The 144179-nt window shown below is 42.4% G+C and overlaps 2 protein-coding genes across 2 annotated transcripts; both read right to left on the bottom strand.

Annotated features, from left to right (window-relative positions):
- Positions 1-54222: 54222 nt before the first annotated feature.
- On the bottom strand, positions 54223-54865 carry LOC147622722 (uncharacterized). The gene is made up of 3 exons (XM_086822687.1): positions 54686-54865; positions 54492-54593; positions 54223-54377 (listed from the first exon to the last, which is right to left on the bottom strand). The coding sequence occupies exons 1-3, from the start codon at positions 54788-54790 to the stop codon at positions 54321-54323; spliced, it is 264 nt and encodes an 87-aa protein (XP_086678813.1). The 5' UTR covers positions 54791-54865; the 3' UTR covers positions 54223-54320.
- A 21497-nt stretch (positions 54866-76362) lies between these two features.
- LOC147622721 (BTB/POZ domain-containing protein FBL11-like) lies at positions 76363-125489 on the bottom strand. The gene is made up of 9 exons (XM_086822348.1): positions 125380-125489; positions 125026-125218; positions 124871-124921; positions 111218-111338; positions 110994-111105; positions 110523-110572; positions 110221-110309; positions 76974-77042; positions 76363-76856 (listed from the first exon to the last, which is right to left on the bottom strand). The coding sequence occupies exons 2-8, from the start codon at positions 125208-125210 to the stop codon at positions 76976-76978; spliced, it is 675 nt and encodes a 224-aa protein (XP_086678474.1). The 5' UTR covers positions 125211-125218; positions 125380-125489; the 3' UTR covers positions 76363-76856; positions 76974-76975.
- Between the last annotated feature and the right edge of the window lie 18690 nt (positions 125490-144179).

Here is a 144179-nt window from a genome sequence, read left to right as displayed (position 1 = left end):
AAGATGTATGTGTATGTGATAAGTTTGGATGTTGATGTTTGTGAAGGATGTATGTGTATGTGATAAGTATGGATGTGGATGTATGTGGAAGAATATATGTGGATGTGAATGTGATGGATACGAACGAGAATAGAGGCGATGAGATATGATGTAAATTGGATAGATATGAATGATAAGGGATATGAATGAATGATATAAGATGTGAATGAATATGATAACACACGAAATCGATGGACTAGTCTCTTGTCCGGATATCCGTGGGTGAGGCCCCGAATGTGGGACCCGGCCCCGCACAAAAAGTGCTACTTCCACTGCTAGCACCCCTGAATTTGTTGCGCGGTGGGTGGGGACATGTATCTTACAGTTGGTATCAGAGCTATTTGGCTAATGAGGATCAACCGAGAAGCCAATTATGTCAAAAATTTATCAAGAAGCACTAAAAGGTTGTAATTGTGTGATAAAATTCATACAATTTGATATTCAAACTGAAATTCATAAATTGGTAATTGGGTCTTTAGATAGAAGTACCGCAATTGTATGGAATCCCTGACTTGCTTAAGGCCTAGACATGATGGTATATACTGTATATTCCAAGGGTATACTCGCATCTCTTTATTGGAAGTATGTACGAGTAAATCTAAGACTTGAAATTATAAGCATTAATGCTATCTAGATGATGAATTCAAATGTGGTCGATATGATTTTTAAATTCTGGTTGAGAACTGATGAGTTGATTTGGATTTTGATTGAAAAATGATGATCCCTGAAATTTGGTTGAAATGTAATAAACTGAGCGAAACCGCAATGAGGATGAATGGGACGAGTCCCTGTGATGATGTTCTTAACCGGAATGACGTTAATGACTTCAGCCAATCACTATGAGATTAGTGGATTGTGCTAGCAGATTGCTACTGTTAACTTTTGTCCAGTGGATCAAGTTAAGGGATGATAAATTAAAAATCTAAAAATTTGAAATCCCCATGGAGGACTGTTCAGATGGAAAACATTAGTCTGATGGACCATTATTGTGTTAAAGATATGAATGAGATATTTTGAATGAATTGACTGATAATGCGTTCTATATGAGTATCTTTATCCCTTGATTTTGTGGGGAGCCGACCTATTTAGAGAACTCCGGAATCAGTTGAATCGAAAATCGGATTGAATCATAAATAAAGAGACAACAAGAATTTTCGTATTGATAGGAACATAGAACGAGGGTTGCCGTGGTAGAGATGTTAACCCCCAACTCGATGAAGAAGAGCTGGACCTAGATGTTCGTAAAACTCTTCATAGTTTGCAGCCTGGCCTTTCAAGGGTGAAGGGAAAAAGTTGGGCGAGGCTATGGAGAAGTGGATCGAATCAATGGAAGAATACTTCGATGACACCGGGTACAATGAGAAGAGAAAAATGGCTCTTGCAAGGCTGAAGATAGTGGAGACAACTAGAGTGGCTAGAGTGGCATGGAGAAATCTTTGTGAGACAAACCATCTCGACCGAAATACCCAAACCTGGACTGATCTCAAAATTTACCTAAGGACGAGGTTCTTAGAAACAAAGATGAACGAATTCTTAGAGTTAACCTAGGGGAGTAGAACTATTGAAGCATATCACCAAGCATTCGCCCTCCTCCTCAGATACTCGCCTCCACTGGATGAAGAATAGCTGATGGCCAGGTTCATTTGGGGATTGAACGAACCTTTGAATATCCTGGTAAAGAATGCCAAGCCAGTTTCCATGGCCGAAGCAGTTCGGATGGCGAAGGATTTTGCCAAAGCCTTTGATGTCAAAGTCCTGCCAAAGCCAGCACCATCACCTTTCAAAAGGATTTTATTCCCCCTAGAAGATGATTCCAACCTTCCTCCGCCTACTTAGAGATATCAGGGTCAAACCTAGGATATAGGAAGTTCCAGAATGGAAGAAATGTCCTTTTCCTGAAACTCAATCCCCTGGATTTCAACTTCAGAAGTTCCACCCTTGAACAAGAGAGTGAAATGCTATAACTATCAAGGGTTTGGACATCGCAGTATGGATTGCCCAACTCCTTTTGGATCAAGGTTTTTAGGGTAGGAAAATTAGGGATCAAGATTCTAGACTCTAACCCCTTCCATCTAGAGTAATCAGGATTCTATCTGCCAAAATCAGGGAAATCCCAGAGGTAAGACCCTCTATCCAACGTGCAATTTCAATCCAAAGTAATGCAAGACCTCCACCTCAGAATAGGGGAAGTCAAAGAGAGTTGTTCCCAAATCGGCTGTCCACTTCCAAGAAGGCAGTAATGCTGGAAGTGATTGAAGAAGAAGAAGAAGATGAAAGAGATCATACTCCACCTGCGAGATGAGGACATCTCGCGTTTTTTAAGTGGGGTAGAATATAAGATTCCTCCCCAACCTCTCAGGATGTCCAGTATCTTCCCCTATAGTCAAATCCCTCTTCAGAAATATAAAAGATCTTGTTTCTACCTATTTTGACCTAGAGAGAGAAAATATTCTAGAGAGAGATTATTTAGATTTTGGATATTTTTGGATGGAAAAATATCTCTTTGTATTTAAATAAGCTCCCCCGAAAGAGAAGTTCAAAAAGATTTTCAGAAGGTGCATTCGAAATAAATTATAATCTGTTCAAAAGACCTTATCCTGGGGGTCCAGATTTTCTGAAAATTTTAAATTAAGGTTTTGAGGGGCCAATCAGATTCATCCAAATGTGTGGAGGAGATAAATGGAAGAAATAAAGAAAATCCCCCCGAAAATGAGTAAATACTCACATAAGATGAAGAGTTGACTAAGGACAAGGATATTAGTTAAAAAGAGATATTTAGTGAAATGATGAATTTTTGACACCTTAAGATGGGGATTTCCCCTCATGAAGGAGGCACCTACTTCACATGTGTGGTGGAGTTTAAAATTATCAAAAATTGAGATATTTCATCTCTCCTCTCTCCAAATTCAATTCTAGTTCCAAAAAGTAAGCTAAACTGACCTAAAAATGGTCAAAAATTGACCAAACTGATGTGAAAAATTCTAGAATCAGTTTGCTTGGTTAGAGGCTCACTTTTTCCTATAAATAGAAGCCTCCCCCTTTGTTGAAGCTTAATAGTGTTTTTTGCACTGCTACCCTGCTTCTCCCAAGAGCCAAAAACTGTGAATTTACTCATAATTCATTAGTTTTTGACCTTCCCTCTTCTAAAGATTCGTGGCCACTCTTGTTTCAAACAAGAGTAGATCCCTCAAACCATCAAGCCAAAGGAAAGCTCTCAAATTCCTTCGTAAGTTGGAAATTCTCTCTTTTTTCTGTTCATTTTATGGTTTTTATGATTTTTGTCTTCTCTAAAATGAATATGATGTTAAAGGCATCCCCCTCTCTTCTTTAGTAAATCCAACCATTCTTTATCCTAGATGAATGATTAATGGATAAAATCAAGTTTTTCATAATGTTTCTCTTAAAAAAGTAGAAAATGTTTACATTAGAATGATTTAAATGCTCCTGGTGAAATTCTAATTAATTTTAGAGAGTTAAAAATTGAAAAATGGTCAGCCATACAAAGGAGGTTATGGCAAAATTTTCTAAAATTGTGTAAAATAAGTTTTATTTTTTTAATTAAAAAAGAGTAATTCCCATCGTATATGTATTCTTAAAGTGTTATTTTTCATCCTAGGTATAGAAAAATGCATACTAAAAATATTTTTTTTAAAAAGTTTTACTTTCTTTAGAATTAAATTCTATGCATAGAAGGAAGCATATTGAAATTGTTATTTTGATTATAAAAGTGTTATTTTCATCATAAATGATTTTTATGCATAAAAGAAATTCTTTTATATTAAAAGGCTGATTTTCATCATAAACTATTTGTATGCATAAACATATGCATAAAAGATATTTTTCATATTAAAAGAGTGATTTTCATCATAAATGAATTGTATGCATAAACATATGCATAAAAGATAATTTCTATATTAAAAGAGTGATTTTTATCATAAATGAATTGTATTAAAAAACATATGCATAACAGATTTTTTTTATATTAAAAGTGTGATTTTCATCATAAATGGGTTTTGTACATAAATTAGATGCATAACAGAAATTCTTTTATTCTAAAAGTGTAATTCCTACTAAATTGGATGTATGCATGGAAAGATGCATAAAGAATTTATTTTAATCCAAAAGTGTTATTCTCATCAATTTTGATTTTATGCATAGAAAGATGCATAAAGAAATCTATTTTTTATGTCAAAAGAGTGATTTTCATCAATTTTGATTTTATGCATAGAATGATGCATAAAGAAATCTATTTTTATTTCAAAAGAGTTATTTTCATCAATTTTGATTTTATGCATGGAAAGATGCATAAAGAATTTATTTTAATCCAAAAGTATTATTCTCATCAATATTTATTTTATGCATAGAATGATGCATAAAGAAATCTATTTTTATTTCAAAAGAGTTATTTTCATCAATTTTGATTTTATGCATAGAATGATGCATAAAGAAATCTATTTTTAGTTCAAAAGAGTTATTTTCATCAATTTTGATTTTATGCATAAGAAGATGCATAAAAGATTGATTTTCAATTCAAAAGTGTCATTCTCATTTAAAATGGATTTATGCATAGGAAGATGCGTAAAAGATTGATTTTTATTTCAAAAGTGTTATTCTCCTTAAAAGGGAATTTATGCATAAATAGATGCGTAAAGAAATCTTATATCAAAAATAAGAATTCTCTTGTATTCTATAAATAGATATGATGATGTGAAATGAATCAGATAGATGAAAATGAACGAAGAATGGATGGAGATGTATGTATGTGAAAGAATGGATGTAGATATATGTATGTGAAAGAATGGATGTAGATGTATGCATGTGAAGGATGTATGTGAATGCATGTGAAGAATGAATGTGGATGCATGTGAAGAATGGATGTGGATGTATGCAAAGGATGTATGTGAAAGGAAAGATATATGTGTATGTGATAAGTATAGATGTGGAAGCATGTGAAGAATGGATGTGGATGTATGTGAAAGGAAAGATATATGTGTATGTGATAAGTATGGATGTGGATGTATGTGAAAGGAAAGATGTATGTGTATGTGATAAGTATGGATGTGGATATATGTGAAAGGAAAGATGTATGTGTATGTGATAAGTATGGATGTAGAAGAATATATGTGGATGTGAATGTGATGGATACGAACGAGAATAGAGGCGATGAGATGTGATGTAAATTGGATAGATATGAATGATAAGGGATGTGAATGAATGATATAAGATGTGAATGAATATGATAACGCATGAATCGAGATGTGAATGAATGATAAGGGATGTGAATGGATGTGATGTGATGTGAATCGAGATGTGAATGAACGATAAGGAACGTGAATGAATGTGTTAGCATGTGAATCGAGATGTGAATGAATGAAATGTGATGTGAAGTGGATGTGATAAGATGCAATGTAAACTGAATTTATGTTAATGTATGAGAAGTGATGAGATGTATGGGTAGATGCAAGTGGATGAGATCTGATGAGATGTGTGGGTAGATGCAAGTGGATGAGATCTGATGAGGATAAACTGAATATATGTTAATGTATGAGAAGTGATGAGATGTATGGGTAGATGCAAGTGGATGCGATTTGATGAGGATAAGTGATGAAATAGAAAAATATGTGATTAGATGAAAATGGGGAATGCTTATGAAATGAATGTGGATTGATGTAGATGAATGTATGAATAATGTGGATAATATGAAGAACTAAGTGATGAAATAGAAAAAGATGTGATTAGATAAAAATGGGGAATGCTTATGAAATAGAAAAAGATGTGATTAGATAAAAATGGGGAATGTTTATGAAATGAATGTGGATTGATGTAGATGAATGTATGAATAATGTGGATTGATGTAGATGAAGGTATGAATAATGTGGTTTGATGTGGATGAATGTATGGATGATGTGGGTTGATGTGGATGGATGTATGGATGATGTGGGTTGATGTGGATGGATGATGTGGATTGATGTGAATGAATGTATGGATGATGTGATTGGATGTGAATTGATGTGGGAATGATGTGATGTGATAGGGATCGAGGAAGTAAAATTGTGGTAAGATGAGAAAATATGGGGACTAATATGTAAGGATGTGGAGTGATTGAGAAAAGGGGCTTTTCGAATAGCATGAATATTTCTCAAATAAAGCATGTTTTTAGGCAATTGAGTCCTTAACATGACCTTAGCAACATAGATGGAATGTTGCCCATCTATGATCCAATATCATCTTTGCTGGTGGCAGCTTGGCTCGGGCCAATATACCACCAAAGATGTTGTCGCTTTGTTCTTGGTGGCATGTCCATAGCACCACACTACCAAAAAAGAGCATGTAGATTTGTTCATAGTCACTTTGGCCCTAGGGCCAAGCTAGATTCTCTTGCAAGGGTCACTCTTGACATGCAAATGCAAGGATGGGCTCAAGGGCCATCCTACAAATGCAATCTTGAGACAATGGCCCTAGGAAATGGCCCTAGGAAAAACAAGAGAATCTAGCTGCCACACACAAAAGAATCTAGCTTGGGCCTAGGGCCAAGCTACCATAAACAAATCTAAATCATCTTTGCTGGCAGCTTAGCCCTAGGCCCAATCTACCAGCAAAGATTGTGTTACTCTGATAATGGTAGGTTGGCCCTAGGGCCAAGCTACCAACAAAGTGGATGTTGATTTTTTTTGGTAGCTTGGCCCTAGGCCAAGCTAGATTCTCTTACAAGGATCACTATAGATTATCTTGTGTGTCCTAGGACTGTTCTAAAGTACATCAAGATACAAGGGAGTAGAGAATATGGCCCTAGGGAGCACAAGATAATCTAGCGCCCTAGGGACAAGCTACCATGAACAAATCTATATCATCTTTGCTGGTAATTTGGCCCTAAAACTAGTCTCCCAACAATGATGGTGTTGCTTTGTTTGACGGTAGCTCTACCAGGAAAGAGGATGCAAATTTGTTCATTGAATCTTGGCCCTACGGCCAAGATAGATTCTCTTGCAAGGGTCATTCTTGCCATGAACATGCATAGATGAGCCCAAGGGCCTTTCGACCATGCAATCTTCAGATAATTGCTCTAGGGGGAATAGATCAGAATCTAGCTACCACACACAGAGAATCTAGATTAGCCCTACCATGAACAAATCTATATCATCTTTGTTGGCACCTTGGCCTTAGGGCCAATCTACCAGCAAAGATGGTGTTGGTGGTTTGTTGATGGTAGGTTTGCCCTAGGGCCAAGATACCACAAAAGAGGATGTAGATTTGTTGATGGTGTTGGTGGTTTGTTGATGGTAGGTTTGCCCTAGGGCCAAGATACCACAAAAGAGGATGTAGATTTGTTCATGGTTGTTTGGCCTCTAGGTAGCTTGGCTGATTCTCTTGCAAAAGGGTCACTCTTGCCATGCACATGTAGAGATGGGCCCAAGGGCTATTCTACAATGCAATCTTGAAAGAATGGCCCTATGGACACAAGATAATCTAGCTACCACACACAAGATAATCTAGCTTAGCCCTAGGGCCAAGCTACCATGAAAAAATCTACATCATCTTTGTTGGTTGCTTGGCCCTAGGGCCAATCTACCAGCAAAGATGGTGTTGCTTTGATGATGGTAGCTTTCCCCTAGGGCCAAGCTGCTAGCAAAAAACATTTTTATTTGTTCTACTTGGTCCTAAGGCCAAGCTAGATTCTCTTATAAGAGTCACTATGGATTATCTTGTGTTCCCTAGGGCCATTCTAAAGTACATCAAGATACAAGAGAGTAGAGAATGGCCTTAGGGAGCACAAGATAATATAGCTTGGCCCTAGGGCCAAGATACCATGAATGAATCTAAATCATCTTTGCTAGCAACTTGGCCCTAGGGCCATGGTGTTGCTTTGATGGTAGCTCTACGATAGATTTGTTCATGGTGTTTCTTTGTTGATGTGGTAGCTCTACCAAGAAAGAGGATATAGATTTGTTCATGGAAGCTTGGCCCTAGGGCCAAGCTAGATTCTCTTGCAAGGGCCAAGCTAGATTCTCTTGCAAGGGTCACTCTTCCCACGCACATGCATAGATGGGACAAAGGGCCATTTTATCATGCAATCTTAAGAGAATGGCTCTAAGGAACACATGAGAATCTAGCTACCACACACAAGAGAATCTAGCTTGGCCCTAGGGCTTAGCTATGATGAACAAATCTATATCATCTTTGTTGACAGCCTAGCCCTAGGGCCACTCTATCAGCATAGATGGTGTTATTTTGCGGATGGTAGCTTATCCCTAGGGCCAAGCTACCACACCAAAGAGGATGTAGATTTGTTCATGGTAGCTTGGCCCTATCTAGATTCTCTTGAAAGGGTCACTCTTACCATGCACATGTAGAGATGAGCGTAAGGGCTATTCTACAATGCAATCTTAAAAGAATTTCCCTAGGAAGCACAAGATAATCTAGCTACCACACACAAAAGAATCTAGCTTAGCCCTAGCACGCCAACCTACCATGAACAACTCTACATTATCTTTGTGGTAGCTTGGCCCTAGGAGGGCCAATCTACCAGCAAAGATAGCGTTGCGCTTATGATGGTAGCTTGGCCCCTAGGACCAAGCTACTAGAAAACATTATGTTAATTTGCTCTTGGTAGCTTGGCCCTATGACCAAGCTAGATTCTCTTGCAAGGGTCACTCTCTAGACTTTCTTGTGTTCCCAGGGCCATCATAAAAAGTACATCAAGAAGATACGAGGGAGTAGAGAATGGCCCTAGGGAACATAACATAATCTAGATTGGTCCTAGGGACAAGCTACCATGAACACATCTACATCATCTTTGCTAGTAACATGGCCCTAGGGTTAACCTACCCCCAGCAAAGATGGTGTTGCTTAGTTGATGGTAGATTTACCAGTAAAGAGGATGTAGATTTGTTCAGAATCTTGGCCCTAAGCTAGATTCTCTTGTAAGGGTCACTCTTTCTATGCACATGCATAGATGCGCCCAAGGTCCATTCTACCATGAAATCTTGAGAGAATGGCTCTAGGAAACATTAGAGAATCTAGCTATCACACATAAGAGAATCTAGCTTGGCCCTAGGGCCAAGCTACCATGAAAAAATATACATCATCTTTACTGGCTATCAGTAAAGATGGTGTTGCCTTGTTGATGGTATCTTGGCCCTAGGGCCAAGCTACCAACAACAAGGATGTAGATTTGTTCTCTATCATCAAATATTTATTCATGGAATCTTGGTCCTAGATTCTCTTACAAGGGTCACTCTTGCCATGTAGATGCATAGATAGGCCTAAGGGCCATTCTCAGGGGGGTGCACTACTAGAAAATCCTAGTTATCACATGCGTTCAAGAGGTATTAAAAAAACCCCTTAACTAAAATTTCTCCCCCAATAAAACAAGCCCTCTTTACTTATGAACTAACGGATTTTTTTCTAAATTTGAATTAAAAAACCCCTCCTGTTAATGTAATCCTGTTAATTTTTCTCAATATATCTAATTAAAAAACCCCTCTTGTTGAAATCACGTGGTACACTAACATTTTTTGAGGTGAACCCCCTGAGGGGCCATTCTAGAATGCAATCATGAGACAATGGCTCTAGGGAACACAAGAGAATCTATCTACCACCGACAAGAGAATCTAACTTGGCCCTAGGGCCAAGCCACCATGAAGAAATCTACGTCATCTTTGCTGGCAGCTTGGCCCTAGGGCCACCAATCTAGGAGCAAAGATGGTGTTTTTTTGTTGATGGTAATTTGTACCTAGGACCAAGCTACCAATAGAGGATGTAGATTTGTTTTTGGTTGCTTGGCTGCTTGGCCCTAGGGCCAAGCCAGATTCTCTTGTAAGGGTGACTCTTGCCATGCACATGCATAGATGGTCCCAAGGGCCATTCTACCATGAAATCTTGAGAGAATGGCTCTAGGCAACATAGGAGAATATAGCTACCACACACAAGAGAATCTAGCTTGGCCCGTAGGGCCAAGCTATTATGAACAAATCTACATCATCTTTGCCAACAGGCAGCCCTTTCCCAGGGGCAATCTACCAGCAAAGGTGGTGTTGCTTTGTGGATAATAGCTTGGCCTTAGGGCCAAGCTAGATTCTCTTGCAATTGTCACTGTAAATTCTCTTAGTGTCTTGGATGTTGCTTTGTTCTTGCTGGCTTGGCCCTACGTAGCTTGGCTCTAAGGCTAATCTAGATTCTCTTGCAAAAGGGACACTCTTGCCATGCACATGGAGAGATGGGAGCACTGGCCCATCTACCATGAAATCTCAAGAGAATAACTCTAGGAAACCCAAGAGAATCTAGCTATCACACACAAGAGAATTTAGCTTGGCCCTATGGTGGCAAAGCTACTATGAACAAATCTACTTGGAGTTGCCTTGTTGATGGTAGCTTGGCCCTAGGGTCAATCTACGAGCAAAGATGATGTAGATTTGTTCATGGTAGCTTTCCTAAATGTTAACTTAGCCCTAGGGCAAAGCTAGATTTGATTTTAAGGGTCACTCTTGCCATGCACATGTAGAAATGGGCCCAAGGGTCACTCTTTCCATGCACATGCAGAGATAGGTCCAAGGATTGCTCTTGCCAAGCACATGTAGAGATGGGCCCAAGGGCCATTCTACCATGCAATCTTGAGAGAATGGCCCTAGGGAAGCTAAGAGAATCTAGCTACCGCACACAAGAGCATCTAACTTGGCCCTAGGGCCAAGGTACCATGAACAGATCTACATCATCTTTGTTGGCAGTGTGGCCTTAAGGCTTATCTACCACCAAAGATGGTGTTGCTTTTTTTATGGTAGCTTGGTCCTAGGGCCAACAAGCTACCACCAAAGAGGATGTATATCTTGCTATACATGCATAGATGGACCTAAGGGTCATTCTACCATGCAATCTTGAGAGAATGGATCTAGGGAACACAAGAGAATCTAGCTACCACACACAACAGAACCTATCATTGCCCTAGGTCCAAGCTACAATTAATAAATCTACATTACCTTTGCTGGCAGCTTGGCCCTAGGGCCAATCTACCAGCAAATATAATGTTGCTTTGTTGATGGTAGCTTGGCCCCTAGGGCTAAGCTACTAGCAGAAGAGGATGTAGATTTTTTCTTGGTAGCTTAGGGCTTTGGCCAAGCTAGATTTTCTTACTAGGGTCTCTGTAGATTCTCTTATTGGCTTGGATGTAGCTTTGTTCTTGGTGGCTTGGTCCTAGGGCCAAGCTACCAGCAAAAGAGGATGTAGATTTGTTCTTTGTAGCTTGGCCCTAGCGCTAAGCTAGATTCCATTGCAAGGGTCACTCTAGATTATCTTGTGTTCCCTAGGGCCATTCTAAAGTACATCAAGGTACAAGGGAGTAGAGAATAGCTCTAGGGGCATAAGATAATCTAGCTTGGCCCTAGTTCCAAGCTACCATGATCAAATCTACATCTTCTTTACTAGCAACTTGGCCCTAGGGCCAATCTACCAGAAAACATGGTGTTGCTTTTTTGATGGTAGCTCTACCATGAAAGAGGATGTAGATTTTTTCATAGTGTTGCTTTGTTGATGGTAGCTCTACCAGGGAAGAGAATGTAGACTTGTTCATGAGAGCGTCCTAGGGTGGCCCTAGGGCCAACCAACTTAGATTCTCTGGCAAGGGTCACTCTTGCCATGCACATGCATAGATGGGCCCCCAAGGGCCATTCTACCATGAAATCTTGAGAGACTGGCTCTAGGGAACACAGAAGAATCTAGCTCTACCACACACACACAAGAGAATCTATCCCTAGTGCCAAGCTACCATGAACAAATCTATATCATCTTTGTTGGGCAACTTGGCCTTGGGGCCAATCTACCAAAAAAGATGGTGTTACTTTGTTAATGGTAGCTTGGCCCTAGGGAAAAGAGGATGTATATTTATTCATGGTAGCTTGGCCCTAGGGAAAAGAGGATGTATATTTATTCATGGTAGCTTGGCCCTAGCTAGATTCTCTTGCAAAGGTCACTCTTGCCATGCACATGTAGAGATTGGTGCAAGGGCTATTCTACAATGCAATCTTGAGAGAATGGCTATAGGAAACACAAGAGAATATAGCTACCACACATAAAAGAATCTAGCTTAGCTTTAGGGCCAAGCTACCATGAACAAATCTACATCATCTTTGCTCACAGCTTGTATAGGGATCATCTACCCACCAATAGAGATAGTGTTACTCTGGTGATGGTAACCAAGCTACTAGCAAAATGGATGTTTATTTTTTCTTGTTATCTTGGCCCTAGGGCCAAGCTAGGTTCTCTTGCAAGGGTCACTCTAGATTATCTTGTGTTCCCTAGGGCCATTCTAAAGTACATCAAGATACAAGAGAGTAGGGAATGGCCCTAGGGAACAAAAGATGATCTAAATTAGCCCTAGGGCCAAGATACCATGAAACAATCGATTTCATCTTTGCTACAATGTGGCCCTAGGGCCAATGTACTAGTAAAGATCTTGTTGCTTTGTTTTGATGCTAGCAAAGAGGGTCTACATTTGTTCATGGAAGGTTGGCCCTAGGACTATGCTAGATTCTCTTGCAAGGGTCACTCTACCATGAAGTGTTCAAGAGAATGGCTCTAGGGAACATAGGAGAATGTAGCTACCACATAAGAGAATCTAGATACCACACACAAGAGAATGTATCATGAAGAAATCTACATCATCTTTGCTTGGCCATCCTGGCCCTAGGGCCAATCCACAAAAAAACATGGTGTTGTTTTGTTGATGGTATCTTTGCCTTAGGGCAAAGCTAGATTCTCTTTGCAAGGGTCACTATAGATTCTCTTGGTGGCATGGATGTTGCTTTGTTATTGGTGGCTTGGCCCTAGGCCCAATCTAGATTCTCTTGGTCACTCTTGCCATGCACATGTAGAGATGGGTCCAAGGGCCCATCTACCACCATGAAATCTTTAGAGAATGCCCCTAGGGAAGCCAAGAGAATCTAGCTACCACACATAAGAGTATCCATCTTGGCCCTAGGGCCAACCTACCATGAATAAATATCCATCATCTTTGCTAGCAGCTTGGCCGCCGTAAGGCTTATCTACCAGCAAAGATGGTGTTGCATTGTTGATGGTAGCTTGGCCCTAGGGCTAACAAAATACAACCAAAGAGGATGTAGATGTGTTCTTTGTAGCGTGGCCCTAGGGCCAAGCTAGATTATCTTTCAAGGTAGATTGTCCCTAGGGCTAAGCTAGATTATCTTGCAAGGATTACTCTTGCCATGCACATGCATAGATGGGCCCAAGGGCTATTCTACCATGCAATGTTAAGAGAATAGCTCTAGGGAACACAAGAGAATCTAGCTACCACACACAATAGAATCTATCTTGGCCCTAGGTCCAAGCTACCATTAACAAATCTACATCATCTTTGCTGGAAGCTTGGCCCTAGGGCCAATCTACCAGCAAAGACAGTGTTGCTTTGTTAATGGTAGCTTGGCCCTAGGGCCAAGCTACCAGCAAAAGAGGATGTAGATTTGTTCTCGATAGCTTGGCGCTTGGGCCAAGCTAGATTTTCTTGCAAGGTTCACTCTAGATTCTCTTGGTGGATTGGATGTAGCTTTGTTCTTGGTGGCTTGGCCCTAGGGCGGCCAAGCTACGAGCAACAAACGAGGATGTAGATTCACTCCAGATTCTCTTGGTGGATTGGATGTAGCTTTGTTCTTGGTGGCTTGGCCCTAGGGCGGCCAAGCTACCAGCAACAAACGAGGATGTAGATTTTGTTCATTGTAGCTTGGTCGTAGTGCCAAGCTAGATTCCATTGCAAGGGTCACTCTAGATTATCTTGTGTTCTCTAGGGCCATTATAAAGTACATCAAGGTACAAGGGAGTAGAAAATGGCCCTAGGGAGCTTAAGATAATCTAGCCTCGCCCTAGGGCAAGGAGACCATGAGCAAATCTACATCAGCTTTGCTAGCAACTTGGCCCTAGGGCCAATCTACCAGAAAATATGGTGTTGCCTTTTTGATGGTAGCTCTACCAAGAAAGAGGATGCAGATTTTTTCATGGTGTTGCTTTGTTGATGGTAGCTCTACTAGGGAAGAGGATGTAGATTTGTTCATGAGAGCTTGGCCGCCCTAGGGCCAAGCTAGATTCTCGTGAAAGGTTCACTCTTTGCATGCACGTGCATAGATGGGCCCAAGGGCCATTTTACCATGCAATCTTGAGAGAATGGCTCTAGGGAACACAAAAGAATCTAGCTACCACACACAAGAGAATCTAGCCCTAACACCAAGCTACCACGAAAAAATCTATATCAACTTTTCTAGCAACTTGGCCCTAGGGCCAATCTACCAACATAGATGTTATTTCTTTGTTGATGGTAGCTTGGCCCTAGGGAAAAGAGGATGTATATTTCTTCATGGTAGCTTGGCCCTAGCTAAATTCTCTTGTAGAGACTGGTGCAAGGGCTATTCTACAATGCAATCTCGAGAGAATGGCCATAGGGAACACAAGAGAAGGCCAAGCTACCATGAATAAATCTATGTCATCTTTGCTCACAGTTTGGCCCTAGGGCCAATCTACCAGCAGAGATAGTGTTGCTCTGATGATGGTATTCAAGCTACTAGCAAAATGGATGTTTATTTGTTCTTGGTGGCTTGGCCCTAGGGCCAAGCTAGGTTCTCTTGCAAGGGTTGCTCTAGACTACCTTGGGTTCCCTAGGGCCATTCTAAAGTACATCAAGATACAAGAGAGTAGGGAATGGCCCTAGGGAACAGAAGATAATCTAGATTGGCCCTACGGCCAAGTTACCAACATGAACAAATCTATGACATCTTTGCTATAGCGTGGCCCTAGGGCCAATTTACCAGCAAAGATGGTGTTGCTTTGTTGATGGTAGCTCTACCATAGTAAAGAGGATGTACATTTGTTTATGGAAGGTTGGCCCTAGGGCTAGAGAATCTAGCTACCACACAAGGTGCGATAGAAATCCTTTTATGCTTTGAGGATGAAGAGGATTGACCCATATTTTGTATATTATTGTACGAACTATTTTAATGGTAAATGACATGATAATGCTCATTATAGTGATGTAAAATTGATAAGTCTTAAGTTTTTGTTTGGGTGAGTATCAAATTTTAGAACAATCCGGGCCATTCTACCATTCACAACAATGTTGATGTTTTATGCATGCACATGTAGAGCTTGGCCGAGTAGAGAATGTCCCTGGGGCCATTCTTGGAAGCACAATGTGCTTTAGAATGGCCCTAAGGCCACTCTACCATGCACACTGTTCTTGAAAGAATGGACCTAAGACAACTCTAATATGCACAATGTGCTTGAAGAATGGACCTAAGGACATTCTCTACTCTCTTGTGTCAACTGTTGGTGAATTTCAAAATGGCCCTAGGGCCATTCTATAACACATTGTGCTTGTAAGAATGGCCCTAGGGCCCTTCTACCATGCACATTCTTGATTTTTTTACGTTATCACATGTAGAGAATGGCCATGGGATCATTCAGCTTGACATTTTATGTGGTGTTTAGATTTTTGTGATAATGAAGTGTCATTGGTATTTTAATGTTGCAAATGATATGAAAATTATACAAATTTGAATTGAATAGGAACATCTCACATTCACGATGAAAGATTAGTGCTAAGAAGCTTCAACAATATTCCTATAGATGAAAATGCTACTAAAGTTATGGAGGAGTCAATTATACAGGTGATAATGAGAGTTATACAATACAAGACATGTCTAAGAAATCAATGTTGATAGTGATGTTGGATTTTAATCGATTTCTATTGAAGCATTGTATTCAACCATCAACATTGCATCAATCCACTATGTATGGTCCAAATAGATATTTTATACTCTGACTTGGATGTATAAATTTTTTGTAGACCCTTTTTGTAGATGCTAGATGTATAAATTTTTTGCATACCCTTTTTGAAAGATGTAATGTTGGGATCTAGTCAACGGCAATGGAGGATAATGTTATTCAAATGGTGAGAGCTTTGCAAAAAAAAGCAGGGAAAATATTTCCTTTTTTGCCATTTGGGGTCCACAAACTTGGTACACTTATGAGAAAAAGAAAGCCAGACAGTTTAAAGTATTTGAATGTGATCCCAAGAGGACCGTTCTTGTTGATGACTCTCCATATAAAGGATGTGTTACTCCCGCTAGTAATTGCATCTTCCCATCCAAGTTTGATATAGATAAGAAGAATGGCAACATTCTTATGGGGAAATTAATGCCTTACTTGATGCGACTTGATGATGCTGATGGGCCAGCTCCCAATGTCAAATGATCATGAATGGTTTAACCTTGTTAGTGGTGTTGTTGATTATTGGAAAGAGTATAATGTGAAATGGTCACAATTAAGATTCAACACAAGTAGACTCCCTCTTGCAAAGTAATTACAGGACCATTTTGAGGGTAATGAATAAGCAAATTTAGTTGATACCAGTGGTCGAAGAGGTGATAAAGGAACTAAGATTGGTGCAAGGAGTATGCAAAACCTCAGCCATAGTTCATCTCAACATAGAGAATATGAAATATGAGATATCCTACTAAAAGAACATCCACACATTTCAAGCATCACCACAATTGATTTCACTAGCTAAAAGGTTGGGTTGCAAACGAGGAACTAGCATGAAGGAGTCAACCTTCTGCAAAGGCTGACTCCTTCATGCAAAGGCATTTATTAATCAATTGCTAAACAATTATGGTCTCTTGAATATCAACAAGTAACACAAAGGTACCACTCTATTTAAAATTTTCACCTTAATAGACAATGGAATATAACGTATTTGTATTCTAACTCAAGCGACTTGTTTTGTGCAAGTTTTTCTAGGCTTATGAATTGATCAAAGAGGTGTTCTCAAAATGATAATAGCTTGCATAGGATCAAGAACTTTGAACCAATGTAGTACTTGGAAGTTTAGAATTGCAAGCAAAGAAATGTATAGACATGAACCCTCACTAATAGTGTTTGTAAGGCATTTTTTAAAAGGAGGGAAATCATTATGTTACATTACTCCAATATCTCATTTTCAAATGTATTTAACTTCGCTCTTAATAAAGCGTTAAAGTTTATGTTCATGATAATATTAAACCCTTGTGGTAAGAGTTCTCTTAAACTTTAGTATCTATTTTGTCGTATTTTGTTGGAGTGGATCATAAGTCGAAGTGCATCCTACTCTAAGGGGGCTCCTTTGATTTGAATAAAAGAAGAAAGTATCTTAATGAATTTACTAAACTTTATGTTCTCAACAACTTTAAACTATATTGTACTTTTTGTAGTATTTTGAAGGAGTGGATCTTAAGTCGGAGTCCATTCTAGTCTAAGGAGGCTCGTTTGATTTGAATATAAGAAGATTATGAAAGTCTCTTAATGAGTTTATTAAAGTAAGTTATGTTCACCGACAACCTTAAACCTTTGTTCACTAACAAATTTATGTTCACTCTAACAACCTTAAACCTTTGTGGCAAGAGTTTACTTAAACTTAGTATACTTTTTGTGGTATTTCATTGGACTGGATTCTGAGTCAGGATGCATCCTACTCTAAGGGGACTCCTTTGATTTCAATACAAGAGTTGTTTACAAAACTTTAAGGTTCAATGTACAACAAAACCATGTAGCTTTTTATATCAAGTCATGTAACACCATTTTAAGCACCGTTCATGATCGAGAGACAAAGTATGTAATGGATGTTTACTTGAAGATGCTTGATGGAGATCTGTACATATACATAAGGACTATACATCCGTCATGATTCTCTATAATTGTGTACTCATTTGAGGCCATGGACAACTTCGGACACATTCTAACATGCTCTACATGTCTTGTTTGCTTGCATTAGAGAATGGCCCTATGTCACTTGGACACGCCTTGTGCTTCACTAGAACATAGTGCCCATGGTAGAATGACCCTATGGCCATTCTCGAACCCCTTGCACTTTACAAGAAAAACAATGCGCATGGTAGAGTGGCCCTAGGGCCATTCCATATCCTTTATGCTACATTCAAGAAAGAGTGTGCATGGTAGAATGGACCTAGAGTCATTCAATAATCTGGCATGCATGGTAGATGTAGTTGGGACATTCTTAACATACTATTATTAATATACTTAGCTCATCTTTGATTTTTCAAGTACTTGTTTCAAACCAAATCTTGTTTGTAATGCTCCCCTTACTAACTTAAGAGACAAGTTCTATAAAAACATTGTTGATTTGAACATTTTTTAATACACGATTCTATAGATTGAGCGGCCTTATTTTCAATTTCTTATTGTTGGAAAAGAAGAAAAACCAGTAAAACTCAAAAAATGGGTCAATATGGGAATGTGATTTTTATCACTTGTGTGAATAACGCTTGAGCATGCTTTATAAAATGCTTAATCATATCATTGGCTAGAAGCGAGGGAATAAAAGATACTGTTTGCGTTCAAAATTGCGCCAGGATGTGCGTTGTAATGGACACACTCATCGAGTATGTCATCAAATTCTAGTGTGACGGCATCTCGGTAAAAGTTGATGGGCAGGCAGCCGTTGTTGGCAACCCTTGCTTTACACGTCCCAAACACTTCTTGCATGAAATGGCCAGGCTCAAGTGTGAATACGTCCTCCGCCAACAGATTGATTGCATTCACACAGTCCTGCTTGGACAGCCCCACGTGATTCTTGTCGCAATTCAGTTGGCCGACGCACGTGCTCGCCATGCACGCCAGGAAAAGCGTGCACATCAATGCGGACTGTCTCATTTTTATCCTGCAGAAACTAATCGAGTTTAGTATTCATGGTTAGTCCTAATCCTTGTTCTGAACCTGTAATTTTAGGCACGTGACATCAAGTTGGCACGTAGGAAGAAGCATCGCACCTCATGAAGCAAGAAAACCCTCGGATGCAAAGAGAGAAAGACATGGCTGTATTATACGGTCTGGCGCCGTTGCTTACTAACAGCAAAACCTGCAGTTAGGTTAGATGAATCGCCGCTTAGCTGAACCGTCATTTGCGTCCTTTCCACACAATGTCCGCCCATATTTCCCGGCAGGGAACGGCCCGGACACCCTCAACCATGGACAGGATGTTGTAGTAGAGTGTATGCCTCCATTTTATTTAAAAAAACAACACTCTCGACATGATCTAAAGTCATGTGTTAAAGCTGTAATCCTTCTTGTCTAGTAAATATGTGTTCTCCCACACTTCTCTCACATTATATTTGAAGTACCCAATTCAATATAGATTTAGCTTGGATATATTCCACTATTAAAGCCAAAGGCAACTCCTCTTTACAAGAGAAGGATAGTGAGAAGATCAAGGGCTCCCTTTCCACTATAACCACCTACTCACGGATAACCACTCTTAACATGACATAAACATCATTCTAGATGGCATATAACAATGTCGCATATCTCTATGCATAAGTCTAAATCCTAAACCCAGCACCCAATGGTGCAATAAACATGAGGTTGAATGAATAAGAGAGCTTACCTCGACAATGTCAAGCCAACCAAGAGAAAACAACAACACAAGCTTAGATAATAAAGGCAACATGTGATATTAGAACATTGTTAAGACCTCCTACAATACTGCTTAGACAAGCAGGGTGAATAGTGCCCCTTTCGGATGATAGCTTCTAAGGACTTTCCACATGCTCCCCACTATTAAATCCAAAGGAAACTTCTCTTTTACAAGAGAAGGATAGATCGAGGGCTCCCCCTCCACTATAACCACATTATGACATTTTGGAGGTCATTCGTAGGGCCTTTTATTAGAGAGAGAAAAAGGAGCACATCCAGTCAGGAAGAAGACACAGGAAGAAGACAACGTTATGTTGAAAAATAGGTTATTTCTTTTTTCAAAATCAAAAAACTCTTCTTTCTCACGTCAAAATATACTCTACTTACACTTGATAGTCACTTTTCACACCCGAATGCATTAAACACACTTACAATTTTGTAAAGAGGGAAACTTCTATTCGAATCCATGTATTAAATACACCTTTTTGCAAAGGAGGAAAAATTCCCCCCTCTCAAACTTCCTCTTGGCCACCTTAAACAATATCTCACGCTCTTTTCATTTCCTCTACCTTCTGTTGCACTCCATTTTCTGAAGCTTTAAGCTTTTGTACTCCATTCTTTCTTGAAAAGATGGGTAGAAAATCTCATTTTATATCATCCCGATTTTTCCCCACTAATGCCATCATAGATGATTCAATTCCTAGGGCAAGGAGACCAAGATCATCAGTGTTTGCTATACTTGTATCCAACTCTCTCAATGCGCAAAATCAGTGGACTGAAGTGCTAGTCACCAAGGGCACATGGGTCCTTATACAGTCAAGGAAGAAAAGAAAGACAAGCAACAAGAATACATTTAGGGCGTCATGGAAAGGAAGAGTAAAAGACTTCAAGATAGAGACTGGAAGGACAACCATCAAGGAAGTCCTAGTGCAGCATATATATATGCATAATGAGATTATGCTTGAGAATCCAAATGACATAAAATTGCCCTCGCATAGACAAAAGTGTAAGTAAATCTATCGCTTGTTAATCTTTCATTTTCTCATAATGGTCTAATAAACTGTGTAAAATGTCCACGTCTATAGTTGCAAATGTGTACCCCTCATCATATGAGGACTGGGAGCCAGTTCAGTTCATCATTGGAATTATGAATGTGGTTCACGCACACATTGGTCGGCTACAGTATGAGGGAAGGAGCAACAAAAGCCTTGTAGATACAGGAATCTTTTTCTATGATCATTTCTACCATCTGCTCAACAAGAAACACAATTGTGGCCACTTGGAAGAGCTACCTTTGCAAAACTGAGTGGAACTACATGGATTGGCCTATCCTAGACCCCTCAGTAATGGAGTCAGCAAAGAGAAAGCTCTTCAAGGATGTACAACGCTCCCTAACGAGCGAGCATTCCAACAACTCGTGTCGTAAAAGTTATTGTTTACCTACCAATTACTATGTTTGTGGAACTTTTTAGCTTATTTCAAGTTTTTGACCATATCCATTATAACATTGAACTGGAGACAGTAGTTGCAAAGTACATGATTGCAAAGTCAGTAGTTGCAAAGTACATGATTGCAACTCAAACTTTTATCTTGTCCTTTTGGTATAGCAGGTCCCGTTACATCAATGGAGAGTTGGTACCGATGGATCAGGAAGCTGTAAGTGCAATGGATGACAAAGTCATAGACATTGAAGTGATTGATGAAGATTTAACACTGGTGATAATTGTTACTATACGAGAAAAATGTAATTCACAACAACAGCTACGGAAGGATATTGTCGAAGAATCCTTGCAAGACATGCTAGCACACTTTAATTTCATTCACAAGGTCCTCCTTAAAAGGGAGTGACTAATACAATGTAAAGAATTGGGTAACACGGTCAAGATCATTCCTACTTGACAATACCACTCCAATGTACTCTTTTGACATAATTAATCAAGTCTATCTTGTTAATGACACTCCTACTTGACATTACAAATTTGAATAACTCTTTTAACATAATTAATCAAGAACCTTTTGTTCGATGCAATACTTTCAAAAAACAATACAATATATACTATTTTCCAAGACACATTACTTGAGTGAGAATAGAACAGTTGAAAACATTACATTACAAAAAAGGATTTCTCATTACATAATCTTGTAATACAGAGTCTTTTGATTTGTACAATCCATCTAAATATGGAATCAATTGTTCTTCCAAATAAACACCATCTGTATTACCTTTTCAAAAGGAAAGGGTGATTAGCCTTCTCAGGGGTATCATCAATTAATAATGTATTTGTGGGATTATATGGGTGTTGGATATCCACATAGCACTTCATAATAAGTAAGGATACCTCAGGTTTGTAGGGATGAAAAACACATGGGTCAATGTAACAGTGCCTTTGGTCATATACGAAATACAATTCTATTTCCTCAATCTTAGATTCTCTCAAAACTAGCATGATAAGAGGCCTCAAATTATGCGTCATCATTGAGAACCATATGGCCAATCTAAAGTGCTTAGTTACAAAGTTGATAAATTGTTACAATTTGGGCCCTAGCAATGACATGCATTTCTCTGACTTTTGTAATTCCCTGTAGCACTTGGTCCAAATCTCTTGGGGTGTCTTTTGAGCAGCAATCCATTAACATCCAAGATAATAAGCCTCCTCGACGGTGTCTGGAACCATTATTGCATGATTCTAATAAGTCTAAATATGATTGAAGCTTATAATCATTGTTAAGGGACAAAAACAGCTAATAGAAATAATTCTAAAAATTGAGTTGGTTACATTACATCAGGTAAACTAGGCTTGGGATCTTCATCAAGCTTGGGATCCTCACTAGCCTTGGCATCCTCATTAAACTTAGGTTCTTCATTGTTTGCCTCCCTACTAGGTCCCGCCTCAGCCTTTGCAGTCTGCTTCTCGTCTGTTTTTGCTTCAAGCTTTAGCTCTGCCTCTTCAGCTTGCTCTACCTCATCAGCCTTGGGATGTTCAATGTTAACCTCTACATTGGACCTTGGCTCTGCCTCTATGTGCTCAGAGGGCTTTGCCTCGTCCCCTACATCCTGAAGGAACACCTCAACGTTTTCAGGATCGGGGAATTCTGGCTGGTTCTCCTTAGACATCTCTGTGCTACTCTTTAGTATTAATCGTATCATGGTCACTCTGTACCGCTCCACATAGTTACTATCATAATTCTGTAATGCGGTCTGAAAAAACAAAATTCACAATGTCAGACCGCAAATCTAGCTAAATCAATGTCCACCCAATGATTCTTCCACTTACCTCCTTGGACATGAAGGGATTCATGGAGAAGAGACTCTAGAGAATATATTCTGCATGTATCATCGATCTCCATCCGCCCCCGCAGGAGTGTGAGTCTCCTTGCTTGGGCACTTGAACAGGCTTGACCTCTGATTTGTACAGTTCATTGTCTCCATATAGGAAATCAAGAACATGAAGAAGCCTTTTTATACACCAGCATAATAAATAAGCTTTCATAATAAGATACATTGCCCACTTCAAGGAGCCATAGATACTAGAGAAAGGTGCTTTGAATGTTTACTTACAGGCCTAACTCAGGATGTGATCTTGGTAGTGAATTAAGAGTCCACACGATTCTCTTATCCAATTCTATAAAGGACAAGGCTCCAATGGTTCCTGGAAAAGCAGAAATATCTAAAACTAAGGCATCCCCTATCTATTAGATGTATATAACTAACAAGATAGAGGAGTAACATACCCTGATTCGTATGGAAAAATTAATACAGTAACCTCCAGCATGTTCAAATAGGTGAACCACTTTTTGAATCTCTTGCTGGGAAGTACTCCTTCTTTGTAGCAGTGGTGCCAGCTGAGAGTTGAGAATAAACACCTCAAAGTGGCTCTCACGTGGAAGCTGGACAACACAGACATACACATCCAGTAATGCTACAGAGAGAGAGAGAGAGAGAGAGAGAGAGAGAGAGAGAGAGAGAGAGAGAGAGAGAGAGTGTCTTTGTGTGTTCCTGCATGAGTGTGTGTGTGTGTGTGTGTGTGTGTGTGCGTGCATGAGTGTGTGCAAGAGAAACACATACCAAAGCTGTGCGATGGCTTGATGGATCGCTATTGTGGGTCGATGGATCGCTGACGTGCTTGATGGATCTCTCTCTCTCTCTCTCTCTCTCTCTCTCTCTCTCTCTCTCTCAAGCGCACCGTTACAAATAGAATAAAAAAAGTGTCATTTTTAATATTCACAAACCCCACGTGTCAATTGTCAACATCACACATGTCTGTTATTACTACACATGTGGGCTCGTTTAAAGTTATTTAATCCTCACGCCACTATTAATGGTTCTCGTATTAGAGAGAGAGAGAGAGAGAGAGAGAGAGAGAGAGAGAGAGAGAGAGAGAGAGAGAGAGAGAGAGAGAGAGAGAGCATCCCGATTTTTCAGGAACCCACAGACAGAGAGAGATTCTAGCGATAAACAGAAAGAGAGTCCAGCATCCACGCCCACGTAACCAGAAAACAAATGGCAATAGGTAAGTTTATTTGCTCCTCTCTCTCTCTCTCTCTCTCTCTCACACACACACACACACACTCAGATACGCAGACACACAGACATGCACGCACAATCAAACATAATCTTTCACACACACACACACACATACACACACACACACACACACACACACACACACACACACCCCCACAGACTCAGATACGCAGACACACAAACATGCACAGACAGACACAATCTTTCACACACACACACACACTCAGATACCCAGACACACAGACATGCATGCACAGAGAGACACAATCTTTCACACACACACACACACACACACACATGGACACACAGACATGTAGGAATAGACAGACACAATCTATTTGTCTCTCTCTCTCTCTCTCTCTCTCTCACACACACACACACACACACACACACACACACACACACACATAGAGAGAACCATATACAATAGAGACACACACATACAATACACTCACAAAGAGAGAGAGAGAGAGAGAAGTCTATGCAGTTGTGTGTGATATGGCTCTTGTAAGGGTAATGGAGGTGCTTTATCGTGCCAAATTGCACACACATACATATACACTTATATCACATCCACACACACACACACATACACACAGAACCATATACAACACAGACACACATATACAGTACACCCACAATGATATATATATATATATATATATATATATATATATATATATATAGAGAGAGAGAGAGAGAGAGAGAGAGAGAGAGAGAGAGAGAGAGGGAGTAATAGAGAGAGATTTAGAGATAGTCAGAGAGAGAAAGAGTGAGAGATAGAGATAAAGTGTTAGAGAAAGTAATTTAGAAAGAGTTAGAAAAAGAGTTAGTGAAAGACTGTGTGCAATTTGTGCATTTTGGCGCGATATGGCTCTTGTAATGGTAATGGAGGTGCTTTATCGCGCCAAATTGCACACACATATACCCACACACATATACACTTGTATCACACACACACACACACACACAACAATAACAACACATAGACACATTTTCCCTATTGAAGAGATGCCGAAGAGATGCCGAAGAGGAAGAAGCTACGTCTTAGCACTGATGTGAAGGAAGAGAAGGAAGAATTTTTTAAGAGCAATGATCTAGCTCTAATTGATAAGAAACTCTTTGATTTTGTCTATAATGCGGGATCTGCTGAAGACTTTCACATTATTGCAGAGATGTTTAATAAGCCTTTGCAAGTGGAGTCCATTTTGCATCAGCATGTAGAGTACCTATCGAAACTCAGGGAAGATTTTAAAAAATTAGTATCCAAAGGAAGGCTGCTGCTAAACAATCAGGCTTACGTGCACTTGCTGGATTGTGCACTAAGCAGGAAGGCAAACACTTTTCTATACAAGAAGTACTAGGAACTACCATCTTCCTACAAGCCTTCTTGGTGTACCTTGCACTTAGCCTCTATGAAGACCTTCCTGAAATAGGTGAAGAACTATTATATGAAGGTACTATCCAAGATGAAATTCCCCCACAAGATAGATTACCCTCCGAGGAGGTAAAACTTGAGGAAGATATTGAGTTAGTATAGGAGGAAGAAGATTCAAAGTCAATGGATATTGTTGCTCTAAAGACGTCAACAATACAGAGACCAGTGGATGTAGATCTCTTCAAAGTGGAGTAGTGTGGTCTAGTATTGCTAGTGCTGCCAGAATTCGTTATTGATAACAATTATGTACTGTTGGCTGACATTCAGAATATTTTCAGCTTGAGCGAAGATTTTGCTTTATCTACTATTGCCAATTTTCTAGAAGAGGGTAGTGGTTTTGTCTCGAAAGATGATAGTCAAAGACAAATTCTTGCAGCAACATATAAGGGAGTATTGTGGCCGAGATGCAGCTCTCTCTCACTATCTAAGCAGATTGTCTAAGGCAAAGATTATAGTAAACCACAATGCCACGAGCCAAGAAGGGAAAGTTGTAATTTTTATATTCAAGAGATTGTCCCTATTTCTAGGTGCAATGATTATCCCTAAGAGTTATGAGAAGATTATTTTGATAGAGAAGTCTACTGCCTTAGAAATTTTTGGATGCTACCCTGGTTATGCCGACAACCGAAGGGGTTACTTTCATACATATGCTGTAGTAGCATTGTCTCTAGGCATAGAGAACCCAGAGGAACTAGAAGAGTATGGCAAACACCGTTTGCTAAGGTATAAACAAAAGCTGGATTCACTGGAATTGCCAAAGTCATTAGAATCGAAAGATACATTGTAAAAGACTTATGTGTTACATCTATCTGTCCACGATGATTAATAAAAATCTTTTGTTCTCTCCATTTGTTTTGTGCTTCTATGGCATCTGAGTTTTTTAATTCTTCAAAATGCTTCAATCTCTTCCTTTCGATATGTCTGAGTGTCTGCATCAGTTTGGATGACCTCAAGGTTTCTTTTTTATGTAGTTGTTGCAGTATCTTCTATGGGACCATTGGAATACTTCTTGTAGGCTATTTGCCTTAGTTTTTCCACCACCATGTTGTGTGTGCCTGCTGAAAATATGCGTTTTGGGCCATATAGTGTGATTTCTCGAGTCTTGATAAAGTAAGGCATGTGGTTGTAGAGAATATGCTACATAAGAAAACATACAATGCAAGTTAGTATCAATGGCTAGGAAACAAGAGTAAGCTAGAAACATACCATGTAGTGTGTAATGTTGGTGTCAGTCCAAGTAGCTCTGAATGCTTTTTTGAATGCTTGTAAGTTGTCTTGAGAGCTCTTTTTGTCTTGCTGGGAGTAGTTGACTTTCTCACACATTTGGAACTGAGTATCAATTGAACGCCAAACATCTGCTTTGACATTCCTTGAAACACCTTCATGGTATTTCATTGCATTATGAAGCTTTTTCCACTATTGGTATTCGATTCGACTTGTGTAGGTTGTTGTATATTGCTTTCCTAACTTTGTAAGTTTGTGTTGCTGATTATTTGTTGGCTTGGAAAGAAATCTTCTTGCCTTAACACCTCTCCAATGGAGAGCTTCATTGGAATTTCCTTTTCATTTGATGACTTCTTAGTGTCCTTAAGAATGTGGACATTACCTCCATGTAGTTCAATTTCTGATAGCACCTTCTCCAATGCACCGAATGGCTTATTTCCTCTCTGCTACATTCTTGATCTTCCAAGCAAAACCAATGTGGATATATACCAGTTTCTCTATGATACGACACAAAGCATGAAGCGTGCATATATGCACATTGGAAAGAGGAATCTCAAACACTGGTTTAAAGTTCTCATCCAAAATTTGTTTGTTCGGTGGTCATCTCCACCACTTAGAGTCCATCACCCTTGCAGAGTCCATGCAATAAAGGCATGGAGACTTTGCATTGGCCCCTTTGCTGCAATTAAATAAGCACTTGAGAGTCTTGAAATCACCCGAAAGATGCCATTGGACTTGAAATTCCCCCCTTTTCTCTACATGGAGCGTCCTGTTTGCATTCATCTGTTCTTGGATGAGATTGGGGATATGTGTCTGATGAAATATCCAATACAAGGATTCATGGTCCTCTTTCTTGACCTCAAATGAACTTAGCCACCAGATGTTCATCTCTCGGACTACACACTAAAATACTTTGGATCATCCCTACTGCAATTACAAAGATCCCTATTCATAAGTGTTATTGTGACCCTTTTTGTCTTTTTCTCCTTGATAATCTCACACTCATCAAGCTTGATGATAAACTGAAGTACACCTCCTACCTCCTCAAATGTAATATCATAGAACTCCATTGTTCTCTTATACAAGAGCTCCAAGTCCATGAATATATTATTGTGTTCATTGTAGAATATGCTGCCACCTTCTCCCTTAAACTCTCCTACAATGTGGTATGAGTGACCAACATAGTGAAGCTGTTTTGTGTTTAATTCCTCCCTATGTCTCCAAACTTTTGTAGGTGTTAGAAGTAGCTTTGCTTTAATGCCTTTGGCCTCAAGGAGGGATGACACTGACTTCTAGATGGCACTATAACCGAATCCATGGCATATTGAATATCCGCAGCTAAAATTGTATTGTTGGTTACAAATTCATCCACTAAACTCGTTGAACCACCTTGAACTTCTCTTTTATCATTTCTCTTGCCATTCTTGATGTCGGGTATAGAAAATCAATGAAGACAAATATGACTTTTTGGTTTCACTTAAAGGCACCAGAAAGTCAAATCTCTCTTCATTGTTGTCCATGCATAAACAATATGTGAGGAAAGAGAAGATTCAGGTGAAAGCTTAGACGCTTCCTTGAGAGATTGAAGATTTTAATGGAGGGAAATTAAAATAGAGAAGAGTGGCTATTGAATGAGGAAAAATCACCGAATGACAACCACCATAACTTCATGAAATATACTAGAATAGAACTTATGCGTGTTTATATGCGCTAAAAAAAACTTTTCAAAATACTAAGTTTGCTTCAAGATATATTCATGTTCTTTTAAAAAATGCCACTATTTCCAATCAACATGTTCGAATTCCATGTCGTACTTATGTTAGAAATATAGTTGCATAGTTACATGTAACAAAAAAATTCTTGTACTTGTTTTCTTATTTTATAGAGTACTAGCTTTTCACATTTGTGAATTTTCACTCATAGTGGTTGAAGTTATGTAGAATTTAAGCACATTAGAATAAAATAAGCATTTAATTTCTTTAGAAAATATGAAAAAAGGTGAATTTAGATTCGAAAAGAGGAGAAAGAAACCCAATATAATAATATTAATTTTTTACTTTTCTTAGATTCCAGAAAGAGAGAGAAATCCCTTAAAGGGCCCATTTAGAGCCCAAATTTTCCCTAATGACTATTGCACCATTATCATCATCTTATCACCACAACACCAACACCTTCATTTTTTTTAAACTATCTCAAAGGAAGCCGCAGTCAACGCGGCCTCCTCTAAGGCAATTTTTTTATATGAAGGTATTTGTGTTTAGGGTGATGATGATGAGATCATGATAATGTTGATGATGATGATAATGATGATGATGAAATGATACTAAAAGGCTGATGATGGTGGTAATGATGAAATAATGATGATGATTGACCAGGGTGAGCACCATGGGGGGATTGAGGAGAGAGAATTTTTTTGCCGTGGGGGGAGGTCGTTTTTATATATATAGAAAATTGGCATCGTTGTTGCCACCTCCAACACCAACACGTTCATTTTTTTAAATACCTCAAAGGAGGTTGCATCGACGCGGCCTCCTTTGAGATAGTTTTTTTTAAATGAAGGTGTTTGTGTCTAGGGTGATGATGATGAGATGATAATGGTGATGATGGTGGTAAATGAAATGGTGATGATGATTGGCCATGGTGAGCACCATGGAAGGGCGGAGGGGAGATAAATTTTTTTGTCAAAAAAATGGTCATGGGGAGGCCGTATCGTTGCGGCTCCCCATGGCCATTTTGTTTTGTAGAAAATTTGGATTGTTGCCTCTCCTTCCGCCCCTCCATGATGCTCACCTTGGCCAAACACATGAAAAAAATGACTGAGGTTGATGTGGCCTCCCCACCATGAACTTTTGTTTTTCAAAAAATTGGCATTGCTGAGTCACCACACAAAAGAAGAACCCCCAAGAATTTGGCCTGCAAATTCAATTTCACTAAAACAAGCATAATTTTTTGCTCATAACTTCGATTAAGGAGATCTTTTTATCACTTTTGAGAGTGTGGTAGGTCTACGAGTTTCAACTAAGAGATTGATCATTAGTATACCCTTCTCTTTAGGGGTAGCCATAATCTCTCATTTTTCTCATAGAATCCATGGACTTCTAAGAGAATTTTGATGCTATCCTTTGTAAGCATACATGCTATTTGTTTCCTTTCCTCCTATTATGAGGTAATTTCACACATGGAACATCGATGGTCAAAATAGGGCCATAGATTGTCTCCAATAATCATCAATGAATATTGTTTTCAATTATGAAAAATACAAAAAGAAAATTGCAAGAAAAAGTAAAGCTCATTAGTACAACCCATAGCTCACATTATGAATTGTTTTCATGCACACACTTGATATAGCCAAATGGCTTATAAAAATTTCACTTAAAATCTTATAGAATAAATACATGGGAGAGATACAAGCTAAGGGAGGCCTCATCGGGTGTCATTAACCTCCTATATATCCATGTCTCAATATTGGCATCCATTCTCATTTTCTCGACTGTAGTTATGTAACCATACTATATCCCACTTTGGTGCAACTTCCTTTCGTATGAAATCCGCAACATTCATGACCTAGTGGATTGGATGAGTGAGAATTCTTGTCACACTTCCCTTGAGGTCTTCAAGGAGCTCCACCATAGCTTCCTCGTGTAGGAGGGGGCAAGGTATTGTTCCAGCATATTGATTGCCCGGTCCATTTTAGTCTCTATATATCAATTTCTATATTAGGTGAAGGGGCTACTGGTCCTCCTAGAGAAAAGTTTGAGCCCACGGGCTCAGCCATGATGGGTAAAGGGAGACTAAAATAGGGTTGAATGGATTAAGCAAAGTTTAATATACTAAGATAGTGTGGAAAAGTAGCCAAGTTGATTGAATTATTTATAGAAAGACTGGCCAAATTATTTGTTCCTTGTAGCTCCCCAATCATAACAATTATTTTCCTTTATTCCATTCGTGCCTCATTGTTTGTTGCTATACCTCATAATAATTGGGGAGGAATAAAGGCTCACATGGGATAATGTACAAGTAATGTACCTCATAATAATTAGGGAATAAATGCTCACATGGGACACAACTAGACTCTGATAATGCAAAATATAGTATCCATAAAGCAAGAAAAATCATTTGTTCCTTGTGTAGTACCTCTCTATCATAACAATTATTTCCCTTTATTCCATGGGTGACTCATTGTTTGGTGTACCAAATAATAATTAGGGAATAAAGGTTTACATGGGAAAAAATAGACTCTAAAAACACACAAGCCTAATGTCAATACATAAAACATAGTGTCTGCAAAGAAAAAGGCAAACAGATCACCTAGGCATCTATACATAAAATAGAGCTATCAAATACATAATGCCTAAATGTAATAAACATCAATCAAGCACCAAACTAGAGCTCATAAAATAGAGCTTGCAAGTACATGAAGCTTGGTCACGAAGCAAAGCTTTCTAGAAAAAGGTAGCGCTAAGTGTTTGTAGGTGCACAAGGCACATCCTGAAGCATTGTGTCATAAAGCCTCTCAATGCAGAGACAATGCCTCCGTAATGCATCGCTCTCCCTACCAAGGCCTCCCACACCATAGAAAAGTTTAATCACACTGTCACACATCTTTGTGAATGTCAAGATAAGTCCCTTGTGACATCAATAGCCACATTCATAACACCAATATGAGTATACACAACACCAATATGAGTATACACAAGACCAATGGTGGGGAAACACCAATAAATCACCTCATGTAAATAAGTGGGAAAATGTAAAAATATGTAAGGTATTTAAAATAAAGGTATTTAAATGAGTATCCAAATTTTGGGAAAATGTTAAAAGTATGTAAGAAAATTCATAAAAATATGTAAGGCTATGTAAATACCTTCATTTTAAATATCTTTAGATACTCATTTAAATACCTTCATTTTAAATATCGTCGATTGATAACCTCACCCACATCTTGATGCTGCATAGCAGGAACATCATAACCCATGTGATAGAACAAGCAAATGGAAATATCAACCACCCTACAATCACCACAACCAAATCACAGTTTAGAACACCCTATCAATGTTTCAAACTTAGAATGCTAAAGTAGAATTAAAAAATAAAATATCTCCTCACCATCCTCATAAATGTATCCATAATTAAGAATCAACTATAGTGTGTGATGGAGAGTGAATCCTTTCTTTCAAGGTGTGCAGGAAAATGCTATGTCAATCCACATGTGATATACCATCCCTCATCTACAACAAAAATGCATTTACATTCTTGGACGCCACAATAGAAATCTCCCTCTGCCAAATATTCCACCAAGATGGACAAGCACACCGGGAGATGCCACGGCCACTTACAACCCCATGGGAAAATATTCTAAGACAATGTTCACTACCTCCATACATAGGGCTCTACAATGGCTCAAGTTCTTGCCATTTATTTTAGCCAACCATACCAAAATCCTTCAAATAACAATTATTATGATTGTGATCAATCCCTTATTTACTACCTCTAGTATACCCTTTTTTGTGTAATGAATACCCTTCTCTTTAGGAGACCTTTTGCCATCTCTCACTTGATTTTCTAGTTTGCTCAAAAAAAGTCACTCGGAGTATGGTAGAACTCACATATAATGACACATGGCATGGGATATGACATCATTGCCTACACATACTCACATAATATCTACCTTTGAGGCTATTCACACACAATTACACACTAGCACACACTAGCACACTCAAAAGGAGTTTTCACCTTTGAGGCTATTCACACACAATTACACACTAGCACACACTAGCACACTCAAAAGGAGTTTTCACATGTAGTTACATACTTTGGCTACATGCTTACTCTTTGATAGCAAGGGCCTTTTCGTCTTTGACTAGCCAAGAAACTTATCCTTCTTGAGTTGTTGGCTTCTTCTCTTTTCGGTTTGCCACATTCCATATCCCTTTTCTTATAAGGGTGAATTTTATCTTTGTTTGCGAGGTGTGGAAACCTTCTCCTTCAAGTTTATCATTAATCATAGATACTATTCTCAAGAAAAAAATGACAAAAAAAATAACCTTTTTTACAAAAAGTGTCAGTGGAGAAACATTAGCTAGATTGTCATAAAATGCTACCCTCTTTACAAAAAGGTGTTGTGGCTCTCTGTATCACTCACGACCCCGTCCACCACAGTGACCTTATTCATGGCATCATGGGTGGCCCCTATGGCCTTGTCTTTCGCTACTCATACAATTCCCTACGAGGGTGTTCCCACGAATTAGTGTGGTCAAAATATATCAAAAAAAGGAGACCTGATTAACATGGACACCACTCAGTTTATGAATACATACACATTGTGATTATCGGCCTTCTCCTAGCTTTGTGGGGGCAATGGTGCCATCCTTGGCATGTTGATCTGATTAACCATTTGTGTAATCTATTAACAAAAGGGAAACCGCTTAACGATGAGTGCTTTAGCAATGGTATTTGCAAGGTGATGTAACTGTCGGTGCTAAAGTTTACCAGCACAGTGCTAGAGAGGCTCTTAAGTAGAGGTAAGAGCAAGCCACATTGTTCTCTCCATTTGGCTTTTTAGTCTAACCATTTTTCAAAGTGAGATCAAGAAAGATGGGATCTTGTTTGGCTTTTATTTTTCTCTCCAACTCTCTGTGTGTGTGTGTGAGTGAGTGAGTGAGAGAGAGAGAGAGAGAGAGCTTCATTGATGTGTGAGTGAGTGAGTGAGAGAGAGAGAGAGAGAGAGCTTCATTGATGTGTGAGTGAGTGAGAGAGAGAGAGAGAGCTTCATTGATGTGCCTTGAACAAGGTTTTTTTGTGTTATGTAAGTTACATTACTAGCATGGCTTATGTGGTTGGCTCCCAAGTGAACATTTTCATGGATAGCCCAATAAAACTATTTAAGTCAAGAGCTTACCTTAGCCTTGTTGAATCAAGTATTGTCGAGTCTTGACTTCGAGTTTCAAATGTAACTCCATGATATGGATGTAATAGCTTGTCCATCATGTCATCAATCCATGTAAGTTACATTACTAGCATGGCTTATGTGGTTGGCTCCCAAGTGAACATTTTCATGGATAGCCCAATAAAACTATTTAAGTCAAGAGCTTACCTTAGCCTTGTTGAATCAAGTATTGTCGGGTCTTGACTTCGAGTTTCAAATGTAACTCCATGATATGGATGTAATAGCTTGTCCATCATGTCATCAATCCATTGTCACACCAGAATGCTCCATGGCTATGTGGGTGAAGAAAGATCTCGCTTTGGCCTGTAAAGCATGGGAAGGTGGACCACTTCAAACCGGTAGGAGCCAATGTGTAAAGGTGGAAATTAGTGGTTGAAAACTTGAGTAAATTTTTGTTTAAATTGAAAGAAAATTATTGCAAGATTTAAATCCCTTGACACATGGAAAGATTCAGTAATTAAATCATCTCATGAAAAGATACAGTAATCATGACAAGGACGACATTCATTGCATGGAACTCGACGTTTCCCTCACTTCGCTCTCCACGTTCTCGTCGTCCCTCTTTCTACATACCTTGCACCATAGCTACTTTGTCCGCTATGGCATCTCAAAAGTGCAATCTAGAGCATCACCACATGTATGCCCAAGTTAGGTGGGTGTGTGTTATGCATTTTCACATGGGTGTGTGTTATGCATTTTCACGTGTGTGTGTGTGTGTGTTATGCATTTTCACGTGTGTGTGCATGTGTGTGTGTGTGTGTTTTTATGTTTATGTAGGTCTATGCAATGAGCGCACACACACGCACACACACGCACTACTAGCTCACATAGACAGAGAGAGAGGAGTAATGTTTTTAAAGAAAATTTGCATGCATAAGGAGCAGCAGCCTCTTATCTATCACTTCTGTCATCCAAAATTTGAAGATGGACCATTGAAGGCCTTCTACACAACAGCGGTAGATTTCAATAGGAGGGAGTATCCCTTGAGTCAAATCCAAGATGATTAACAAAGGAGGAGGGACCCTTGTGGCATTGGCTCAGGATTTTCACAAAGCCTAAAAATACAAATAGGTGTACCAATCATAACCCCCTAGCCATGTAGTTGGCATGTTATTTACTCGAGGATATGTTTTCTAGGTTTGCACTGGGCTAGTTAAGTGAGACGAATTTGGGGCCTAGGTTGTGAAGAAAGTGATAGAAGAGAATCACTTGTATGGAAAGATATCTCAATGGATGGACCTTGTAAACAAAGAGTCTCCAAGTTTATTATACGATATACCATCCACTCCAAGAGAGCCCATCCTAGAGCAAGATGTGGGTGTTGAAGTCAGACGAGAGACGTAGCAATCTCTAGATGAACTTCTTGCTGAGGTGACACAAAGAGTACAATAAGCGATGGTGGGAAAATACAATGAAGCATCTAAGAGTGTGGAGGCAGCAAAGCACGAACTACATCAAATGGAAGGTGCCCTTGATGTGATGATGTCTTTGCATGTGGATGCTGGTGGGCTAGAGCGGAGATGCAAAATGATCCAATCATTCAAAATTTGTGGGAGAAAGTAGATACTACTAAGAGTGCATTAGTAAAAGCATAGGTAATTAAACATTCCTTTTGAACAATTAAGTATTTTCATCCCCATTATTTCTTCGGGTAATTTTTGTCCTCTTTTGTAATAGGATGACCTAGAGTAGAAGTCGCAAGATCATTATGAAGCCATGCTCCAAGAGTCATTTATTATGCACATGAAGAGCGAATAGTCTTTGCTCTCCATTGTTCTATGACCACCAAAGTTTCTTAGGCATAGCCATAGCTTGCTAGTTGTGTCTCATACGTGCAAGGGTTGTGGTCCTTTTGTTGACGAGGACATTGTTCTTAGGCATAGCCATAGCTTGCTAGTTGTGGCTCATACGTGCAAGGGTTGTGGTCTTTCTTTTGTTGACAAGGACAATGTTGTTGGTGTTTACATATTGCCATTTAAACACTAATACCATGCTTTTAGTTTTGCACACCTTTGTGCTCAAGACAAGTCCCTCTCAAAGAGCTTGCAGATTTAGGAGAGATGGTGGTGAAAGAGCCTATAACTGGCTCAAGGATTCCCAAAGGAGGTAAGAAACATTCAGACCAATACTAGACTAGTTCTTATCCGATTTCTTCTTAGAGACAATTTTTACAATTATGTTGACATTTGTCCACTACTATCAACTTTATACAAGTATGGTGACATTTCTCCAGTGGTATCAACTTTGTACAAGTATGTTGACATTTCTCCACTGGTTAACCAAGCATGCAACCTCTACTCCATCATGGCTACCAATAGCTACAACCTTCTTTTGTAACTTTGAAACTTTAGATTTATGGATTGTAGCCAATATTATGACATCTACTAGTAATTATGTCTTGCCAGCAGTATTCCTATTGTCTTTAAACCACTATGCTAATGGTCTCAAACTGATATGATACTTGAGTACTAAACTAGATTTCAATCAGTTGTATTGCACTTGATCCATAAAAATGTGGCCAATCATCTAAATTAATAATGTATGTTAGATGTTAGCGCAAGAGAAAATCAAGCCCAATTCTCTATCAGGAACAAATTTTCACACTGATGTCAATTGTGAGACCCCCGTCCCCCTTCGCAATGCCCCCTCTGAGGGCGCTTGTGAGACGGAAGCGGCATCAACCTCTCACGTGGGACAGGGATCCAGACTCGGGGCCTCACCCACCACGGATATCCGGACAAGAGACTACCCCGGCGGTTCCTCCGAAACTGGGCCCGAAAAAACTTCCCTCGCATGGAAGGCACGGGTGATTCCACCAGGGAAATCATCTAACGAGAGAGTTGATCAAAGTCTTAACTATCCAAACTGATTCGACTGAACCCGAAAGTCACATGGTCAGATCAAAGAAGAGACTTGCACTTGGTCCATAGAATCACCACTTTTTTCCTCCTTTAACGAGGCACAGCCGCCGACGCTGATTCCCTCCCACAGAACAAGGGTCTTCCTAGGACTTAATCTAACTAACGTAACTTAATCATAACTATTTGTGTATCAACCATAATAGATTAAGAAATGGTTCTATATAAGAATATTAGATTTTTATAAAAATACTCTTCTTCCATTAATCTAATTTTGAGTAAATATCAATTTGGTGATTTATTCACCTAAAATATCTAAGAATATTCTTTCTACCAATTTAATTATCAACCCTAAGTTTCTAGGTAGAATTATGGTGAAAATTCCTCTTTTGTCACCAAAATTTAATTTAAATCTCTTTCTCTACTTAAAATACCATAAACATTCTTCTTTTAGTTAAATACAAATATCCATTTTTTTTAATATGTTTAAAATTCCTCTTTTTGCATTTAAATGATTGAATTCCAAATGTACATGGGAATTCCTCTTTTATCATAAAATAAATTTATCTAAAATTTCTCTTTTTTAAATTAAATAAAAATATCCATTATTTCAAATATGCCAAAAATTCATCTTTTTGTATTTAAATGATTGAATTCCAAATGTCATGGGAATTTCTCTTTTATCATTTAAAAATTTCTTATGTATAAAATAAATTTATCTAAAATTCCTCTTTAAATCAAATAAAAATATCCATTATTTCTCTTTTACCATTTAATTACTTGGATCTCAATTATCATGGGAATTCCTCTTTTTGCATAAAAATAAATTTACCAAAAATTCCTCTTTTCTTTAATTAATTATTATGTATAAATAATAAAAATTTATTTCACATGAATATGATGAAACTCATTCTTTTTGCATAGGATGTCCAATCCTAGAATATGGTAGGAAGTCCTCTTTTAGCATTATGCATAAAAATAAGATATGTATTATTTTCTAAAAATTTTACCATAGCTTCGCTGCTATTACTGATAATTTTTTATTTTTCTTAAAAGAATAAAACATTATAATGCAAATGTGATAGAAGATCTATTATTAAGCTTAAATCTAAACTATGAATTTAAATCATAATTTTAACCATAATCATAAACTTAATTATGATTATTCTTCTAGATTAAGCTATTTCCATTATTCCTCTTTTTCCAAATTGATAAGATTATCTCTTTCCCATTTAGAATCAATTAAAGTAGTTTTTAACTACTTATAAATAATCTAAAAGAATTAACCATTATTTTGTTAACATAAAGGCATAAAAATACCATTTTCTTATTCTCTAGCTTAACAAGCTTAGAGTTTGGTTTTGAAATAAGAATTTATCAAAATGAGAAGTATTCTTTTACTAAAGAATTAGCCATAGAAATGACTAATCTTTTTGAGAGAGAGATATACATAAGAAAGCATTCTAATTAAGCATAAAGATTAACTTTTTCTTGATTACATATTAAAATTCTTAGGGAAAGCTTGATTTGAATTTAAAACAACCAATTAGAAAACTTCTCAAGCTTGAGAGGGGTTGAGAAGAGAAGTCATTTGAGAAAATTAACAAAAAACCATAAAATTCATTCTTACCTCAAGGATTAGCTTGCTTCTTTTTCTAGAAGTGAAGCCCCCCAACCATAATCAATTGGTTTAGCAAGTGGAGAAGAGAGCTCCAAGAGTTGTTGAAGAGAGAGAGAAGCTCCAAGCTCCCCAAAAGTAGAGGATTTTTAAGGGATAATAGAAAATATGATTATTTTAATGTAATACTGGCATGGTATAGTTCACAGATGAGAATACAAAAGAATGAGGATCTATTTATAGGTGAGGGAGGCCACTAACTGAGTCCAACTGGGTTCTAGAATTTTCTAGCTTTGGTTTGACTAAATTTGGACAAGATTTGGACCAGTTTGGCTCCACTTTTGATCCAGTTTGATCCAGGAGAGAGAAGAGGTAAAAATATCCCAAATTTTTTGAATTAGAAACCCTTCCACACATGTGAAGGAGGCGCCTACCTCAAAGGTCCCCCTCTCCTTACCAAAGTGTCAAAAATTCATCATTTCTTCAAAATATCTCATTTTTTAAGTAATATCTCTTAATTTTTAACTAATAACATTGTACTCAGTCAACTCTTCATCTTATGTGAGCATTTACTCATTTTAGTGTATTTTGTTTTATTCATTGGATTTATCTCATCCCAACACTTGGATTAATCCTATTGGTCCATTGGAACCTTAATTGGACCATAATCCAGAAATTTTTGAAAATCTAGACCCTTAGGCTAAGGTCCCTTATATCTTTTTTAATTGATTCCTAATGCACCTAAGAGAATTTATTTTTAACTTCTGTTTTAGGAAAATATATTTTTGATATTAGGAGAATTTTTATATCTAGAAATATCTCAATATTGAATTACCTCTCTGAAATAGGGAATGCTTACAGGGGATTGAGGTAAAAGCTTAATCATTATTTAGGCTCCGAGGAAACCTTAGCAGTCTATAGTTGGCAAGGAACCCATTTTTTCATGCATGGACCAAACACATAGAGGTCCACTATCACTTCATGAGAGAGAGAGTCTTAGCAGGATACATTGATCTCATGTATGTTAGCAGAGCTAACATTTTCATGAAAGCCCTGGGAGCAGAGAAGCTTCGCAAATTTTAGACTATGCTTAGAGTCCTAGAGATGGAGTTGAGCTTGAGGGTAAGGGTTGAGATGTTAAGCTCAACACAAGCTAACACTTATGATATGCTTGGGTGACCATTTTTGCCACTTACATCACTGGCATGTTTGGTAAGATGCTAACATAATAGATCTTTGCCAATGATTCTACAGCTAGCCTACATGAGCTACTAGTCCACCATTGAGTTATGGCATACTTATCTTGCTAGCTCACTCACTTAGCGTGTTCACATTATGGACTACATGTACATAGTACTTTAGTACTTATGTTGTATTTCCTTGATCTTTTTGGTAGAACCCTTTTGTTGAGAAAAAGAAGAAGAACAACTTTTCAGCCTCTAATCTTGTGTGTTATCTTCTAGGGTTTGTGTGAGTGTGTGTGCTTGCAAGAGCTCAAGATCTCTTCATCCCTGCATCTTTAAAGTAATACACAAGGGTCATAAAACCAATTGTAACAAAGTGTTGTAAAGTTATGACATTAGATTTAGAGCAAGTTGTAAGCTACAAGGCCACTAGTGTACGAGAGGTTTATATAGCAAGTTATAAACTTACATAGAAAGATCAAAACTGGTTTTAAACTAGGATAAGAGAAGTTGAGTAGATTATAGACTTACTTAGAAAGATTAAAACTGATTGTAAACCGGTAAAAGAGGGGTTTAGAGTAGGTTTCAACCTTAATACATAGAAAGATTAAACCTGGTTATTAACCAATAGAAGAGAAGTTTAACCAGTATAAAAGAAGTTTGGAGCAGTTTAGAACAGGTTCAAACCAATAAAAGAGGGGCTTAGAGCAGGCTATAAACCTACACAGAAGATTAAAACCGGTTATAAACCAGTATAAGAGAGATTTAGAGCGGGTTATAAGCTTACTTAAAAAGATTAAAAACGGTTATAAACCAGCTTCTAAATGAAAAAACAATAGCAAATTGATTGTAGAGAAAATACAACCAATTTCAAACTGGTTGTAAACCAAATACAACCAGTAAACTGATTGTCAACTAGGCCGTACTACAAGGGAGACTCAAAGCATTAATGCAACCACTATAAGAGAGGTGTATTAGTTTACAACCAGTTGTAAACTGAATGTCAACTAGCCCGTACTACAAGGGAGGCTCAAAGCATTAATGCAACCACTATAAGAGAGGTGTATTAGTTATAAACTAGTAAAAGAGAGATTTCGAGCAAGTTATAAACTTACTTAGAAAGAGTAAAATTGATTCTAAACTAGCATAAAAAATGTTTCAGCAAGTTATTAACTTAAATAGAAAGATTAAAAATTTGATCACAAACTAGTTCAAAGACACTACAAGAGAGGTCTAGAGCAGGTTTAAAATTAGATGAACATATTATAAACTAGCTTCATATGGTCTCGTACTACAAGGGAGTTTCAAAGCATTAGGAAAACCACTATAAGAGAGGTTTAAAGAAATTGGGAGTTACATAAACAAGTTATAACCACTATATAAGAGAGGTTTCAACTACCTGAATAAACCAACCACAAAAGCTTAACGATGAATATTAGCAGCATAAAAATGTACATGAAGGTAAACGATAATTAAACTAGAAAATAATCTAATCTCTATGAAATTGTCAGTGTATAGCAATATGATAGTCAATATTCTACATAGTACTCCAAGCTGTTGTGGTTATTACCTGAGATTGTTCAAGGAGGTGCACAAGATGCTTGACATAAGACTTTCTGCCAATGTGCTTTGGGCACACATCCTTTTTGTTATGTGACACATGAGTTTTACCCACCCAAAAGGATAATATTAACTCTTTGACCTCAACAGGTAGTACTCCCTAGGTAGGTTGGTATCGTCGACAAAAAAACAATAGCAATTCACCACTTCCTGTTGCTTGCAAGCTCTCGAGACCTAGCTAAGTAGAAATTTCTTTTGTGTAAAGCATAAAACCAAAAAGGATCTTAAGCTTCAAAATGAGAAGTATAGAAGAAAGTACATGTACATCATACTTAAAATAATGAGAGTAAAATAATATACACAAATAACATTACTTTTCAAGACTGAGTAGCTTCAAGAGAAGATGGTGTATCATCCATAGAAGAATCACCCTAAGAGAAGTAGTGCACTAAGTGAGAATCATAAGCGTTTAAGTAAATTTTTTAATCATTTAAGAAAAAATGCTATTAACATTATTATATATCTAATATTTTAATCATTTAATATAAGTACATTTTTTAATAATTTAGGAAGAAATGCTATTAACATTATATATCTAACTACCTTGAGCTGTTTTAATTTGAAGGTAGAAGAAGCTAAGGTTTGTTTTATCTACACCCATACCAAAAAGATATATATATATATATGCTTTTAATCATCATAAAGAAAGTAGACATGGTAGAAATATTATATCTATGCTTTTAATCATCATAAAGAAAGTAGACATGGTAGAAATATTACCTTCCATGCTCTCGTGAGCTTTTCCTTGTATTTGATTCATGCATTGGTGAGACACTTTTATCTCCAACAATCTTTATATCAAAATTGATGTCAGTTATAAAAAATAAGAATGTGATAATTGAACCTCCTGAGTATGGCATACGATACTAAGAAACTATGTATAGGTTAAAGTATTTGAATGACCACCAACATCCTCCTCTATGTTCCAAGCATCATTATCCAAATAGTCATCTTGATTAAGTACCTGTCATCAATGAGAAGATAGTTTCTAATCTATAATTATAACAAAAATAATACTTTGAAAGAAGTAGAGATGAACATAAAAATGAATATTGATGTATCGAATATATTACTAACCTTCTCTACATTGTTATTATTAAAAAGTGTCATGTCTGAAATATAAGCACTTGTATTTTCATTCTATAGTTAAAAAATGATCAATGAAACCAAGGTTAAAGTATCAAATACACGTATGGATGCAATAAAAGTTCTCTATAGTTAAAAATGATCAATGATACCAAGGTTAAAGTATCAAATACACATATGGCTGTATAAAGTTTTCTAAGAATAAAAAAATATCTGTACAACTTGAAACATACCTACCCCATCAATGTTTGTAACCTTGTTCAAGAGCATCTTTGGAGTAGAAATCAATCTTGCATTGTCACTCTAAGATTATAAATATAAACGAACAAGTCAATAATATTAATATCATTTTTTCTTCATAAATAATATTAAATATTTTTTTCAAACAAAACATGAAAGAAGTAGTTATAAATTATATTACCTACAATGTATCAATACCATTGGTATTCTCCTCATTCATATGATCATCCTTTGTTTGTTCCATAATCAAATATATACTAGAGGTTCTATAGCGTAGATATTATTGGATCCACTTAAAGCAATAAAATATGTGCTAGAGGTTAGGACCTTCATTAATGTCAAAATCAAACCAACGAATAGAGTGCAAGTAGTTGGTTCAATTTGGAAATGCTTTGAGTAAGTCGATGATAAACCTGAAGAACCTGATGCTAGGTGGCACTATTGAATGATCAAACACTCAATGATCATAATTTGCATTAAACTCCCGCATTCTGGACCATCCATGCTTCATTGATGAAAAATTAAAAACACTAAACTACACCTTAAATCACTAATATTAGTGAAAGGATGTCATCTAAGTGACACAACTGCTTAAAGTGTATAACTATTTATCCAAGACTAATTATAACCCTACATTGGGATTCTAGAATCAATTTTGTCAACAACAAAGTGGATTCTGGAATCCAAATTTTCATTAATTTTTTAAAACGAGAGATGTCATTTTCATGCTTCAAAATTTAACTGTAGTCTGTTATAAACTAAAACTGTGTTTTTTGAAAGACGATAACTCTAAATCAAACTACTAGATCAAAATAAAATAAATTGATAGATTGTAACACTCACTACTATCTAAAATTTGACTATTTGGATCGTTAGTTTTCTATCTAAATCTAGAGAAATCATTTCTTTCAACAAGCCTCTTCTCTGGCATGGACTCCATATACCTACTTATCTTAACATCAAATATATGCTCTAATTCAATGATTAGATGAGGTACAATTATAAGAATGAAGTTAGTTAAATTTTTAGAAAAAAAAGTATATTTTTATAATTCTAAGTAAAGAATATATTATACATTACATAGACATGCGTGAATTATTAGTAGTTTTAAATAATATTAGATCTTGTATTGACCTTGTTTTTTTCATTTTGTTATTCAACACGAAAAGTGAAAAATTTTCACCTTTAAATTAACAATATGTACATTTTTAAAAAGAATTTAAAACTATGCTTATTTTGTGAAATTTCTAAATACATTTCTCTTCAATGTCTCTAAAAGAGTGTAAAATTGATCAATATTTAGGACTAGTGAAAAATCAAGACAGCTTGTTGCAAACGACAACTCATGACTCATTGTCGTTTTTCATGACTCACTGTTTAGAGAGAAAAATGCACAAACCCTCTCGTAATTATCTCTCTACCTCACTACCTCTCTCTCTCTCTCTCTCATAGACATACACTAACCCTCTCTTCCTCTCGCTATCTCTCTACTCTCTTGCTCATCCTCTCTTTCATTATCACTCATTCTCTCTCTCTCTCTCTCTCTCTCTCTCTCTCTCTCTCTCTCTCTCTCTCTCTCTCTCTCTCTCTTCTCTCTTCCTCTCTCTCTCTCTCTCTAATCCTTTGGAGACAAAAATGCACAAACCTGTCATAATTATCTCTCTACCTCAATACCTGTCTCTCTCTCTCTCTCTCATACACACAATAACCCTCTCTTCCTCTCGCTATCTCTCTACTCTCTCGCTCATCCTCTCTTGCTCATCCTCTCTCATTCTCACTCCCTCTTCTCTTCCTCTCACTCCCTCCTCTTTCTCACTCTCTCTCTCTAATCCTTTGGGAGAGAAAAATGCACAAACCTCTCATAATTATGTCTCTACCTCATTACCTCTCTCTCTCTCTCTCTCTCTCTCTCTCTCTCTCTCTCTCTCTCTCTCTCTCTCTCTCATAAACACACACTAACCCTCTCTTCCCCTCGCTATCTCTCTACTCTCTTGCTCATCCTCGCCTATTCTCACTCCCTCTTCTCTCTTCTCTCTTCCTCTCTCTATTCTCTCTCTGTCTCTCTCATGCATAAACACATTCGCTTACTTCATTTGCATACTTCTCTCTCTCTCTCTCTCTAGCCTGGATCTCTCTCATGCATAAACACATTCGCTTACTTCATTCGCATACTTCTCTCTCTCTCTCTCTCTCTCTCTCTCTCTCTCTCTCACTCTCTCTCTCTCTCTCTCTCTCTCTCTCTCTAGCCTGGATCTCTCTCAATCTACACTCTCTTTCTATTCCCCCCTCTCTCTCTATCCCTTCTCTCTCTCTCTAGCCTAGATCTCTCTCAATATACACTCTCTTTCTATTCCCCCCTCCTTTCCTCCTCGTTCTTTGTGAATTTATCACTTTATCTCTTTCTCACACTCTCTCTCATAGACACATACACACCCTCTCTTCCAATCATTATCTCTCTACCCTCTTACCCATCCTCGCACTCTTTCTACTATGTCACTTACTCTCTCTCTAATATATACGTATGTATGTATACATACATACATATATATATATTATGATTTTATGTTAATTAGAGAGAGAGTGAGAGAACATAGTAAAATTATGAAACTATGTGTGAGATAATTACTTAAGTTGAGGATGGGCATGCTAAAGAGTTTCTTCTAATACAAATATCATTTTTTTAATTGAAAAAAACTACTTTTTGTGGATATATTATCAATTTTATGAAGTCAAATATCTTTTCTTGTATTTGGACACATATTATTTATAAGAATAATACAAGTTTTTACATAGATCTTGTTAATTATAAATTTAAATTTTTTAAAAAATATTATGAATATTTGATTTATGCAGATTGTTTACTTTCTTAATACTAATATACTCGATTTCTTTTATGAAGATTGAAATCTTTAGTTAAAGACCATATTATTATATACACATGAGTTCTCAGCTATACAGATGTTACTATTTTTACTATATAGAGATCATTAGTGTACTACATGAAAAATATATTTTCTATATAGATATTATAATTTGCAATATAAACTTCATTTCTTTGCTACTTGCGAGGTGGAATTTCCATATGGTTATTATCATTTACTATTTATAAACTTCACGATGTTATATATGAAATGCTATTTGCCATTTGCATGCCTATCCAGGGTGTGGGGATGGATAGGAGAGGGGAAGGGGTTAAGTGTAAAGAGGATCTCTAGGTGTCGTCTACACGAGGGGGAGAGGATTTTCCTTTGTGCTAATTAATCCTTTAGATACAAGTTTCTCCATATGTATTGAAATTTGAGGGAGAGAAAGAGAGAGTTATGGTTGCTTCTGCATGGTAAATTTAATTAATCTGCATTTACTACTCGCTTGGGTTCATGGAATGCGATCGCTTGTGCATATTTCTTGTCGTTCAACAATTTCATATCTTAGCCTTAGCACATAAAGGAGGCCGGCCACCCTAAGGTCATTTTGCAACCCACCCAAGATTCCCAGAATATGCCTCTCCGGCCACCCATTGTTTTGAGCACATAAGGGCGGTTGGCCAGTTTCGGGTTAGGTGACCGGAGTTGGCCGAAATACTTGAGCACATAAGGGCAGCCAGCAACAACCAACGAGTCCTAAAAAAAACACACATGTATTATGATCAATTTTTTGCGCAAATATGAATATAAGAGTGTTTCTTTTTTTTGTAGTTGCTTAGATGGGTGCTATGGGCAGAGACCACTCCGTAGCACGTAAAGGAGGTCGGCCACCCTAAGGTCATTTTACAGCCCACCCAAGATTCCCAAAATATGCCTTCGGCCACCCATTGTTTTGAGAACATAAGGGCAGTTGGCCAGTTTCGGGTCAGGTGACCGGAGTTGGCCGAAATACCTGAGCACATAAGGGCGGCCAGCCACCACCGAGACCTTAAAAAAACACACATGTATTATGATCAAATTTTTGCGCAAATATGAATATAAGAGTGTTTCCTCTTTTTTTTTGTAGTTGCTTAGGTGCGTGCTACGGGGGGGATACCACTCCGTCAAAGTCACCCGGGAATCAAACCCGACCCTCCACAGGCTGTTAGACCACATCATTGAGAGCCCACCTTAATGATGCAGGCCATGCACACACAATCTCAAGAGAGTGCCTACCTCTCATGAGATTCACACATACACTAACACAAGCCAATGTGCAAATGATGAACACACGAAAACACATGCAAAGTATAAACATTATGCACTATCAAACAATAACCCAATCAAACATAAAACAAATGACACACATACGAAACCACACACAATCATAGAAATGAACACGCTCACATGCATACACACACACACTGAAAAAAAACCTTAAAAATCCTACAAAATAATGGGACACCGTCCAATAGCTCACCTCAAATCCTCTCTATCATGTGTCCTGCAAAACCAAATGGCTTTCATTAGGCATAGTTTGAGAAATGTTAAAGATACACTTTGACAACAACAAATCCGATATTACCTGTGAGAATGAAACTTGTTCGTCTCACGTAATCATTAAAAAGAACTGTTCTCATTTGCAAGCCCATGGCCCTTTGTCGACTCATACACCTCCATCTAAGAGGTTCATCGACGTTGGGGTGTGGATCGACTTGATCAATGGGTTCCGTCTCTCCTTGCAATTGCACATAGTTGTGCAAAACACAACAAGCTAGGACCACAGAAGGAGAAAAGGGCAAAGAAACATTCAAATCTCTGAGTATATGCCATCTGTTTTTCAAGATCCCAAAAGCGTTCTCAACTTTCACTCTTCCCTTGGCAATCTGTTTATCAAACTCATTTTTCTTCTCTAGGTTCTCTCTTGCTTTCGATTTGAATGCCTTCAACAAGAAACTTGCCGGCTTATAAGCGGAATCCCCGCCAATGTAAGGTCTAATATTCACGCCGTCTATGCATTTAAGAGGGCTACTAAGGACATTGCATGCCTTCAATTGAACATAGATAGCTGATCCCTTGAAAAGAGTCGAGTCATAGGTCCCACCAGGCGCGGTGCAAACAACATTCCAAAATGTCTTTTTGGAATCCACGATTCCTTGCAAAAGGATACTGTGAAACCCATGATGACTAACATATTGTGTTGGAAAATACTCAAGTTCTAGCTTTCTTTGAACTTTGATGTGGGTGCCATCGATAGCTCTGCACATATTGGGAAGCGCAGTGATGTTTTTAAAGTCCAATACGATTTGGCGAAAGGGACTAAAATGTGCACTTTCTCTAACATGCATTGGGTACAAAGCACACCCACTATAATGCAAAGTTATTTCCTAATGGTCGAATCACCTATACCAAACAACTCCAAAACCATCCTAGAAGAATGTCCATGTGCTAATGGCCACAATACACTAGCCAAAGCAAGATCAGCTTGAATGGGCTCCCTTCTTACAAAACCTCCTACTTGTGGTATGACAAATAAGGCTCTATAATGCGTCTAAGGTCATGGAAAGCTTCATAAGACATTCAATAGTACATCGTATATCTATGCTGGTTTTGCAAACATGCCTCACTCCAAAAGTGAGGGTCAGTAACGCTCCAAAATGATGTCTGTCACCGTGGGAAAGCACCATCACAACCTAAGACCCTCTTTTACCAATCCTTCTTCAAGCATAAGAAATAAAGTTGTCCAATAGTAAATCAAGAACATGAAACCCGATGAATATATTGACATGAACTTCGACTCTCATGCATAATCAAGCACACTACGCACACGGCTATGACTATACGACTACTACTAATTTGGCGCATGTTCTCCCAAGATAATGAATAATAAGACTGAACAATCACCTTCAATCTCCATCCTACATGTACACACATTGCAAAAACTTCAAACTCTCTCTCTCTCTCTCTCTCTCTCTCTCGCTCTCATGTAAAATTGAGAAAAAATTAGATGTGTGTAATTACCTTTGATTTAGAAAGCAATTCTGCGATCTCCATTTGCATTCACATATACGTGTCCATTCACTTTGTCTCCTCCTCTAACTGTAGTTTCATCAACTCTTTCGTTTCACAAGACCTTGCCGCTTCCATTTCTCGAATTGTCTCACACCATGTCTTCATGCCCTCCTCGAGAGTTTTAGAGATTGTCTCGAGAGATGAACATTTTGGCTCTAACTTTTTGGGCTTTTACACCCGGCAAGTTTTCCTCCCTCTCAATATTACCACTCTCTTCTCCTGCCCCATCTCTCTCCCTCACAAGGTTTGGGTCGGTCTCCCAAAAGCCTCACTGACATCTACATCTAGAGGTTCTTGAATATCAAAGACCCTGGGATTTGAGGAAGAGCTATCTACGCCACCTGGTATCCCAACACAACGAGGTATGGACGACCACAACGTATCCAACACCTCAAAGTACTCCCAAGAAGACCTCACTCCACTCGTTTCAAATGTTTTTGCTTTTTCTTTGCGATCATTTTTCTTTAATGTGTCAACCCTAGTCCTCACTTGATCATTTGTGTACGCTCCCAGCGATGTCTTTGTTTAGTTGGTCTGTAAACCTCATCTCAATCTTTGTTCCAAAAATTTTTCTTTTTCACATGAGACTAATGCTCCTTAAAATACTTAAGGAGCGCGTAAGTGGAAGCCTCATTCCACAAATCCTTCAAAGTGGAACGAGCTCGTTTCACACTCTTATGGTCACTAGAGTCAAGTGGTGGATTAATAGAAATGGTTTCGTGTTGTTCGTCATTTCTCCCGATGTGTTGAGTCCCACCGTTATCATTCAGATATCCCTCCCAATCAAGATCGGTCATCTTGCTAGTGTAAATGTTTTGGGATTGTTATGTGCATGGCACTTTATCTTCCTCAATTTCCCCACTTCCCTAAACCCCTTGCTCGTCTCAAAACATGGAAGGGAAACTGACTCATGATGTGAACTTGTTTAGCACATAAAAGTGATTGCCTCATAAGTAAGTGAGTAAGTATAATTAACTTTATTCCCTACTAGTCTTGATGCATACAATCAATACTCAAGACTAATTTACAAACCATAAACCATAAATTAAAGCATGCAAGATGCATTTTAATCGGCTCTAATCATGTAGCATAAACTAGCAATTAAGCATAGACAAAAACAATCTATCCTAATTAATCATAATTAAAGCATGATTAACTCACAATCTACGCAAAAATTCACACAAACACAAGTGAACAGAGAGATTCTATGAACATTGAAAGAGAGATTCATTATAGTTTTGGGTACCTGATACAAGATTGGTTGCACCTTGCTGTATGAGGAGAGAAGATCGTTTTAAAGCTAAGAGATGGAGAATTTCAACAAGTCGAACGCATTGTGTGCAGAGAAGAGAACGCCTTTTGTGCAGAGAAGAGAGGGCCATGCCAGAGATGGAGGAGCCGCTGCATGCTATGTGAGGGGGACGTTGCATGCTATGTGAGGGGGATGTTGCATGTGTGAGGAGCCGTTGCATGCCGAGGGAGGAGCCGTTTTCGTCTGCGCTGGCTGGGCGGCAAAACCGGGGTCGTGTGTCCCGATCGGCTACAAAAGGTAGCATTTTTGGGTGAGACGAGGTGCCAGCTCAATAAACGCCCCTGCACAGGGGTGGTTGGCTGGCCGACCCCGCTTCTGTGCTAGTACCAAGATTGGTACTAGCACATAAGCGGGGTCGAAGGGGTGGCTAGCTGGCCGACCTCGCTTATGTGCTAGTACCAAGATTGGTACTAGCACATAAGCGGGGTCGGCGAGCCGTTGCATGCCGAGGGAGGAGCCGTTTCCGTCTGCGTTGGCTGGGCGGCAAAGCTGGGGTCGTGTGTCCCAGTCGGCTACAAAAGGTAGCCTTTTTGGGTGAGACGAGGTGCCAGCTCAATAAACGCCCTTGCATAGGGGTGGTTGGCTGGCCGACCCCGCTTCTGTGCTAGTACCAAGATTGGTACTAGCACATAAGCGGGTTGAAGGGGTGGCTAGCTGGCCGACCTCGCTTATGTGCTCGTACAAGATTGGTACTAGCACATAAGCGGGGTCAGCCAGCCAGCCACCCCTGTGCAGGGATCTTGGTACTAGCATATAAGCAACGTCGGCCAGCCAGCCCTGTGCAGGGATCTTGGTACTAGCACATAAGCAGCGTCGGCAAGCGAGGGGCGTTTTTGCTGAGCTGGCACCCCCTCTCACCCAAAAAGGCTACCTTTTGTAGCGAACTAGGGCACGATCCCAATTTTGCTGCACCTAGCCCCAGCGAAGGGTCGACCAGCCACCAACGCAGACGGCAATGGCTCCTCCCTCAGCATGCGACGACTCCTCACATCCAACATCCCCCTCACACAGCATGCAACGACGACTCCAGCTCTGGTATGGCCCTCTCTTCTCTGCACAAAAGGTGTTCTCTTCTCTGCACAAAATGCGTTCAACCTGTTGAAGTCCATCTCTTGGATTTAAACGAACTTCTCCTCATACAGCAAGGTGCAACCAATCCTGTATATTAGGTACCCGAAACTACAATGAAATTCTCTGTCAATGTTTATAGAATCTCTTTGTTCACTTGTGTTTGTGTGAATTTTTGTGTTGATTGTGAGTTAATCATGCTTTAATTATGATTAATTGAAATAGATTTTTTTTTGTCTATGCTTAATTGCTAGTTTATTCTACATGATTAGAGCCGATTAAAATGCATCTTGCATGCTTTAATTTATGGTTTATGGTCTGTAAATTAGTCTTTGATCGAGTATTGATTGTATGCATCAAGACTAGCAAGGAATAAAGTTAATTATACTTACTTTACTCATGAGGCAATCACTTTTATGTGCTAAACAGGTTCACATCATGAGTCAGTTTCCCTTCCATGTTCAAAGACGAGCGAGGGATTTAGGGAGGATGACTAGTGGAGAAATTCAGGAAGATAAAGTGCCATGCACACAACAATCCCAAAACATTTACACTGCCAAGATGACCGATCTTGATTGGGAGGGATATTTGAATGATAACGATGGGACTCAACACATCGGGAGAAATGATGAAGAACACGAAACCATTTCTATTTATCCATCACCTGACTCTAGTGACCATAAGAGTGTGAAACGAGTTCGTTCCACTTTGAAGGATTTGTGGAATGAGGCTTCCACTTACGTGCTCATTAAGCATTTTAAAGAGCATTGGTCTCATGTGAAAAAGAAAAATTTTAGAAACAAAGATTGGGATGAGGTTACAGACCAACTAAACAAAGACGTCAAGGGAGCGTACACAAATGATCAAGTGAGGACTAGGGTTGACACATTAAAGAAAAAGTATTGCAAAGAAAAAGCAAAAACATCTGAAACGGGTGGAGTGAGATCTTCTTGGGAGTACTTTGAGGTGTTGGATACGTTGTGATCATCCACACCTCGTTGTGTTGGGATACCAGGTGGCGTAGATAGCTCTTCCTCAAATCCCACGGTCTTTGATATTCAAGAACCTCTAGATGTAGATGTCAGTGGGGCTCATGGGGAGACTGACCCAAACCTTGTGAAGGAGAGAGATGGGGCAGGAAAAGAGAGTGGTAATATTGAGAGGGAGAAAAACTTGCCGGGAGTAAAAGCCCAAAAAGTTAAAGAGCCAAAACGTTCATCTCTCAAGAATCTCTAAAACTCTCGAGAGGGCATGAAGACATGGTATGAGACAATTCAAGAAATGAAAGCAACAAGGTCTCATGAAACGAAAGAGCTGATGAAACTACAATTTGAGAAGGAGACAAAGCGAATGGACATGTATATGCGAATGCAAATGGAGATCACAAAATTGCTTTCTAAATCAAAGACACATCTTATTTTTTCTCAATTTTAGATAGAGAGACAAAGAAAGAGTTTGAAGTTTATGCAATGTGTGTACATGTAGGATGGAGATTGAAGGTGATTGTTTAGCCTTATTATTCGTTATCTTGGAGAACATGCGCCAAATTAGTAGTAGTCGTGTGCGTAATGTGATTGATTATGCGCGAGAGTCGGAGTTCATGGATGTCAATATATTCATTGGGTTTCATGTTCTTGATTTATTGTTGGACACCTTTATTTCTTATGCTTGAAGAAGGATTGGTAAAAGAGGGTCTTAGGTTGTGATGGTGCTTTCCACAACAGACATCATCTTAGAGCGTTATTCACTCACTTTTGGAGTGAGGCACGTTTGCAAAACCAACATAGATATACGATGTACTATCGAATGTCTTATGAAGCTTTCCATGACCTTAAACACATTGTAGAGCCTTATTTCACACGCACAAGTAGGAGGTTTTGTAAGAAGGGAGCCCATTCAAGCTGATCTTGCTTTGGCCAGTGTATTGTTGTGATTAACACATGAACATTCTTCTAGGACGATTTCGGAGTTGTTTGGTGTAGGTGATTCGACCATTAGGAAATACCTTCGCATTATAGTGGGTGTGCTTTGTACCCAAAGCATGTTAGAGAAAGTGCACATTTCAGTCCCTTCCGAGGAGCGCTTAAGCCAAATCATATTGGACTTCGAAAACATCATTGCGCTTCCCAATATGTGCGGAGCTATCGATGGCACCCACATCAAACTTCAAAGAAAGCCGAAGCTTGAGTATTTTCCAACACAATATGGCAGCGTCATGGGTTTCACAGTATCCTTTTGCAAGGAATTGTAAATTCCAAAAAGACATTTTGGAATGTTGTTTGTACCGCGCCTGACGAGACCCATGACTCGACTCTTTTCAAGGGATCAACTATCTATGCACAATTTAAGGCATGCAATGTCCTTAGTAGCCCTCTTAAATGCATAGACGACGTAAATATTAGACGTTACATCGTCGAGGATTCCGCTTATAAGCCAGCAAGTTTCTTGTTGAAGGTATTCAAATCGAAAGCAAGAGAACCTAGAGAAGAAAAATGAGTTTGATAAACAGATTGCCAAGGGAAAAGTTAAAGTCGAGAACGCTTTTGGTATCTTGAAAAACACTCAGAGATTTGAATGTTGCTTTGCCTTTTACTCCTTCTGTGGTCCTAGCTTGTTGTGTTTTGCACAACTATGTGCAATTGCAAGGAGAGACCGAACCCATTGATCAAGTCGATCCACACCCCAACGTCGATGAACCACTTAGATGGAGATATGAGTCGACAAAGGACCATGGGCTTGCGAATGATAACAATTCTTATTAATGATTTTGTACGACAAACGAGTTCCATTCTCACATAGGTAATATCAGATTTGTTGTTGTCAACGTGTATCTTTAACATTTCTCAAATTATGCCTAATGAAAGCCATTTGGTTTTGCACGACACATGATGGAGAGGATTTGAGGTGAGCTATTGGACGGTGCCCCATTATTTCGTAAGATTTTTGAAGTTTTTTTTCTATGTGTATGCATGTGAACGTGTTCGTTTCTGTGATTGTGTGTGGTTTCATATGTGTCATTTGTTTTATGTTTGATTGGATTATTGTTTGACAGTGCATAATGTCTGTACTTTGCATGTGTTTTTGTGTGTTCATCATTTGAATTGGCTTGTGTTGGTGTTACATGTGAATCTCATGAGAGGTAGGCACACTCTTGAGATTGTGTGTGCATGGCCTGCATCATTGAGGTGGACTCTCAATGATGGTCTAACAACCTGTGGAGGACTGGGTTCGACATAATACATGTGTTTTTTTATTTGCGCAAAATATTGATCATAATACATGTGTTTTTTTTTTGGTCTCGTTGGTGGCTGGCCGCTCTTATGTGCTCAAGTATTTCAGCCAACTCTGGTCAGCTGACCCGAAACTGGCCAACCATCCTTATGTGCTCAAAACAATGGATGGCCGGAGACATTCTGGGAATCTTGGGTGGGCTGCAAAATGACCTTAGGGTGGGAATCTTGGGTGGGCTGCAAAATGACCTTAGGGTGGCCGACCTCCTTTAAGGCTAGAGAAATATATGCCTACACAATTTGCCCCGGTGATCGATAGAAACTGGCGATATTTAGAAACTAAAATTTCAAAAAGCAAACGGACGATTTTTACGTAACCAAGAAACTAAATTTCAAAAAAGTAGTCCTTTTTACAAAATAGTCGACGGACATACAAAAAAAGTAGTCCTTTTTACAAAATAGTCGACGGACATACAAAAAGGTGTCGTGGCTCTCCGCATCACTCGCGAACCCCTCCGGTGACCTTATTCATGGCATTCTTCACTGCATCTCCTGCCTGGAAACAGGGAAGAAGGTTCTTCAGGGATCTACAGGCCATGCTAGCTTCAAAGAAATATGGGAGGCGAACCATTGTGGAACATAGACAGCATAAATAGAAGAACAGAAGTACCTGCTGGAAGGCGCTGCCCGCTCCATCTTTGGCCTGCGCAGTCTTCTCCTGAGTGGCGTGGGCGGCCCCCGCGGCCTTGTCCTTTGCTGCTCCCGCCATTCCCTGCCGATGGTGTTCCACGAATCAGCGGCCACGGTATATCGAAAAAAAAAAGGAGACCTGATTAACATGGCTACCGCTCAGCTTATGAATACCTGCGCGTTGTGGTGGACTTCGACGGCCTTCTCCTGGCCGTACTGCTTGGTCTCCTCCGCCTCGTGGGCGGTGGCGTCTTTGGCGTGCTGAGCCTGATCAGCCATTTGCGTAAACTGTTAACAAAAAGAACGATGGATGCTTTAACGACGGTATTTGCAAGGCGAATGTAGCTGCTGTATGCACGGCGCTAAAATACACAAGGACAGGGCTGGAGAGGCTCTTAAGTAGAGTCGAGAGCAAGCAGCATGCATACAGTCATGGCGACACGTTGCCTGCTCACGTTCTCGCATGGAACTGCTCGTCCCCCAAGGTATCTCCCGCTGACATGTGGCCATAGGAGCCCACACACAGTTAGACACGTAGACTTGGCGCTCCGGTTCACTGTTCACTGTTCAGCAGTCCGGACACCTCACTGAAACCGCCCAGTGGCCCACCTAGCATTTCCCAAGGAGTGAGCTCTCTCCTAGCGGGACAAGTATCACATATATAATATAAGCACTTTTTTTAAACAAATTGCCACACACAGTGCACTAGACATTCCTCCGCACTATCTGCACGCAGAACTTAATGGGCCCGATGAAGGGATCGACGATGCGGAAGCTGGGCACCGAAAAAGGAGGGATCGTGGGCGTCCACATGGCAAGTGGCCTGGGTTTACGTTTTATGTAAACTCGGGCATGGGGAGCTCGCCGGAAAGCGCATGAAGATAGACGGAAAGTGGGGTTGGGCCTGCCATCCGTACAGTTGGTTGGTCGTGGCGCGCGTACGGAATTCAAAATGGAATCTACATATTGATGGGCGCTAATTTGAAAGCCCAAGCCAGGGTGGTCGAATTAATGTCTATCCTCCTTAGAGGCTACGAGCGTTGCCAACCCCAAACCAGAATCACATTTTTGCCCAGCAGGGATAGGTGTCACAAACGTAAACTCGGGCATATACAAGTACCTCTCCTTCGGTCAAGGGCTGGCGACTGCGCAAGGGTTCGCTCATCAAAACAAGGTCACATGACAAGTTCTTATGACAGGGGGGATGAGAGAAAGAAGGGCATACAATCACCTATGTGCAAGCATACCGATCAATCAGGCAGGAGGATAGGTATGTTCCCCATGCCCGACCAGGACAAGCCAAAAAATATGACAGGTTTCTATGAGTAGGATTTGAATGAGACTCCACGCGAAGAAGCCATAGATGACAATCTGTTATTAGGAATTATTGGGGATTCAATACATGCGTTAGGAAAATTGTGAGCTCATTTTGGGACCCTCTAAGGAGTTTCATGCTCTTTCACACTCTAAAAAATGGGGCCATGGTGAGCCCTATCAATCTTATGTCAAAACCCCTCTATGTGACATATCATTGAGAAGCTTATGATGAGTAGATTTCAAATATACAATCTCCAGCCAATAACTTTCAAGTAGTAATGCTCAAGATACACCACAAACAAGATTTAAGATGCTAAAATGTAACGTTACTTGCCACATCATCACTTTTGAAACCACTTTTTGGAAAGCTTCACTATCATATGTTAGAACCCCATCATATTATATACCATTGGAAAGATCTTGAAGAGTACATTCTATATCTACCAACTCCTAAAAAATTGGAAATGATGTACTCAAATTTCATCGTGGCCCCTTTTTTTAGACAGAGAAAGAGTATGAAACTCCTTAGAGGGCCCCAAAATGAGCTCATAATTTCCCTAATGTTGATTTCTGCCTCCTTAATCACCGCCCCACAGCTGATAGTAGCTTTTTCTCTTTGCACGACTCCTTCGGTGAGTCTGGTGAGGACAAAGATGCGTCTAGCGAAAACATGAAGATGGATGACCTTTTTGATGGCAATGGCTTTTTATCGGAATTGTAGTCCATGCAGGAAATTAACCCATTCATTTTCATTTGACAAGGCAACCTACACCTTGATGATAGCATGCATTAAGGATGGGTTCTCGGTGACTTTGGACATGCTTAAAAAGCAAGACACACGGGACCTCTTGGATTTGAAGAGGTGGGCGAGAATGAGAGATTATCTATGCAGTTGGTTAGTGATCTTGGCTTGAGGTATCTTACATTGAGGGATAGTTTGAGGATTGCATGCATAGAAGACTGGAAGGGCATTATCATGGCGTGTCACTCACCTGCACAACTTGGCCTTAAAGAAAAAAATGCCAAGATCAAGTCAACATGGTGCACTAATGTGAAGAAACACGACATCCCTTTGCCATATGTCACGGAGTTGATCGGTGCATGTGGGTGTGTAGCATGCCCTGGGTTATAGCAGAGTCATTGCCTGAGTTTACATTAGAATTGTTATCATGTTGTGCAACAAGACCATTTCCCTGTTGTTCTCCAAAGACTTTGTTGGTGGACCCATTGTGTATTGACTCATGCTAAACTTGTCATGCATTGTTGCCTTTAACATAGAGACTTGCTCCACATGATGCACTAGGGGAATTGATGGGTCGGCACGTGACAGTATACGATGACTCATATGCCTATGTTGCAAGCGTGTCATCCTATTCATGTGGCCCCAATGAGGATGATGAGAGATGCGTTGACTCTAGCCGATGGTCAAATGTTGTTTGATGTTTATGCATCAAACAAAGCTTAGGATGGTGTTGATGTAAACTCCACTAGCCAAGGTTGAGCACATATTTTGTTTGAATGTCTACAACATTTTTGCTAATCTCCCAAGATTTACTTGCACATTATTGTATGTAATGTACAAACGATTACTTGCATGAGACATGGAGTGAGTGATTACCAATGACCCACTCTCTTCAAGGCAGCTAAGGTAGAGTCGTCATCACTATTAGTAGATTGCTTACAGTTAGTTAGTTAGTTGGTTGGTTGCAGCATCAAATACACAATATCGTTGACATGTTATCGCATGGAAGGGATGTTATAAAAAAAAAGGATTTACGCTTGCTCATCATCACAAAGGCAATTATATAAACATTTACATGAATTAAAAACATCACATTATCTTACATTTTTAATTAAAAATGTGTAGCTTTTACAATCACACGAGTTTAAATGTACATTAGTTAAAAAGAAAATTAGATAAGGTAGAAGAATTTCCAAAATTCGGATTTATATTTCAAAGTCGAAGAATGGTTACAAAGCCAAAACACGAGTGCACAAACACATCTACGGTCCTTTGTTAGTGACAAGGGTGGCTCAATGCTCCAGTGTTTTCAGTAACCGGCCTCGAGTGTCTTCACGCAGTCTCTCCACATCGTCATGTGTGAACCAGTCCTCACGACCAAGCTGCAAAGCAAATAAAGAATAAGAGTTAGTGACACAAAAAACACTATAGAAATATTTCTAAATAGAAGGCTTACCCAACCCCTAGGCATCTTCCGAGTGAATATGTCCTCTACTAAGTGCTTCATTGACATCATGATGTAGAAGCCACAGTCAATGGCATTGGGTTGTTGGGGCCCCCTCAATGGTCTGAAACTCGAAGCCTGGGGAGACCAACAAAGCTACAAGTAATGGCTCCAAACACATCTTGGCCATGCTTTCCATCACCCTATACCATAACGGACGTGGGCAATGTTAAATTTCAGCCCTCGCATACACTTAAACCTGGCACGATTATGCGTAGATGGATACACTTACCGGTACATCTTGGGAAGGCAGTCTTTCGAATCAACAAGGCTGAGGGAGTCAAAGATGAAAATCCTGGGGTTCACCCTGGGATGCCGTGGGACCCTCTTATGTGAGTTGTTATATAGTACAAACAAGCACCAATTCCCCTTGCATAAAAACGCAAACCTTGCATTGGTCAAGTGGCACAAAGTGTACGAAGAGGATACAAGTTACCAGAAAGGGGCCCTTACTGGATTAAAACTGGCAAGAAGACAAACATGCAGGACATTAAATCGATCCACCGAGCATGCTGGCAAACCGTTCTCATCTTCCGTGGGTGTGATCGAATCAGCACACTAAACCACAATGAGTCGACAAAACTAACTCTTTGACACAGGAGGTCAACTGCAAGGTATTCATCATGTAGAGGGCAAACAAGTTCATTGCCTTGGTGCTAGCATCCCCCCCAACAAGCTATTTATGAGGGCTTGTCAATCTCCATCCCACAATGGGAGGCATCCTCGTGCCCTCAAACATTATGGGGCGAGCCACGTCCAACTTACATGTACAGGTAGTAGAACCCATGGTTAGGGATGACAGGGCACATAAACCAAATTACACAGTGTGCCTTTCTTGTACATTGAGAAGCAAGAGTCATATACTCACCTCCACTTGGCCAAGTGCTCCGTTGGTTGGCCCACCTTATGCCCAGTCTCCAACCAGGGGCTCCAACTTGCCCAATGCAGAAGGACAAGTCGAAGCATCATTGCCCTCATCACCCTCCTCTGCCCCCTCATCACCCTCCTCTGCCCCCTCATCATCACCCTCCTCTGCCCCCTCATCATTGCCCTCATCACCATCCTTTTCCCCCTCATCACCCTCCTCAGCCTTCTCATCATCACCCTCATCACCCTCATCGCCCTCCTCCTCCTCCTCACTCCCACCATCAATCTCCTCCATGGCACCCCCAGAGAAAGCTCATGACCCTCAGTGTCTCCCTCATCATTCTAGGAGCAAGCTTTTATTCTTTTGATCCACATTATACGCCTCTAAAATAAAAAAAACAAGAATTTGCAAACAAAGCACATGTACATGCAAGTGTTCCAACAACAATTAAAAGAATTCCCCACATACTCACATTGTCATCATACCCATCCCGTATACGCCTTCGAATGGCCTCCTTCTCTTCTTGCCTCTCCTAATTCCAAAGGGGACTTGCCTCTTCACAAAGCCATCAATGAATTTACCCCGGAGCATAACGCGTTGCTCCTTGGGGATTGCATCCCATGCCACGATTGCCCTAATATGAGCCATAGCCTCCACTTGTTGAATATTTAGTTCATATTTGTGATCCACATCCTTAAATATGTCAATTGCACATGCTTGGTCCCTCGTTTGATGACCTGGGGACACCCCTAAGCTTGGAGCCTATGGGTCTACCCCAATCTTGTGCGGGATGTGAACATCTAAGCCATGTACATGCTTTATATGTTCGACCATCCTCGTGTGCTTCTCCATGCATGTGTTTCTCTGTGGACACATTGGGGTGGCACGACACTGCTTGACAATTTTAGCCCCGAGGTACAGCTCTATATAGGGTTGTAAATCCAAACCTGGAAATCAATATACAAACCTGTGGTGGTAAGAGGAAGATAATCCTAACCTAGTCACAAAAAACCTTGTCTTTGTGGCGGGAGGATGGCTTGCAAAACAATCCTCTTAGTCGGGCGTGTTGCCGGCTTGCCTCTCTAAGTGCCAGAGTTTGTTGGTCCCTCCTTCCCCTTCCCTGCAGCATGTACGGATTAGACCCATCCAAGTCCCAATTACATCCATAGATGGAGATTGTGAGGGAAGGAAGGATTGAGAGAGCATTGGGGAGGGGAGTGAGAGAGAGAGGGGGGGTTATCAAACCTTTCGTTTGATCTTGGATTCATTGAGCTTTCAAAGGCCCTTCTTTGACGACCGGGACTTAATTTTTGGGAGCCTCTTGAGCTAGTTCCCCATCCTCTTTTTTTCTACCCCCTTCTCCACCCTCTTCTCCTCTTTAGGACCATGTCCTTCTTCTGCTTCTCCACGTACAGCACAAGCACAACCCACCTCTTATCCACTATACACAAACTAAACCCGACCAAGCTCATACATGGGCATTTACAGATAAACTTGGGCATTCACAAGAAAACCCGGGCATACACAGGTGAACCCAGGCGCTGAATACCTACTGTGGGGGGTGTGCCCTTTCCACCATCATCGTCTAATTTTCTGAACTTCGTCACTTGCAGCCCATCCAAGAAAAACCCAAACATATAGGTAAAACCCGCGGCCTTACAGAAAAACCCGGGCATCTACACAAGCCAGGGTGGTCGAATACTTACCGTGGGTGTGCCCTCCATCGTTCAGCATGTGCTGGTTGTTTTTTTCTCACTGCACCATCACATACTAATTTTTTAATCTTCTTCACCTGCAGCCAACATCAAACGATGCTCATACACAAAAACACAGGCACCTACACCAAACACAAGTAAACTTGCGGTCCCAAAAACTCGAGCATTAATAGGTAAACCCAGGCACCACGTAAACCTGGGCACTACATAAACCTAGGCACCACGTAAACCTAGGCACCTTCACCAAACACATAGGTAAACCCGGCCAATACCAAAAACTCGGGCATTAACAGGTAAACCCGGGCACTGAATACTTACCAAGGGATGGGTGTGCCCTCTACCGTTGTTGCAGCCTCCATTCACTTTCTCTTTCCACCATCACCGTCCATTTTTATCCAAACTTAAAGGTAAACCCATGATCCCATCGAGAAAAACTAAGCATTTATAGGTAAACCCGGGCATTAAGAGGGATAAACTCGAGCACTGAATACTTACACTTACCAAGGGGGGTGTGCCCTTTGCCATTGGTAGCCTTTGTTTGTGTTATCTTTTCACTATCACCATCTATTTTTTTGAGCTTGTTCACTTACAGCCCAAATCCCAGTTTACAAGTTAACCCGTGGTCCCATCCAAACAAACCAGGCATTTACAGGTAAACCCGTGCATTGAGAGGGATAAACCCGGCCATTGAATACTTACCAAGGGGGGTCTGCCCTTTGCCCTTTGTTCACAGTCCATGTTTTTTAGCTTCTCCACCTACAACCCAAATCCTAGTTTACAGGTAAACCTGCGGTCCCATCCAGAAAAACTAGGCATTTACAGGTAAATGTGGGCACTGAATACTTACCAAGGAGTTTGTGCCCTCTGCCTTTGCAGCCTCCACTATTTGTTTTCTCTTTCCACCGAATATTTCTAATTTTTGAAGCTTCCCCACCACCTGCATCCCAAGTAGCATTCAACATCAAATTTAAACATACTCGCCCGTGGTCACAGAAAAACCTGGGTACATACAGGTAAGCTTGTGCACCAAATACTTACCAGGGGGAGTGTGCCCTCTACCTTTGTAGCCTCCACCGTTCATTTTCTCTGTCCACTAGATATTTCTATTTTTTGAAGTTTCCCCCACCACCTGTAGCCTAAGCAACATTCAGCATCAAATTTAAACATACTTGAAAACCCATGGTCACAGAAAAACCCAGGCCACTTGCCACGTGGACGCCCGTGATCCCCCCCTTTTTTTGTGCCCAGCTTTTGCATCGTTGATCCCTTCATTGGGCGCATTAAGTGATGCATGGAGATAGTGCCAAGGCTAGACATTCCCTTAGAATTGTGAACACATTGCCAAATCATTCCTCCCCCCTTCCCCCGTGAAATGGATGATTTGAACCCAACCTTGAAATAATTAATCATAGTTCACAACCTGATGTGATGCCAAAAAAGCTTGGCGCCAATGACGTATCCAATTCACACAAAGTAGTCATTGATTGAATCTGAAACAGGGTGGGCATCAACGAAACCCTCTGCCTTTGGACTATAGAGCTGACTAAGTAGTCCCAAATTTGTAGAGAAATAAACCAAATCATTGGTTCACTATGAGTATGAGCTCCACAATGGCCTTCATCTATTTTTTGTTTGCCTAGCCCTAGTAGTTCTAAAGCACATATTACTGAAGTCAACCACCCTCATGCCTTTTATGCCTAATGTGCGGTGTTTGCGAGAACAAATAGCTGCAAGTACTTATCACAAGATTTTTACTATTTCGTTGAGCAAAAATTGTTGAGAGACAGAGAGCGCTATAATAAAAGGGTGTATATGTTTATATATATAGTCTAGTTCTCTCTCTCTCTCTCTCTCTCTTCTCTCTCTCTCTCTCTCTCTCTCTCTCTCTCTATATATATATATATATATATATATATATATATATATATATTCTAGCGCTCTCTCTCTCTCTCTCTATATATATATATATATTCTAGCTCTCTCTCTATATATATACATATATTCTAGCTCTCTCTCTCTCTCTCTCTCTCTCTCTCTCTCTCTCTCTCTAATACAAGTGGCCCTCTGACTTCTCTTCGGGGCTTTCCTCCCGCTGAAGATCTTGCATGTTTTACCTGCAGAGATGGATGGGACCTTGAAAGGTCTCACATTTTTTATTGGGATGTTGTTCAGTCTTCCATCCCCAATAGATAGGTAATCCACTCTCTGTAAATGAAAGGAGGGAGAAGTGGCACTCTCTCTCTCTCTCTCTCTCTCTCTCTCTCTCTCTCTCTCTCTCTCTCTCTCTATCTATCTATATATATATATATATATATATATATATATATATATGTATGTATATGTGTATATATATATATATGTATATGTGTATATACATATATGTATATGTGTATATACATATATGTATATGTATATGTATATATATATGTATATGTATGTGTATATACATATATGTATATGTATATGTATATATATATGTATATGTATATGTATATATATATGTATATGTATATATATATACATATACATATACATATGCCGCACGCGGCCCTTGAAAGCTCATGACGGCTCCACCGACCCGTCGAGCGCGTTGCGCGTGTTTGCCTTGCGGGTCTCACCATCACGTGCCCTTCATGCCCGGCTCGGCTCCAGGGGCCTCACTCGGGACTTGCCTTCCATCCATGCCCTGCCGGCCTAGGGTCCATCGCGGCCTCGTCGGCACGGCCCGGCCCGCTGGCCACGTCGGCGGCCGTTTTTCCACCGTCCACGATCGGCTCATTCGGTCCCGACTCCGTCAAGGTTGGGAGGGCATCCCCCGGGCACACGGCTCCCTAGCAACCCCACTCGCAACGCGGGAGGCCTAACGTGCCTACCCGGTGCGTGAGTGCGTCTAGGTGCCTACCATGGGTCCATGCTTTGCCCCTCCAAGCACTTCCTCCCCATATAGATGCATTATATTCGGGGCGGTCTAGCATACCCCTCGGGCACCATGGCCCTCCGGATAGAAATCCCGATATATACATATATGTATATGCATATATACATATACATGTATATATATGTATATGTATATGTACATATATATATGTATATGTATATATACATATATGTATATGTATATGTATATGTATATGTATATATATATATATATATATGTATATATATATATGTATATATATACATATATGTATATATACATATATGTATATAATATACATATATGTATATATGTATATATACATATACATATACATATACATATACATACATACACACACACACACACACACACACATATATATATATATATAGAGAGAGAGAGAGAGCTACAATACATGTTCTCTCACATTGTGTGTGAGTTTCTTGCCAAGCTTATAGGCTTGGTATAATACTACCTAGTAACGTTGAGATTAAGCTATTTTTTGGGCATCTTTTATAGTCTATGTGTCTCTACTATACAAAATCAGGGCTCCACCAAAGCTGCACACTCACCCTCTTTACTCTCCTACAAAGAACACATAATTCTCTTCATCAATCACATCAATTCTCAACCACTACCACCTTGGCACTAAAGCATGATTTTTCTCATGGTGTAATTATACCCAATAGTTCATTGTTAGGACTAGTTATAGTCCTTAGCACCTATGTATATAAATTTTATCACTAAAATAGTTCATTAGGAGTAGTTCTCGTCCTAAGCACCTATGTATATGAAGTTTATCACTTCTCTATTTGGCATTAAGTTTATCACTTCTCCATTTGGCATTTACTTATGACTACTACTAGTTCTAAGAACTTATGTATATGAATTTTATTACTTCTCTATTCAACATTAAATTTATCACTTCTCCATTCGAGAAGGTTGCTTTATAAAGTTGAGCATCATCTTCGAATAATTGGGCTTCCATTACATGGAGGTAAGGTGGTAAAATTCATTATGGTAGGTCACGAGGGTGAAACCATGTTAACTCCTAAAGTGGTTAACGTGCCCCCCTTCCTAATGGTGACCCCATCCTCATATCACCAAGTTAGGGTGGTGCAGATAATGTTGATTCTAAAGAGGTGTGGATGGTCAAAGATGGAGTTGATAAATCCACGTGCTTTGAAGCCAGTTAGAGGTAGATTTTGGTTGTTCCTCGAGTTAGGAAGCACGTTGAGGCTACATGTGATGTAACGTGGGTGTGAAAATGCTTGATGTGAGGCCTCATCTCTCCAGGGTTGTGAGTTGGTTAGGCCCATACAAGGAAAGAGGGCCCATGGCTTACTTTTTACAGATTTTGAATGTGCCAAGACCATCTTTAGTTTATTTAGTAATGACAGATGGCAAGCATGAATGGTTTGGTGTGAGTTGGTTAGGCCCGTACAAGGAAAGAGGGCCCATGGCTTACTTTTTGCAGATTCTAAATGTGCCAAGACCATCTTTAGTTGATTTAGCAATGACAGATGGTGGCGAGCATGAATGGTTTGGTGTGTCAAGGTGTATTTCTCAAGATATCTCATGGGGAATCTAGAGACTGGGGTGCTTCATTGTTGTGTGTCGCACTTTGGTGAAGGTAGTCAAAGAAAAGGCAAGTGATTTCATGAAGACCACAAGGAGTTATTCTTGTTAAAGATGTTAGGAGATTCCTACATGCTTGTTAAAGATATTGGGATATTCCCACATGGATGCTGGAAGAACCATGGACCAAGATTTCACCCACCATGGCTCCCCATCAGGAGATTCCTACATGCTCATTAAAGATGTTGGGCGATTCCCACATGCTAGAAGAACCATGGACCAAAATTTCACCCACCATGGCTCCCCATCCAAAGATTTACCTAGATGGTTATTGTCGATGATGAGGCTTGGTGTAGGTGCTATCTATTGTGAGTGCATGTGTATGAAAGTATGTTAAGTGCAAAGCCCGTGTGAATAATGTAGGTATCACGTGCATGGCTATGAGGGTTAAAGGTGTGACTATGTGCATATAATGCAGGTATCACACATGCATGGGCTATGAGGATTGAAGGTGTTCCTGTGTGAATAATGTGGGTATCATGCATGGGCTATGAGGGCTAAATGTGCACCTGAGTGTTCTCCCTCCAATAAAAACTCCAACTCCCTACTTTCTTCAACTCTTATTTATGTTTTCTTTGATATTTAGTTGAAAGAGAAAAAATGAGGGGCTTTTTCATGTCGAGGCTTATCATTTGAGGGGTTTGGTTACTAACAAGAATGGGTTGTCCAAGAATAATGGTAGAATAATCACTTATATGTGCATTGCACAAAATACATGTAATGGGTGAAAAAACTCAAAGCCATTATCTTTTTTTCCTTCCTTTTCTCCAATCTTCATTTTGTTGGTCTACCTCTTATTTTTACTTTTTCTATTTTCATTCTTTGTCCTTCATTATGCTTGAATTTTGGATGTATTTTGCACTCTCTCTCTCTCTCTCTCTCTCTCTCTCTCTCTCTCTCTCTCTCTCTCTCTCTCTCTCTCTCTCTCTCTCTCTCTCTCTCTCTCCCTGCTGATCCATCCCCTCCTTCTAAGGGTGATTCTCTATTTCATTTTACCTACAAGGGTCACGTAAAACTTTCAAGACACATGTTTAGTTCTTATGTAAATTTCCATTTTAAAATAATCTATCATAGCTGGTGAATTGTTGTCTAGTGATGGTAGAAACGGATGGTGTGAGGAGTGGGTGGCCTAATGAGATCTATGTCTCCCAAGACAAAACATTGTGGCTAAATCTGGTGTTAACCAAAGCTAGATATGTAGCTAAGTGGAAGCTCTAGTTCAAGGCGAGTAGGTTCCACTGTTGGTCGTATTTCAAATTCCTCTAGCTTGAATGAGGATGTGATTTTGACACTGTCTAATTGCATAAGCCTTGTCCCAAATGTTTTGTGAAAGAGTGTCCATGGTTGTTGCCAAAACATGAATCTAGTCTTCAAAGTGGTCAGTAGGCTCCTCGAAGTGGTTAATATGCTCCCCAAATTGGTCAATAGGCTATCCAAAAAATAGTTCATATTGTGGGTCCTCATCTTCACCATCTAATCTTTTGTTACAAGCCCTATATATATCTATTAAAGCGGTGTGAGCTTCTGTGTTATGTGCTCTACAAATATCGACTAAAAAACATCCAAAAAGTTGTGTCAGACTCATTGTTGAGGATTCCTTACCCATGGGATGAGTCTTCTCTATTTTTAGGTCTATCTTTACAAGGGCTAGCTACCTTTGTGTATAACACATTTGTATATGCAAAGGAAATGAAATCTTTGAAGATAGATTCCTTTACATATATAAAGACAATTAGTCTTCCAAATGTGAACTAGCCTTTTGTCTCTCATGTAAGGCATTTTGAGGATCATGGTGTATGACCCTCTTCTTTGAAAATCCATCACCATGAATGTGTGGTGGAAGATTAGCCTAAGGTTTTGAAGGTTCTTCTATATTTCCATCCGATAAGCTTAACCACAAGGCTTACCCTAGAGTGATAGGCTTTTCCAAGCCTCCTAGAAATCCTTGGTGATTATGCTTACACTAGCACAACCATTCATGTTCATGGACAGAGAGAGACAATTTTTTTTTTGTACATGATAGGTAACACAAAATTCATTCATCACTTTTAAAATATTGCCCTAGTTTGTTCATGGACACTTTTGGTTATCCTTTGCTTTTGGTTATGGAAGAAGATCTCTCGATGTGGCATGGCTCAACCTCCTCCTCTTCAGGTTTTTGGGCTCTTAGATTCTTAATCATCTAGTCAAATAAGCTTGCTGACACGGAAAAAAATCAAAACACATGCATAAACACACTCTCTTAACACACATATAACACGTGCATAGCCTCTTTATCCATGCACACACTTGCATGAAAACAAACACATGCATGTCCATAGTCTTTAAAAATATGCATGTGCACACTCTATAAACATACACAAACTCGTTGATGCACACCTTCTCAATTCACACCCTGCACATGTGCACCCCCTCTTCATACTTTGTACCCCTGTACACATGAGTGGAGAATTGGTGAAGCCATGAGCATTTTCCATATGCAAATCATCATTTGAAGAAGATTTAATTTTGAATTTGGAAAATTGGTTACCTATTTTGCATAATTCAAGTCATGATCGGGTTGAGAAAAGACATGTCAAGTGTTGAATGTTGGAAGAGGATCACCTTGCTTTGAATAGATAAAGGACGAGAGGTAATACTTCCACGACTTACCTCTCATCCTTGAATAGATCAAGGATGAGAGGTAATACTTCCATGACCAATCTGCTTCAATTTGTTACTTTTGCACCACAAAATAAAGATTTAAAGGCATTGTTGATGAAGCAAGAGGGTTTATTTGAGAGGGAAGTTGTTGATATGGAAAGGCCGGCATTCACAAGCACATTGCTTATGAAACTTGAAAATCACTTTGCACATGAAGTAACAATGATTTTCTTTAATTGCGATGGGGTTAATGAGGTGAAGAGGGGGGGAATTTATAGAGGTGAATTTGGAGGTGCGATGTGGTGCTCAAGGTGGTAAAATTGAGCCGACGCGAGAAGGTCCTGCAATGATGTGAGATGATGGCCCGGATCCTCCTCGTATAATCGGGGAGAAAATTTGGGGGGAGGTGGGTTTATGAAAAAAGTGGGAGGGTGAATGAGTAGAGGAGAGAAGGAAAAAACAAATCCCATAAGCCAAAACATGGGGATTGGGAAGAGGGTTATATATAGTGTGTTGGTTTCATTTGCATGTATCCAAGAGGTTAAAGAGAAGAGAGAGAGATTGTGGGCTTTACTCACTTACTCCTACTAATGAACTTGATCCTTTATAGGGCCTTGGGCCTTGGTACCTCGGTGTTCCAGTGCTAGGATATACCTGGCTACTATCTAGTGTGTCCGATTTTGCAGGCTAGGCTAGCAGCCACCACATTTGCATAGTGTGTCTTTGGGATGTTTCTTTGCGCAACAGGTGGCACACTTACCGAGCTATTTTTTTGCTAGATGGGTGGTATGCTTACTGAGGACTTGTTGCAGTGTAGCACTTCTGGATGTGGGCCTAACTCTAGTACCACTGTTTGCAAGAGGTTTGTGGTCCTCATGCACAAATTCAATACAATAAAGGACAAAGGTCACTCTACCTCTCTCAAAACACCATAGCTTATTGAGAAATAAACTTGCATGAACATGAAAGAAGAGAAGATGCATGATACACACATTGGGTACAATCTCTCCCCACTTGCTTAACGGCTCACGCTTTCAAGTAAGTGTATTTAGATATATTATTTTGTGAGCCAAAAATGACTTATACACTCCACTTTGGGCCTTTCCCTAGGAAAGTGTCATGCATGAAGTAATGTGAACCATCTTTGGCCCTTGACTTTAGCAAAGTGTTATGCATGAATTAATATAGGCCATCTACTAAAGTGTTATGCATGAATTAATATAGGCCATCTACTAAGGGTAAACAAACCATTTGAATAAATATATCCCTATAATAAATGTGCATAATAAATATGTGTGCCGCCATTTTATGTACAAGATAATGACGGCCACCAAGCCACTACATAAAATGTTGCATAAATATGTTGCCATGAACATAGTGATGCCAATAAGATTATATCCCGTGACTATCTACCTAACATGGTGCGAGTCACTAACCATCTGGCAAATAATCAAAAATAAATATCTCTAAAAAAATATACTACAATATATTTTAATAATTTCCATAATCCATAACAATATCTTGGACATTTGATAACAAGACATTGACTAAACAGGTTCAGCTAAGAAATAAAAAGCTTCTTTTGAGCCAATACTACTTGTAAAGCCTTCTACCTTAGAGTCAAAAGTTTATCACTTTAAACGCTATTATCTAGGTCATTCCAAATTTCATAGAAGTCGTAACTCCTTTACAATGGGATGTTGAGGATCAAGAGCATTTCATGTTGGATTCCACTTTGCCAACTAGGTATGTTATGGTGCATTATGAGACTGCTTTGTATATTTATGATAGTGGAGAAGAGGAATTTGAAGATCTAGTTGAGGAGGATGCCATGACATTATTTAATATTTAGTTATTTAGAAAGATATTTTTAAATAATATCTTTTTTGTCAGCCTCTCTCTCTCTCTCTCTCTCTCTCTCTCTCTCTCTCTCTCTCTCTCTCTCTCTCTCTCTCTCTCTCTCTCTCTCTCTCTCTCTCTCTCTCTAAATTTAGAAAAAAAGGATTGAAAAGAAGTTTCAAAAAAATAAAGGCAAAAAATAACCCCACAAGTAGCGAGCTCATGAGCCACAAGATGGGGGAGGTGGGTTTCTTCTTCTTCTTCTTCTTTTCTCTCTCTCTCTCTCTCTCTCTCTCTCTCTCTCTCTCTCTCTCTCTCTCTCTCTCTCTCTCTTTTTGGACTGTCCCTCTCCCTTGTCCTCCCAGGAGCATAACCGCGTGAAGACGGAAGCGATAGGGAGGAAGAGGAAGAGTGAACACCACAAAGCAAGAAATGACAGGGAAGAAGAGGGAGAACGTGACATGGATAAAGAGAGATGATATATAAGACATAACATCTTTGATGAGTGTTGTAAACAAGCAATCACGCCAAGATGATGGAAAGAGAGTCCAAGAAACTTAGAACTAACACACAATTAGTAGTTGTATCTAAAGTATTAGAAAAGTGTGGAGGAGAGGGTGAGCTTAAGCTCCTTTGCAAGCAAACGTTTCCACACACACACAAACATACACACAATAATAGATAAGCACACAAGAGAAATGACTCAATTTTCTTCTATCTTCTTTATCTCTCTAAAACCATAACATAAAGATAAGAGTACATACTATAAGGGATATCTCTCTACTACTAAATCATACGAGGTCTATAGTGTGAACTCGACTATATGAGTTGGTGCTATAACTATGCCATAACTATAAAAAAGCAAAACGGCTATCATACAACCACTTTGGTTTAAAGACTTTAAGCCACTGGTAGTGACATATCAACTATAATCTCACCAACTATGCTAGTGGCATAAGTGTAGAGGTGTTATCCTACCATATCATCCATATCCAGACTAGTTGAGCTCGATATCTTAACAGTCCTCCTCAAGCTAAACTGCATACTCTTCACTCCAATAAGCTTCTAAACCTATGAAGCTTACATGTACCTGATGCCTACTGAAAATAGAGCAAGTCAAGCTATGGTGTGATTAAGCTAACCTAAGGTGGGTGGTGCCTAAGCATACTTATAATGAAAAATTGCTAAATTAATTAAGCAAGAGACTTAAGAACAATTAGGTTATAAGATTGAGACTTGTACTCATATAGAGGTTTAAGAGCTTGTTTGATCTCATTGCTTGAAAATGATCCCTTTTACATGAGGGAGGTATAATTTGTCTTAATAGCGCATGTGGGATATATCTAATTTGCTCATGTGGCAACATGCTAGGTTGCTTGACTTTTCTACTCACTCCCTACTAACTCATGTGCTCTCTGGCATCACATTTCTTAACACACCTTCCTTTGTGCCATATTTTAGGCTACTGCAAGGTGGTTGGATGCGAGGATTACAACTCCATACCCCCGATGCATAATTGCTACTCTCAAGTGGTAAGGTTGGATTACAACATGCCATCTCCCCTCTAGTGCTGCCGGGACCTTATACAATGAAGAACATGTGGCTAAAAGGGCTTGACCCAATTTGATACACAAAAGGAGAATGGATCAAATAACCAGTTGCCACAAATTCATCACATATGGGTTGTAGCGCACAATTCGACATGCATTCTTGGAGCTGTAGGTTTACTTAGTGATGGACAATGTGTGGCTAAGAGGGTTTCTCCAATGATTGTGGGTACAAGGAAGACCAAGAAAATGAAGTTTTGGCCACAAAGAGGGAATGAAGATAAGGTTGGGGTTAGGCTAATGAGAGCTGAGAGCTAAGCTATGGAGGATTTGGAGAAGGTCAAAGAGAGAAAGGGGGAGCTCTGATACCAAGTTGAGAAACACAACACATCAAGCTATGGTGTGATAAAGCTAACCTAAGGTGGGTGGTGCCTAAGCATACTCATAACGAAAAACTACTAAATTAATTAATTAAGAATGGAAGAAAAGTTATAGTGAAGTATCTTTCGAATCCATAAAAGACCCATTCTTGGAAAATGTGACCTGAATTCTCCTCCTTGATTTGTTCGAAACTTCTTCAACCTCTTTCCTGTTTCATTCTATGCCATGCTTTGAACTTAATCTTTAGCCATGTCTTGAAGAAAATACACCCACATTTTCCTACTAAAGGCATCAATCAATAACAAGAAGAAGGAAGAACCACTCACTAAAGTGGTTAGCATTTTACTAGAGAGATCTGCATAACGAGCCTTTGTACTTAAGGCACAATTAGGTTACAAGATTGAGACTTGTGTTCATATAGAGGCTCAAGAGCTTGCTTGATCTAATTACTTGGAAATGACCCCTTTTACATTAGGGAGGTAGAATTTGGCTTGATAGCTCATGTGGGATGAATCCAATTTGCTCATGTGACAACATGCTAGGTTGCTTGACTTTTCTACTCTCCCTACCAACTCATGTGCTCTCTTGCACTACATTTCTTAACAATGCCTTCATGAATTACTATCTCGGAAATCCACACAATGGAAGTAAGTGTAGATTAATCCATATTGGAAGAGGCGATGAAAAAGGTCATCATATACAATGGCTACGAAGAAGAGACCGGCTTAACTTCTCAACTTTGATTGTCTGTGAGGGTTTTCAAAGAGATGTAGACGTAAACAAAGTGGTTCAATTAGAGGCGTACTAAGAACATGTAGGAACACCTAAGGAATAAGGTAAGTATTCCAACAGTGTAGAGGAGAAGCATAGTCTAGAAGAAGCGCAAAACCTAGTTTGAGAGTATCAAGAACACTTCAAAGATAAATTGAGAGAAACAAGGAATCGTATATGGACACCCAAATATGATTTTGATTGACCAAGTAGGATGAAGTTTGAAATTCGAAAGTTGGTGGTTAAGGATACAAAGGAATACTTCAATGGATCTTTGAAGGAATCACAACCTTTCCTTCAAAGAATAAATTAAACACCACCTTGCTAGAAGGAATCATATAAATTCCTTACACTAATATGAACCATACTCCACTACAAGTGAAAAAGAGTGTAGACCTTGAGATATTGATGGGCTTGTAGGATTTTTATCCATAGTGGTTTGACTACCAATTGTTACTGTGTTTTATAGTAATGCAAATCTATGGAGGGACTTGAAAAAGGATTTAATCAAAGGTAGTTTACACGTGTGAATGGGGCAAATTGTGGAACCAACCCTAGAAAGAAACCAAGCCATAACACTCCTCATAGTTTAAAAAATAGTACATTACTACGAGGGTGGCGAGATTAATGCAATGTTATTAGTGTTTCACAAGGTCCAAAAAGTCACAACAATCTTAGACATTGATCAACTAGTGTTAGTATTATCACCAAACATTGATAGAAGATTTTAGGATGAAGGAGATAAATTTGGTTGTGAGATTGATAGATTGAACCATAACAAGAAATCTTGGGGTCTTGCGAGAAACAAAGATCAAAACCTAGACTTTGGAATGATTTTTTGCCCTACCTTTGTGGCAACCATGATCATGTGATCTAATCTTAGGGTGACCATATATGATGTGAGAAGCCAAATTGATATATTTGTATCTTTGGGACTTTTCGATGATTTCTCATCTAGATTGGGTTTTCTATGCATGAGGATTAGGATTTTAAACTCAATAAGGCCCAATTAACATAATATGTAGTAATTTTTTAAAAAATATATGGACTCTACTAATAAAAAAACCAGTGGAGTAGTGAAAATGAAGAAAAACCAAGATTCTTTTATGATTTTTTGTCCACCTAAAATGTAAAAATATCTTAGATTTAGAAGCTAATGTATGCAACTATGGATTATAAATGTATCTAGCTAGTCCTAGCGTGGTTTGAGGAAAAAAAAAACTAAATAAATGGATTCTCATAGTAGATCTAAAGTAAAATAAGAGAAAAAACAAAAAAACAAATTTCTTATCTTTTCTGTTCTTCTTCTTCCACCTTTCAAACCATATATAGGAAGTGAACATGAAAAGCTCAGCGCGAGGAAGGGTGCAAGGATAATATGCATGTACGATGTGTTTAGCTTGGAAATCCTCATGGTCCCGGACTTCCCACTCTTGAGCTTACATATGGCCCTTGTGACATTAGACATCGTGGGTGAAGAGAGAAGATCTAGCTGGCTAGGGGATTTGTGATGTATGAAAGGTGGGCTGATTTGGGGCATCATAGAGCCCTTGGCCATACCCATGCCATGTGACTACGCCAGTGTGATGGGGGTGGGGGGCTCCTCTCCTTTAGCATTCTATGCCTCGAAGCTGTCTACCCTCAAGAAACACCTGTAGAACTCCTCCCTCTCGACCAAGAATTCTCGCTTCTTGGGCCTCCTGGTAAATCACCTAGATCTTCATTGTGCTTATCGTGTTGTGATGACGACCCTTGCTTGGTTGCACGCAGTAGGCTCTGCACTCCTAATGTTTTGGGGTATGTATCCAATAAAGGCTTGGTTTTACTGATGGGTAGGTGGCTTGAGCCGACTCATGTAGAATAGTTAAGAGTTGGGTGGTGGCATTGGCAAGGGGGGTGGTATATACATCAATGGCAAAGAGGTAACACCATATGTGATCCTTGTAGATGTTGTCAAGATCATGGTGAAAGTGCACCTTCTTGTAGGAGGGTTGTGTGGGATATGGCACCGAATGTGGGAGATCTAAGATGGTGAAGGCAATATATGTATGATTAACTCCGATTGAGAGGGGGTATGATAAAATCCTATATGTAAGGGGTAAAGGCTGAGAGCCCATCAAGTAGTCCATTGTACTACTTCCTCCTCTATGTGGAAAGCATGTGAATCATTTAGATTCTGGCCATCTTGACATGTTGTTATATATAATCAAGCTATGTGTTGTGCCCATGACTAATAATGATCTCCCTGTCGTTGTGAGTCCCTTATCCTTTGAGGTCTTGCGGGTGCCCATCTCTATAGAAGTTCATACATGATGGTTGAATCATGGTCAAAGCCAAATGGATGACATTGGAGGCTCTGTGTCCTTGCATTGAAGTCACCTACAACGAGAATGTCTCCTTGCATGGAGAACATCATGATGTCGTAAAGTGACATGAATGGGGAGAAAGGATTGTTTTCCAAAGGAGTGGGTATATGAACCTAAGTGGTGTGAGTAAAATGACAATTTTCATTCATGGGCGCGTCAGTTCACCCTAGCTCCATAGGTCCAATGGAGGGCAAAAGGCTACAACCATGGGATTGGACAAGGCTAGGCTCAACCTATAGATTTAGTTTAAGTAGAAAAAGGATCAAACATTGAAAAGTGGACGGACAGGTGGACCCGAGTTGTGGGTACTTTCTCAAAGAAAACAAACTTGTGTTTTAGAACAAAAAAAACTTGGGACAAGTAGTTTAGTTTGGCAATCATAAATAGGGATAGAATAAAAACTTTCATAATCAAGGAGTCGAGACATCTTGTTGAGCTTGAAGGAGCTACTCGATGCAACCTGCTTGTGAAAATTATGAAAGAAAAAAGCATGCAACAATCCTTTGATGCGTAAGGATTATTGGATTATTCTAGTTAGACTGAGAAGAGTTGATGAAATAGCTAAGCATTAGGACTTTAGGATATGAGGCCCTGAGTGAGTCGCTCTACCTTAGTGTGATTCCGTTGCCATAGATAAGAGAGGTAGATGTCTCATAGAGCCTTTGTCACAAGTCATACATTATTACAAAGATTAGAGATATCTAATACTATACCTAATAAAGTTGAGATACTACATACTAAGAGAGCATTCCGAGAGGTGAGATACCAAACATACATGTAGCATTGACTTCTTTGTACCTCACTAAAGAGCCTCGATTGACACAAAACACAAATGAGATATACCAAGATAGGAGCAGTGCAAAGCCAACGGTCCCCAGAAACTGAGTTGTAGAGAAAGATAAGCGGCATTAGATAGAATTAGAAGGCAAAGGAAATGGCAATGTGCCAAAGAATGTAAGGTAGAGAAACAATCCATCAGTTCTAGGACTTCCCTCTCGAAAGAGTCCATTAGCTTAAGACCACCCCCTTTGAGGCGTAGCATTTAAGGGAACTACTAGTGAAGAAGCCCACATGCCACGTGGTAGGTTGGCACCATACACTTGAGGAGTCCTCCAAAAGAGTGCATAGGTCTCCAGAGAGCATTCCTTGTTGAGACCTAGACCTTTCACCCACAAGCTCCAAATCTAAGCAACACAAAGAGACACCACCATACGTAATGGATGAACTCGATCCATGAGACAACACATTATGAGTTCGGACACATGAGTTTCTTCTGCTACCTACTATATTGTACAGAAGGCCTATGCAACATGTTGCACCTAGTAATCTTGTTCTTCACACGAGATTGACATCCACTTTACTCAAAACATTTTTTTTGGCGTTATAGACCGTTTGGGTTTTTCGTAGACACACACACACACACACTCTCTCTCTCTCTCTCTCTCTCTCTCTCTCTCTCTCACACACACACACACACACACGCGCGCGCACGCACACACACATGCGCACGCGCACGCGCATTCATTCATGCGGGTGACGATGCACACTTGAATAAAGTGTTTGTAGCCCATGATTTGGCACCAAAGAGATACACAACTTATAAGAAGATAACCATCTTGCCGGTGAAGCTATGTCATCAGAGATTTTCTATCCTGATCTCTTGAACAAGATACATAGTGGATTGTTTGGGAAAAGTTCCTCAATCTAAAGGCTTCGTTACCTAAAATTAAGTTTGGGAAAATGGCGATCCCCTATTAGTACCATTGACAATGTTTGCTTTTTCATCGATAATAGAGCACACATGCCAAACATAATGCACCCTTGTGCATGCATACTACAAGCTCAATGCAAGATGAAATGACTATCATCTATCATATGTAAACCCACCTGATTGAAAAGATGAACAAAAATGGCCAATCATTGATTTGGATGATCTCACAAGCGCTCATTTACAGTGGTAGTTTTCTGTTGGATATCATTCCACTGTAGCACGATAGTATCCTTATGGCATTGCCGTATAGAATCATTGAAAGAGTTCCGCAAGGTTGTACAGCGAGTGAGTGTCAAAGTACTCAGTGATCCCTTCTTGTCAGCCTAAGGAAGAAAAAATGTCAACTCAATTTATTACTAATGTTTGTAAAGGCTTAATTTAGTCACATGGGCATACATTGCAGTAACTAGAAAAGAAAGCTGCTTTGTTAATAAACTTACACTCAGTGTGTCATATCCTTTAGCTGTAGAGTCACACATATCGAGACACAAATCCTGTAGCATTGGCAACTGACCAAACAGAAACAACAATGATTATGCAGTCAGCAACAACACTCCATGAAAGTGTATAAAATCAAGAAATTGTGCAAATGTTGACGTATGAAATTGCATAGCCTTATATGCTTTGAAAGAATGTAACATTGCAGTCTTGGTTTACATGATACTAGGTAAAAATTTAGTTGTCTTAATAGTCAACTGCTAGATGTGTGAGTACCCAAGTTAAGCATACAAGCGCCAGTTAAAATCTCACTAGCCTCATGGCATATTGTACTCAGTCCATCTCACTTGACCCTGTATTATTGTTAAAATATTATCGATATGCTTCTCGGCATCTCCCACTCGTCACTGTCTTGCATTTAATAGGTTGTTTGCATACAATAACAAGACACACACACACACTCTCTCTCTCTCTCTCTCTCTTCCCCCCCCCCCCCCAACCTATCACCCAAGTGTGGTAGATTGGTTAGCTCATGGAGTTGTTATTCAACATGTCCCTTGTTTGAATCTCACTCCCGTCCGATAGATCACATTTGGTCTCTTGGGATTGTTCCTATGACGTTAAAAACGCTTCTTCTTTCTTTCTCTCTCCTCTCTCAGTGGGCTAGTTGTGGGTGTCATTGCATTGCCTGAGGATAGAGACAGGGAGAGCCATGCAGATACCTCATGAGGAGAGGATATACACTATGTGCTAGCGGGAGGTCTAGTTAGAGGAGCACTTCATATGTAGGTGCACCGTATATTATGAGATTTGAAGGAGGTTCCACAGTCTCTTCAGAGAGGGGTTTGGACCCTTCTCCAGGATCATGGATTACCTAGATCAATGGTGCTTAGACTTCTTCGTCAACTGATTAGCGAGTCAAGAACCCGTGGGAGACATCCACCCTGGTCTCAGGCGACCTATCACTTAGTTCTTCCGACCACAAGAGGACACTACAACAGCCATGGATGACATACCCACAGCCTCATCGAGCCACACGTTCGGGAGTGCCTGACCTCCCGCTAGACCCCACTCTGGTGTGATTCTAGATCGGGCCACGACACTACAGCTAGCATGAGGTCCCAAACTCCCTGGACCTCACCAGCAACACAGACATCAGCCCCAGCTTGAGGAGATCTTGGAGGGCACAGAGCCACCTTCCCACGCCCAACGACTCTACAGAGTCTTCTACAGGCTAACTGTAACAATGCGGGCATCCATGTAGATACATTAGTTTGAATACTTATCAAACAATGATAAATTTTACACTGACTGAAAGCTATCCCCTCGCAACACATCATTGGGGCCAGAACAGGCCACCCCCCCCTTAGGAACAGCTTCATTCCAAGGAGTATTTCTATAGTACAACTATGAGCGTGCTTAGCACCAGATTTCCAATACATGCGTGCAATCAATAAAGATAACTTATCAAGAAGTTCACTTCTCTTGAGGATCCTTTACTGTACCATTGTTTGAACCATTCTCCCCGCTTGGAGAGACTTCTGAGAAACACATGTCTACTTTTTGAGTGAACTTTGCCTTCACTTGAGGAGTCTTGCAGCCTTTTCGTTTTGAAAGCTCTTCATAGATCCCTTCCTTACTTCCTCTAAGGAAGCCTTGTGTGAGAAGCCACGGCAGCATATAGTCTTTGAAGGGAGAGATTTGTGTAGCATCAGCTTCATTATCATATTGGCTTTTCCTGGACTGCGTTGTTCACAGCCTCAGTATTTCCTTCCTTTTTCTTGCTTTGCATTGGTTCACAAGTAACTTATGATGCTCTTGATCACTAACCTTTTCGTTGTAGGTATCTGTTGGCCACAGCCTGTGACGTTTTGGCCACACTATACCTTGCAACCGGGACTGACGGCCGGGGTACTGTATAGCACAACACCACAGACATAGCAAGAATGAAACGGCACCTGGCAGCTTGTTCAATACCTGTTAGCAGGTACAGCACGAACAAAACATCCAAATTCAGCAAGTACAGGTTTAGTACTTGGTGGCTGGCACAACTGGATCGGGTACAGCCCATACGGTTTCAACAGGTAAGGTACGTCAAGTACAGTACGGGCAAATGCAGCAGCTACTACAACCATCACCTGTCGACTGAAAGTAAAGAAACGGTACGCTGAAACGATGAAGGGCATCGCCCACGAGCCATCAACCTGTTGTGTGTTGATCATAGAGAAGGTGACTTGGTTGACCACCTTTTATGCATACAAGCTTATTGAGCCATATAAAAATGGAAGTTTTTTCTATTGGGGGTACATCCGGCAACTTTGTGTGTCGATCATAAAGAAGGTGACTTGGTTGACCACCTTTTATGCATACAAGCTTATTTACTGAATTTTTAGAAAGCCATATAAAAATGGAAGTTTTCTCTATTGGGGGTACATCCGGCAACTTCTATACGTCCTTTCCACTAGTCTTTAACGCCAAATAGAACACATATGATGGCCAACCTTAATAAGAGTACCCAATATTATTAATAGTGTCCAATGTCCATCCATATTTAAATGAGTGTGAACTCAATAACTTATAACTTGGTCACCATAATAATGTCTCCCTTATGGCCTCTTCTCACAAGTTTTAAACCCTGTAAATTGCCATACATTTGTCAACCAACAAGGGCACTCCACTGGGGATAGGCAGCATGCGGTGCCAAGCGTCCTTGGCACTACCTATCCCTTAACACATCCCAGCAGGCTAGACACAAAAACATGTCATTCTCTAGCAAAAATCCTCTAATGCGTTCACATGTATCCAAGATAATTGTACATACATGTGTAATGAAAATCCCCGTTCTCAGTACTTGTACTATTTTGGGCACTATGGAATTCCTAGAGTCCTTTTCCATAGAAACATGCCCAGTTTAGTGACATCTTGGCTTTTTAAACAGTTGACCGCAGCTATGATAGCTCCCTTGCAAGAAAGCAAGGTTGTTCTCATCCAAAAGGATGAGCTTGGATCTAGTCATACTAGAGTCCTCAAATGAAGGCCATCCAACCATAAACAGTGACTATATACCAATTAACTCCCAAGTGGACATCTATCACACTTTGCAGAGAAAGAACTGGCCTCAAGTCACATGTAGAACTCACTAATCACATCGTGACATCAGTGAAGCATTTCTTTGGTTGTGGAGCCTCTTGGAGTAATACTGAGTCTCACACAAGCCTTACTTGAGTGGAACTCTTAGGTTAATATCCAGTCTCATAACCATATACCCAAGCCACTTCTAGATATAGCCAAGATACCAGAAAAATGACTGATTCAAAACAAAGCCGCTACATAAAACAGCTCCACTTGGCTATATAGAGAATTCTTGTTCGAACCATAGTCACAAGAAACGTTTCGAGGTTTTATTCGTTTCGAGGATTTTGGGTTTTGTTTCGAAAGGTTTCGTCCCTCGCCTAAGAAACCATGAGGTTTCGAAAAATCAATAATTTCATGAAGTATAAATACCTAAAGAACTTATAGTAGCCATCTAAAAACATAGTGTAATGATGAAAAAATGGTATCTTCTCACACATCTCGGGGAACCATCCTTATTTTGGTGAGGCATTATCGAAATTTTGCTTGATTAGATGCCACAAATGGTTTAATCAAGGATTCTTAAGCAATTGAAGAAGAGAAAATAGAAATTGGGAAAGATTTAAGACATTGAAGAAAGAAGAGAGGAGAAGAAGCGAAAAGGAGAAGATGAGCAAGGGAGGAAAAGAGCAAGGAAGATGAAAAGGAGAGAAGAAGAGAATGAAGGAAGGAGGAGTAGGGGTGAAAGAAGTAGTAGAAGATGAAAAAGGGAAGGTGGGAGGTAGGAGAAGAAGAGGAAAGGAAGGTGATGAGGAGGATATGGAAGAAAAACAAAAGTAAAAAAATCCCAAAAAATTTGAGAAAAAGTAAACCCGAAATTTGGGCGAAACTATCGTACTGGAGAGGTTTTGAGGTTTTTAAAAACTATTTCGAAGTTTCGAGGTCTCGAGATTTCGAAAGCTAGAAACAGGTTTTTTGGTTACTATGGTTCGAACATTCTTCCATCAAAACGATGTATAACATTTTGAATAATACTTTAGGACTTGGCTTTAAGCCCTTGTGACAACATTAATCTTGCATAGACATGTAACAAGGAAAATAGCCAAAAATATTATTCATTATTAATTGGTCACACCAGTTGGTTATCTAAAACCAAAAACTTAAGGTACTTTCAAGAATACTACATGAAGCTGATTTTTTTATAAAAAGGATACAATATCTTGAGTTTTATATAAACCCATGTAGACATGCTCTCAAGAGCTACCAAGCTCTTCCCGAGAAAAATATGTTGGTCCCTTGGGAGTGGAATCCTCTTCACCACCAGCTTGAAATGGTTGTAGGAAATCGAGCACTCATCTTCTCTTGCATTGCCTTTTGAAAAGCTGGCTTGTTTCCTTGTTTTTAAAAGCTTTTCCTATGGATGCTCTTGTGCCTTCAAAAGCATTTGCTTCCTAAGAGTCACATGTACTCATGAAAGTCTTGGTCTTCTTTGAAGCACTTGCTGGTTGATTCACCTCAATGTGCACCTAGTAGTTTGCGGGGGCTTGAAACTTGATGAGTGAATCTTCCTTATCTTTTGGCTCTTCAATAAATATCCTCGTGGAAGTACGAGATAGCTAATAACCCTCTTCTAACAAGAAAGCAATGGCTACTCCTCTTGGATAGCCCTTTTTGCCTGGCCAATAGTCTATTGTACCATGATGAGTTTTTGTATCACTTTTGGTCTCATAGAACCATTGGGCATTTTGAAGACGTTTAATATAACTTTCTTTCTCTCTCTCCCCATGCATGAAGTGTTCGGCACGAAGATCCTCATGGTTTTTGGCCCCCATTCTTGCAAATCTCTTTAATAGGGCCTTGTGTGAAGGCTTTCCACATTCTTGGACCACCAGCACCATTGTCCCTATCCATAAAGTAGGAGACCCCACCGACCCCAACAACTACACAACCATCAGGATAGGCCATACAATGCCCAAGATACCTGGGACAGTTTGGGAGGCCAAGATTTGTGTCTCAGCAGAGAAACAAGGCCAAAAAGCCACCGGCCAGGCAGGCTTTAGGAGGAACTACTCTACTTTGGATAATATATTTACGCTCGGAGCCATTATTGAGGAGGCTGAGGGCATGGAAACACAAGGTACACTGTTGTTATATTTCAATTAGGTCCCCCTCTCCCGGCTCCTAGATTGCCTATAGACACTTCACTTTCCATTAGATATGGGGAGTGATGGCCATATAGAGGCCGTGACTGGCAGGGTATGGGCACTAGGTGGGCTCTGAGCGACCATCAGTAGCACGATCAGGTTCAAACAGGGCTGCCAGTTGTCTCCTATATTGTATGGGTTATTATATATTGAAGAGATCTCATTGTTCGTGGACAGATTTGGAGGGGCAGGCTCACGGCTATCCCAGGTGATAGTGACCATTCTGCTTATGTGGATGACATGTCCTGATCTTTGACTCTATGGAAAGACTATAGAGACACTACGATGAGGTTGGGACACAGAGCAGCAGGCCAGGCAGGCTTTAGGAGAAACTTCTCTCGATAGGCGAGATCAGGGAAGAGACATGTATTGCTGCTGTGGATTTCCGCAAAGCCTTTGACTCTGTACCCCGATAGTAGGGCACTTGCAGGAGAGCCCCATGAGATGATCTCGGGTGTGATGGCAGTACTTCGCCGAGTACATGCACCCGGTGGACTCTCAGGAGATATATGTAGCACTAATGGCTCAGTAGGGCTGCCAACTCTCACCTACACTCTTCAGTCTATACATTGATCAGAATGCAGTCTTTGTGGACAGTTTTGGAGGCAAGGCTCACCATTGGAACAGACACTAGTGCCAACATTGCTATAAGCCAAAAACATTGTCTTGAGCTCAGATTCAGCCAAGGGTTTGCAGAAACACTGGGCTGCGTTGGACAGATTTTGCATGGAGAGAGACCTTACGGTCAATTTGGGAAAAACTAAGTTTATGGACTTCAATGCATCTGATGTGATCTACCTCACAATTACCTTTCTCATATAGACAGCCCCTAGTGGACATTGTGCATCAATATGTATAACTTTGAGTTACTTTACATGCCCCAAGTTTTGCATGACCACAATTGCCACTAATTGTTATGTACCTAATGCTAATCCTCCAAATTAGGTCCTAATCTAGGCAAGGTTGGGGAGCCGTGAGATTAGGGACGAGGCTGCAGGAAGGTTACAAGTAGCTAGGGTTCATTATTATTTATAATCCATGGTTAGTGGCTATTTGTGATTGGATGGTTATTTAAGCGGCAATAGTCGCTATATAAGTGACTTATGGGTTATTGTGTGGAGACTGTTGTACTTGACTTTGGTCTGTGCTGCCTGGATGGGTTATTGTGTAGATAGACTGTTGTACTTGACTTTGGTCTGTGCTGCCTGGACCAAAGTAGTCTTACTCTTGCCATGGACATGGCAAATCACACGCGGTCTTGCCGAGGGTCCCTTAGGACAAGTTCTCGGGGTATGGCACACCAGAGTTCACTAGCTTGGCGTGTGGGGAGTGGAATCTTAGCCCCTAGCTCAAGGGAGATTTTGGATGGAATCTACGGTTGGGAGATGAGTTGGCCCGCACCCTTCTATGTGCTTCTAATGTTGTAGGTTTAGCTTGTGTATCAAGTGATCTTATGGAGGGGGCTTTACAATTGGCATCAGAGAACCTAATCATGGAAGTGAGAAACCTACAAGGTTTACTTGTCTTGCATGCATTGTCAAAGTCACCCTATCTAGGTATCTCTCCATCCTGAATCTATGTTTTGATCTTACAAAGAAGTAGATACTTTCCTCAGTTTACTGGCAAGATGGTTCATGTGGATTCTGAGAGAGAGAAAGAAAGACAAAAAGATATATTAAATGTCTCCTAAAGACCCAAGGGGCCTATGAGACCAAAGTGATACAATAATGTCCATGGCATATCTCATCATGGAGCGGAAAATACCGGAGTGATAGAAAATTGGCCATGGAAATCTCATCATGGAATACTAGGAACATGAAACATGAGAGAAGCATCAACCTCCAATAGAAGGTATACCTCTCCAAAATATCAAGCATGGGGCTAATGAGTATGGCCGAGAAGTCTCCCTCCCCTACGCCAAGTGGAAAGGTAGCTCGATGGCGATGGAGCATGTCTTGGATCTAGAGCTGATGAGGGGATCGTGACCGACGTCCAAGGGGGCCCAGGGGCGTCGCACACGTTGGAATGTGGACGCCCGATTCAAGGTAACTCCCCTCTGATGAGGTGGGTCTAGAGCAGTCCAAGGTGAGCCCACATGACTTAGGTCTGGAAGAAGATGGTGATGATTGGCTAGTGAGGGAGGGATTGAGGAGGCTAGGGTTGAAGATCTCTCAAAAAAGTGTCCGTGTCTACAGAGCTCGAGTAGGAAGACCCCTAGCTGCCTGGGATGTCTATGACCTTGGAGAGTGGGCCGCTCTCTCAAGAGGAAGATAATGAAGTGGAGGCTTTACCCAAAGAGGATTGTTGACTCAGATTGGGCTTTTAGGGCTAATTTTGCTACCAACGACCTCTTGGACTAACATTTGACAAGCAATCTCCAACCATGATTTGTATCAAACCTATGGACATTAGATCTCTAATGTATCCAAATATGTATCACTTGATAAAACATCTGTGTATCTAGCATTGTATCAATCTCTAGGCATTAGAACACTTGCGGTATGGGGGATGTTAGAGACAACACATGTTCTCCTGCTATTTATCATCGTACGGGTTCCAGAGTCAAAGGGTAGCGTCTAGCCATAGCGTGTGAACATTCCTTGTGAGTGTACTAATATGTACTAGTGTGTTTGTGTGAGACCCCTTAGGATTAGATATTATGCAAGTGTGCAGGTGTGTAGGATGCTTCCTTGGAAAGAACTAGTCCAAGTTTGATTGAGTTAAAAGATAAGGCTTTATGCCTATAAAAGCATGTATTTGGTGCAGGTTTGAACATCAATCAATCATTCATTGAGTCGTGCAAATTTAAGTAGCATTATCTATCTTTCTTTGTTTTCCCTCTATCCACACACCATGGATCCTTTCGATCCACCATAGCCTAGGCTGCTAATCGCATAATACCAATTGCTCTCAAATGTGAAGATGTGATCCAGGGTGGAGAAGGTCCACATGAATCCTGCCTTGCCTAGCCCCTCTCTCTCTCTGCAAATGAGCTGAGCTCTATCTCCACCACGGATCCATATGCATGGCCGATCATGATGGTCCTATAGTTATTGGGCTCTAGAGTGTCTCCAGCTTTGTGTATAGGTGAGATGATAGTCCTATAGTTATTGGGCTCCATAGTGTCCCCAGCTTTGTGTATAGGTGAGATGATGTGTGATGACCAAGCGTGGGGAAAGCCTTCCACCCGTTCCCCGCCGTTAAAAATGTAAGCCAAGAGGGGTGCAACGGTGTCAGAAGCATGTGATAGGTGCTCTGATCTAATCCCCTCATGATCTTGGGAACAGCCATTTTAGAATTTCCGGATGGCCCACCATGGTTGATGTGAAGAAAGAGAATGTAGTGGGGTGAGGTTCAGGGTACTCTGGGAGTGGAGGCTGCTTGGGAATATGGTAAAGTGAGTGTGCATAAGTGTGCTAGATGTTAGGATCTGTGCACAAGTGTGCCAAATGTGAGGGGACTCCTTCCTCTCCTCCACCTAAGTGGTTAGGCTGTCCTGACTATCTTGTATAGCATATCACGAAGTATCTGGTGCAAAGTAGCAAACCGCCACATGTATGTATCTGGTGGGTGTAAGTTGTAGCCTAACCCACATGTACCTGGAGTCCTCATCCCGCCTGACTATGCTGATCATTCCCTGAAGGTGCTTGTTCTTCTTTTATGACTACCATACTCCCTTGAATCTTTGCCTCTACAATCTCGGTAAACTCTTCCATGTGTGAGATCCCCCTCCTCCTTGACAGCGCCTTGACATTCTTTGAGCTCATATGTAAGGCATTCCACTTGCTCTTTCAGTCTGCTCACCTCACTGGAGAGCTTCTCGACCTGTAAGGCATGCATGGGCTTCCTTCATTTCCCCCAATGCTTTCTCATAGGAGTCCTCTTGGATCCCCATTATGTCTCAGATTGCCTTAAGGCCATCTTTGAGTAGTGAGTCCAGAACTGGTTTCTCCATGCATGCATTCAGATGTGTTTCCATCTGACCGATGAGACTGTTCACCCGCTTGGATAGGCCATCCCAATTCCCTGACCTTAATAGCATTCTGTTCAACGAGGTGGGCACAGTTTCAGAGCCCCATTGAGAGAGAGAGGATTATATTGCTGCCTTGGGGGCCTCAATAAGGGTGGGTGGGGAAAGGGGACAGGAAGGAGGGGAAATGAAGTGAGAGAAGGGAAGAGGGCACAAGTTCGAAAAGAGAGAAAGAGACAGGGAAGAAAGAGAAGGGAAGAGGGGGCAGAGAGGAGGCGCAGGTTCGAAGAGAGAGAAAAAGGCACACATGTGGCAGCAAAGAGAGAGAAGGGAAGACGGAGCAACGAAGAGAGAGATGGCGAAACCCTGATTTGCACAAAAAATTGCAAAGCCCTAATCTTGCACAATACAACAAATGGCAAAACCTGAATTTTGCACAGCAGATGGCGAAACCCTAATTCAGAAAATGGCAAAACCCTAATTCAGCAAATGGCAAAACCCTAATTCAGCAAAAGGGGAGGAGAAGAAGAAAGAAGAAAGAAAGTTGTATTAACATCTTCAAAAGGCCAAAATGACCTATGAGACCAAACGGTTACCTCATATCCATGAGGTACATCATCCTGGGTACAAAATAGTAATAAAGAAAGACAACAAAAATCTAGAGCTAGAAAATCTGATATGGGTCCATGAGCTGATAGCTCTCAGATCACCCTAATACATCCCTCATGGGCCGCTTTAACATGGTGCTCAAGGTGGTAAAACTGAGCCGGCGCGAGAAGGTCCTACGATGATGGGAGATGATGGCCCAGACCCTCCTGTGGTGGCATGGCCGTGGGTGAGGGCCATGGGGTCTGGGGCGTCAAGCTCTGCATAACTCAGCGGCTCTCTCAAGTGTCACACCTCTCGGCCGAGCTCCTGCACTAACCTGTGGTCCGGGTACGCTGGGTGGATCGGCCCTCGGAGTGCTAGTATGGAAGAAGTCGATGAGAGCTCTCTGTGCTGGTCCTCGAGCAAGTACAATTGATCTAGATCTCAGTAAGGACTCCCTTTGTTTGTGGGGCTCTAGAAGAAAAAGTCCCAGGCATCTCTGATCCGGGAAGTCCATGATCCTAGAGACTGGTCCGAACCCAGCTCGGAAGAGGCAGTGGAACCTCCCCCGAATCTCATAGTATACAGAGCATCGGCATATGTAATGATCCTTTGTCTCGGGCTCTGTGTGATAAGAGCTGGCATATCCTGTCCTCTAGTGCGGCCGCCCTGGGCCCATATCTAGCAGTCTCCACTCTCAATTGGTGGGACAAGGTGCAGATCTGGCCGATCACACATCTCAACCCAAAAGATAGGTGTGTGTCCATGTAGCGTGGGCGGATGATGAAACCATCCTCTGTTAGGCATAGGAGGTGATCTCTGTAGATGGCCATCTTCCTCCCCAGTGGACGACTAGGTGAACTCCATGTACTCTGAGTATCCAATTTGACAATGTGCTTCCTAATAACCATGTTCCGCTCTATGCAGCTGAAAGCAAATGACGGGGCCTCTATGCTGTACTGGAACGGGGGGAGTGCCTCCATCTGCATACCGTGCATGCCAAACCAAGTGCCTGCCTGTGCACACCAGCACTTTGTATCTCCCTCGATTGTCAGCTGTCTCGAGGACTCCAAGGCTAGCCGGGGGTATCTATCTAGTGGAAGCTCCCATAGCATGTGCAAGTATGTCACTGTCTAGAATAGAGCCTTTGTTACTATCAATGCAGCCCCCATCTCTGCCTGTACAATCTCATGTGGCACTGACGGCTTACTCCTAATCATGCGCAGGATCATCGCCACTAAGGGCCTCTCCATTGGCTTCCACCCATCATATACCTCCTTTGTATCTGTCTCGGTCGGCTCTCTCCTCTGTCTCCTCCTCTGGTATAAGTTGGGACCCAGATGGGGGCACCATACAATAGTGCAGGTGTAAATTGAGTATAAAATAGCCAAAGGTTCGTCCTCGGCTCCTGAAATTGTATCTGTGAGCATTGCCTCTCTAGCGACCCAAGGGCTGCATATCCCCTCATGAATCTAGCTTCGGCCGCCTTCCACATCGAGAACTGAGGTCCGGCAAAAGTGATCCCAAGGTATACTTATGAGGTAACATACTCCAAAGGCTCTCCATTGTATGTAAATTGTCCTGCAGATCTACTTATCCGCTATGAGGAGGTGTTAAAGATCATGACCTTGGTCTTTCTAAGGTTCACAATGAGGTCTTGGTCCACGCAAAAGGCCCGTAATGCATCCAAATGCCTCTGCAACCCCTCTCGTGAATCAGAAAGAAGAACAAAATCATCTGCATACAAGAGGATCGGTATCAAGACTCCTGCTAAATGTGCTCCTGGTCCTCCTTGTCTGTCTATGTAATCCGAGATCTCGTCAATGTATAGACCAAATAGAGTAGGAGACAAGGGTAGCCATGCTTCCCCCTGATAGTGTTGTGTATGATCTCTGAGTCACCTCCTAGAGACCTTACTCTGCCTGTGACTGACTCATAGAGTGTAATAATCCCCCAAAGAAGCTCTGCTAGCACTCCCATATCCTAGAGTCTCCTCATCAGTTTGGCCCGTGGGACGGTATCAAATGCTTTGCAAAAATCCACAAAGCAACACTATATCCGATGCCCGTCAGCTCTCCCCTCCTCAATGATCCCCCGTAGTGTAAAGATATAATCTAGTCTGGAGTGCCCTCTCCTGAAGCCTGCCTGCCCCGGTGCTCTTAGTCTCTGCTCCTCGGACCATCTACTAAGCTCATGCACCAAAATCAAACCATAAATCTTAGCCAAGGTTCGACCAATCATGATAGTCCTGTAGTTGCTGGGGTCCATGGGGTCACCTGCTTTCAAGATAGGTACAATAGTATTCGATGACCAGCTAGTTGGGAAGCCCTCACATAAGCTGGCTGGGAAGCCCTCACATAGAGCCTTGTTAAACATGTGAACCACTCAAGGGGCTAGCATGTCCCTAGCACGAGAGAAATACTCGGTGACGAGTCCATCATGATCCTGTGCTCTCCCAGTCTGCATCCTGTCAATAGCGTCTCTCACCATGCTCGGGTGGAAGAAGGAAGAGTGGGGGGGACGAGGTTCGGGTGGATGAGGGAGAGGTGGCTACTCGGGGGCACGGTAGAGAGCGGTGGCATATGTGCACCAGGTGCCAGGTGAAGTAATCGGAGTTGGCAGGCGATGATCCTGCAAGATCCTCCAAGCCTCCTTACAGTCCCTTCTCAAGCAATAGCATGTATAGCTCCAGCTCAAGCCTAGCTAGGTATGCTCTTCTCTTCCTCCGTGTCAGACGTCAAAAGATCACTCACGCCTGCTGGTGGTGAGTGGTAGATCCTAGCACCACCTCCCGCTGTAGATGGGCTCGAGTATCACGACAATCCTCGTCATACCAGTTATTCTGAGGGACAGTCCCTCTTGGTGATGTAGGGGTGGCAGTGGACGTATGGAGGCTGGTTGCGAGTTGTGTGGTAAGTTGTTCAAGTGGGATGTGGGGGTCGAGGTCGGAGAGGATACGGTAGACATGATGAGAATAGATGGAAGAGGTCTCTTTGGTGAAGTGGTATCTCGGGCGGTGATGGGGCAAAGCAGGTGGTTGGGTGGTGTATCGGCATGTGAGGGAGAAGGCCAGGTATGCATGGTCAGCTGCAACACCGATGGGGCAAGGCAAGATGGTAAACTCCGGAATGAGTGGGATCAGAGAGGAGGATCCCATTAGATAGTCCACTGTACTAGCTCCATGTCCGAAGGGGTAGGAGGTGAAGGAGTTGGATCCAGGCCATCTGGCTCAGCCATTATAAACAGCTAGCCTATGAGCCCCGCCGAGGCTTAAGAGATACTCTCCATAGTCTGTGCGGGCTGCTATATCCTGTGTTGTCTGCTCCAGATCCGTACCCACCGCGTCAATCTCCCGGTACATGGGATCATCTGTCTCAAAGAAGGATACCTGTGCACGTGCGGTGCGGGCATTGAAGTCTCCAGCCAGGAGGATGTCCCCTAGACTCGAAAACTTCATAATGTCATCATAAAAGGGCAGGTACGGAGACTCTCCATGGGTGGCATATTTAAGAGTGGAGGGTGCGGGCATTGAAGTCTCCAGCCAGGAGGATGTCCCCTAGACTCGAAAACTTCATAATGTCATCATAAAAGGGCAGGTACGGAGACTCTCCATGGGTGGCATATTTAAGAGTGGAGGGTGGAAAGTAGCACACTGCAAGGTAGATATCCCGAGCCCTCTCTGTCTCCCACAAAAACAGTGCGGCCTCATCCCATCTGACCACCTGTATCGAATGTTGAAGCTCCTCCCTGTATAGTAAAGCCAACCCTCCCGACCCCCGGGTACCCCCTTCTGTGCGTGGGTGTGGGCGGTGAACAGACTCCCATCTGTATCCTCTCACCTCTTGAAGCCGACTTCCCGGGCACTCATGTGTCTCTGTGTATAAGACCAAGTCTCCCTCTAAATGTCTCCTCGAACAGACCTGCATCTGTCCTCAAGGTGCCATTGCAGTTCCAAACCACAATCTCTAGCTTCGTCTCATAGGTCTCGCACCGTCATTGGGCACGTCGCTCGGTGATAATCACCCTCCCATCTCTGTACACTGCCCATTTCCCTGTCTTACATGCATCCAAGATGCGTGCATGCACTCCCTCCTGTGTGCCACCTATGCTAGTGTGAGATCGTCTTCAAGGTAAGTCTTTTCTCCTTCTAGTGCCCGCCTTTTGGTAAGGAATGCTTGCCTCGCCTCCAACCCCGCAAACTTGAGGATGAGTGTGTGCCCTGTGTCTGTGGAGCTCAATAAGGAAGAGGCCTAGGCAACGCTGGTCCTGGAAGTCAATGATCCCTACGAGTGGACCAAATCCCTCACGAAATAGCCAGTGAAACCTCCCGTGGATCTCATAGTATACTGGGCAGCAACATATGTAATGCTCCTCCGTCTCAACCTCTGTGTGGCATAATCGGTAGATCCTCTCCTCTCTGGGTCTCCGTATGAGCTTCCCAACTCTGAAGATGGTCTCAACACTACCTGTCTCCACTCTGAGGCAATGGGATGAAACCCATATCTGGCCAATCGCAATCCGCATGGCATGGGACATGTGAACACTCAAGTAGCCTGGCTGCTGGATGAATCCATCCTCAGTGATTGAGGAAGTGATCTCTGTACAAGTGCATCTTTGTGGCGGGGAGCTCCAAAGGTGTGATCCATGTGCAATGGGTGTAGAGGTTGAGAAGATCTAACCGGATAACCCGGTTGGTAACTTGTGAGAGAGCCGGAGAAAAGGGGAGTCCAAACAGTACTGAAGGGGGAGGTAGGCGGTCCATGCGAAGCCCATATACTGCGAACCAAGTGGAAACTAGTGCATACCATACTCCAGAGTGGCCCTCAAGTGCTACCTATCTTGAGGACTCCATGGCAAGCCTCAAGTACCTGTGGGGATCCATGTGACTGATGCGATGGAGGTATGTGACTGTCTAGAAGAGTGCATCCACTACAATCGGGGCTACGGCAAACTCTGCCCGGATAATCTGGTGTGGAACTAATGGTTTGCTGCGGATCATATGGGAGAAAATCATAACCTGGGGCCTCTCAACTCGCTGCCAATCCTCATCGGATAAATCTCGCCCCCAAAAGGCTGCTCCATACATCAAGGCTGGTGTGACGAGGGTGTCAAAAAGCAAGCCCTTCGTCATGGGCTCCTGGAAATGTGCCTGGAAGCACTGCCGCTCAAGTAACCTCAAGGCTGCATAACCCCGTGTCACTCTGGCATGTGCTGCAGGAAGCATGGTGAAGCGCGGGCCACTGAAACTGACAGCAAGGTAGACATAGGATGAGACACAGTGAACCGTGGCCCACTGAAAGTGACAGCAAGGTAGACATAGGATGAGACAATCTCCACGAGATCCCCTCTATGTGTGAAGCTCAATTTGGATGTGAAGGGGCGAGAGGTATTGAAGACCATTACCTTGGTTTTACCAAGGTTAACACAGAGATCCCATTGAGTGCAAAAGTCCTGTAAGGAATCCAACTGTCTCTAAAGCCCCTCGGCTGAGTCTGAGAGGAGGACGATGTCATCTGCATAAAGTAGTATGGAGATCAATATGCCTGCCAGTGTGGCACCAGCCCCGCCTGATCCACAATGAAGCTCGAGATCTCATCAATGTAGAGGCCGAAAAGAGTGGGTGATAGAGGGCAGTCCTATTACATAACTTGAGGATTTGATTGTCTAGCCTACCTATACCAGGGATCTCCAAGTGATGTAGCAAGATTCTCTCATCCTATCCTACCAACAATCAAGTGTACGCTACTAGTCTACCTTGCCAGATTTTTTAGGTCTCTCAACAATCCCATATGGAATACTAAGTGCACACGAATGTTGCAAAGTATTTGCAAGCATTTGGGATCTTCGTTGAGCAAGATGTCTATTTTTTTGAGCATTTGGAATTTTTTTCTCGAGGGAAGGGGGGGGGGGGGACATTTCGTACCGTACAGCATCGTACCATGTGAACCGTATGGTACCAATAGGTTCGTACCGGTACGAGAAACAACCCTGGCGCAGGGTCACCAGTGCGCAGCACGTGTGTGCATAGTAGGGCAGCAGGGATGCAGCACGGCAAAGAGCAGCAGGTGCGCAACAAGGGCCACCAACGTGCAACGCGAACAGAGGAGGTGGGGGAGACTGCACAGCTTCACGCCATGAGGGAGAAAGAAAGAAAGAAAGAAAGTTATATTAACGTCTACGGAAGACCCCAAGGGCCTATGAGACCAAAAGTAATACAATGGTACCATGGATATACTGAGCCATGGAAAACTCAAAGAAAAAGTAAAATGAAAAACATCTGACTGAAAGACTCCTAGATGATACTGAGTAGAAAAAACTAGAAAACGTATATCAAGTAGATCCATGTATGTTGATCAGTTGAAGTGTTGCCCTCTCCTCATATCAAATATCTCCGCCATGGAGCAGTCTAGAATCGAGAGGTCGTAGAAGCGAGGAAGGCGCCTCCGATGCCGAGTAATAATGGCTCTAATCTGGCGATGGTAAGAATGTCATGGTCAGGATCCTGGTGGGCGTGGCCGACAAGCACGACATAAGACGACTGCTCTATCAATGGTGACTCCCTGGGAGCGTGGGTGGTGTCCTGATGGCCCTATGGAGGAGGTATCAGGAGGTGTGTGGGCTGGGCTGCTGATGCAGGTGCTGAAGAAATCTGTCTAGGTACATCATGAGGGTCTCTTGTCTGCCAAGAGGGTCTCTCTGTGTCTCCTGAGCTCAAGTCGGAACAATCCCAGGCATCTTTGATCCTCAAACTCCATGACCCTGCATAACAGCCCAAAACCCTCTCCAAAGAGGCAATGATATCTCCCTCGGATCTCATAATAGATTGTACATCCAGCAAATGTAGTGCTCCTCTGTCTTTGCCTCTTGGTAGCCTAGCTGACAAATGCGGTCATCCGAGATTTGATGCACATATCGCCCTGTCTCAATCCGTAGCTGGTGTGATGAGGTCCGGAACCATCCAATGGCACAAGGTATCCCATGTGATGGGTGTACACCCATGTACGCCTGGCGGGTGATAAAACGATCTAGTGAGATGTGCAGAAAATGGCTCTTGTAATGAGCCATTTTCGTGCCTAAGGGCTCCACTCTGACGATATCCATCCTAATCACGTGGTTCTACTCTGAGCGGGTGACACGGTTCTTCAGAGATAACGAGACAGACATTATCTTCGTTTGAGCAACAACAGACTCGACATCGACATTCTTATCGTTCACAACAACCTTTTTCTTCGAATCAACATCAGCAACACAAGCAGCAACATGAAGCTTTCAGAAGGTCTCCCCTTGAAGAGCACTTAACCTCTTCAAAATGGACTTCTCTAGTGGCTCGAACTTCCGACCCTGGTCGAGCACTCGGTCGTGAAGACCGCGATGATGGACAAGTTTTCCCTCGTGAGCCATGCCCTTCTACTTCGCAAGCCTTAATACCCGCTGCACAAGCTAAAGATTTAAGAAATTATGGTTCGTGTGTGACAACAAAAGCACACAACTCCTCCGGCCGTGATCCAGGCAAAAACAATGGCCTCGTCACCGCCCTTACAAACTGAAGTCTTTGTCTCTGACCAGAAAATCAATGCAGTGGTGAATGAGAACCTTAAGTCAACTTTGAAAACTCAAGAACTTACCTTGAATGGTACAAGGGATACTGAGGACTCTTACAGCATGACTTCAGTCGCTGCTTCTCAAACTCCACCCAAAAGCCAGTCTTGCAAACCTCATGCGCTGACAACAGATGAAAACCAAGTGTGTGGACGTAAAGAACACGAGAGGAATGCTTCCCCCCTCTGCCATCGAGAATGATCTCCATCCTACCCTCACTGTGAATCGGTATGGTGGAATTGTCACCAATGAAAATGCGACCTGACTCCCATTTAAGATCCTGTAAGAAATCACGGGAAGAAGTCATGTGCCTAGAAGCACCACTATCAAGAATCCATTCCGAGCATCCCTGGCGGTGAAGCCAACTACCTCCTCACTCGAAGAAGATGAAGCATCTCTGTCAAAAATCTCCCAAGTGCACAAAGGCTAGAGTCTTTGCAATTGAAGCTGAAGAATCAGCACTCTTCTCATTTTTCCGCTTGGGACACTTCCTCCAATAGTGGCCTTTCTTGCCACAATCCTTACAGGTCCGCTCGGCCTTCAGTTTCTCACGGTCTGAATCGGGCTTCTTCTCAGAGACTTCCCTTTGTCCTTGTTGTTGTGACGGCCTTTCGACCACTGGCCAGGCAAGGCCTCAGAAACCCTGTGGAGGGTTCGTAAATTGCTCTTCTTGGTCCAAGACCATTGACACAAGCTCCTCCCACGTGGTGCTGAGCCTGACACTGGGGAGTAAAATACTGAGTACTAAGAGGGCAAATGGAACAACAACGTCCTTGCAGAAGTTTCCTTTCTGTGCTCATTCCATAGTCACATGGGACGCGAAATGGGGATCGGGAACGAGGACGGAAAAGATTGAGAATGCCCATTCCCTGTGACTATAGAGTGACATGGGACGGGAATGGGAACGGGAAGATGCTGCCATCCCCAACATTCCCGAGTCTAAAAATGCCCATTCCTTCTGACTATGGCTCATTCACATATTCAACATGCCCAATCACAATCTGCATTGAAGACAGTATATATAAAAGGAGACTTTAACATGCTTCTAACCTTTGCAATTTCACAACCATTGTCGACTTCGAAATCCACACTCTCATCTGGAATACCTTGTGCTCTCTCCAAGGAATTTTCGAGCAGTGTCTCAATGATATGGTTTCTCTTAAAACTATTCTTTTTCATCTCATCTTGATATCAATAGTATATTAAGGCATTGAAAATAAGTTGATATATGAGTCAATACACTCTTCAACCCACGAACATTTTTCTTCCATATAAGAACTTGGATTTTAATATAGCATAATAAGACTCAATAGAACCATTGGTGTCTTGGTTGGCATGTGGCGAATTCCTCAATGCCTGCACCCATGTTTATTTAAAATCACAAGATGGAGATCAAGTATTAGCATATTTACAAATGACATACAAGTATCCTATCAATTAATGAAGACGATCAAGAACATACCAATGCGTGCTTCCCAAAAGATAGAAAAGTAATCCATGAATTTGTCTTCATGTAAAAAGTCGGACTTGAAGTCAACGACCATTTGCTGACATCATAGTGACGGAAAACGCCTGAAACAGCCGTTTTTTAGGACCCAAACGCATTTCGGAGTAGATAGAGGATTGAAATGCGTTTCGGTCACTGAAACGGCTGCCCGAAACGTTTCAGTTAGCAAAGAAAACGTTTCAACTCATCATTTCCTATAATACCACATGTTTCGGAGATCTTTCCATCCAAATCAACATGAACTAGTAAGAAAATATCACACTACAACAACTGATATCCATTTTATTCCCCTTTTATTCTTATAAACCATAAAATTCATGTCATAATGGGATCTCATGTGCGTACAAACAATCAAGAACTTTTAACCCCTCCCCTCCTTGCTGAAATGGCGTTTCCGTTTCCGTTTCGGCTCTTCTCAAAATTTTTGTTTTCGTATCCGTCCTCGTTTCCATTTCCGTTTCCTCGTTTCCCTCAACTTGGTTAGCATACTTCTATTGTTTTTGTGTACAATATATCACCAATGCTTCGCATGTTCTTGATAACACCAAGGTGTCTAAACATAGAAGCTCTTGTGCTTGACTTGAAGCTATCAATGCTTGGCACCTTAATAGAGTTCTTAAGAATTATTTTATGGTGCACTCTCTTTAAGGATGTGGGTGTTTTAGATAAGCATTCCTCTCCTTGTACAAATGCTTGGATACAATGCCATGGGATATAAATGTATCAATAACACCGTAGGGTGATTTCTTACAAAGACTCAAGCTTCCAACTCAATTGTTTTAAATTAAATGTGGGACTTTCATGATCTTGAACGTTAAGGTATTTTGCCATTTCTATTTCCAAATCATTACAAAAAGGATGCATCAATATGTAGAGTTTCTAAATAAACTCTCTCTCTCTCTCTCTCTCTCTCTCTCTCTCTCTCTCTCTCTCTCTCTCTCTTCTCGTTTGTACTGAGGCTCTCTCTGCTCGCCGCCCTTAGTCTCTGCGCCCCTTTCGCCCCTGCCCGCCTGTTCATCTTTGCTCGCCGTCCCTGTTTCACTCTCTGCGCCCCTTTTCGCCCCTGCCCGCCTGTTCGTCTCTGCTCGCCGCCCCCGTTTCAGTCTCTGCGTCCCTTCGCCCCTGCCCGCCTGTTCGTCTCTGCTCGCCCCCCTTCGCTTTTGCACCGCCCTGCTCAGCCCGTTCACCCAGTCGCCCCCCCGTTTCAGTCTCTTCGCCCCTTTTCGCCCCTGCCCGCCTGTTCGTCTCTGCTCGTTGCCCCCGTTTCAGTCTCTGCACCCCTTTTCGCCCCTGCCCGCCTGTTCGTCTCTGCTCGCCCCCCCCTTCGCTTCTGCGCCGCCCTGCTCGGCCCGTTCACCCAGTCGCACCCCCCCCCCCCCCCCCCCCCCCCCGTTTCAGTCTCTTCGCGCGTTTCCCCACCCACCCTTGCTCAGGCCCCCAAGGCAGCAACATAACTCTCCCCTGAACCTGTAGCTGAGCATCTTGTAGGTCGCATTTTCTGAGTCTCCCCCAAAGGGGAGAGGGTACCCTTAAAGGGAGACTCGTTCCACCAACAGCCCTCTCCTTTATCAGCAGCAACACATGGGAAGTAAGAAGTCTTTTGCCTCAGTCACCGCTCCACGATTACCGCCCATTCCTCCACCCGTGAGCAAGCCGACACCATGGGAAGCCTACCTCATGCAAGAACTGAAGAAACTTCAGGGAGAATTAGCAACACTGAAACACGAGACTATCAAGAAAGATGAACAAATCAACGAACTGAAAGTGCAAGTGCAAGCCATGAAGACGAAGCAAGAGGAAGCACGAGAAGGACCCATACCTACAACACTACAAACAAAAACGACAAACCATGTTTCAAAGGTAAATTCAGTTAACTCACAAGATTTTGTTAAAGAAGTCATATGAGCAGTCAAAGAAAAGGAACGAATGGAAAGTAACAAATAGGTAATCAGAGTCGGTGGTCTTCCTCAAGGCTGGGATAGGGCAGACATAGCTCAAGAGCTTCGAAAAGACTACATATTAGATACAGATGTACTTACAGCACAACTGAGCAAAGTAGTCCCCTTCGTGGACTTAGGAGACCCTATCTCTATTATAGTAAAGGGTACACAGGCAAAAGTCTCCTATATGGACAACAATGAGAAAATAGCAGTGATGAAGCAAACAAGGTCTCTCCAAGGGACAAAGGTATGGATAGCTGATGAACTCACCCTGCTACAACTCAAGAACAGATCGGCATAGCTGAATAAAGTTAAAGAAGCAAGAAAGAATGGCAAATGGGCAATATACAGAGGAGGACAAGCAATCATTAAAGAATTCCGTACCCCACCCCCCTCAAGAGAAAATCCATCCATGGATGAAATATAGCTATTTTTATTTTGAACCTCGATTTCAAACTAGATGCAATAGAACCCATTGTAATTTAAACTCTTAAGAGTCTTAAGAGTTCATTTTGAGTTATTTTTTTTCCAGTTTTATGCCTCTTTGGCATCGATACCCAGAGTGGAATGTAAATGAATGTATCTGATCTGTCCCATAGGTCGGATTCGGCCTCCCGTGGACGTTAAACTCTCTCTCTCTCTCTCTCTCTCTCTCTCTCTCTCTCTCTCTCTCTCTCTAGGGAGATACATTCTAGACATACAGCGCCACAGAGAGACATTATTACAAGCTCAGACAGCTCCAGAGGGGGGGGCGGCAGACACAGATTACTACATTTTTTCAGAGATCCATACCCCTCCCAGCCCCTACACGGCAGGGAATTACTCTCCAGAGAGCAGAGACACTTAGAGCCCGCAGGAGACAGAGGACACCTGGCTTTCGAACACCACGCCTATACCAGAGAGAGATGACAGAGATCAGAGCTCAGTTTCACAGAGAGGGTGCGGAGCAACTGGCTCGCTTCAGAGCACACCCAGGCATGTTCTTCAGGGAGCTGTGGACACCCCCTTCACTGATGTATACCATTTTATACCCCCAGTATGGTACAGGATGGAGCTAGCTAGGTTGCATGTCATGATTGTATACTCCATGCATATAGCTTTGCATTCTCCTAGTAGTAGAGCTCCATCCCCTCCACACCCAGATTCAGCTTTTTTTTATTCAGTGCTTTTTCATTTTGTTGGGATGACAGAGGATACCCCATACAGGTACTCCGATTTGTCTCATAGGCCGAGTTCGGTCTTTTGGAAGACGTTAATAAAATCTTTCTTTCTTTCTTTCTTTCTCTCTCTCTCTCTCTCTCTCTCTCTATATATATATATGCATCAATATGTAGGGGCATGCCTGGCAGGGGTGTTGATACCCATCTTGTTATATGCGGATGATATTGTTCTAATCTCAGACTCTCAGAGGGACTACAGAGACACTTGGACGCATTACAGGCTTTCTGTGCGGATAGAGATCTGACAGTGAACCTTGGCAAAACCAAGGTTATGGTGTTTAACACCACACAGGCATGGGTGACGAGATCAAAGCCTCAGTTCACTTTCCAAGGTGAGCCGGTAGAGTACGTCAGGTCATATGTCTACTTGGGAGTTACTGTCACGGGACCGCGTTTCTCCCTGAAGGGGACAGCAGCAGCTAGATTAGCTCGAGGGCATGCAGCCTTGGAGGCACTTGAGAGGCAGTGTGCACACATACAGTTTCAGGAGCCACGCACCAAATTGTGGCTATTTGATACACTTGTCACACCGACTCTCCTCTACGGAGCTCCAATTTGGGGGCCCAGTATACATCACAGATCTCAAAGAGGGACAGACGAGGGATGGAGGCAAATGGAGAGTGTAATATGCGGAAGCTTCGGAGAAGGATCGGTACTTCAAAACTCAGAAAACAGCACTCTTTTCGCGACGGAATTAACGCACAAAACTGAAAGACGATGTGCAGAAAATAGAGAGAGAAGGGGGAGATGGAGAGGACACAGTATTGGGTCCCAATTACCCTCTGTAGGGCCCCCACCACGGATGGTGTATTTGCTTTATTAGAATGATGTAAATCTGAAACAAATACAAAGTACTTGACCTTTTCTTGGCTGGAAAACCTGCCCTTGACCTTCAGTCCTTCACCCCTTAGCTTTAGCAAACCCTTAGCTGTCCTGGCCCTTGAATGCTTGAGGCTCTTGGTGAATTGTGAGATGATTAATGGGATTATGGGCTGGGGTATTTATACCCCTCCCTTCATGCAGTCGGCTGGCTTCAGGACAGCCCACGACTGAGTCTTGTAATAAATTGTGTTCACACTTTAATAAAGTGTTTTCACACCTGTCCAGCCTGCGCATGACTCTGGGACAGCCCCTGGCTGCTGGGCATGCTGCGCATAGGTGTGGGACTGCCCCCCACACCTGGCCGCCTGCTGTCCTAGGGTTTTACCCTCTGTCAGCTGCCTGTCCAGAGGCTCTGGAGCTGGCCGACTGCCCCTCCAGCCCTTGCCTTGGCTGGTGGGCAAAGTCTTGGGCCCTCCTGGCCCCTTGGGGGTGGTTCTACACCTCCCCCATGCCCATCTAAGTATGCACATGCAAACCCTTGTCCTGGGGTAGCCCTATGGGCTGACCCCATCTCTACATGCAAACTACATGCCTACAGATGTCTGGCATCCAGTTGCAAACCAGATACACAGCACATCCGACATCATTCCAGAGGGAGACTCACAGCGCGGACTGGCACTGCTTCATGTGCAGGACAATGCACACCTGACCTCGGACGACTGAGATGGATCCCTGGCTGACTCGTCCCGGACTGGGCTCACATGGGACCAGTTCACCATCCCAGGTCCTGCACCTTCTGTACAGAATGTCTACGTGGCATCCAAGTGCGGGATGCACGTGACATCCCCTTCTGCTTAACTTGACGGAAGCTGCATAGCCTCCAAATAATCCGTCAATAAAGCCGGATAGTCTTCGAAAAATTCCTTGTCGAGCCATACCGCTTCATGAGTTCCTCGGTCTTGAAACTTCGTGAGGAACTGTCGTAGTCTTCGGCCTGAGCCATGCTTGAAACGGTGCAGAAGGATCTGTTCTGGAACCATTACCTCTGCTTCATCTATAATGTCTGGTTCCGCTTCGTCTTTGACCTCTGAAGGGGGTGGACCTGCATATGGCTTTAACCAACTGACATGAAATACATCGTGCATAGTCCAACTCGGAGGTAGCTTTAACTGCATAGACACCTCATTAATCTTTTTCCGGATGGGGAAAGGTCCGAAGCTCCTGAAAGACAACTTTGGGCATCGCTTGCCCACCTGCTTCAATCTTTGCTTCATAATCCGAAGATATACCCAATCTCCTTCCGAAAACTTCATGTCCCTTCGGTCTTTATTGGCCTGTCGAGTGTAGGCCTCTTGCCGAGTGTAGGCCTCTTGCGCTTTAGCCAATCTGTCTTTGACGGACTCTAGGATCTCCTGGTAAGACTCCGTCACTCTGTTCGCCTCCGATACTGAAGACGACGTCCTGGTCAACAACGACTAGAAAGGCCTTCCAAACGCTGCCTCATATGGAGTCCTGCCAATAGCTGAAGAAAAAGAGTCATTCAAAACAGCCTGAACTAAAGGCAGAAACGATTCCCACTTACCTTGCTGATCGTGGACATAACACTTCAGCACATCAAAGGCCAACTGGTTGTATATCTCTGTCTGGCCATCTGTCTGTGGGTGGAACGCACTGGAAAAATTCAACTTAGTACCAAAATTATCAAACAATGCCCTCCAAAAATGACTGGTAAACTTGGCATCTCGGTCTGACACTATGGTCCTAGGAATCCCACCAATCGGGTACCAATGCCGAATGAATAGCTGGGCAACATCCTCGGCGGTCACATTGGCCCTGCAAGGAATAAGCATCACAAATTTGCTGAACCTGTCAACAATAGTCAAACACTGTGTATTACGCTTACTCGGACTGGGAGGCAGATTTGTGACAAAGTCCATCGAAATGTCTTGGAAAGGACCCTCAGGAATTGGCAAAGGCTGTAACAACCCTATCTTCTTTCCACGAGGAGCTTTCACCTTTTGACAAATGTCACAGCGTTGTACATAAGTAAACACATCACGCCTCATCTTTGGCCAATAGTATTGCCGTTCTAATTTCTCCAGAGTTGAATTCATGCCCCTATGACCACCTGTAATGGCGTCATGGGCATCATGGAGAAGAGCTGCCCGGAATGATTTCATGACACACAGTCGGCCTTTGTAGTAAAGCCAACCATCGCGTATCAGAAAATGGCATGGTCCTGTGGCATCCAATGCCTGTTCCCACTGAGTACCGAATTCCTCGGAATCCGCGTACGTGTGCTTCATGTCTTCTAGTCCTGTACCAACAAGGTCTAGTCTAGTGGTCTGAATCGTAGATACTTGTCCCTTCCTGCTCAAAGCATCGGCCACTGGATTGGCCTTTCCTGGAAGGTACTCAATCATGCCACCAAACTGCTGGAATATCTGACTCCAGCGGTGCTGTCGATCACTCCACTGTGCACTTGGCATCGTCTGAATCCAGCGCAATGCCTGATGGTCAGTGCGGACCTCGAAGTCACGGCCATACAGGAAATGTTTCCAATGTTTCAAGGCCTGAATGACTGCTAGGAGTTCACGATCGTAGACTGAGTAATTCTTTTCGGCGGGCAGTAACTTACGAGACATGTAAGCTACTGGATGACCATTCTGTTGCAACACACCTCCAATTGCGATGTTACTCGCATCGGTGATCACCTGAAATGGTTCGTCCCACGAGGCAAGGGCTAGACAAGGCGCTTCCGACAAAGCCACCTTGAGATTCCGGAATGCCTCCAACGCTCGTGGAGGCATTCGAATCTTTTGCCTCCTTGTTTTCACTCCCTTTAGCAGATCGGTGAGGTCTGCCGAGAGATCAGAAAACTTGTCAATGTGGGTGGAATATGCCTGGCATATACCCACAAATGATCTAATGTCATAAGCAGTCTGAGGTACTTCCCAGTTAACAATCTCGGCCACTTTAGCCGGATCAAGTCGAATGCCTTCGGCACTGATTATATATCCCAAGTAATGTACCTGGAACAGATAAAATTCTGACTTCTTTTCATTGATATAGAGCTCGTTGCTTTCCAGCAACTTAAGGACTTTCTCCACATCAATGTCATGCTGCTCAACTGTAGCTGAAAATATGAGTATGTCGTCCAGAAATATGAACACACACACTCCGATCAACTCCCGGAAAATACGCATCATCATGCGGTTAAATGTAGCTGGGGCGTTCGTCAAACCAAATGGCATGACCACAAATTCATAGTGGGCCCGTTCTGTACGGAAAGCTGTCTTGGGGATGTCCCCCTCAACAATCCGAACCTGGTGGTATCCACTCTTTAAATCCAATTTAGAGAACACCTTAGCTCCATTCAGCCTCTCGAGAATATAGTCAATTCGAGGCATCGGGAATCTGCTTTTGATAGTCAGCTTGTTGAGTGCACGATAATCGACACACAACCGAGAAGACCCATCTTTCTTCTTGACAAACAAGATCGGTGCTGCAAACGGCGACACGCTGGGGCGGATGAAGCCAGCTTGCAACAATTCTTGGAGTTGGCGGTCCAACTCCGATTCCATTGCCTTAGAAAGGCGATACGGAAACTTGCTCGGGGGTTCCGAGCCTGGGAGGAGATCAATCTTGTGATCCTCCGGTCTGGACGGGGGAAGCTGGGGAGGGAGACTGTCCCGAAGAAAAATCTTCTGGAACTTTTCATGGAGAACCGAGTACTTCTCGGAAGCACTGGCCACCGTTTGGGCTGTCTGGATGTAAATCATCACACACTGTGCGCCTTTCCTAACTGCTCGCTTAGCCTGCAAGTGGCTTATGAGCGGAAAGTTTGGAATACCTAGCTCACACTTAATGGTCACAGGGGTGTTTGACACATTCCGATCAATCTGGAACGTGTGCTTGTCCCACTTGACATCAGGAAGGAACTTGTGAAACCACTGGATACCCAAAATTATGTCTGCTCCTACAAGAGGGGCAACCATAAAGTCACGCACAAACTCTATGCCCTGAATGACTAACTTAGCACCTAGAGCTTCATACTTGACGCTCGTTGTCATACCTGTGCTAAATCCCTCAACTTGTTTGTCCACCGGAGTCAGCTCGAAACGGGCACGCCTAGCGGCCTCTTCCGTGATCACATCCTCCGTACTGCCGCTGTCAAACAAGACAACGACTCTCTGGCCACCTATGTAGCCAAAGGACTTGAGCAATTCGTTGCGCTCATACTCCTGGTCATGGGCGCCCTTCTGCTTATCTTCGAGCTCCCGGCTAATAATTGCTCCAACTGAAGCACCAGGGGTTGAAGAACTAGGGGTAGCCACTGGGGTCTGTGTGGGAGCTGTGCTCACCACGGAAGCTGTGGAGGCGGCGGCGGGCTTTGGAGGCTTCTTCGGACAATCCCGAGAAGTATGTCCTTTTGTGTGACAAAAGTAACATCTACCCTCCTTCCTGTACTGAGCAAGCTCCTCAGCACTCAACTTGCCACCTGTCTTGCCTGCCTCCGCTTTCTGGTCTGGAGTAAGCTTAGACGCATTGTTCGAGTTCTTGGAGCCAGAGGCTCCCGGGCTCTGTCCTGGGGAAGACCCCGTCTGGTTCTGGCTTTTGCCCCCCGAGGTGTTAGCCTTGGGAGAAGCCGGCTGGGAAGTCTTGGGCTTGCCACCATTGTGTTTCATTTCTGCACTCTGCGCAAGCGAGAGTGCGTCCTCAAAGGTGGCTGGTCTAAACATACGCACCTCCCATTGGATGTGCGTGTCCAGGCCATACAAAAACTGCCCTTTCTTGTCCGCATCAGATAAGCCTAATTGTAGACACAAGGTCGAAATTCTATTGGCAAACTGAAGGACTGGTTGCGCATTCTGACGCGCACCCCTGAACTCGTCTTCGAGTCGCTCAAGGTAGTGGGGCGGTAAAAACCGCTGCTTAAGGTCACGGACGAACTCGTCCCACCCATAAGCTGCCATACCTGATCTGGTGTGGGCATGAGCCCACTGAGTCCACCAAGGAATGGCCTCACCTTCCAAATACCAACTGGCTAAGATCACTTTGTCAATATCTGATTTCCTAACTGCGGCAAAGTAAGCTTCAAATTGATGTAACCATGAATACAGAGTAGTGGGATCGAGTTTACCATTATACTTACTGAAGTTCATTTTCTCGGGAAAATGATTCGAGGGCGCCGCCGGTGTCAATCTGGCGTCCAAAGCTCGGAGGTAACGCTCGTGTTCCACTCGTCGCATGGCTTCGTCTTCGCGTTGTCGAATCTCCAATGCCCGTATGTGCATCTCAAGCAAGGAGCTTGACTGCGGCTGTGACCCCTCGAGAGGGTCCCTGTGACGAGGATCTGGTATCTGGGGTACGGAAGGAGAGGGAGGAGGAGATGGAAAACGCGACGCTGGAGAGCGAGAACGCTCCTCCAGAGCCAAAATCCGCGCCTTCTGCTCGTCCAACTTGGTTGTCTGGTCTGCGATTGCTCGCATCATCTGCTGGAACATGTCTTGTACACTCAAGCCGGGTGCCCGAGCTGGGCTGCCTGGTGCACTCTGGTCCCATGGTTCTGGTTCTCTCTCGTCGCCAAAGTTCGCCATAGCGGGAATATGCAGTTCCTTTCCGGAACGCAATCTGACCATCCACTATCTGTGTGGGAGACTTCCGGAGGCTTCCGGAGGCTAAAAACCAACCGTCCTTCGAGGGACAGGAGTCACTCCGAAAGGGGTAGTCCACCGGCGTCTAAAAACCAACCACACGAGCGAAAAATTTTCTGGTTTTCTTTGCTGAATCTTTGTCCTTGAAGTAGGCTCTGATACCACTGTAATATGCGGAAGCTTCGGAGAAGGATTGGTACTTCAAAACTCAGAAAACAGCACTCTTTTCGCGACGGAATTAACGCACAAAACTGAAAGACGATGTGCAGAAAATAGAGAGAGAAGGGGGAGATGGAGAGGACACAGTATTGGGTCCCAATTACCCTCTGTAGGGCCCCCACCACAGATGGTGTATTTGCTTTATTAGAATGATGTAAATCTGAAACAAATACAAAGTACTTGACCTTTTCTTGGCTGGAAAACCTGCCCTTGACCTTCAGTCCTTCACCCCTTAGCTTTAGCAAACCCTTAGCTGTCCTGGCCCTTGAATGCTTGAGGCTCTTGGTGAATTGTGAGATGATTAATGGGATTATGGGCTGGGGTATTTATACCCCTCCCTTCATGCAGTCAGCTGGCTTCAGGACAGCCCACGACTGAGTCTTGTAATAAATTGTGTTCACACTTTAATAAAGTGTTTTCACACCTGTCCAGCCTGCGCATGACTCTGGGACAACCCCTGGCTGCTGGGCATGCTGCGCATAGGTGTGGGACTGCCCCCCACACCTGGCCGCCTGCTGTCCTAGGGTTTTACCCTCTGTCGGCTGCCTGTCCAGAGGCTCTGGAGCTGGCCGACTGCCCCTCCAGCCCTTGCCTTGGCTGGTGGGCAAAGTCTTGGGCCCTCCTGGCCCCTTGGGGGTGGTTCTACACCTCCCCCATGCCCATCTAAGTATGCACATGCAAACCCTTGTCCTGGGGTAGCCCTATGGGCTGACCCCATCTCTACATGCAAACTACATGCCTACAGATGTCTGGCATCCAGTTGCAAACCAGATACACAGCACATCCGACATCATTCCAGAGGGAGACTCACAGCGCGGACTGGCACTGCTTCATGTGCAGGACAATGCACACCTGACCTTGGACTCATGTGCAGGACAATGCACACCTGACCTCGGACGACTGAGATGGATCCCTGGCTGACTCGTCCCGGACTGGGCTCACATGGGACCAGTTCACCATCCCAGGTCCTGCACCTTCTGTACAGAATGTCTACGTGGCATCCAAGTGCGGGATGCACGTGACAGAGAGACCACTGATTATGATGATTGCTCGTATGATTCGGAGCAAATCATCAGTACCACATGAGATTGTTCGGGCTGAGCTGGGTGCCCCACGAGTAGTAACCAAGGCCCTATTCCAGGCAGTTACCTTTTTACAGCGGCTATGGGAGCTCCCTCAGCAGAGGTACTCCCGTTTGGCATTGACCTCATCCATACAGTTGGCAGAGGATGGAGATACTCATTGTTGGTACGCTCAGATGAGATCATGGTTTCACCTACATGGTTTGCGGATAGAGGCACTACCACCCTTTCAGTACAGTCTGGATTGTCCATTTTTGGATCTCACCCGCTCAGAGCAAAACCGCGTGATCAGGATGGATATCATCAGAGTGGACACAGAGAGGACATGGACTAGCCCCCTTGAGCCCTTGGGCACGAAAATGACTCATTACAAGAGCCATTTTCTACACCTCTCACCGGATGATTTTATCACCCGCCCGGCATACATGGATGTACACCTATCACATGGGATACGTTGTGCCATTGTACGGATCCGGACCTCATCACACCAGCTGCGGATTGAGACAGGGCGATATGTGCATCAGATCGTGGATGCCGCATTTGTGAGCTATCCTACCAGGAGGTAGAGACAGAGGAACACTACATTTGCCGATGTACAGTCTATTATGAGATCCGAAGGAGATATCACTGCCTCTTCCGCGAGGGTTTTGGGCCGTTACGCAGGGTCATGGAGTTTGAGGATCAGAGATGCCTCGGATTGTTTCTACTTGAGCTCAGGAGACACAGAGAGACCCTCTTGGCAGACAGGAGGCCAAGCCATGATATACCTAGACAGAGGACCCTGGCAGATTTCTTTGGCACCAACACCATCAACCCAGCCCACACACCTCCTGATACCTCCTCCATTGGGCCATCAGGGCACCGACCACGCTCCCAGGGAGTCACCACTGATAGAGCTGTTATCTTATGTCGTGCTCGTCGGCCACGCCCACAAGGATCCCGACCACGGCATCCTCACCATCGCCAGATCAGAGCCATTATTGCTCGGCGTCGGAGGCGCCTATCTCGCTTCTACGACCTCTCCATTCTAGACAGTCCCATGGCAGAGATACTTGATCTAAGGAGAGGGCAACAATTCAACTGATCAGCATACATGGATCTACCTGATATACATTTTCCAGTATTTTCTACTCGGAGTCTTGCAGTTTCTACCTGATATACATTTTCCAGTATTTTCTACTCGGAGTCTCACAGTTTTGTTCTTATAACTGTAGGACAATCAGTTTATTGTACTTTTTAGTCTTGTTCTCTTTGATGAGACAAAAACTTCAGATGTACTCTCAGTTTTGGTCTCATAGGCCACTATGGCCTCTTAGAGATGTTAATATATCATTTCATTTCATTTCTCTCTCTCTCTCTCTCTCTCTCTCTCTCTCTCTCTCTATATATATATATATATATATATATATATATATATAAATTTAGGTTTTTTAACACTTAGTTTTTTTACCGTTGCAGATAACTGACTGTTAAACATTGCATAAAAGTTCTACCTCTTCTTCATAAGTCATCAATGCATATTAAGCTAAGCATGTTAAGATTTATGCATCCTTTGGGACACTTTTACAATCTACATAATATAAACATTTACACGAAGTGAGCAGTTAAAATATAGTCTTTAATAGTATAAATTCTTGAAAAGTATGTATACTTTCGTGACAAGAATTGAGAAAATTACACACGAGAAAACATATACAGTACAAGTAAAAATTACACTTGAAAACATGTACATATCCAATAAAAATATACGACAACTACCTCTACTCGTACATGAAGGGTCGAAATCGCAGATGCTTACTCTTGAGAAGACAATGATGATGTAGATTTTTTTGTATCCACTCCGTCTAGTACATCAACGTGAGGAGCCTACGAGCCGGAGCCGGAGCCGGAGCCGCATCGGGCGGTGGTAATACAGCTGGCAGGTCGAAGGAGATCAATGGTGATACAACAAGAGGCACATGCTACAGCACTCTAGACGTACCGTAAGATACTAGTAACCGATACAAATCTGGATTGAGAAGACTATGTTCAAGATGTGTATACACGTGTGGACTAAGAGAGCAAGTCCACTAGACGTTAACATAGCCTTGCTCACATGGGAAAAATCCCATGTTCCTACACACATAGCCATGGAGTACACATGTACACATGAGCATGGAGTAGGAGACATGAATCAAGAACAAGATAAAAGAACAACATAAAGATACAAGCAAAACATCAGTGTATTCCATATCAATCATCTTGTGTATCCAAGAATCATGTATATCACATATTGTGTGTCTAGGAATCATGTACAATTTGCATACAAGAGGGGCTTTATATAGCCATCAGATCATGTGACTCTTGGGCTACCCATGTGACTATTGGGCTCCCATAACCTCCATAAGATCATAACTCCCCAGTAGCTCTCTTGTAACCACTTCTTGATATGCCATCTTTTAATACCCAAATTCCACAACTCATTAGCCTAAGCTAATGCTACTAATGCTAGGGGGTGTTCACACCCAAGCTAATGCCAAAATGCTAGGGAGTGTACACACCCGTCAACAAGACCTCGTGTGATTCGCTTGAGAGCAAGTCGACATGAGCACCCAGTTGAGGGGTGGCACAACAAAGGGCAGAGAAAGCGGCGTAGTCATTGGTGGCTCTATCAGCTGAAGCATAGAAAGAAAAAGTGTTATCCGGCGTTGCATCGCAGCAAGGTGTACGCGGTTGGGCAACTAAAGAAGGAACGGAAGGACGCCTCCCTGCTTGTTATCCTTGCTAGCTCTGTTAACACTAAGGAGGAGGAGGGGAGATGAAAGAAGTGACACTCTGCAACGTATGGAGAAGGCAGCCACCCAACCGTTTGAAAGAACCCCTTCTGAATCACGCATGACCTTCGCCTGAGAAGCAACAAGAGAAGTCCCTTCTCGCTCTCTTCCGTCGATGCCTGGATCTCTGGGGAGTATTACCTGTTGAAGCAGTTGCAGCAGTGCTGGGAGGTGGGTAGGTGGGCTGACAAGTGACTGAATTGGCATAATTCATAAATGGGTCAGGCCCTCCACAATGGACAACGAGAATGTCAGAACAATAATATGTTCACTACTTTTATCTTCAGGCAACAATTTGTGGTGCCTTAGACTAGGGATGTATCTTATACTTTTGAGAACTCGTGGATCCGAAAGAGTCAGTGGAAATCAAAAATATACAAGGGGTTAACTTTTTCCAATAAAGTGGTGGGCTACACACATAGAGCCCATGGTGGATAACTAAACAAACATGGGGATAACCTTTTCCGATCCCACGCCTTACAAGATTCAACAAATCCAGAGAAAAGGAACACTCAGAATCAAAAGTAGCATTCTTGGGAGTCAAGAAATTCCTCACCTTGTAACAGTAAGCTGTTTATGATCAACACAGGCAGCAAGGAGGACGGACGGCAAATCCTGAAAGTTGCTCTGGTTCATCACGTCCTCCTGAACAAATTCAAACTTGCTTGTCATGCAAAAGCTGCTTTATAACAAGGAGCACATACATACTGAAACGTAAAACTTTCAGAAAGTCCTTGCCCAATGGCTATTATACCACATAGCCCAATAGGGGTGTGAGTTCAAACCCTGAAACTTCACACACACACCCCCCTCAAAAAAAAACAAGAAACTGTTTGGAGAATGGGAAGTATAGCCTACAAAGTTGATTGCAATAGTTTCTACACAGGCATCAGCCAGTGACTGTTGTCCTGCATAGACAAATCATTCATGGATTAAAAATTATGATAAAGATTGCATCCCTGTACTGAGACAACATATCTAACTAAGGCGTCAAGTGCATTTGTCATCCTTCAATCAGCACAGTATGCAAACGCTATACTATGTTTTCAGTGACTTTTCTTGTTGAGCTGGTTTTATACATGTCATAAACAGCATACACAGCCTTGGCAATTCTATTTTGATGCCTGGCAATTCTATTTTGATGCCTGGCAATGGTCTTAAAGACCTAAATGCATCAACAGGTTTTGGTAGTTAAAATTCCATGTATGGAAGCACAAAGGATGGGAAGTATTAAAGGCTAACATACCCACTTGGAACTTAAAAAAACCAAAGATTTATAGCATAGCCCATGTAGGTATAATATTTATCATGCTCAATTATCTAACTTACCCATTCCTTTGGCAAGGCTCCAGAACTTCGGAACCCACTTCAGTACATTTCCTCTTTTGATTGCCTCTATGAGAGCAGACATGGCTGACTCAATTCCAAAAAATAATATGCCCTGTCCCAAAAGAAATGTGTGTTTAGCATTGGCATGGCGCATGACTGGGGAGAAGTTTAGGACATGTAAATGTGTTGAAACTAAAAGGACGATTATCAGTCTATGAGATCACCTCAAGCAAATGCTCCATATTGGATGCAGAGATGTGCAATTTTCCTGAACACATGCACTGTAGCAAGGAGCAAAATGCTGCTGTATCCCAGTTTACACGAACACAATTCTCTGAAGACTCCCTGGTGCACAAAACCAACATGAAGCAGAGTTGGACCATAGGCTATAGACGCAATAGCTAAATAAGATTGTACAAGACACACAATAACTAGTGGATTCCAGACAAAAATATAGCAATGACATCAAAAAGCTGCACGTTTGGCATTGGCTTCTGAATGTTGTCTGCATGGCTATTCCCCCCAGCTTCTGTGTGCCCACAGCATGGGCCTGCACCACCAAGTAACCCCATCCTCCAACTTCAGACAAGAAACATGTTTGTATGTCCATTTTGTCCAATGTGTATCCACTATTGTGTATGTGTGTGTGAACCACCTGTTAGAGGGGCGACAACAATATCTAGATATTTGTGTGTGTGATTACATGATGTCAAGAAGAGAATCTTTGTACTTATAAAAGGTACATGTACTTCATTGAAAAATCAACTAATCAAATCATCATTTCAGTCGTGCAATTAATCTAGCATTGTGTAATCTCTCTCTTCTGTAACTCTCACTTTCGGATGGTATTTCTCTCACCCGTTCTCTCCGGCAAGGCTGTCCTCTTAGCCCTCTTTTCTTTGCCATTGCCACTCATCCTATGTTATCTCGCCTAGATGCTATGGCATCGCATGGTGAAGTGGTTGGTTTGCATCTCCCTCATGGCAAGCAATTGGTTGCTCAAGCCCTTGCGGATGACACTTTTATGTTTCCCAGGGCCGAAAAAGCCAATATAGATCGAGCAATGGAAGCTTGGAATAATTTTGCATTGGCTTCTGGGCTGAAAATAAATTCAACAAAATCAGTCCTCATTGTATGCACGGAATTTGATCTTGAGGCATTAGGGTGGCAAGGCCGTGTGGTGCATACAGGAGACATTGTTCGTCATCTTGGGTATCCGGTGGGTGTGGACGTGGACCCCCAAGCGCTTCTTGCTTGGATTTGTGCTCGGATCTCGGATAAATTTATGTATTGGAAAGCTCAAGGGTGGCCTATGCACGTGAGGGTTAAGGTAGCTCAGGTTATTATGCTTAGCATGATTTCCTATTTTTTGCCTTTGCTACCTTGGACGCACAAATCTCTTCTCCACTTGGTTGCTCCCATTCGGTTTATGCTGTGGAAGAGGCAAGGAAATATTATGGGTCAAACATGGATAGCTTGGAATCACATTACGACGCCCAAAAGAATGGGTGGGGCTTCTTTACTGGATGTCCGCTTGCATATGGTGGCGCGTAGGTGGGTGCTTTTTCAGGATGTGTTTGCAGGAGCAGCCTTGGGTATTCATGGCTCGTGACTTGATTGAGTTGGAGGGATTGTCACGTGGACGGACACGTGTGCAGGCTTCATGGTGGGACATTGTGAATGCGGCTCATCCTGTCCGTATTCGCTCATCTCACATTTTATCGCATATTCTCCTTTCTTGGCATGAAGTTCTACTATTGGCTCGGTGGGATCCTGGTCATGAAAGACTTCTTTTGAACTCTTTGCAGTTCGAAACATTTGTGGAGTCGCGTGTCATTGTTTGGCCAGACAGAGATGCTTCACGCATACGACTCAACCGCATGGTCAGGTTAGGCTTGGTTAGAATCCGAGATGCTGTGATACCTGGTCGTGACAGGCCATATTCGTTTCATCATATTCGGCAGCACTTTCGGACTTTTCAGTCACTATGGGTTGACATCATGCATGCAGTTGAGCCTTTTACTCCATTGCCTCGGCCATCTGCAGATCAGCCTTGGCTTGATTGGACACTATGTAAATCTGGTGACTTGATATCACTTTCAGCTAACCAGGTCTATCATAAGCTCGTGTCAGAGAAAGATTGGGTTTCAACCAAGGCCAATAAGGTGTGGGGATTGCACAAGTCTAAATCATGGTGGCAGAAAACTCTTATGCGTGGTTGGCAGTCTAAACTCCCTTACCAAGGTAAGGTTTTCATTTGGAGGATATTGGTGGGAGGGTTACCTACACGGGATCAGCTCCGCCGTCATAAAATTACATTGGCCTCTTGCTTCTTCTGCACGACATGCACTGAAACAGTTATGCATCTGTTCATGAGTTGTCCAGTGGCCCGTCAGATTTGGTCTTTTGTCTCTCGCGTTTGGGAGGCAGTAGAGAGGTCTACTGTTTCGGCTCATCAGTGGATATTTGGGATTTGTCCTCAAGTCATTACTTCGGACAGTCACCTTGTGATATTCCATTTCCTTAGATGGACAGGACTTTGGCATATTTTGACTACACGGAATGGGTTCATCTTTGATTCCTTGTCTGGAATACATGGGCACATTCTACGTATCCGCGGTTTGCTGCTTTGGCAGTTTTCTTCTCTTCTCTCAACTCAGCTACTGGATGCAGATGTTATTTCGTTATGGTCTACGGCGGCTCGGCTGGCTCATCTTTGATGCTCTTATCTGGGATGCTTATTTGGCTAGGAGGCTTTCTTATTAGTGTACAGGTTTGCATGGTCATAATCCTTTAGAGGATCTTTTGTGGGGGGTTTTTTGGGGCCATAGGTTCTGTGTGAGCCATGTGGCTGATGTACATTTTTACATATAATATAAAACACCATTTCACGAAAAAGAGAGAGAGAGAGAGAGAGAGAGAGAGAGAGAGAGAGAGAGCTGGAAATTCACTATTTCATATGGTACAAAAAGGTACATCTGTCTTGCTGCCTTCCATGAAAAGGTAAATCACCTAAATAAACCCTAATTCTATCACCCAGCCAACAAGGGCTTGAATGATCAAAAACAATGAGCAAATATGCCTTTTATAGGCTGGAAAAGTCCCCATGGACTGGTCAGCCAAGTCCAGGACAAGAAATTCTTCATGTGCTTCAGCTGATAGGATTTATGCATTCTTTTGCTGGCCGACAACAACACCACGCTGTCCATGAGACAAATCCCTGTCAAAAACAGCAACTCATGCTCCTACTCCCTAGTTCTGATAAGTCTTTAATCCTTCTTTATCTGGCTACACTCAAGGATTAGTCCTGAGATTAGCATGTACATGTGTGTGCACATGACAGTTGGCATCTCCAAGCATCGTGTTTGGCGTCCAGATAAGGCCAAAGGACGTGGATGTCCAATCGGTCTGTAAGCCGGCTGATTGGGGCGTGTTGGAGTTGTCCACCGAGTAGGATATTGATTGCCTGCTCGAACTCCGTGCGATCCAGTGGGTCACGCCAGTTGAGGAGGTTGAGTGGTGGGGCTGAGTTGTCATGTGCAAGATTTGCCATGGACATTCTCTGAGGCTAGTCCTGAAGGGCAACAGATAAAGAAGGAACTCAAGAATCAGTTAGAACCAAGTTTTGGAGCTTGAAGTGCAGATTTGGCAAGGGTTGGACTAGGAGAAGGACAAGGATGAGCTGTCGGCTGCAAGATGAGCTGTCAGCTGCAGGAAGGGCAGGTCGTGAAGTAATCTTGCAATAAATGTCCAGTCGGCTGGCCAACCAGCAAGTCGGCCAGCTCTGTAGTCACTTCAAGGGCCTATATAAGGGCACTAAGGCTCATAGTTAAAGTCATTCACTCCCCCTTTGGGTGTGGGTCTAGATTAGGACTGTTTTGGGTGTTACTACCTTTTGAAGGAAGGCAGCCCATGGCTGCAAGAACCTATGTACCTTTTTGTACCATATGAATATACTGAATTTCCAGCCATCTCTCTCTCTCTTCTGTCTGCGTTTTTTGCATCAGCATGTTCTAAGTGGTGTTTAGGGCTGAAAGAAGACTCTCAGAGCTTCCGCATGTAACATTGGTATCAGAGTATCAGGCTCAGCAAGGCGAAACCCTGATTCAGTCCCATATGAAGGTGTACATGTCCAAGGTACAGGAAAGTGCACAGGTACAGGAAAGTGCACAGTGTACATGTCCAAGGTACAGGAAAGTGCACAGGTACGAAGCCCAAGGCAAGGAACACCAGACCGGGAAGAGCTCCCAGGAGGTTGGTTGGTGGTGTTCCACAAAGCCCAAAGGGGATGGCAGTCCTGTGAGCCAAGAAAGGCTTTCGGGCAACGGTTCCAAGGGAGGATGATCCTCCAAGGGGTGGAGTGAGAGTGCCAGACTCATTTCTCAAGAATGAAGACCAAGACGGTGTTCAAAGACAGGGCAGGAACGGATTGGGGATTGGTTGGAACAGATGCATAGATCTTATTCAAAGTTTGAGTGGTTTTGGAGACCGGGCTGGGTTTTCAGTGAAAAGGGTTCCCAGAGATGGATGGGATGATTGAGGGACTCCGGGAGCAGAATGGGATGATGACAGTCATCCAAGAGCAGGTTGGAATCCCGTCATCGAGTTTAGTAGAGGGGGATGTCATGTGCAAGATTTGCCATGGACATTCTCTGAGGCTAGTCCTGAAGGGCAACAGATAAAGAAGGAACTCAAGAATCAGTTAGATCCAAGTTTTGGAGCATGAACTGCAGATTTGGCAAGGGTTGGACTAGGAGAAAGACAAGGATGAGCTGTCGGCTGCAAGATGAGCTGTCGACAGCAGGAAGGGCAGGTCGTGAAGTAATCTTGCAATAAATGTCGAGTCGACTGGGAAACCAGCAATCGGCCAGCTCTCTAGTCACTTCAAGGGCCTATATAAGGGGTAGGGTGGGAGCTCATAGTGACATAAAGGTTTATAAGCCCAGTAGACTGTCTCCCACCCTTGGTACTGAAGGAAATGTAGGGCTTCGACAGTTTTGGAAGAAGGGTAAGGGCATAGACCCTCGGGAACGGCGTGGTTAAGGGTGTCGTCGGTGGTGGGGAACCCGTATCTGCTGAGGTTAGCCCAATTGATAAGGTTTGTAGTAAGAGGGTGGATAGGGAGGTTAAAGAGGGTTCCGAGAAGGAGAAAAAAGAGGGTGACGAGAAAGGAGATGGAGTCCAAGGGAATTTTGGTGAGGACATAGCAAAGGGTGGCGGGGGACATGGGGTCGTCGATGAAGATGTGTTGGAGGAGGTTAAGGGAGAGGGCGTGGTGGTGGAGGTAGAGGATTTGGTTGGGGTTTTGGGGAGGAGTGGCGAGGCAAGGGAGCTCCGTGGCAAAGTCCATCAACGCATCGACCGTGCTTTGTACTGGCCCGGAAGGTGTGGGTTGAGGGAGACTGGCGCAGGCCTCTGCAGCTTGCAGCTATAGGTCCTTCTGGTGAAGGATGTCCGCTGCCACTTCTCTGTATTTGCTGGAGGAGAGGCAGAGGCGGTTGCCTTCATCCTCGGCGCGAGCAGCTCTTTGTTTGAGTTGGTGGGCTTTGGGTGACTCGCTTTGGGTGATCCCGAGGACACGATCGGCGTCAAGAAGGGGGGAATGTTAACCCATTCCTAGGGTTAACAACTCTTGGGCAGCTTGGAGACGGTGCTAGAGCTCGGTGACGATGGCAAGGGTGGTGGCGAGTGTGGCCTCACGGTCCCCCAAGGCCACATGGAGTTGCTGGTTGGAGAGCGTAGCTTATAGAGGCTTTCTTGTGTCTGTTGGCTGGTCTGTCTTGGCGATGAGCATTTGCTGTTGGGCGGCTATGACCTGCTCCTACTGTCTCTGCATGTAATCTGTCATAGATGTGAGCACCTCTTGGGTAAGGTTGGAAAAGCCTTGGGCAAAATCTAGGACAGCTCCATGGGTCAAGCGGATGCCCTCAAAGTAGGCAGCTTGGGAGCGGAAATTGCCCACGTGGGCCCAGCACAACATGTCCACGGTATTCCGTTGAAAGGAGGATGAGGACGACAGACCTGGTTCAGAAAAGGGAGGTGCAGAGAGAAGAAATGACGAGGGGGGGTTTCAAAAGGTTCTCTTCAAAAAACTGGGCGGTGCACCAGAGATCTTCCTCTTCCTAGGCTTTTCTGCGGGCTTCAGCCTCCTGTTCCTCCTTAAGTTGTGCCTCGACCACAGCAGCAGCTTGGTGGCAGGCGGCCTCCTGTTCTTGGGTGTCGGTGTGATGGCGTTAGGGGGGTTCGGGGAGAGAAGTGGGAAAGGGAATGGGGGGGGGCACCCTGGAGTCGAATGGGCTAGGGGAGTTCTGGCTAGGCAACGGCATCGATCACCTTGGTGAGAAGGGAGGAGGCTGCGAGCTTGCCCTGGGTGTTGGCACATACTGCATGGAGCTCCTTGTGGATGTACTCCGCCCAGTTGACTTGCACCCCTTGATGAACACGGGCGAGGGTGGACACGTGGCACATGTTGAATCTGCCGGTCCATTGGGTGGTGAGGAGGAATGAAAGGGCTCAGGTTGCTGGGCGGAAAATATTCTGCCATTCCACACTGTCTTTTGTTGTGGGCCCATGGTATGTACCCCTTACATGGCGCATCAAATTTGCCAACCGGACGTAGGGCTGCTCCATGCGGGGAGGTGCAATGCCTCCCGAACGAGGTCCAGACTAAGGTGGAGAGTCTAGGAGTGCCCTCATCGTCAATAACCTGCCCTATAGTCTGGTTTGCATCATATGTTTCGATGAAGTATAGGCAATTGAGAAGATCCGGGCCCCAGGGCTAAAGAGTGGGTAAACCGTCGAGCCCTTTCTGCTCCAAGCGGGCCACTATAGCAGGATCAGTTTTGGCCCTGTAACAAGGTTCTGTATAATAGAGCAACTTGTGCTCAACCTTGTGGTTGTTCTTCATGAGGTTATGGACAGTGTGGCCACTGACTTGCTGCGTGAGGTTCTCACCCAGGTGGGAGAGCTGGGTAGGTTGCTTCCCGTACTCCTCGAAACGGGAACCAGCCATAGTCACATGGATCGGGGGACGGGAACAGAGACATGGAAGGGTTTGGGGATGGGGAACACCTAGAGGCAGGGAACGGGGACGGGGGGTGAGACGGTACACAAAAAAATGCATCAATATATCCATCAAATGTTAAGTATTTATATTACATTTGAGTACTCTGAAAGAAAGCACACAAAATGACACAATTCATGATTCATGTTACAAAAATAGTGTACTGGTAACTTGGTAATTGTGTACACAAAACACAATACAACTGTCGAGACTCACGGCTGAAGCATAGTCTACTGACTCTAGAATGCAGATACTAGAAAATAAACCATGTCTACATAAATATAGCTTGGGTAGTAGGCCCTAAAGGCTGAGCTCGACATGTGACATCCAAGGTTGAAGCCTGCGGCACTGCACTAATCTAAAATCATCAATCAGAATCCATACTAAAGTAAACGATGGCCTCCTCATTGTCATGAGCATCAGTCTCCGTGACCTCAACCTGCTCATTCTCCTTCTCTTGTTGCTGCTCCCACTCTACAAAAGGATCAGCTCTTGCAATCACCCCCTTGCCCAACATACGCAAGTTGGCACTTACAAAAACCAAACCACAGGCTTTTTCTATGCCAAGGCGGTTTCTCTTCTTTGATGCAATGTGACTATAGGAGCTCCACAATTGCTCCAAACAAGAGGAGGTCACAGCCTGGCTGAGAATGCGAATAGCCAACTACTGTAACTCTGGTCCATCTGATCCAAAATCCTCCCACCACAAAGCTGCCCCAACCCAATTCCGATCCTCCTATGCATCGGGGCAACCATACATGCCACGAAAAGATATATACTCTGCTCTCTTATTTTGCGCCTTGCACTAGGCTCTGGCACCAATCTCTCTAAGATAATCCGCCAGCCACTGTTCACCTTTCGATAATTTTCTTGACACTTGCCTTGAAACTCGGGGTCCAAAATGTATGTTGCTGCATGCAAAGGAGAATGATATGCATTCCATCTTTTGACACAAAGATCCTGAACCATCTCATACTTGCTCCTGAGAGTGTCTTCCTCATCATCGTCATCAAGATCAAATTGCTCTTGCTCTTTAATGAGCTCTTTCAATTGCTCAATCATCCTGTCCATGGCCTCAATACACTTTCCCAATGCATCGCTTCATGTCATCCACAAGCTTCAACAAATGCATTATGGGCTGCACCATTGCATCAATGTGACGCACATGCTACCAAAACTCAAGATATTCAGCATCATCTTTGCATTTCCACCCTCCAGTAGTAGAGGATAACGGAGATGTAGTGAACTCATCACTAATGAAAACCTGCCTCAATGCGGCACTACATGTACTCAGCCGGCCCAACATCAAAAAGTTACATGAGAACCATGCCTTCGAGTACTTCAAGAACTACTTGCTTGATTTCTTATTAAACTCAAGTAGTAAGAATTGATGATTCAACACAAAAGTGACCATGTGACTTGCCCTCTCAATGATGGACGCAATCCAAGGCAACTTCCCTATATCCTTCAGCAAATTATTGAGGCAATGTGCCATGCAAAATAATAGTCACATGTGGATACATCCCTTCAGCAATCGCACCTGCTGCCCTGTTTTGGCGGCCTCACCATCCACAACAAATCCCACAACAAGGTCACTGCCAACAAACGCTATTGCCTTTGTCCACTCCGATGCAAGCACATCAGCACTCTTCCCAGTCCTTGGTGCATCATGCGACGAAATGAAATACATCTCTCCTCGAGAATAGGCCACTACCCCATGGATAGACCTCTTTCGTGTATCGCTCAATCCATCAACGATGAGAGACACTCCATTCTTTTTCCACATATGCTTTGTGTTCTCTACAGCTTGCTCTATAGCACGCCTCTCTTTCTCAAGAAGAGTGGTACGCAAGGTCTCTAAGGATGGGGGAGTGTAAGATGGACCATACTTGTCAATCTTCCTCACCATAACCTTAAAGTACTCAGATCTGGCAGCATGGAAGGCAATATGATCATGAAAAAAGAAGCAAGCCACTGCCGCATCAACATCCTCCTTTCTCTTGGGATCCCATTTTTGATCAAGGATACTATGTCGACGTGCAAGAACTATGGATGGCATGCTAAAGGACGCCTATGGTGTGGACGATGTATGGCTAGCTGATGCTGACGCAAAAGCTCTAGAGCCTCTACTACATGCTTCCGATACAGGTGGCCTAACAAATGCTACGGGTCAACTGTTGTCAGAATATGCAGTGGAGATGATGACAAAATCTGAGAACACAAGAGCAAGTGCACTGCAGAAAAATACAACAATGGAGAGGGAGAGAGAGAGGCGTGTAACTCTGCTGTATACACAAGATAAAATCCCGAAACAAGATACAAAGAAGTGGGGGGCCATGGGCCATTTTATATGGTCCCATATGTGTAGTCAGCCTGTAGAAGGGGCAGCCGATAGCCTGTATAGACGCCCGGCCAGCCTCAGCTCCAGTCGACCACAGCCCCAAATGGACAGCCCTCACACGTGTGGAGTCGGCCAGCAGGTGGACCACGTCAACCAGCAACAGATGTAGCCAACATGCACAGGGCAGCCTCCCACAGCATAAAAATAGGGAAAAATATGGAGAGTGGGAAAAATGAGAAAACACCTAATCCGGGCAGGCACACCCACAACAGAGGCCCTAGTGTATATGTATAGACAGGAGATGACTACTAACACCCCCTCTTAGCTCCTGGATGTGAAACCAACCCCAGGGAGCTTGAGTGCCGCCAGAGCAAAGCCTAAGATAGAGACTTCGAGAAGAGGTCCACCGCACTGTTCTCCGTCGAACAGAACTCTAGCAAGATGTCATCAGCAATGATCTTTTCACAAACAAAATGCCTCTGGATGACCATGGGTTCCTCCAGTGGAAACCCAATCCTGCCAAGTAACCTCTGCAACCTCACCACCTCGTAAGCAGCACCACAAGCAGCCCGGTTCTCTACCTTTGTCGTCGACAAGGCAATAAATGGCTGCCTCTTACTGCTCCATAAAACTGCTCCTGAGCCAAGGGAAAAACTGTAGCCTGATGTCAAGGTCCTCGTGTCTGGCTCTCCTCCCCAATCTGAGTCACTCCGACCGTGGAGTCTGACTCCATCCATCAATCCCCCTCCTGTGTAAAAGAGTCCAAGATCCTTCGCATGCTGCAGAAACCACAAGATACGCAATCTTGCCTCCCAAAGAGTCATCTACAAACATGAGCTCAACAGCCTCATCAGGACGCTCCCGTCCAATCTGGTGGTATACATCAACCAAATCAATAAACCATTCTGCTTCCGAGTCAAGGAGGCATCATGCTGCTCACAAGGATCAACAACTGTTACGGTGGAATGCCAAGTCCTGGAAACCTGCTGAAGACCACTCACGGCCTTCGGAAACCTGTAACCAACCCCCTCTGAATCCGGAACCATAAAGCCTGGAGAATGTGCAACATCCACCTCCTTCTGCAAGTAATCAAGTGTCACCTGCCTGGCTTTCCAAGAGGTCCCCGTGGAAAGAACTTCCTCATCTACAGGAGTTTCTTTGTCCCGAATACTACGAGACATCAGAGCATAAGTTACCTGTAAAGTTTCCTCTGACTGACGAACACAAGAACTACCAACATCTGTACTGGAAAGTTCCTGCCAACTACTACCATCAACTGGCAAGCTATCCTCCATCTGGTCCCGGAAAGCCTACACCTGCAGCGTATCCACACTTAAGTGGCCATTACCAAACTGCCACTCATCACAAAACTGAGGACCTGGGAGAGAGAGTGCTGAAAGTTTGTAAACTCCATTCTCCACTCCGCCTTCCCAAACTACCTGGCCTGTTGCTTTGTCCCGAAGAGCAACAAAATGCTCATCAAACTCCACCCATACGCCAGTCTTGCAAACCTGATGCACTGACAACAGATGAAAACCAAGTGACAGAACATACAACACCTCGGAGGAATGCTTCCCCCCTCTGCCATCGGGAACTATCTGCTCTCACTGTGAACTGGGATAGTGGATGTATCCCCAGTAAGAATGTGACCAGAATACCTGCAGAGATCCTATAAATCTGAACGGGAAGGAGTCATGTCCCTGGAAGCACCACTGTCTAGAATCCACTCCCAAGTATCCGTAGCGGCGAGTCCTCCAACCTCCTCCCTGCTCGAAGAAAATGAAACATCGGTGTCCATCTTGAAATCAAAAAGCACTATAGAGTTCTTGTTGAACATGAGAAAGGAGAACACTTTGACAAAGCTAGTGTACAAAAGCTGGAGTCTTCACGGTTGCTGCTGAGGATTCTGCACCCTTGTCGATGCTCCGCTTGGGACACTGCCTCCAATAGTGGCCTTTCTCGCCACAATCATTACAGGTCCTCTCTGCCTTCAGTTTCTCACGGTCTGAGTCGGACATCTTCTCAGAAGACTTCTCCAATGAAGCCTTCCCTTTGCCCTTGTTGTTACGGCCTTTCGACCGTTGGCCAGTTAAGGCCTCCGAACCTCCGCCCTATGGAGGGTTCGAGAATCTTTCCTCCTAGTCCAAGACCATGGGCACAAGCTCCTCCCAGGTAATGGTGCTGAGCCTGCCACCACTGGTAATCAAAGAAGAGTAGAAAGCTGAGTACTAAGAAGGCAAATGCCGTAGTTATTCCCGTCCAAGTGACGGTCCATTGGGAACATGGGGAGTGTCAGGATCTTCACATGCTTCTCAGCCATCTCAAGTAAATCTGCCATTGCAGGGATGTAACTGAAAAGGGTGGTGGGTGAAAAAAAAAGGACTTAAACCTACAAGTGGCTGTCCAGCAAATCAACCCGCCTTCCTCTTACTTCTCCTCTTCCCAAAACAGTCCACCAATCAGCAACACAACAATCCCCCTCTTGCTCACACAATTCCCAAGATCTATCAAGAGCCTAGAGCTCTGATACCATGTCAGAATATGCAGCGGAGATGATGACAAAAGCTGAGAACACAAGAGCAAGTGCACTACAAAAAAATACAGCAATGGAGAGGGAGAGAGAGAGGCGTGTAACTCTGCTATATACACAAGATAAAATCCCGAAACAAGATACAAAGACGTGGGGGGCCATGGGGCCATTTTATATGGCCCCATATGTGGGGTCGACCTGTAGAAGGGGCAGCCGACAGCCTGTGTAGACACCCGACCAGCCCCAGCTCCAGTCAGCTCCAGTCGGCCAGCCCCAGATGGACAGCCCTCACACGTGTGGAGTCGGCCAGCAGGTGGACCACGTCAGCCAGCAACAGATGTAGCCGACATGCACAGGGCAGCCTCCCACAGCAGAAAAATAGGGAAAAATATGGAGGGTGGGGAAAAATGCAAAAACACCTAATCCGGGCAGGCACACCCACAACAGAGGCCCTGGTGTATATGTATAGACAGGAGATGACTGCTAACAACGGCCACCACAGGACGGGTCCCCTCCTTGTTGAAAAGAGAGACGCTTGTGCTACAGTCCGCTCTAAGAGCTCCGTCCTCTTCTCTTGGCTTATAACTTTGAAGGCTGATGGCATTGGGCAGGCGTAGATGGAGTTGTGGGCCTGTGGGGCGCGCTCAAGGCTGAAGCTTGAAGAACTTGTGCAGTTACTACACACTACAAAGGAGAGATCGAGGAGCATAGATGGAGAAGCAGAGACAAAGGAGAGCAAGTGTGCACAGCAGTTGACAGAGGAGAACAGAGATAGCTTGCACGACAAGCTTTCTTTTTAACACAAAACTTAAAACGAGGCGAAGCCTTCCAAATATCCCGTTTTTTTTCTTCATGTCCCCAAACAGAGCCGTCTAGCCGTCCCACAAAATTAACACATCCCCTGACAGGGGACAGCCGTTCCCTGGTGAGGGACGGAACATGGGACGTCCCCCCCACAGAGGGACGCATCCCTGCGTGAAAGGGAGGCCAGGATAGCGTTCCCTCGTCTCGAAGGCTAGGGACGGGCGTCCCCTCTGACTATGGGACTGGCAGGCCGTTTCTTCTTCTTGTAACTATTTGGCCCTCCTAGCTCTATTTCACATGATGAAACCCATCCCGGACACTAGACAAGTGGAAGAAGATACGAGGACAAGCTATATATATATACCTAGATGAATACAAGCTATTACATTTGATCCATGAGTAAACTAGATGTCAAGACAACATATGAAAAAAGTAAAAGACTAGCTGCCTGGAGATTTGGTCCCTTCACACGAGTGATGCATTACACTGATCACAGATGTTTGGGCCTCTAATTACTAGAGCTATGCCATCACACTCACGCCATAGACAAAACGCCATGATTGGCAGGATACCACTCGGCATCGCTCAATTCTTTGGACCCCACCAAATGGGTGTGACAGATGCTCACCCGAGCGGACCAAGAAATCATGGACGAAACATCTATGCTTGCAAGGAGATTCCCCACACCACGTACTCGTGGAGTCACCTTGGATCAGGCACAGTGCCTCTAAAAATCTAGATGCCCTCGCCCTCTAAGCTCCACTCCCTCTTTCCATCAGCTCCAAATGCAAGATATAAACCACCGGAGCGGCCCCACCTCGGGTGGTGGACATTACTTCCATGTATAGAGTAGTAGAGAAGAATGGCACATAATGAAGACCATTTGTTATACCAAACTCATTATTCACAGGCCATTTTCTTTTGACACTTTTGTTTCCATGCTATGATCTTCAATTTACACGTGGAACCTATGCAATGCTTTTTGTTCTCGTAGACCCATTGGATCTTTAGTAGACGTTGATAAAATCAATCTCTCTCTCTCATATTTGATTCAATTTCTATTCATATTTACGACCAGATAGTATGTAGAGAAGATGCATGAAGAAGACAAAAGGCAATGGGGTTTTCAAGTTTCTTACCTGAAACTACCACCTAACAGGGATCGGAAGAAGGTTGATTTCTGTTGTAATCTGCAAAATAGCTCTCATCAAGATGGATGTGAGGCAAGAAGTCAAGGGTTCTGGTTGAGACCCAAAATCAAGCAGAAAAGAACAGGAGAAAAGATAGTGCTTACAGGTCTCTTGAGATGAGGAAGCTGAGGGACTGCAAACCCTCCTGGCTGCACTGCTGGATCAAGGACTCCCAGCCATGGTCATCCAGAGTTGCAGCGTCTACTGCAGGCTGGTTCCCTTCCTCTTCCACACACTCGCTTCTGATCGTAAGCTCCAGAAGGACAGTAGCGGGAGCTTCCACAGCCATGCCAACCTCTTGAAACACGTTCAGTGATGGTATTAGTGGCTACATACTTTGTGATCAAAAGGAATCCGTCCTGCCTATTTTATGGGCATTGTAAGTGTGGGACCATCATGATTCATGACCATCCTTTTTTTATTTGGGGCCTGTTAATCATTTTGTATGGGGAACTTACCAAATGGCCAACAACGAGCTCTCAAGTGCTTCACCGAGTTGCTCGCTGTCGCACTTCTTTTACACTTGTTGTCACACCAATATTGATCGTTCTCCAATGGGTGGTGCAACTGCTCCTTACAATGGTCAAAGTGGAAATCCTCACATGAAGCTGTGAAGCCGATCGTTATGCAAAGCGTAATTGCTCAAGAAAGAAAGAGAAGAGAAGAAGAGGAAGTAGGAGAGACAAGCTAATTAGAGCAAAAAATGCCCCAAACGCTAATCCTAATCGCATCCACACATGCTAGATTAGAGTTGCAAAAGAGAGTAAAAAGAACGCTAAACTCTATTGCATGAATGAGGAGCATGATTATACAAACATGAGAAATTGGCTCTTATACTTCATAAGCCTTTTCCCACTAGTTTCCCCTGGGGGAGTAAGTGACCCAAGGTGCCCCCATGACCATATATAGGGCTTTTATAAGTGGTTGGCCTTTCTCATGTTATGGCCACCATGACCATGACGTACATTAACGCGAGAGCATCTTAAGAGTGCTCACAATGTTAATTGACGAGAATTACAATATATAATTACAAAGTGTACGGACGTTGTTAGTGGATGTTGTTAGTGAAGAACAATGTTAATAACTGAAAGTGGTTAATATACTCCCCTTCCTAATGTCGATCACCTTCATCTTTGCCTTTCCTTATTGTACTCAATATTTGATTTCTTTTGTTTTTCTTTCATTTGCCTTTGCAACTTTTCTATCCTCTATTTAAGGAGTTCGAGTATAGTAGAATACTTTACCAGTATCCCATGGGACGTAAAGGCGAGGAGTTAGTTACATAATTGCTAACAAGAATTAAGCGAGGGGAATGTAGACGAATGAGGACACAATAATCAACAAAGTGAACTATATGCTCCCTTTAATGATACATGGATTGCCAAAGATAAAGACATTGATTAGCCTTGGCATTGTTGTTGTTAAAGACATGTTGTTGCATCCTCAGCTTGGTGTAAGTTAATGTCTTTTAAATTGCACTCTCTCTTTGTTTCTTTTGCTTATTTTTATACAAGTGGTATGTGCATGCATACTTCTTCTGTCGTTTTATAGCATGTGTGACTCGTTTTGGCTGAAGAGGTCAAACAAGGTTGGGGTCCATTTCTTAAGATGGGCTATCAAGTGACAAAGATCCATTAGTGAAGAAGCAGCTACCATAGGGAGTGGATTGGCAAGGCCATTAAAGGTGTGGGCTTAACTACTTTGTGTTGACTTTGTAATATATCATATTGCAATCAACCTTTCATTGACTTTACAATATATCATATTGCAATCAACCTTTGATTGACTTTGCGATATATCAGATTGCAATCAACCTTTGGTTTAACTAGCTAGAAAATGCACACATGATGTGTGCCATGATGTCACATGGAGAGTAAGTTGAAGAAGAGGTTGATAAGGGTTGTGTCACTCTTAAAAATAATGAGGATTTATGCACAAGATTAAAATGCTAACACAAGACATTGATACATTAAGGATTTAGTTAATATAATAGGCCATACTGTTAACTTATCAAGGGTGTAGGTAGCACTCAAGAAAAGTCATCATGCAGTGACGTTGCTAGTTGGATGTGCTGAGCTTGTTAGGGGAGCTGTCAGGTTTTCCTTGAAGTAGGTGGAACTAAACCTTTTAACTCAATATTATTACATAGTAACTCCAACTTATCTGCTTTCTTCTTTTCTTTACTTTCTTCATTGTCTAGAATTTTTTGCTTCCTTTGAATATTTTGTCTGCCTTTCTTGATATTTTTCTATGAAACACATATATTTTAGTTGCATTAGTTGAGCCACTATGCTTGCATGTATAAGTATTGGGATGTGTTGAGATATCAAGCTGAACTAGCGTAAACATGGATGACATGCTAAGATAAAAGCTTCACACTTATGCCACTAACATGGTTGGTGAGATTATGGTTAATATGACATTAGTGGTTTACAAGCTTTGTGATAACCACTTTGGTTTACTAGAGTTATGGCATAGTTATAGCACTAACTTATATAGTTGGGTTCATACTATAGACAGATCTTATATGTTTTAGTAAGAGAGTAATTTCTCTTATAGTATGTACTCTTATCTTCATGTAATGGTTGCAGAGAAGTGAAAAAGATAGAGAAAAATACCTCTCTCTTGTGTGCTTGTCTACTCTTGTGTGTGTGTGTGTGTGTGTGTGTGTGTGTGTGTGTGTGTGTGTGTGTGTGTAAAGAAGAAAGCTTGCGGAGCTCAAGCTCACCCTCTCCCCCAATTCGGAGTGAAGAGCTCAAGAGGTTGTTATAAAAAAATAGACATGGAGAAACTTCAAAGACTCAATGCTTATTATGAGAGACAATAGCCCTGTATATACAAGTTTATGAAAAGCAGAAACTCTAAAAAACAACAAAAAACACTTTGCTAAAAACACTTAAGTGGGAAAAAACTTAAAGCCTAAAACCCCACTTTCACACACACTAAATTAAGAACGCACCCATGGAACAATCTAGAGTGCTTTGATTTCAATGCTACTTTAATCTGTTGGCTTCGTCTTGATCTCCTCTATCATCTTGATCTTGTTATTTCTTCAACACTACTCCTCAAGCTCAAGATTTTCAAAATACATAGCTTGTACGTCTACTCTTGAAGGTGGCACCATCCATTGTTACCTTTAAGTCTTTGTTAATCCCATTTTAGATTAACAAGGATGCTCCTCCAACTGAGGACATTAATAAGTGTCATGAAAAGGCACTATAAAAGTTGTACTGAGTTCTGCCACCTAAGGCCTTAGTTAGTAAGTTTTGGACACCCAAGTGTGAATAAGGGCCAGTTGTATAAAAGGAAATTCTCATAATGAAATGATACAAAGGCACTATAAAAGTTGTACTGAGTTCTACCACCTAAGGCCTTAGTTAGTAAGTTTTGGACACCCAAGTGTGAATAAGGGCCAGTTGTATAAAAGGAAATTCTCATAATGAAATGATACAATGCCCCTTTGTGCTAAGAGAACTCTTATGCTTTATCTCGAAAGAGAGAGAGAGAGAGAGAGAGAGAGAGAGAGAGAGAGTGAGTGAGTGAGAGTGTGCTCTAGTACATGTGCCTCTTTCATGCATACATGTGTGTGTGAGAGAGAGAGAGAGTGAGAGTGTGCTCTAGTACATGTGCCTCTTTCATGCGTACATGTGTGTGAGAGAGTGAGAGGTTGATTACCTTGCATTCGTGGTGTGAGCAACTTTGCGGATGACAGTGTGGAGGTGGTGTTCGGAGGAGTGGAGCTTCCAAAGTGAGCTTGGGAGCCTCAAGGGACGCGAGCTTAAAGCATTGGTAAGTACCCAATGATTGTTGTGTCTATCGCTTCTCTCGTTTATGGTTGTGTGGAGTTCCTTCTTGGGAGGCGTGGTAGCCCATAACATTTTTGGCACCGCTGTCAAGGAAACACCTTTGTTTCTTCCACCCTCTTAGAGCTCCAGCTCCCACTATGCAAGATTCATCATTGCCTTTGCATTTAGAAGGTGCAATGTGAGGAAACTGTGTAGATAAGGTTTGAATGGTAGAGAAGAAATTGTAAAAAATCGTGTGTTGAATGTGTGGGTGAGTACTTGGAAGAGCCTTAAGGAAAGCTACATCGGTTTTTTATTTCAATTTTGATACTTTTGTCATCAATCGTGCTACCGTGAGTTGGCAAAGGTGGTACCTTGTTTTTTTGTGTTTTTTAAAAAATCACAAAAATTACAGAAATAAAGAGCCATTAGTTGTGTTAGTAACTTGCATTGCATTTCCAATCCTTAGCACACAACCATTATGGATCAATTGGATAGGAAAATAACACTCCAAAACATCATTCTTACGATACGATAGTTAAACATGTGAAAGTGCAGAAAACGGTTCATGGCGTGAAGCGCATTCTGCAATTAGCATCGGGATTACCTTGCTAAAAATAGGGCGCCTTATTCTAACACAACGAAACTAAAGAATTTTACCATGTGAGATAGCAGTGACGTGAACCATTTTGCATTTTCTATTTCACGGCGGCGAGAATAATTGTCTGCTACTTCATGGGTTAAGCCTTCACAGCCTAACACTTCATGCCTTAGCAGTTCACGAGTTAAGCTCTCACAGAGGATTGCTAGTTCACAAATTAAGGGTTGTCAGACTAGTTGTAAAAGAGGTATTCTAATTGCACTATTTAGGTCTATCCGACTCATATTGAAGTAATTCTGAGCTTAAAAATTTGAAACGTGAAACCTCAGTTATCGCAGTGTGAGGAATAGTTCACGACGTCAACCATTGCCTATTACTTCATGGCGTGAACTGCTCTTTGCTACTTTATGACGTGAACCATTCTCTGTAGTTTCACGAATTACAGCTAGTTCATGGTTAAAAGAGATTGTTTGGCAGAAAACCAGTTCAAAACGTTGAAGTGGTAATATAGCATGTCAAAATACACTCACGTTCCTCCTACGAAAGGAGTGTTGGTTCAGGCCACTCATGCGAGCAGTGTTTCAGCTTGGAAGAATTTGATCTCTATTGATACAAGTAGTGAAGAATCCATGGAAGAAGGGTTACGATTCTCTTGGAGAGGAAGAAAAACCATCTTCCCCTGCAAGATCCAGTGGAATTTTTGATATGGCCAAGGGATTTTTTGGCCTCCAACATGGCATGAAAGATGATGCACAATCTACAGGCACGTACCCACCATCAACTTGCATTGGACATGGTCTAAGATTAAAATTACCAACCCAACCTTCTGACTCCAGGCATAGTAACACAGTGAGGATTAGTGGGACGACCCCCAGAGTTAGGAGGGATAAGGAAAGTGCGACTAAAGTAAGTAAAGTCTTCTTCCCTACATTGGAGGAAATAGAAACAAACTTGAAGAGAGTTGAGGTAGAGCGACAATTGCAATTATTGAGCTTAAGAAAATAAGAGCTTGATACTCGAAGAATAAGGGCGGAACAAAGGGAATGAAGAATGTAAATCCATTTAAATCACGTGGCAAAGAACCAGAAACATCTAGAAATGCCACTGATAGCATGTGGATGGGCATAACAAAAGGAGCAATACCAACTCTAGAACCCATCAATCAGGAATCAAGGAGTGGATGAAGGCCTTGAGATGCAAAACGAGGAGGACAATTTACCGAGGGTATTTGCAAAAGGTGAGGATTGCCTCTATATAAGAGAAGATATACAAGAAATGATAAATGATCCCACATTCTTGCAAGGCATGGAGCTCTTAATCATCCAACAAGGCGGGTTGAAGCGACTAATAATGAGCTAGGCGATGAGGAGTTGGCCGGACCTAGCCATAGACCCTAATTAAATAGAAGAACCAATGTAGGAAGAGGAAGAGGTCTAGGTAGGGAGGGGGGGGAGTAGCTCCTCTAAGACCAATTGTGGATTCAAACGTAGGTCTGAATGCTGTCACAAGGGCGGATCTGCTAAATATGGCCACGAAAATGGGCTAAGATATGGTTAGGGAATTAGGCACCGCCCTGGAATCTAAACCATCCCAAATGAAGCCACATATTATTTCCAAGCTTGTGCAAAAGTTCTCAGGCGATGGGGACCCAATCTAGCAGTCAACCTATGAAACCTGTGGGCCATTGAGTGATGTAACCATGATCTATGCTTTTTTGCTGACCCTAGAGAGAAAGGCTCACCAATGGTACCAAACCCTAAAGCCAGAGGATAAAGTCAACTTTACTAGGCTTAAGAATGTGTTCATACCAAGCTTTCCTCGAAGTGGTGTGACAGATGGACTCCACTGGCTCAGCTTCACAATATCAAGCAGAAAGAAAATGAGTCTAAGATTATGTATCTCAACTCAAGTTTTTGAATTCAAGATGCAAGTTAAGGGAGAGGCTAACTGATGATTGGCTCAGCTTCACAATATCAAGTAGAAAGAAAATGAGTCCGAGATTATGTATCTCAACTTAAGCACTTGAATTCAAGATGCAAGTTAAGGGAGAGGCTAACTGATGATGATGAGTTATTGCCTTGCTTTCAGAGAGGAGTCCGATATCATAAAATGCATGATTATCTAGTGTTAGCTCGACCAGCTACTTTAGATATGTATTGTAAACTAGCAATAGAATATGAGGACAATATGCTTGAATTGCCACAACTCGAAGATGCCAAGGTAGCTTCAGTTGCGGCAATATCGTGAGTTTCAAGTCACCAAGACACAGAAACTCAGAGCAAGCAAGAGAGCTCAGTAGTGCCATTAAAGGTCAGGGATGGGAGAGAAGTATCAAGGAATGTTCATCTTTATCCCTGGAGAGATCTGATTTGGTGCTCTATTTATAAACCAAATCACACAAGCATTGAATGCCCTCACTTAAGACTAAGGCAATTACTTTATTGTGCTCATTATGTGAGACTAGGGAACCATGACACTGCCATGTGCTGATATCCGAAGGTCCAACCCTTAGCACAATTGCTAGCACTTAGAGTGCCGCTAGCCTTACAAGCACCACCACCAATGCAAACCACTACGGCATCACCAATGCAAACCACTGCGGCTACAGCCAAACCAATCCTACTTACCAAGAGGGAAGTTCTGAATACAGGACATGTCGCTTTTGCTACCACTTGTTCTATCATCATAACCACCACAGGCTAAGATCAACCAGGTGTTGATCAAGGAGCCCTTGGACAAGGGTGAGGTCATGCGTGAGGTAGAAATCAATAATTATTACTATGAGGAGCCCACAGAGATCGTGCCAGAACAACATGTCAGTGCCAGTGTTTCAAACCATGATACAATGGAAAGGTAAAGATATAAACTCAACTATGAGAAGGGAGCCAATACAGTGTTTTGGTTGTAATGGACCTCATCGAATAACGGAGTGCCCTAATAAGAATGCGGCTAACGCGAGCCAAGCCTAACCCTTGGCAGCACCGACCAACGTCATGCCAACACTTTCTTGTGTTCAATGTGGGGTTGATCATTTTATTAAAGACTATCCATATCGCACCAGTGATTCGGTTTCCACTTCTAACTATGCCATTATTAGGATTATAAGTGTGTAGCATGGGAATATCACGCCATTGAATGTCCTGACACAAGCATAAGCAAAACTAGTGAGCAAAGGGAAAAACCCAGTAAATGTCACAACCTCAAAAACTGGGAGAAGGAGAAGAGTGAAGAAAGTTGGCAAGGGTGATACCATGGTCACAATTTAGAATGGATCCGAAGAAGACACCATTGACACCAGATCCACCCAATTAAGGGAAGGAGACAACTAAGTGCTGAAACAGGATGGGCATACCCAAGAAACCGCAAGGGAGAGACCAGCAACCCCTAAAGGGATTGGGGAATACCTAAACACTGACAAGGAGATAAGGAAGCTTGAGGAAGCTAAGGCCCTAGTTGAGGAGTGTCAACAAAATCACGAAGACAGATTAAGGGCTAACAGGGCTAGGGATACAATGTATCCAAGAAATGAGCTGATAAAGGAAAGGAAATTGGATGTGCCTACTCCAATTCTAGAAGGATTCGAGGAAGGGAATCACAGTGACCTCATGGCGAGAATGTTTGAGGAAGCAGAGCAAGAATTGTCCATCCCTTCAATCCCTAGGATTGAATACACGACAAACACATGGGAGAAACCCTCACTTGCCACATGGAGCCTGGAGACATAGGCAATCTCACAATCATATTATCCACCACCGTCAAAATGCCATTGGGACCATTGTTACGCAATACGTTGGCATTATGGGCATATAGGTAGAGGGAAGATTAAACCCAATGTCCATTACAAAGGAGACTTAGTCACCTCTAGCAGAGAAAAACCTAGTACCTGAGGAGGAAGGAACTCCTAGATTCATCAAAATACCTATTAATCAACTAGGCCGATATTATGAGAGTGATGATACAAATGCTAGGATCCCAATTCACCATAACAGATACCAAGCACTGGCTATCCTGGACGGAGGAGCGGGGGTGAGCATCATTACAAAACGATGTTGAAAAAACTCGAGTAAACCAGAATTGGAAAGAGTAGATCTAATCGTTAAAATGACAGACGGAACATCTTCAAGACCTATGGGATTATTGAAAATGTCAGATTTAAGGTCTTTTCGTTCCGCTACCATCATACATTTATTGTAATGGACTTTCTATACCAACTGAATTCATATGACATTATCTCGGGCATACCTTTCATGAGGGAAGTCAAATTGGTGCATGATTCAAGTGTATGTTCAAAAAGGACTCGCAGATTCTAGAGATTGATCTACAAACGTAGAAGGCACACCCAATGGAAGGTCAATTGTTTGTTGGAAACGATTCGGTCACCATCGAACAAACCACGTTCCTACACGTCTGCAAACTAGTGGAGGAGAATGCATGAGACGAGGAAGAGGCCGCAATGTACACGTCACTTCCACCCCTGAATTTTAGTGAAAACTGAATGCATGTGCTTGACACTATAGATGTGTTGTCTTCCAGAGGAACCTAGTACGTTGAATCAAGGAACATTCATACCACCTAAGTACGCATGGTAGATGTGCAACCAAGCGAAGAAGAAACAGAGGATGAAGCCTCCAGCAGCATAGACGGTTCTAGATCACAAGGCCGCAATAGCACCCAATGCCTCAGGAGATGGCGTAAACAAAAGAGGTATATCGCTCGATGAAATATCCTATTAACGAAGTAAAACCACGGACGCCCAGTGTGGCTGAGATATCTTGAGATCACTAAGGTATACGAGGAGTTTTCTAAGAATTGGGGCAAAGAGTTGAATAAGATAACCCAGGAAGGAAAATGAGAGGAGAAGGTGATACCTCAAGAGCCAGAAGCGCCTAAGCTCATGAAGGTAGGACGTAGAAAACAAAACAAGGCTCTAGCTGAGGTCGAGCACGCGAGGCTAAAAAGGTAATGGATCAGACAAAAAATGGGGAGGATGACAGGCCAGACCTACTCTCAGTGCTTGACCATTTTTTAAGACATACAACATTGACAAATAAAAAATGGTTCAACTAACAGCTAAAAGGGTAAAGGAAGATGGCCAATGCACGTCTTACGATAGTCCAGCTGAAGTTAAGGAGGTTGATCTTGCTGAGCCAAGGGAGGATCCCAAACTTGTCTATATTACTAAGGAATTAACTTCATCATTCCGATCTTGGATAGATCAATACCATCCAGGCAAAAGCCAAATCATATGAATTTAAAATATGTAGCGATTGTAAAGGAGGAAATCGATAAACTCATTGCTGCAGATTTGATCTATGAAATCTAGCACATAGATTGGCTCTCACCAATCATAATCGTGCTAAAAAAGAATGGGAAGTTGAGGGTGTGTGTTGATCTCAAAAAGGTCAATGCAGCCACCAGGAAACACCACTATCCACACTGCCGTATATTGAATAGTATATTGAACATGTATTGGAACGGGTAGGAGGCGAAGAAGCTTACAGCTTCTTAGATGGGTTTTTAGTTTATAAAAATTAGGTGTCCATAGCACCAGAAGATCAACACAAAACGGCCTTCAATACGATGTGGGGAACATATGCTTATAAGGTTATGCCTTTTGGACTCACCAATGCTCCAACAACATTCCAATGATTGATGTGTACCGCCTTCTTCAAGGACTACTTGCAAAAGTGGCTGGAGGTATTCATTGATGATCTATGTGCACACTCACATTGGACTGAACATCTATCTTGCTTGAGGAAGGTGTTTGAGCGATGTCGATTATATCGTATATCCTTAAATCCTTTAAAATGTCAATTCTGGGTTAAACACGGTGTAACCTTATTAGGGCACATTGTGCCACGGTGTAATATTAGGGCACATTGTGCCTAAAAATAGTATTTCCACGGATGAGAGCAAGGTAAAATTGATCTTGGAATTACCCCCACCACCAACCAACTACAAGGGTGTACATAGGTTTATGGGCCATGTTGGGTATTATCGTCGTTTCATCTTATTCTATGCCGAAATTGCCAGACCATTGTACATATAACTCATTGTCTTTGAATGGACTGATGATTGCCAAGAAGCATATGATAAGTTGAAGAAAGCACTGGCAAGTGCACCTATTCTAAGGCCACCCAATTGGGATATTATATTCCACGTACACATCGATGCATTGAATTTTGTGATAAGATGCATATTGGTGCAACCCGAGGAATTAAAATTGGGTTATCGAGTTTGCTTCGTCAACTAAATGATGCAGAGATGAACTACACCACTACGAAACACGAAGGGTTGGCCATGGTTTATGCTGTAAAGAAATATCGACATTACTTACTGGCCAACAAGTTTATATTCTTTGTGGACCATCAAGCCCTATTATATTTGGTGAACAAACCTTGCACCATGGGAAGAATCACACGTTTGTTACTTCTACTCTTCGAATTCGACTTTACGGTTACAGTAAGAAAGGCAACACAACATGTGTTGGTCCATATGTCTAGAATTCCAAATGGCAACTGACATTGATGATGATCTCCTTGATGCTTGTGTGTTCAAACTTGACATGGGACTTGAGTGGAGGGAGGAAATTTCGGACTATCTAGCTCAATTTTTTTCGTAAGATTGACCTTTGAACAAGGATAAAATGCATTGGTTCATTAAGTTGGCCGCACCTTATCAATTGATTGCTAGAGAATTATATAAGCTAGGCAAAGATGATATCTTGAGAAGATGAATTTGGCATGATATTAGAAGAAGCACACTTAGGAAGAGCCAGAGGATATTTCGCAGGAGAATCTACAACTCACAAAGTGCTTCAAGTAGGACTATGGTGACCTAAGTTATTTGGGGATGCCATAGAGTTTGTGAAAAGATAAGAGGAATGTCAAAGATTTGCTATTCCACAACAAAAAGACATGATGCCACTCACCCCTCTAATTGTAAGACATCCCTTTGAGAAATGGGAGATTGATTTTGTTGGACCCATTAGTCCAACAACGCATTCGTTCACAAGCCCGATATGTGATCATGGCCATAGATTATTTCACAAAGTGGACAGAGGTGAGGGCCGATGCTCAAACCACAACCAAGTTCTTATACAAACAGATCATTTCTAGATTTGGTTGCCCACTTGAATTACCAGGGTTCACATTACATTAATGAGGTGATTGAACACTTACTTACATGATTCCTTATAGTACATCGCAAATCATCACCTTATGACCCACAAGAAAATGGTTAAGTAGAGAGCACCAACAAGATTCTATGTGCTATTTTGGCGAAAACCTTTGAAGCCAGTTGCAAGGATTGGAAACACAAGCTGATTGCAGCTCTATGGGCTTATCGTACGTCGTATAAGGTAGCAACGGGGTATACACCCTTCTGCCTAGCTTATGGCATTGATGCAGTGATGCCGATGGAGTTTTTAGTTCCAAGTTTGTGAATTGCAGCATAGGAATGACTTATTGAAAATGCACTAGCTGAGAGATTGGTTGATTTGGAAAAACTTGATGAAACCAGGCTAATTGCATCACATGGGCTTGTGGTCGAGAAATTATGAAGAAAACGTTGGTTTGACCATAACCTAAAACACAAGGAACTAAAAACGAGAGACCTCGTCCTCTTGTATGGAGTTGGAGACACCAAGAAAAAGAAACTCAAACAAATACCAAGGGTTAGGAGCTTTCAGAGTGTCTGAGATCACCCCTCAAGGGCCAGACCGAATTGAAACCATCGAGGGAGTAGAAATGGAAGGTTACATAAATGGGAGCAAACTTAAAAAGTATTACGGACCCCTAATCCAAAAAGTATTACGGACCCCTAATCCAAAAAATGCTTGCACAAGAGTATCTTCTGAAACAAAAGAAGGAGCTATCAAAAGAAAAAATCCAACAACCTCTAGAAGAAGCCAAGGCAAAGCAAAGACTTTGGGGAAAAATGCTACATGTGAACATGGCTTCACTTACCTTGCTTGACGAGGAAGACACAAGCAAAGTAGCAAAAGTACCAGTACATCAACAGTGGATTCCCAAAAACTAGCTTTGAGCCCAAGGGTATCATGATACAGACAAGTCCACATGGGAATCTAACCAAAAAAGCCATGCTACAAGCATGGGACCAAGAAGGCACCCCAAGGACATAAAGCAACATTTCAAGAAATCTTGCACCCAATTTAACATTCAAAAGTGATGGGTCTGTAAGGAATTATTTGTAGCACCATATACTATCAAGGGAGTGCAATAGTATGGATACCAAAGACCCACCCAAAACCCTATCCTGTGAGCACCTTTAGGATAATAGAAGAGACCAAGAACAAACAAAACCAATCCACTGCTAAATCAAGTGATTCAGGTAAATAGGGGAGTGCGACACCACCAATGTCGTCCACCAAGGAGAATGAGCTTACCCAAATTATGGACTAGGGTAAATAAGACGTGCACTCACATGCATAAGAAACATAATAGGTTCACTAGAATTCAGTGGATGCACTCCTCAGCTGGATGGAGGAAAAATCCAAGGCTCTCACTCTGAACTAGAGCGGTTGTAACAACAAATACCCACACGTTCCAAAGTACCCCATTGGTTTACGTGGCCATAAACGAAGAAGGATCATAAAGGTACCCATCCCCAAGCAAGTGGGTACAAGGTAAAAGAGTATGCCTTTCATGCCGTGAGACATGTTCATTCATTTCATGTGCACTATTATCCTTCTCTGAATGCATAATATGTGGCCTTGACTGTTTGAGCATACAGGAAGCCATAGGGTATCAAATTTACATGTATAAGGGATCGAACAATTTCACACCATAAATGGGTTTGGGTTACTTCACGCCGTAAAACACTCAGAACAGTTTTACGCCGTGAGAGACTTCAAAATGGTTTACGTCGTAAACCAACTCTAGCACTTCATGCCGTGAAACGGTCACAAGCCTTTCACCTATTGCAAGCGAACATGTGGCATTCCCATTTAAGCTGGCCACCAGGACCGTGGTGGTTGAATCATAAATAATGTTTTTTCTCTTTTTTTGTGTATTCTTTTTTAACCTACTCCATGTGATCTTACTTCATTCGATCTTCATTGCCTGTTAAATTGCATCCGCGTTAGTGTGCGTTACTTTCGTCACTCTTAGCTAGGAGCATGTTATCCACCTTCGTCTGTTTCATCCGTATATGAATAAAACCATTGTGGGTACATATTGAATCGGTTCATATCTTATCAATCAATTGCTTATGTCACTTTTCCTTTCTTTTGTTGTTGTTTTCCACAATCCATTGCATGTAAAAATGTTCATCTCTCCCCAAATCGATTCACAAGAACATGAGCTTTTAAACCCATGAAATAGCAGTATGCTATTTCACGAGGTTCACACCAACCCCTCGGGTGGAATAACATTGCACCGAACCCTTGAAATTAGTTGTTCATACCACACCTATGTCATTAACCCCGCTTCTCCACTTATAATCATGACCCACCAACCCTGCTATCTCATGAAGTAATGCCCTGCTATCTTATGTGCTGTCACGGAAAGATTTTGCTCCAGCATCACAGCCCAGAGTGCTTACAGATACTTGAGGATACAAAAGTCAAAGACAAGCTAGAAAAGGTGGGGCCTTGGCCGAATGGCAGAAATCCTTCCCTACAATATCAACATAAACCTATGTGTGGAGTATTTGAAGACTTATGACAAATCTACCAAGAGGGGTACAATGACAAAGCTAGATAGCACAACTGAGCAGGTCCTCATCATAGAGAGGAGCTGATATGCGACGCTTTATAGTTGCCCCCACCAATCCCGACACATATTCACAGTTTTGAGCAAATGCCCATGGAAGACATCTTAAAGAGGATTTCTTATAACTCCAATGGGGCAGAATATAACATAAGGAATGAAGTTGATGAAAAGACTTGTTGATCCATGACCATGCTTATGCAGGTTAAACTTGTGGACATGTATAACAAGGTCCCCCCTAAACCGCCTCGCCAAGGTTTATCTAAAGTCACACCAATCCAAGGTGTGTAACCCCTATCTCCTTACGAGAGTGCTAAGCCATTCAGCTAGCCTTCCAGTTCCAGAAGGCACACAAGGAGCATAGGTACCCTAGGATGCAACACCCTTGGAATAATATATTATCATGTAGAGCTGCAACAAGGACAAGCAGTCTTAAAAGAAACGAAAGAGTTGTTATATGAACTGAAGAAAGGTAAGAGGACCAAGAAAGACAAGAAGATGAGGGTGATCCTCCAACAAGTTAAAGCTGAATCCCAGCGCTTAGATGTAGAAGTATCACAAAGCATCATTGAAACAGGCATTGGAGTAGATAGAAGCATAGGGAACTGAAGGGATACCAGCAATCGCAACTCTTGAGATTCCCCTTCACACACCACCCTCAAGCCTTCATCAAATGGTAGTCCCAAACCTCTCACCACTCCGCGATCCTGTCATTTTTGATCCACCACCATTGGTAGAGATAGGTGCAAAACATGCCTCAAAACAACAAGTGCCCCAGACAGATGTGGATACAAAATATGAAGAAGCTACATCAGCAGAACCAGATGCCACAGGGAAAGGCCACGATATTGAAAAGAGAAAGAGAGAAGAAGAACCTACAAGCCCCAGTAATAAGAGGAGAATCGAAGATACGAGCACAATTAGAGAAGGTTCTTTCCTACACAACTTGGAGGCTCATACATTTCTATAGGAAACCATGGAAGGCCTCGACAACATACTGTAACTACAATTTCATGAAACAGAGAACTTGGCATCCACAAGTGCCTCTATTTGGGAACAAGAACAAAAGGTATGGTGATGCCACCTACTTACCACTCACATGCTCCATGATAGGAATGCCACCCTATGGAGACAATTACAGGAAGTGAATGGTCAAGTGCAAGCACTTAATGAACAAATGGCTGCGGCAGATGCAACACACAGAGGTAATACTTAAAAGCTTAAAAGTAGCACAAGAGCAAGAAAATGGGTTCTAGACATTAGAGGATCACAACAAAGTGCTTAGCAAGACAGTGGTTCAAAAAATCAAAGAAAACACGGATCTCAAAGCACAAGTTGACCAAGCTAAGGAAGTGGCTTCAAAAGGAAGTGGCACATGTGAGAGAAAAAGAAGACCAACTTACATAGCAACTTCAAGATGCCCATGCCACGTTCACAGCCAAGGAAGAAGGGTTTAAGGGGCAAATTACTCAGTTAAATGAAGCCATTGTTGCAACCAAATAAAGAGTGGTTAGCCTTCAAACTGAAAGGGAGTAGTTAAACAAAGCACAGGCTAACAAACTAAAAGCTTTAGATGAGGTAATCCAAGCAAAGAATGTGGAAATCAATTATATGTTGGCTAGCCACCACCAAGTGTTCGAACATGTAAATTAGCAACTAAGCAATAGCCAGGAGTTTAGCAGCAAAAAGACTAAAGTATATTGAAGATGCTCATAAATTGAAGAAGGGAACAAGAAGAAGCCACAAGAAGATACGATGAGCTAGCCGTTGCTAGAGAGGTCCGAGAAGCTTCCATTTCCAACCTCCTTTCCACAAACGACTCAAGGATACAAGAGCTGGAAAGCCAACTCACCATGCAATAAAGAACTTAGAGGGCAGAAACAACTGACGAATTACCACTCCTCATTGAACGAGCCTTGGAGATAGGTTCATTGCTGGTAGCTCCTCGAGCCCCCATTGTTCTTATCTACACTAACACTCTCTCTCCTTCAATATGAGATTAACCTCATAGAAGACCTTAGCCTAGGAGACCTTACATAGTAATTCTTCAAGGGGATATAGTACTAACTGACCCAGCTAATATCTTTTTCTATCCCTTACATCCCATACTGCTCAACCTTCATAGTTGGTGTTGTGTGCTAGAACAATCAAGCATCTTGGATAACAATGTTGATAAACTCGACCCGTTCATGCCATATGATATCCCAACAACATCGGCCAACTACGAGGTTGTTGCACGGAGTTATCAATGGGTCATAAGACCCTGGTTGGATAGAAGTATATAATACCCATTAGCATCTTAATCTTTCAAAATCTTCTTTATATCATCCTTTTGGTATTATAAAGATTTATCAAACATTAGGAACTCAATGGAGTCTTCTTGGGCCCTTTTATTTGGCAGTTTAAGGGAGTCAAACCTTTTCTCTTAAGAAGAAACGTTTTCTAATTTGAAGCTTCAAAACGGCTACTTTATTCGAATTTGAATTTTGGGGGGAAAATGGAATTTAAAATCTAGCGGATAAAACCATATCATGTAACATATCTATGGAAAGCTCTTGATGCGTAGATCACGGATTTGTAATCTCCGCTCAAATCGGAGCTTGTATGTAGAAGTTATGGAGGTCCGAAAATTGTAAAATTGCCCCCTCCCCTTTTTGGGGAAAAAAGTGCATCCTTTGACCACTCTTACACCTCTCTTACAAACCATTGGTTTTTGCTTACATGGCGGGCTCCTATTTGTCAAAAAGTTAAACGTTTCCATAACCTCATGGCAAATTAAAGGGCCCAAAAAGACTCCATTGAGTTCCTAATGTATCCTTAAACACTTAGAGTCTATGCTCACCATTGTGGTTAATAATTTTGATAAACAACATAATGAATATCGTGATATAACCCCATACGATATAACTGAATTTCAGGAATTTATGAAGACTAACAAGCCAACCCACCCACCCCCTAGTTCAGGCGAGGGTCAAGAAGAGACATAAGGCTCCTCTATCTCAGCTACTTATCCCATGTTCTCTTCAATAGCACAGTAAATTATTAAACCCCTTTCCAAGTGTAGCTCCTACTAACCAATTTGAGGTATAATGCACTTTCTCTCGCACACCTTCTATCCTTATCGATATTCCCACTAACCCTCTAGCCCCTGAGGAGATGCTGGCACCCAACTTGTCTCCACCAACACGGCCATTTGATGAAGTACATAATATCCAACCTCAAGATAACATTGAAGCTTTTACTGACACAATTGTCCTTGAGCCCTTAACAACTGCAGAATATGAGGGGTTCATCAGAGGAGCAGGAAACCCACTGTTAAATCCAAAGCTCATGTTCAAGGTGTTGATGCAAATCACACCATTTGAACCCATCCGATGGATCATGCCCCTGCTTACTTTGAAGTGGAACCAAGAAGGCAACCTTATGTACGTTACCCTCTCTGCACACCAATGCCACATCTAGAGAAGCTGTTACCAACCACCACAGGTAAAGGTACATTATGGGAGAACGTAGCAAAGCACACTAAGCTGGCAAACCCCCACCTAGCCGACCTGCTGGAAATCCGAATTGTTACCTTCATGAGATTAGCTACTATTTTTGCAGGTGGCACAAGGCACATTCACAGTTCATACAAGGGGAGCCTATACAACCATCATAAAAGATGATACCATTGAGGATTTTGGTCTAGAACTAGATTGGTGAAAAGAATACCTGATGATTCTAGAATATAGTCAGTATCAATGTTATCCACCAACTAAGAGGGTGGATTCACTCTATATGCCTATCAAGTGGAGGCTCACACCACTACAATTTCATGATGCAAAGAGAAGAGATTCTCATGTCTGCTACAATTTTTTGCATTTCTCGCCATCTACCTTCCTAGATATTACAAGCCAAAGACAACAAATGCTCACATGGATCAGATCTTGGTGTGAGGTGAAAAAAAGAAAGAAATACCTGCCTCTATAGCTCTTCCACCTCCCAAACTTGGAAAAACTACCACTAACGGGGCACCACCAGCCACCGGCTGGAACACTCTCTCAACATTCGCCACCCACCCACACCATAAGACAGCTCAGAACCATGAAGGACAGATGATCATTCAGCAAAACACACAACACCATACACACTGTATAAACACAGCAAATACACCAAAGACCAGGACTCCGGCCAGGATTTACTGCCAAGGGAATCACACCCTTGCGTCTGACAACCGAGCCTCTGTCTCCCGGTCCCTGTAATCTCCGGAGGGCGCCCACACCAGCAACCCTTCTTCACTTCCTCTGTAGCCTGGCTACTCTCTGTCTGCTGCTGCTACCTGCCAATTGTCGTAGGCGAGCCCCACTGTCTCCAGCCCACACATCAGCACCTCTTCTGCATCCAACACACACAAAAACCCAAGGCTCCCTCTCTGGTCAGCATCCACACACTGCCTGCAATCACCGCCCACACAAGACCAGCTACTCTCTCCAGAAGGCGCCCACACCAGCTAACCTTCACTCAGCAGCTCCCACTCTCTGTATGTCGTGACCAGCAGCTTCACCAACCACCAGAGCCTCGCACAATCCTCAACACCACAGCCCACTGCTCACCGCAGCATCCCAGGTACCTAGCCCAAGCCACATCACTCAAGGCCCACACCAGACCGTTTCTTTACCCGTCATCACTTCAGAGCCACAGCAGCTCTCCACTTCCCTGTACACTTTCCCAGTAGCCCTCACGGCTGCTTTCTCACACGGTTACCTACAACTGCCTTCCATTCCAAAGCAGCCTCCATACATCAGCTTGTCCCTTGGCCTCCTCTCTCTTCGAGGCGGCAACTCCACACTTCCTCGCCTCCATGCAGCTCCTGCAGCACCTCACACTTCAATACCTATGAGACTTCCAGCTCTCTTTCATAGCGGCCGACCACCTTGCTATCTTTTGGAGCTGGCGCAGCTTTACCTACCCTCTGCGTTGTTTGCACTAAACAAGGGGAGGCTCTACATATGTTTGTCCACCAGCCTCTCTGCGCTGTTCGCTGCACACACACCCGAGGACCTCCACTACAGCAGGCGCCTTCCCTTTTACCCAATCGGCTGCGCCTCTCTACAGACCTGCTCCAGCCCTTAGCCTTTGACGCCGGCACTTCACACACACAA

Source organism: Cibotium barometz, chromosome 28 (genome assembly GCF_041138505.1).
Source record: "Cibotium barometz isolate CiBa-2024 chromosome 28, ASM4113850v1, whole genome shotgun sequence".
Taxonomy (NCBI): Eukaryota; Viridiplantae; Streptophyta; class Polypodiopsida; order Cyatheales; family Cibotiaceae; genus Cibotium; species Cibotium barometz.
Note: the sequence above shows the minus strand (reverse complement) of the source record. Positions and strands in the feature narration are given on the sequence as shown.

Bases quoted from the DNA above. Each gene is read 5' to 3' on its own strand.
- LOC147622722 (XM_086822687.1), bottom strand. From the start codon at position 54,790: ATGGCTGATCAGGCTCAGCACGCCAAAGACGCCACCGCCCACGAGGCG. The intron at 54,594-54,685 runs GTATTCATAAGC...CACCATCGGCAG, and splicing joins AAGTCCACCACAACGCGCAG to GGAATGGCGGGAGCAGCAAA. The intron at 54,378-54,491 runs GTACTTCTGTTC...CCCTGTTTCCAG, and splicing joins CGGGCAGCGCCTTCCAGCAG to GCAGGAGATGCAGTGAAGAA.
- LOC147622721 (XM_086822348.1), bottom strand. From the start codon at position 125,210: ATGGCTGTGGAAGCTCCCGCTACTGTCCTTCTGGAGCTTACGATCAGA. The intron at 111,106-111,217 runs GTGATCTCATAG...CTTTTGGGACAG, and splicing joins ATATGGAGCATTTGCTTGAG to GGCATATTATTTTTTGGAAT. The intron at 110,573-110,993 runs GTAAGTTAGATA...TTGTCTATGCAG, and splicing joins GAGCCTTGCCAAAGGAATGG to GACAACAGTCACTGGCTGAT.